The 144,179-nt window shown below is 47.3% G+C and overlaps 1 protein-coding gene and 1 pseudogene across 4 annotated transcripts; both read left to right on the top strand.

The window, feature by feature from the left end:
- Positions 1 to 28,449: 28,449 nt before the first annotated feature.
- Positions 28,450 to 28,567, top strand: LOC134896262 (5S ribosomal RNA; annotated as a pseudogene).
- Positions 28,568 to 64,157: 35,590 nt separating this feature from the next.
- On the top strand, positions 64,158 to 115,889 carry LOC135057016 (gastrula zinc finger protein XlCGF71.1-like). Of its 4 annotated transcripts, XM_063962878.1 has the most exons (4): positions 64,297 to 64,473; positions 87,404 to 87,480; positions 90,649 to 91,044; positions 114,695 to 115,889. In XM_063962878.1, the coding sequence occupies exon 4, from the start codon at positions 114,802 to 114,804 to the stop codon at positions 115,606 to 115,608; it is 807 nt and encodes a 268-aa protein (XP_063818948.1). In that variant the 5' UTR covers positions 64,297 to 64,473; positions 87,404 to 87,480; positions 90,649 to 91,044; positions 114,695 to 114,801; the 3' UTR covers positions 115,609 to 115,889. The 4 variants fall into 4 exon arrangements, with proteins under 4 accessions (XP_063818949.1, XP_063818948.1, XP_063818947.1 ...); XM_063962879.1 differs by lacking the exons at positions 64,297 to 64,473; positions 87,404 to 87,480 and adding an exon at positions 64,158 to 64,245; XM_063962877.1 differs by lacking the exon at positions 87,404 to 87,480.
- Positions 115,890 to 144,179: the final 28,290 nt, after the last annotated feature.

A 144,179-nucleotide genomic window follows, 5' to 3' on the forward strand; every position in this document is an offset into this window, starting at 1 on the left:
ATGGAACTGAAGCATGTATGAAAAAAACAGCGCTTCTCAAAGATGTCTTAATACCAGGTGTAGTTAAAAAACATATATCATTCATTTAATAAAACACATAATTTATTACAAATTCATAACAGCATCACAATACTGATACAATTAAAAAAGAGCCTAATAGCCAATCTCTCTACTCAAATTCCTCTCTTTTTGAGGGGGGGGGGGGGCAAGTCAATGTATGTAAATGCCGGCATAAACAATATGTGCTGGTCATCAAATAGTCCTCCTAGAAATAAGATGTTACTGTGACATCCAGTTTGGAGATCAGTAATTACCAGCTCCCTTGTGGTATTGGCTGGGTATTTCACCTAGCGAGGGTCCAGATTACTCTCTTTGTAATGCGCAAAAGGTAGCGGTGGTTCTCCCTAAATTAATGTCCACATCTGGCAGCTTTATTAAAGACCTTTGATAAAGCTGCCAGATGACAGCGAAACGCGTAAGAGGCCAATTCTCTGACCAGGTATTGTCTAGCCGTGCAGTGGGACCATCTAAAGTCACTTCAAGCCTAGGGAGATCCCAGCACCCGTCATTGTGGACATTAATTTAGGGAGAACCACCGCTACCTTTTGTGCAGGACAGGGTTGATGTCAGCAGTCTAACTCCCCACTGCTGATATCAACCCTAGGGATCGTGGCCTCATACTACCCCTGGAGCCTCTGATCTCTAAGGCCTAGCGCTGGTGCACCTGAGGTGGCAGCCGCGTCAGCAAATGTTTGGTAGTCTCCTCCCAAAACAGTGCGGCTGTGTCCGTGTTCCCCCTCTAAGCGGAACCGATGCCTTACCTTCTCCCCGTGCTCCGGCCACAGCCTGGTAACATCTGCTGGACCTGCTAGTATATCCGACACAGACGCCCGCTGAAACAGCTCTGTACTCGTGGGTAAGCATTGTCGCGACCCAGCGGAGAGTCGCTGGAGCGACTCTTTCTAAGGTGCTTATAAGACGCTTTTTAGAAAACTCACTCAGAAAAATAGTAAGACTATAAAAATAAAATAAGAAAGCTTATGGCTGCAAAAAACCAGCGGCCCTCTGACCATAGTCCGGCTCCAGCCGCACCAAACAAACAACTGATATGCCTGAGCTAGGAAGAGGGGATATATGGACGGGCCCGTTGCATGCTGGGAGGCCGAAAAGCTTTGACCGTTTGGTGCAAATCCGCTGTCGCGTCATCATATCCCAATGTTATCCTGTGGATAACCTGTGGACCCTGCAGCAGAAAACCCCCTTTGATCACATTACAAATGCACAATCAACAAATAAATACACTCATGGAACAGATACAACACTGGCTTATAATGCCACAACCACATTATCAGCACATGTCATAGCCCCGGCCACAGGGACATGCAGATAGCACATTACCAATGGATATCCCCCCATAATGCAGACTTTGCTGGGTAACATTCCCTAGCCAGCATCACAGAGCAGGAAGCCTCATCAGCCAGTGATGTTGCTGAACCACAATATCCATCCAGACCGCCTCACACATAACCACGGGACACTTGTGGCCAAATTACCAACAACTGCATCCACACTACACAAAGTGCTCTAAGTGGTCATATATACAGTATATGCGTGCAGGGCACAGAGCGGGGAGGCAGCAGGACAGGGTGGGGGAATGGTGCAGGGCACAGAGCGGGGGAGGCAGCAGGACAGGGTAGGGGAATGGTGCAGGGCACAGAGCGGGGGAGGCAGCAGGACAGGGTAGGGGAATGGTGCAGGGCACAGAGCGGGGAGGCAGCAGGACAGGGCAGGGGAGTGGTGCAGGGCACAGAGCGGGGGGACAGCAGGACAGGGTAGGGGAATGGTTCAGGGAGGCAGCAGGACAGGGTAGGGGAATGGTGCAGGGCACAGAGCGGGGGGACAGCAGGACAGGGTAGGGGAATGGTGCAGGGCATAGAGCGGGGGAGGAAGCAGGACATGGTAGGGGAATAGAGCAGGACACAGAGCGGGGAGGCAGCAGGACAGGGTAGGGGAATGGTGCAGGGAACAGAGCGGGGGCGGCAGCAGGACAGGGTAAGGGAATGGTGCAGGGCACAGAGCAGGGAGGCAGCAGGACAGGGTAGGTGAATAGTGCAGGGCACAGAGCGGGGAGGCAGCAGGACAGGGTAGGGGAATGGTGCAGGGCACAGAGCGGGGAGGCAGCAGGACAGGGTAGGGGAATGGTGCAGGGCACAGAGTAGGGAGGCAGCAGGACAGGGTAGGGGAATGGTGCAGGGAACAGAGCGGGGGAGGCAGCAGGACAGGGTAGGGGAATGGTGCAGGGCACAGAGCGGGGAGGCAGCAGGACAGGGTAGGGGAATGGTGCAGGGAACAGAGCGGGGGCGGCAGCAGAATAGGGTAGGGGAATGGTGCAGGGCACAGAGCGGGGAGGCAGCAGGACAGGGTAGGGGAATGGTGCAGGGCACAGAGCGGAGGAGGCAGCAGGACAGGGTAGGGGAGCAGGAGAATAATAGGGGCTGATGGCTTCTGATGTATAAGATACACCAGAGAGTGTGGGGAGGTGTTAAATATCTAAGTGCATAAGGAATACAATTTATTTTATTAATTCAATATACTCGCATATTTCATAGGTATACCAGTTATACCTATCATATTATAAACCCTAAACCCTCTATCCATTTTGTTACATAGGTGACCTTTATACAGACATTACTTAGATGCAACAGGGAAACAAATGGTTAAAATTAGGATTTAACAGAGGAGACTGGTCAGATCTCTGGGCTGGTAACACACAGTGACATGCTGTGAGTGGGAGAGCAGAAGTATAATAGGGGCTGATGGCTCCTGACTCCCCCACTGGGAAATATAGGATTTTAATACCTACCGGTAAATCCGTTTCTCCTAGTCCGTAGAGGATGCTGGGGTCCACTTCAGAACCATAGGGTATAGATGGATCCGCAGGAGACATGGGCACTTTAAGACTTTTCAAGGGTGTGAACTGGCTCCTCCCTCTATGCCCCTCCTCCAGACCTCAGTATAGGAACTGTGCCCAGGGAGACGGACATTTCGAGGAAAGGATTTACTGTTAAGGTGACGGTTAGATTCATACCAGCTCACACCTCAACCATGCCGCACAACATGGCATTCAACACAACACATGCCAACGGGCATGAACAATAGCAGCAACATGCTGACAATAACCATACACAACATCTGTGTAACTACAAACAAGCAACTGCAGGTAAAGTACGCACCGAGTCGGGCGCCCAGCATCCTCTACGGACTAGGAGAAAAGGATTTACCGGTAGGTATTAAAAGCCTATTTTCTCTTATGTCCTAAAGGATCTTGGGGTCCACTTCAGAACCATGGGGTTATACCAAAGCTCTATTTCGGGCTGGAGAGTGCGGATAACCCTGCAGCACCGATTGACCAAACTTGAGGTCCTCATCGGCCAAGATTTCAAACTTGTAAAACTTTGCAAACGTGTTTGCCCCTGACCAAGTAGCTGCTAGGCAAAGCTGTAACGCTGAGACCCTCCGGGCAGCCACCAAGGACGAGCCCACCTTTCTAGTAGAATGGGCATTTACCGACTTCGGTAACGGAAATCCAGCCATGGAATGAGCTTGCTGAATCGTACCTCTGATCCAACGCGCAATTGTCTGCTTGGAAGCAGGACACCCAATTTTATTGGGAGCATACAGGACAAACAGAGCTTATGTTTTCCGAATCCGAGCTGTTCTAGCGACATAGCTCTGACCACATGCAGAAACTTTGAATCAGTGAAGGTGTCAGAAGCCACTGGCACTACAATAGGTTGGTTTATATGGAAAGAGGAAACCACCTTAGGAAGAAATTGCTGCCGAGTTCTCAACTCCGCCCTATCTTCATGGAAGATCAAGTAAGGGCTCTTGTAAGACAAGTTCGCCAACTCAGACACCCGCCTTGCGGATGCCAAGGCCAACAGTATGACCACTTTCCAAGTGAGGAATTTCAACTCAACCTTCTGCAAAGGTTCAAACCAATGTGATTGAAGGAACTGCAACACCACGTTAAGATCCCATGGTGCCACTGGAGGCACAAATGGCGGATGGATGTGCAAAACGCCTTTCACGAAAGTCTGAACTTCTGGAAGGGAGGCCAATTGTTTCTGAAAGAAAACTGATAAGGCTGAAATCTGTACCTTAATCGAGCCCAATTTGAGGCTCGCATCCACACTTGCTTGTAGAAAATGGAGAAAACGCCCTAGCTGAAACTCTTCCGTTGGAGCCTTCTTGGATTCACACCAAGACACATATTTTCTCCAAATACGTTGGTAATGTTTAGACGTTACTCCTTTCCTGGCCTGAATAAGTGTGGGGATGACTTCTTCGGGAATACCCTTTTGGGCTAGGATCCGGCGCTCAACAGCCATGCCGTCAAACGTAGCTGCGGTAAGTCTTGATACACACACGGCCTCTGCTGAAGTAGGTCCCCGCGAAGAGGAAGAGGCCAAGGATCTTCTATCCGTAATTCTTGAAGATCTGGATACCAAGCCCTCCTTGGCCAGTCTGGGACAATGAGGATCGCTCAAACCTTTGTTCTTCTTATGATTTTGAGAACTTTTGGTATTTACACCGACTGAAACACCCACTGGGTCACCAGTGCATCCACTGCTATTGCTTGAGGGTCTCTTGACCTGGAACAATATCTCTGAAGCTTCTTGTTGAGACGAGATGCCATCATGTCTACATGAGGAACTCCCTAAAGACTTGTCACCTCTGCGAAGACTTCTTGGTGGAGGCCCCATTCTCCTGGATAAAGATCGTGTCTGCTGAGGAAGTCTGCTTCCCAGTTGTCCACTCCCGGAATGAAAATTGCAGACAGACTGCTTGCATGCCTTTCCGCCCAAAGGAGGATCTTTGTCGCCTCTGACATCGCCGCTCTGCTTTTTGTTCCGCCCTGACGGTTTATGTACGCCACTGCTGTTACATTGTCCGACTGGATCTGTACAGGTAGATCTTGCAGAAGATGCTCCGCTTGTAGAAGGCCATTGTAAATGGCTCTTAACCCCAGAACGTTTATGTGAAGACAAGCTTCCTGACTTGACCACCTTCCTTAGAAGCTGACACCCTGCGTGACTGCTCCCCAGCCTCGGAGACTTGCATCCGTGGTTACCAGGACCCAGTCCTGAATCCCGAACCTGCGACCCTCTAGTAGGTGAGAACTGTGCAGCCACCACAGGAGTGAAATTCTGGTTTTTAATGACAGGATTATCCTCTGGTGCATGTGGAGATGGGATCCGGACCACTTGTCCAACAGGTCCCATTGGAATACTCTGGCATGGAATCTGCAAAACAGTATGGCCTCGTAGGCCGCTACCATCTTTCCCAACAGCCGAATGCATTGATCGAAACTCTTGCTGGTTTCAGAAGTTGTTTGACCATCCTCTGGATCTCCAGAGCCTTTTCCACTGGAAGAAAAACTCTTTGTAGTTCTGTGTCCAGTATCATTCCCGGAAATGGCAATCTTGTCGCCGGTATCAACTGAGACTTTGGGAAGTTCATGATCCAACCGTGTTGTTGAAGTACAGTCAGGGAGAGTGCAAGGTTCTGCACCAACCTGTCCCTGGACCTTGCTTTTATGAGATCATCCAGGTAAGAAATTATACTGACTCCCTTCCGTCGAAGGAGGTCCATCATCTCCGCCATCACCTTGTTGAAAACCGTCGGAGCCGTGAAGAGACCAAACGTCTGAAATTGGTAATGACAATCCTGTACCGCGAATCTCAGATAAGCCTGATGCGGAGGATAAATGGGAACATGTAAGTAGGCATCCTTTATGTTTCAGGCAGAAATTGAGAGATTTTAGGTTTAGGATCGGTCTGACCGAGCCGTCCGGCTTTGGAACTACGAAGAGGCTTGAATAAAACCCCTCTCCCTGTTGTGACAGGGGAACCAGGACAATGACCTGATCCTGACACAATTTTTGTATAGCTGCCGCTACTACTTCCGTGTCTGGGAGAGAAACTGGTAAGGCCGATTTGAAAAATCGGGATGGGGGAAAGTCTCGAAACTCCAGTTTGTACCCGTGGGGCACTATTTGTAAGACCCATGGGTCCAGGCCAGAATGAACCCAAAACTGACTGAAAAGTTTCATACGCGCCCCCACCTGAACGGACTCCCGCAAGGGAGCCCCAGCGTCATGCAGTAGATTTGGCAGAAGCAGGGAATGATTTCTGCTCCTGTGATCCTTTAGAGGCTGCGGACCTCTTTCCTCTTCCCCTTCCTCTACTTGCAAAAAAAGGGGAACCTTTACCTCTTTAGTATCTATTGGGCCGAAAGGACTGCATCTGAGAGTGATGCGTCTTTTTTGACGGTGTAGGCACATAAGGTAAGAAAGTTGACTTACCTGCGGTAGCCACAGAAACCAAAGCATCAAGGCCGTCACCAAACAAGGCATCTCCAGTATAGGGGAGAGACTCCATATTCTTTTTTGAATCTGCATCAGCATTCCATTGGTGAATCCACAACGCCCTCCTAGCCGAGACCGCCATGGTAGCGGCCCTTGATCCCAAGATCCCAACATCTCCCATGGCCTTACGCATGTATGATGCAGCGTCTTTTATATGACCCAACGTGTGTTTTCCAATTTGCGATCCGCCGGCTCCTAAAGGGCCGCTGTCCCAGGTGCGGGGAGAGCCACCTTATTAGTTAATCGTGACAGTGCCCTGTCCAGAACGGGGGGCGACTCCCACCTTCTCCTGTCCTCTGCCGGGAAGGGATAAGCAACCTGAATTCTTTAAGGAATTTGAAATTTCTTATCAGGATTTCCCCAGACCCCCTCAAAGAGGGTGTTTAGTTCATGGGAAGAAGGAAAAGTTACCTCCACTTTCCTTCCTTTATAAAGGTACACCTTCTTGTCAGGCAAAGAAGGGGTCTCCTCAACGTTTAAGACGTCCTTTATAGCTACAATCGTGTACTGAATGCTCTTAGCTAACTTCGGATCTATTCTGGAACCACTAGGGTCGACACAGGAATTAGAGTCCGTGTCGGTATCAGTATGAATTAGTTGGGCAAATGATCTCTTATGTGACCCCGAGGGGTCTTCTGTGGGAGAAAAAGCAGAGCTTTGCAACATCACATCCTCCACAGACTTTCTCCAGGTCTGTGCCTCAGACTCAGATTTATCCAATCTTTTTCTGATATGATTCACACTATCACGCAAATCTTTCACCCAATCAGGTTCGGGTGGTGCCGACACGGTCACCACATTACAATTCTGTGTCCCTAAAATAGCTTCCTCCGGAGAAGAGCACTCTGTTACAGACATGTCACACACGTGTACCAAACACTCCACAGACACTCCGGGCTTATAGGAGACAAACCCACAGTAAAATCTGTCAGAGGGATACTGAGAGGATTTGCCAGCTCACACCCCAGCGCCAGTAACACAATGCCTGTAAAACAAAATTGCCTACAGACCTGCAGCACTTTTACAATTATAAATATATTACATACAAAGCACCAAATTGCACTGTGCCCCCCGTTTTGCACCCTGATACTTGTTCAGCAGTGAAGGACCAGCGATCTCCTCTGCAGCCTGGAAGGGGAGAAAATGGCGCTGAGTAGTGTGCTGGCTAACTGAGGAAGAAGCCCCGCCCCCGCAATGGCGCGCTTCTCTTCAGATTATTCCACTGTAATATTTATACTGATGGGGGTAGGACTGTGCCACCGCACCATATGTCCCCTCTATGCCAGTTTTTTATGAGGTATCATGCTGCCCAGGGCGCCCCCCGCGAACTGCACCCTATTGTGCATGTGTGATATGGGAGCATGGCGCGCAGCATTCCCGCCCGCTGCGCGGTACCTTTCAGCCGTCACTGCAACAAAGATCTTCTTTCTTCTTATACTCACCCGTCTTCTGACTTCTGGCTTTGTAAGGGGGGGGTGACGGCAGGCTGTGGGAGTGAGCATCTAGGCGCAGCTAGCGTTCAGGACTCTTCAGGAGCTAATGGTGTCCTGTCAGCCAGAAGCAGAGCCATGAAACTCTCAGGAAGTTGGTTCCTACTTCTGCCCCCTTGACCCACGAAGTCTTTTCAGGGAAACTCAGTAGAGCTCCTCAGAGTGCATCCAGTCTGCCTGAGCACAATTTCTAAACTGAGGTCTGGAGGAGCCAGTTCACACCCTTGAAAAGTCTTAAAGTGCCCATGTCTCCTGCGGATCCGTCTATACCAGAGGTTCTCAAACTTGGTCCTCGTGGGCCCACACAGTGCATGTTTTGCAGGTCTCCTCCTCACAGAATCACAAGTGAAATAATTAGCTCCACCTGTGGACCTTTTAAAATGTGTCAGTGAGTAATTAATATACCTGTGCACCTGCTGGGTTTCCTGCAAAACATGCACTGTGTGGGCCCACGAGGACCAAGTTTGAGAACCTCTGGTCTATACCCAATGGTTCTGAAGTGGACCCCAGGATCCTCTAGGACGCAAGAGAAAATAAGAATTTACTTACCGATAATTCTATTTCTCGTAGTCCGTAGTGGATGCTGGGGACTCCGTCAGGACCATGGGGAATAGCGGCTCCGCAGGAGACAGGGCACAAAAGCAAGCTTTTAGGATCACATGGTGTGTACTGGCTCCTCCCCCTATGACCCTCCTCCAAGCCTCAGTTAGGTACTGTGCCCGGACGAGCGTACACAATAAGGAAGGATCTTGAATCCCGGGTAAGACTCATACCAGCCACACCAATCACACCGTACAACTTGTGATCTGAACCCAGTTAACAGTATGATAACAAAGAAGTAGCCTCTTAACAAAGATGGCTCACAACAATAATAACCCGATTTTTGTAACAATAACTATGTACAAGTAATGCAGACAATCCGCACTTGGGATGGGCGCCCAGCATCCACTACGGACTACGAGAAATAGAATTATCGGTAAGTAAATTCTTATTTTCTCTAACGTCCTAGTGGATGCTGGGGACTCCGTCAGGACCATGGGGATTGTACCAAAGCTCCCAAACGGGCGGGAGAGTGCGGATGACTCTGCAGCACCGAATGAGAGAACTCCAAGTCCTCTTTAGCCAGAGTATCAAATTTGTAAAATTTTACAAACGTGTTCTCCCCTGACCACGTAGCTGCTCGGCAAAGTTGTAATGCCGAGACCCCTCGGGCAGCCGCCCAAGATGAGCCCACCTTCCTTGTGGAGTGGGCTTTTACAGTTTTAGGCTGTGGCAGGCCTGCCACAGAATGTGCAAGTTGAATTGTGCTACAGATCCAACGAACAATCGTCTGCTTAGACGCAGGAGCACCCATCTTGTTGGGTGCATACAAGATAAACAACGAGTCAGATTTTCTGACTCCAGCTGTCCTTGAAATATATATTTTCAATGCTCTGACAACGTCCAGTAACTTGGAGTCCTCCAAGTCGCTAGTAGCCGCAGGCACCACAATAGGCTGGTTCAAGTGAAAAGCCGAAACCACCTTAGGGAGAAAATGAGGACGTGTCCGCAGTTCTGCCCTGTCCGAATGGAAAATCAGATATGGGCTTTTGTACGATAAAGCCGCCAACTCTGAAACTCTCCTGGCTGAAGCCAGGGCCAATAGCATGGTTACTTTCCATGTAAGATACTTCAAATCTACCGATTTGAGAGGCTCAAACCAATGAGATTTGAGAAATTCCAAAACTACGTTTAGATCCCACGGTGCCACTGGAGGCACAATTGGGGGTTGTATATGTAGTACACCCTTGACAAAAGTTTGTACTTCAGGCACTGAAGCCAATTCTTTCTGGAAGAAGATTGATAAGGCCGAAATTTGAACTTTAATAGACCCCAATTTTAGGCCCATAGACAATCCTGCCTGCAGGAAATGTAGGAATCGACCCAATTGAAATTCTTCCGTTGGGGCCTTCTTGGCCTCACACCACGCAACATATTTTCTCCAAATGCGGTGATAATGTTGTGCGGTCACTTCCTTCCTAGCTTTAATCAAGGTAGGAATAACTTCCTCTGGAATGCCCTTTTCTTTTAGAATCCGGCGTTCAACCGCCATGCCGTCAAACGCAGTCGCGGTAAGTCTTGGAACATACAAGGTCCCTGCTGAAGCAGATCCCTTCTTAGAGGTAGAGGCCACGGATCTTCCGTGAGCATCTCTTGAAGTTCCGGATACCAAGTTCTTCTTGGCCAATCCGGAGCCACTAGTATTGTTCTTACTCCCCTTTTCCGTATAATTCTCAGTACCTTTGGTATGAGAGGCAGAGGAGGAAACACATACACTGACTGGTACACCCACGGTGTTACCAGAGCGTCCACAGCTATTGCCTGAGGGTCTCTTGACCTGGCGCAATATCTGTCCAGTTTTTTGTTGAGGCGAGACGCCATCATGTCCACCTTTGGTTTTTCCCAATGGTTCACAATCATGTGGAAAACTTCCGGATGAAGTCCCCACTCTCCCGGGTGAAGGTCGTGTCTGCTGAGGAAGTCTGCTTCCCAGTTGTCCACTCCCGGGATGAACACTGCTGACAGTGCTATGACATGATTTTCCGCCCAGCGAAGAATCCTTGCAGCTTCTGTCATTGCTCTTCTGCTTCTCGTGCCGCCTTGTCTGTTTACGTGGGCGACTGCCGTGATGTTGTCCGACTGGATCAACACCGGCTGACCCTGAAGCAGCGGTTTCGCCAAGCTTAGAGCATTGTAGATTGCTCTTAGCTCTAGTATATTTATGTGAAGAGACGTCTCCAGGTTTGACCATACACCCTGGAAGTTTCTTCCCTGTGTGACTGCTCCCCAGCCCCGTAGGCTGGCATCCGTAGTCACCAGGACCCAGTCCTGTATGCCAAACCTGCGGCCCTCTAACAGATGGGCACTCTGCAACCACCACAGGAGAGACAACCTTGTCCTTGGTGACAGTGTTATCCGCTGATGCATGTGCAGATGCGATCCGGACCATTTGTCCAGCAGATCCCACTGAAATATTCGTGCATGGAATCTGCCGAATGGAATTGCTTCGTAAGAAGCCACCATCTTTCCCAGGACTCTTGTGCATTGATGTACTGACACATTTCCTGGTTTTAGGAGGTTCCTGACAAGTTCGGATAACTCCCTTGCTTTCTCCTCCGGGAGAAACACCTTTTTCTGAACCGTGTCCAGAATCATTCCCAGGAACAGCAGACGTGTTGTCGGGGACAATTGAGATTTTGGAAGATTCAGAATCCACCCGTGTTGTTGAAGCACTACTTGGGTTAGTGCTACACCGACTTCCAGCTGTTCTCTGGACTTTGCCCTTATCAGGAGATCGTCCAAGTAAGGGATAATTAATACGCCTTTTCTTCGTAGAAGAACCATCATTTCGGTCATTACCTTGGTAAAGACCCGAGGTGCCGTGGACAACCCAAACGGCAGCGTTTGAAACTGATAATGACAGTCTTGTATCACGAACCTGAGATACCCTTGGTGTGAGGGGTAAATTGGGACATGCAGATAAGCATCTTTTATGTCCAGGGACACCATGAAGTCCCCTTCTTCCAGATTCGCTATCACTGCTCTTAGTGACTCCATCTTGAACTTGAATTTCTGTATGTACAGGTTCAAGGATTTCAGATTTAGAATAGGTCTTACCGAAACGTCCGGCTTCGGTACCACAAATAGTGTGGAATAATACCCCTTTCCCAGTTGTAGGAGGGGTACCTTGACTATCACCTGCTGAGAATACAGCTTGTGAATGGCTTCCAATACCGTCGCCCTTTCTGAGGGAGACGTTGGTAAAGCAGACTTTAGGAAACGGCGAGGGGGAGATCTTTCGAATTCCAACATGTAACCCTGAGATACTATCTGCAGGATCCACGGGTCCACCTGTGAGCGAGCCCACTGATTGCTGAAAATCTTTAGTCGACCCCCCACAGCTCCTGAGTCCGCTTGTAAAGCCCCAGCGTCATGCTGATGGCTTTGTAGAACCCGGGGCGGGCTTCTGGTCCTGGGGAGGGGCTGCTTGCTGCCCTCTCTTACCCTTTCCTCTGCCTCGTGGCAGATAAGACTGTCCTTTTGCCCGCTTGTTTTTATAGGAGCGAAAGGACTGCGGCTGAAAAGACGGTGTCTTTTTCTGTTGGGAGGGGGTCTGAGGTAAAAAAGTGGATTTGCCGGCAGTTGCCGTGGCCACCAGATCCGATAGACCAACCCCAAATAATTCCTCTCCTTTATATGGCAATACTTCCATATGCCTTTTGGAATCCGCATCACCTGACCACTGTCGCGTCCATAAACTTCTTCTGGCAGATATGGACATCGCACTTACTCTCGATGCCAGAGTGCAAACATCCCTCTGAGCATCTCGCATATAAAGAAACGCATCCTTTAATTGCTCTAGAGTCAATAAAATACTGTCCCTATCCAGGGTATCAATATTTTCAGTCAGGGAATCCAACCACACTACCCCAGCACTGCACATCCAGGCTGAGGCTATTGCTGGTCGGAGTATAACACCAGTATGCGTGTATATACTCTTCAGGGTAGTTTCCAGCCTCCTATCTGCTGGATCCTTGAGGGCGGCCGTATCTGGAGACGGCAACGCCACTTGTTTTGATAAACGTGTGAGCGCTTTATCCACCCTAGGGGGTGTTTCCCAGCGCGCCCTAACCTCTGGTGGGAAAGGGTATAATGCCAATAACTTCTTAGAAATTAGCAGTTTTCTATCTGGGTTAACCCACGCTTCATCACACACGTCATTCAATTCCTCTGATTCTGGAAAAGCTACAGGTAGTTTTTTCACCCCCCACATAATACCCCTTTTTGAGGTACCTGCAGTATCAGAGATCTGCAAAGCCTCCTTCATTGCCGTGATCATATAACGTGTGGCCCTACTGGAAAATACGTTTGTTTCTTCACCGTCGACACTAGATTCATCTGTGTCGGTACCTGTGTCGACTGACTGAGGTAAGGGACGTTTTACAGCCCCTGACGGTGTCCGAGACGCCTGAGCAGGTACTAACTGGTTTTCCGGCCGTCTCATTTCGTCAACTGACTTTTGTAATGTACTAACATTATCACGTAATTCCATAATTAAAGCCATCCATTCCGGTGTCGACTCCCTAGGGGGTGACATCACCATTACCGGCAATTGCTCCGCCTCCACACCAACATCGTCCTCATACATGTCGACACACACGTACCGACACACAGCAGACACACAGGGAATGCTCTTATCGAAGACAGGCCCCCACTAGCCCTTTGGGGAGACAGAGGGAGAGTTTGCCAGCACACACCAAAAAGCGCTATAAAATGTATATAAACAACCCTAAAAGGTGTTGTTTTTGTTATATGCGCTTTAAATATATAAATATCGCCAAAATATGCCCCCCTTCTCTTTGTTACCCTGTTTCTGTAGTGCAGTGCAGGGGAGAGTCCTGGGAGCCTTCCTCACAGCGGAGCTGAGCAGGAAAATGGCGCTGTGTGCTGAGGAGAATAAGCCCCGCCCCCTTTTCGGCGGGCTTTTCTCCCGGGTTTTGAGATATCTGGCCTGGGTTAAATACACACATATAGCCTCAATGGCTATATGTGATGTATTCTTTGCCATCAAAGGTATTAAATATTGCTGCCCAGGGCGCCCCCAGCAGCGCCCTGCACCCTCCGTGACCGTTCAGTGTGAAGTGTGTAGCAACAATGGCGCACAGCTGCAGTGCTGTGCGCTACCTTCATGAAGGCTGAAGAGCCTTCTGCCGCCTGTTTCCGGACCCTCGATCTTCAGCATCTGTAAGGGGGATCGGCGGCGCAGCTCCGGGACGAACCCCAGGGTGACCTGTGTTCCGACTCCCTCTGAAGCTATGTCCAGTAGCCTAAGACTCCAATCCATCCTGCACGCAGGTGAGTTGAAAATCTCTCCCCTAAGTCCCTCGATGCAGTGAGCCTGTTGCCAGCAGGACTCACTGAAAATAATAAACCTAAAAACTTTTTCTAAGCAGCTCTTTAGGAGAGCCACCTAGATTGCACCCTGCTCGGACGGGCACAAAAACCTAACAGAGGCTTGGAGGAGGGTCATAGGGGGAGGAGCCAGTACACACCATGTGATCCTAAAAGCTTGCTTTTGTGCCCTGTCTCCTGCGGAGCCGCTATTCCCCATGGTCCTGACGGAGTCCCCAGCATCCACTAGGACGTTAGAGAAATATATTTCCCTCAATAGTTTGTAGTGACAGAGGAGGGTGTAGGATAAGAGATTGCTGTAGTGACTGAGGAAGGAGAATATGTGACTCTTTTCTGTAATAAGTGATTATTACTCACCTGTGCTGATATCTGTAGGGATTTCCTCCTCCTTACACTGCTGATCACCCCTCACATACGTCTCTTCTTCTCCCTCTATAGCTTCTGCTTCCATATCAGTCACATACGTCTCTTCTTCTCCCTCTATAGCTTCTGCCTTCATATCAGTCACATACGTCTCTTCTTCTCTCTCTGTATCTTCTGCCTTCATATCAGTAACATACGTCTCTTCTTCTCCATCTATATCTTCTGCCTTCATATCAGTCACATACATCTCTTCTTCTCCCTCTATATCTCCTGCCTTCATATCAGTCACATACGTCTCTTCTTCTCCCTCTGTATCTTCTGCCTTCATATCAGTCACATACGTCTCTTCTTCTATATCTTCTGCCTTCATATCAGCCACATACGTCTCTTCTGCTCCCTCTATATCTTCTGTCGTTATATCTGTCACATACGTCTCTTGTTCTCCCTCTATATCTTCTGTTTTAATATCAGACAGACTTTCTTCCTAAAAAACAAACACACAAAAAAACACTGACATTTGCATAGTCAGATTAAAGTTTGGTGAAACAGTATAATATCAGTGTATAAGACACAGCAACTCTAATCATCATATATTGACAGTTCACAACACCCATAGAGGGAGAAAATAACTTGTGGCGAGCCCGAATGGGGCTTTCTAGCGCCCTCACCGCTGCTGGCATACTGGTGGCAAGGATGCAGCTGTCAGTATACTGACGACCAGCGTCCCGGCCGCATTTAAATCGTACGTATTCCACCCACCTACCTGATCCTTCTGTGGGATCCTGTGATTCTCCTCTGTACAATCCTGGGAATACAGAGGACGGAGACATCTCTCTGGGGTATCTCTGTTACTGGGCCCATCTGTAGGAGACACACAGTGACTGAGTACAGCGTATATATGTGATTATCAGATGATGTGTGTATATAGGGGCCCCCATACTTACTCTCCCCTGTACAATACATGACAGTCTCCTCTTACCCAGTGATGTGAGGGGCCGGTGATTCTCCATCATCACGTCCTTGTACAGACCCCTGTGTTCCTCTATATACTCCTCCTCCTGGATGGAGACATAGACAGTGACATCCTGACACCTTATAGGCACCTGACACACACAGTGATACATTCATCACCCAGACACATCCCCTGGTGTTACTGTATAATGTCCCATTCCCAGCAGTCACCTCTCCAATCATCACCCAGACATATCCCCGAGGTGTTATTGTATAATGCCCCATTCCCAGCAGTCACCTCTCCAGTCATCACCCAGACACATCCCCCGGTGTTACTGTATAATGTCCCATTCCCAGCAGTCACCTCTCCAGTCATTACCCAGACACATCTCCTGGTGTTACTGTATAATGCCCCATTCCCAGCAGTCACCTCTCCAGTCAGCAGCTGAATGATCTTGTTGGCGAGTTCCAGGATCTTCTGGTCATTGGGCCTCTCATGTATCAGTGAGTAAGGTTGAGGAACCGTGATGGGGCTCCGGTTCCTGTTCAGTCTTCCTGACACACGGGGACGGCTGCTGCATGTCTCAAAATCACTGGATGTCTTCTTCACTACTGTGTAATCCTGTGAATTGGGGAAGACACCAACTATGAATACATATACTCCAAGATCTCCTCACTTCCCCAGTCATGTGTCTGTATTATTACTATAGATATGTGATGTCCCTATGACACTCCCAGATCCCCTCACATCCCCAGTCATGTCCCTGTAATATTACTATAGATATAAGTGATGTCACTGTGACACTCCCAATCCCCTCAACTCCCCAGTCATGTCCTTGTATTATTACTAAAGATATGAGTGATGTCACTGTGACACTCCCAGATCCCCTCACCTTCCCAGTCATGTCCCTGTATTATTAGTATAGATATAACTGATGTCACTGTGACGCTCCCAGATCCCCTCACCTCCCCAGTCATGTCCCTGTATCATTACTACTATAGATATAAATGATGTGACAGTGACACTCCCAGATCCCTTTACCTCCCCTGTCATGTCCCTGTATCATTAGTATAGATATAAGTGATGTCACTGTGATGCTCCCAGAACCCCTCACCTCCCCAGTCATGTCCTTGTATTATTACTATAGGTATAAGTGATGTCACTGTGACACTCCCAGATCCCATCACCTCTCCAGTCAGCAGGTAGATGATCTCCATGGTGATATTTATTATCCTCTCAGTCCTGTGACTCCTGTCCGTGTCCATGCTTAGTGATGGATGAGAATACAGAACATGTGACGTGTAATAAAGACTCTGGTTCCTCACTGCTGGAATGTCTAGAAATAAATATAATACATATAACACACATCACAGAAAACACATCTAACACAGACACATGACACTCTGTGACCAGAAAGACCCCCCCCCCCCACAGCCACAGATTCCTGGTCAGCATCTGTCAGAGGTTCCTGTGCCCCATAAGGCTCCTCAGAGTCACACAGCGCTGTACTGTATAATGTTACCCCAATGCTCCTCCCATGGCCGGGGTCTTATTCCTCCCAGACACGTACTTGGTGCCAGTTGCTGCACAGGAATCAGTTACAGACACATGAATTAGGGATGTTGGGATTTTGTATTATATTTATTCTAGAACCTGAGAGGATCTGTGACTGTACCCAGGTCACATAGATAGGGGGCAGGTGAGGGGAGAGGGGATCCGGATGGTAGATCGACAGTTAATAAGTCCACCACGATTGGTCGACATGGGAAAAAAGATTGACACAGGAAAAGGTCGACTTGACATTTTGATCTTTTTTTAAAACTTTACGATCCACGTGGACTATGATTGGGAATAGTAACTTGGGAAGCGCAGCGAGCTATACAAGGGGACACGGTGCAATAATTGGGGTTCCTGGTGATGTTACAGAGAAAATGACACCAAGTTGTTTTTTTCAATGTTTCATGTGTTGACCTGTCCCGTGTTGGCCTTCTTCACTGTGTCAGCTTTGACCAATAGCTTTGACCAATAGCTGTCAACCTATTGACTGTCGACCTTAAACAGGTCGACCCTTTCATTCATAACCATGGGAGAGTACACAGGAGAGCAGAATGGGTGTAGATGTGGGGAGAGGGGAACTAAAGTAGGAAATCTGGGTGTACAGCGGAGGGTGACCACTCATTACTGTTATTATTACTCTGCTGCTATAGTAACAGGACACCACAGGCTGCTCCCCCTGTATAATAATACTAACAGGACACCACAGGCTGCTCCCCCTGTATAGTAATACTGACAGGACACCACATGCTGCTCCCCCTGTATAATAATAATAATAATAACAACAATAACAACAGGACACCAAAGGCCACTCCTCATGTATAATAGTAACAACAACAACAACAACACACCACAGGCTGCTCCCCCTGTATAACAACAACAACAACAACAACAACAACAACAACAACAACACACTACAGGCTACTCACCTTTTACCGTATCTGCTATGGGTGTTCCTCGGGTAACACCAAGAACCATGGAATAATATTTACTTACATTAAGACATCTCAAATATAGATTTACCAAATTATCAACACTTATTTATATGTACAACCATGAAGATCAGAAACTCCCGTGTGAAGAACGGGTAGAACAGCCAGTAACTTATAAATATCATCTTTGTGTTATTCTAATTACTTTTAAAGTCAGAACTCACCACTAAATCAAGTATGCAGTGCCCACAGTGTGGGAGGAGCTGTGAGGTCATGTGGGAGGAGCTACAGTGGAGGACCTTGGTAAGAATAGAGAATTTTCCTTTGTAATAATTAAGAATTTGCGCCCACCTACCCAAAAAGGGGGCGTGGTGAAGATGACCCCAGTTTTGCAACCTGCACGCCCAGACATTGGCCACCACAGGGGAAAAAAATCCTTATTCATTCCCCTTATATTATTTGTCATGTTTGCTCCTTACAGTAATACCCATTACACATTATGCCACACAACGTAATGCCTATCACACATAATGCCACACACCATAATGTCCCTTATACATTATGACCACATAAGTGCCAGTTATACATAATTCACCCAGTATAGTGCCAGATACACATAATGCACCCAGTATAGTGCCAGTTACACATAATTCACCCAGTATAGTGCCAGATACACATTATGCACCCAGTATAGTGCCAGTTACACATAATTCACCCAGTATAGTGCCAGATACACATAATGCACCCAGTATAATGCCAGACACACATAATGCACCCAGAATAATGCCAGACACACATAATGCACCCAGTATAATGCCAGACACACATAATGCACCCAGTATAATGCCAGATACACATAATGCACCCAGTATAACGCCAGATACACATAATGCACCCAGGATAACGCCAGATACACATAATGCACCCAGTATAGTGCCAGATACACATAATGCACCCAGTACAATGCCAGATACACATAATGCACCCAGTATAATGCCAGACACACATAATGCACCCAGTATAATGCCAGATACACATAATGCACCCAGTATAGTGCCAGATACACATAATGCACCCAGTATAACGCCAGATACACATAATGCACCCAGTATAGTGCCAGATACACATAATGCACCCAGTATAGTGCCAGATACACATAATGCACCCACTATAACGCCAGATACACATAATGCACCCTGTATAACGCCAGATACACATAATGCACCCAGTATAGTGCAAGTTACACATAATGCACATTAGTATAGTGAAAGTTATATATAATATTTCCAGTATAGTGCCAAATACACATAATGCATCTAGTATAATGCCAGATACACATAATGCACCCAGTGTAATGCCAGATACACATAATGCCCACAGTATAATGCCAGTTACACATAATGCACATAGTATAGTACCATTTTCATATATTCCCTGTATTGTGCCAGATACACATAATGCACCCAGTATAGTGCCAGTTACACATAATGCACCCAGTATAATGCCAGTTACACATAAAGCACCCAGTATAATGCCAGATACACATAATGCACCCAGTATAATGTCAGTTACACATAATGCACCCAGTATAGTGCGTTACACATAATGCACATTAGTATAGTGACAGTTATATATAATATTCCCAGTATAGTGCCAGATACACATAATGCACCCAGTATGCAAGATACACATAATGCACCCAGTATAATGCCAGATACACATAATATCCCCAGTATAGTGCCAGATTCACATAATCAGTGGTGCAAGTATAGCGGTAAGGGCAGGTACGGTGTATTGTTATAAGACTGGCAGCTGGTACACCATACAACCCAACCACTTTGCAGTTGCCCACTATTAGTACTGCTCCACCGAGTGCTGTACTCTGTGATGTGGAAGTTACAACAGAGCGAGGGCTGCTGGGAGCTGTGATGATTCTCCCTGTTCTGCGGCTGCCATCCCCGAAGAGGCGCATGCTATCGCTGTGCAGTATATACATATGTGGCACAGAGATGAGAGTGGCTGGCTGCTAGGGAGAAGGCTGACATGAGAGACACAGTGAAGGGGGGTGGGGGCTCTAAGCCTAGAGACACAGGGGGTAATTCTGCTGCGATAACGAGATTTATGGTAAGAACTTACCGCTGTTAAATCTCTTTCTGAGAGGTACACTGGGCTCCACAAGGAATGGACAATGGGGTGTAGAGTAGGATCTTGATCCGAGGCACCAACAGGCTCAAAAGCTTTGACTGTTCCCAAGAAGCACAGCGCTGCCTCCTCTATAACCCGCCCCTCCGCACAGGAGCTCAGTTTTCAGTTAACCAGCCCAATGCAGTAGCAGGATAAGAGACGACATCAGTTAGTAGCCACATAAACCACACTCTCACGACAGGAGAAGTGTCAGCGGCTAATGCCATACCAACCCAAAGAAGCTAAGTGCGTCAGGGTGGGCGCCTTGTGGAGCCCAGTGTACCTCGCAGAAAGAGATTTAACTAAGGTAAGTTCTTACCATAAATCTCATTTTCTGCTGCACGGTACACTGGGCTCCACAAGGAATGGACAATGGGGATGTCCTAAAGCAGTTCCTTATGGGAGGGGATGAACTGTAGCGGGCACAAGAACCCGGCGTCCAAAGGAAGCATCCTGGGAAGTGGCACTATCGAAGGCATAGAACCTTATGAACGTGTTCACTAAGGACCACGTAGCCGCCTTGCACAATTGTTCAAGGGTCGCACCACGGCGGGCTGCCCAAGAAGGTCCCACAGACCGAGTAGAATGGGCAGTAATGTGAGCAGGAGCTGACAGACCAGCCTTCACATAAGCATGTGCAATCACCATTCTAATCCAGCTGGCCAAAGTCTACTTGTGAGCAGACCAGCTACATTTGTGAAATCCAAACAAAACAAAGAGAGAATTAGATTTCCTAATATAAGCAGTTCTCTTCACATAGATACGGAGAGCCTGTACCACATCCAAAGACCGCTCTTTGGGAGACAAGTCAGGAGAGGCAAGGGCCAGAACCACAATCTCCTGATTAAGGTGGAATGAAGTAACCACCTTAAGTAAATATTCGGGCCAAGTCCTAAGGACTACCCGGTCACGGTGAAATATCAGATGAGGTGAGCTACAAGACAGAGCACCCAAATCCGACACTCTTCTAGCTGAGGCAATAGCCAGCAGAAACACCACCTTAAGGGAAAGCCACTTAAGGTCAGCTGAACCAAGAGGCTCAAATGGAGGTTCTTGCAACGCTTCCAAAACCACCGACAAGTCCCAAGGAGCCACAGGCGGGACATAGGGAGGTTGGATACGCAACACACCCTGAGTAAAGGTATGAACATCAGGTAAGGTTGCAATTTTTCTATGAAACTACACCGACAAGGCAGAAATATGAACCTTGAGGGAGGCCAGCCGCAAGCCTAAGTCTAGGCCCTGCTGAAAGAAAGCTAAAAGCTTTGCAGTACTAAATTTGGAAGCGTCATGATTGTTAGATGCGCACCAAACAAAGTAAGAATGCCAGACCCTATGGTAAATCCGAGCAGAAGCCGGTTTCCGGGCCCGCAACATAGTTTTAATGACCGCCTCAGAAAAACCTTTAGACCTCAAGATGGGAGCTTCAAGAGCCATGCCGTCAAAAACAGACGGGCCAGGTCCTGGTAGACACAAGGGCCCTGAACGAGAAGGTCTGGGCGTTGTGAAAGTAATATTGGATGCTCTGACGAAAGGCCCTGTAGGTCTGAGAACCAGTGCCGTCTGGGCCACGCTGAAGCTATAAGAAGCAGGATTTCTCCTTCCTGCTTGAACTTCCGAATCACCCTGGGCAGAAGTGAAACTGCATGGAACACGTACGGCAGCCGAAACTTCCATGGCACCGCCAGCGCATCCATGAATGCTGCTTGAGGATCTCTTGTCCTTGCTCCGAAGACCGGAACCTTGTGATTGTGTTTTGAGACGCCATCAGATCCACGTCTGGAAGGCCCCACCTCTCCATTAGGAGTTGAAACACTTCTGGATGAAGGCCCCACTCTCCGGCGTGTACGTCCTGACGACTGAGAAAGTCCGCTTCCCAATTCAGGATTCCCGGAATGAATATTGCCGATATCGCCAGTAGATGGCGTTCCGCCCATTGAAGAATCCGTGATACTTCCTTCATTGCCATGCGGTTTCGAGTGCCGCCTTGATGATTTATGTAAGCCACTGTGGTGGCGTTGTCCGACTGTATCTGAACAGGAAGGTTCTGTATTAAATGCTGGGCTAGGTTCAACGAGTTGAAGACCGCCCGCAATTCCAGAATGTTGATCGGGAGGAGAGACTCCTTTGTCCACCGTCCCTGAAGGGAGTGTTACTCCAACACCGCGCCCCAACCCCTCAGAACAGCATCTGTTGTCAACAGTACCTAGTTGGGTATCCAGAAGGGACGGCCCCTGCACAGTTGTTGGTCCTGGAGCCACCAGCATAGCGACAGACGGACCTCCGGAGTAAAGGAGATCATGTGAGATCTGATCCGGTGAGGCAGGCAGTCCCACTTGGCCAGAATCAGCCTCTGAAGGGGGCGCAAATGAAATTGAGCATACTCCACTATGTTGAATGCTGACACCATGAGGCCCAGCACCTGCATTGCTGAATGAATCGACACTTGCGGACGAGAGAGGAAGCAACGAATCCTGTCCTGAAGTTTCAGGACCTTCTCCTGAGACGAGAACAACCGCTGGTTGTGAGTGTCCAATAGCGCTCCCAGATGCACCATGCACTGAGCAGGGATCAGGGAGGATTTCTTCCAGTTGATTAGCCACCCGTGGGCTTGCATAAACTGGATCGTCAGATCTAGGTGACATAGGAGAATTTCTGGGGAATTTGCCAGGATCAACAAGTCGTCTAGATACGGAAGGATCCTGACCCCTTGATGACGGAGTACCGCCGTCATAACCGCTATAACCTTGGTGAAGACTCGCGGAGCCGTTGTTAAACCAAAGGGTAGTGCCCGAAACTGGTAGTGGAGGTTGCCAACCGCAAACCTCAGGTATTGCTGATGAGACACTGCTATAGGAACATGCAGGTAAGCATCCTGTATATCCAGGGAGACCATATAATCCCCAGGCTCCAAGGCCAGAACTATAGAGCGAAGGGTTTCCATACGGAACTTGGAGACTCTCACAAACTTGTTCAGGGCCTTGAGGTTGAGAATGGGTCGGGAGGACCCATTCAGTTTCAGGACTAGAAACAGCGGAGAATAGTACCCCTGGCCTCTCTGAACAAGAGGCACCTGTACTACGACTCCTGTGTCCAGGAGGGTCTGTACCACCGAATGTAGAGTCTTTGCCTTTATCTGGTCTGAAGGGACGTCTGTCAGGCAAAATAGATGAGGGGGACCGGTTTTTGAAGGCTATGGCGTAACCTTGAGTAACGACTTCCCGTACCCAGGCATCTGTAGTGGTCCTCAACCATTCCTGGGTATACCCTAGAAGCCGGCCCCCCACCCTGGGGTCCCCCCAGGGGGAGGCCCGCCCCATCATGTGGCAGGCTTATCGGTCTTGGAAGCTAGCTGACGGGCAGCCTAGGCTCTTTTGGGCTTTGGCTTACCAGGTTTGGAAGTGCGGGCCCGTTTGTGGTACGCCTGACCTTTTGCTTTACACGAAGGATGGAAGGGACGAAAGGAAGTACTTTTAGCCTTCGACACTGAAGGAGCAGTACTTGTTAGACACGCAGTTTTGGCAGTAGCCAAATCAGCCACTATCTTATTTAGGTCCTCTCCGAACAGGATATATCCCTTGAAAGGGAGCACCTCCAGGGTTTTTCTAGAATCCAGAGCCACAAAATCCGGCGAGCCAGGACTGATGTAGTAGAAGCCTTGGCCGCCAGAATACTGGCATCAGATGCCTCTTTGATATAGTGAGAAGCTGTGACAATATAGTACAAGCATTGTCTAGCATGGTCAGAGGAGACTTCAGCTTCTAACTCCTGGACCCACGCTACAATGACCTCTGCAGCCCATGTTGCTGCAATAGTGGGCCTGTGTGCAGCACCCGTGAGGGTGTAAATCGCTTTCAGACAACCCTCCACACATTTATCCGTAGGCTCCTTAAGAGAGGTGACGGTAGTGACAGGTAGAGCTGAGGAGACCACCATCCGCGCCACATGCGAGTCCACTGGAGGAGAGGTCTCCCAATTTTTAGTCAGCTCTGGCGCGAGGGGATAGCGAGCAAGCAGTTTCTTGTGAGGCACAAACTTCTTGCCTGGATTTTCCCAGGATTCCAGACGTATATCAACCAGGTGATCAGAGTGAGGTAAAACTTGTTTAACCACCTTCTGACGCTTAAACCTATCTGGTTTCTTAGGAGGGACAGATGGCTCGGGATCATCCGTAATCTGTAAAATTAGCTTAATGGCCTCCAAGAGATCAGGAACATCCACTTGTGAGCCACTATCCCCATCAGTATTGTCAGTATCAGAATCTGTGGGGTCAGTGTAAACGCCATCTTCATTAGACGAGGTGTCAGGGACAGCAGTGGATTGTGAGGAAGTAATGGTCCGCTTAGAGGAACCCTTTGGTCTTAGGCGAGAGAGGGATAGACTTAGTAGTCAGTGACTGGTTCAATTTCTGTAACTGCGTGGACAAGGTATCTGCCCACGGAGGGTTAGCTGCGGGGACCATGTACGGTTGGACCGGCATAGGAGGTCCCATAGGGGGCGTTAGTTTAGTAACTAGCATAGTCAGCAGTGGTTCCGGTATGAATGGTCAACCATGTGAACGGATACCGTCAGCAGTGTGGAGAAGGTAGCCCACGGCGGGTCATTCTGGACCCCCATTGCCACAGTTCCACTGGGGGGCAAGGAACCCCCAGAACCAGAGCCCTTGGCTGCTATATTTTCCTCAAAGGTATCTGTGGCTTCAGCACCACTGGCAGTGTGTTCCGCCACAGAACCGTTACCCTGATCAGCAGACATGTTATATAACGTGCAGTATAAGGTAACACAGTCCAATATTTCAGCAGCACAATACCTAACCCAAGCCCCTGCGCAGTGTAGTCAGCACCGACAGGGATTCAGGAGAGATATGGTGACTAGAATCACAGAGAAAAATACAACAAATGTATATATTGTGAATATCCTATATTACAATATAATAACCTGACGCAACTAGCCCCCACAGGTTACAGAATACAGAGATGGCAAGCTGAGTGAGAGACACAAAGTGGACGTCACCCAGCAGGACAATGCACACACATATAGTCAGAGTTTGTACAATGCAGAGGTTATTACAAACAATAATACTGCACTGGACTAGCTCATATATATATATCTATCTATCTATGTAATCAATAGATATAACACTGCACAGTAAAGACTGGATGTATATCACAGGGTCCTTGTACTAAATAACCCTGACCAAATGCACTTTTTCTTAATTATCACTGTCTAAACGACATGTAGAATACTTAAGTGTCATGTAAAGTCACAGCGTCGACTGTCAGCCGGCTTTACATAGGAGGATTTGCCCAAGCAGTCCCAGGAACAGTGTAGCTGAGAGAAATGGCGCCCGAACACTGACAGGGAGTGAGGGAGAGACAGATATGCAGCTCCAGGGCGGGAACATTTACTGCAAATGGCGCCCTGGGGCTGGGGGAGTGGCTCCAGGTCTAAGCCTTATCCCCCTGCTGGACTTAACCACCGGTACTGTGGGCCTAAAGAAAAAATAGGATTTTAATACCTACCGGTAAATCCTTTTCTCTGAGTCCGTAGAGGCTGCTGGGGTCATCAATAGAACCATGGGGTATAGACGGAATCCGCAGGAGACATGGGCACTTTAAGACTTTTAAGGGGCGTGACCTGGCTCCTCCCTCTATATCCCTCCTCTAGACTCAGTATAGGAACTGTGCCCAGGGAGACGTACATTACGAGGAAAGGAATTATGGATTTAATTTAAGGTGAGCAGAAAACCAGCTCACGCCACAGTGTGCATTGCATAGAACACGAGCTAACGGCACCAACAAAGTCAGCAAAGGCTGGACAAAAAAACGGAACACAACATGTGTTTGACCAAATTAACAATGTCAGCAATAGGCGGACAACATAAATAACCACACCACAAGTGTGCAACCAGAACGAGCAACTGCAGATACAGGACGCACTGGGACGGGCGCCCAGCATCCTCTACGGACTCATAGAAAGGATTTACCGGTAGGTATTAAAAATAAGAATTTACTTACCGATAATTCTATTTCTCGTAGTCCGTAGTGGATGCTGGGAACTCCGTAAGGACCATGGGGAATAGCGGCTCCGCAGGAGACTGGGCACAAAAGTAAAGCTTTAGGACTACCTGGTGTGCACTGGCTCCTCCCCCTATGACCCTCCTCCAAGCCTCAGTTCGGATACTGTGCCCGGACGAGCGTACACAATAAGGAAGGATTTTGAATCCCGGGTAAGACTCATACCAGCCACACCAATCACACCGTACAACCTGTGATCTGAACCCAGTTAACAGCATGATAACAGCGGAGCCTCTGAAAAGATGGCTCACAACAACAAAAACCCGATTTTTGTAACAGCAACTATGTACAAGTATTGCAGACAATCCGCACTTGGGATGGGCGCCCAGCATCCACTACGGACTACGAGAAATAGAATTATCGGTAAGTAAATTCTTATTTTCTCTGACGTCCTAGTGGATGCTGGGAACTCCGTAAGGACCATGGGGATTATACCAAAGCTCCCAAACGGGCGGGAGAGTGCGGATGACTCTGCAGCACCGAATGAGAGAACTCCAGGTCCTCCTCAGCCAGGGTATCAAATTTGTAGAATTTAGCAAACGTGTTTGCCCCTGACCAAGTAGCTGCTCGGCAAAGTTGTAAAGCCGAGACCCCTCGGGCAGCCGCCCAAGATGAGCCCACCTTCCTTGTGGAATGGGCTTTTACAGATTTAGGCTGTGGCAGGCCTGCCACAGAATGTGCAAGCTGAATTGTACTACAAATCCAACGAGCAATAGTCTGCTTAGAAGCAGGAGCACCCAGCTTGTTGGGTGCATACAGGATAAACAGCGAGTCAGATTTTCTGACTCCAGCCGTCCTGGAAACATATATTTTCAGGGCCCTGACTACATCCAGCAACTTGGAGTCCTCCAAGTCCCTAGTAGCCGCAGGTACCACAATAGGCTGGTTCAGGTGAAACGCTGAAACAACCTTAGGGAGAAATTGAGGACGAGTCCTCAATTCTGCCCTGTCCGTATGAAAAATTAGGTAAGGGCTTTTATAGGATAAAGCCGCCAATTCTGACACACGCCTGGCCGAAGCCAGGGCCAACAGCATTACCACTTTCCATGTGAGATATTTTAAGTCCACAGTGGTGAGTGGTTCAAACCAATGTGATTTTAGGAACCCCAAAACTACATTGAGATCCCAAGGTGCCACTGGAGGCACAAAAGGAGGCTGTATATGCAGTACCCCCTTGACAAACGTCTGAACTTCAGGAACTGAAGCCAGTTCTTTCTGGAAGAAAATCGACAGGGCCGAAATTTGAACCTTAATGGACCCTAATTTTAGGCCCATAGACAGTCCTGTTTGCAGGAAATGCAGGAAACGACCCAGTTGAAATTCCTCTGTAGGGGCCTTCCTGGCCTCGCACCACGCAACATATTTACGCCAAATACGGTGATAATGTTGTGCGGTTACATCCTTCCTGGCTTTGATCAGGGTAGCGATGACTTCATCCGGAATGCCTTTTTCCTTCAGGATCCGGCGTTCAACCGCCATGCCGTCAAACGCAGCCGCGGTAAGTCTTGGAACAGACAGGGTCCCTGCTGGAGCAGGTCCCTTCTTAGAGGTAGAGGCCACGGGTCCTCTGTGAGCATCTCTTGAAGTTCCGGGTACCAAGTCCTTCTTGGCCAATCCGGAGCCACGAGTATAGTTCTTACTCCTCTCCGTCTTATAATTCTCAGTACCTTGGGTATGAGAGGCAGAGGAGGGAACACATACACTGACTGGTGCACCCATGGTGTTAAAAAGAAATTGTATGGTTCCTGTATAGTGCAGGAGCCATCGACCGGAAGTTCGGAAACCGGAAACGGAAGTGACGCGTCACTTCCGTTTCCGGTTTCCGAACTTCCGGTCGACGGACCGCGGACACCGGCGCGTGTGTGTCTCTCTGCTGGACTCATCACTTACCCTGGATCTAGAGTGACTGTTCCCGCTTACAACTACAACAAGGGGGGTATCTTGACCCCTCCACCTAACAGTAGGAATACACTTCAATTTTGAAGCCTCAACTATATTATTTCACTAATCACAAATATCTTTTGCAAAAAAAAATTCTATTTTTTCAAAAGACAACTGCAATTCCATTCGCTGTATCACCTTTTCAGACTATACTGTGGATTCCTACGATTTCACAGTAACTATTACATATATTGTTTATCTGTGACTATTCATAAAAAAAACTTTTATACGGCGAAAAGGGGATACATTTCTCATTGTTGCACCTGGTTTTCCATATTTCTATGGGATTGCTGTATAAACACAAGTTTACATCAATTATCATCAATTTATGACTGATTAGGAAGGAAAACAATTTAGTGCAACAAGTAGCTTTTGGGACAGCATCATACCCAACAGCAAACTGAACTGTGGCCTAGGACTTAGTTCAAATAGTCCTCCCCCACACCATCTACTTACCTTATTGTACTCCCAAATTCTGGACATCCAAGAGTCCATGATATCCGGACAATAAGAGTTCCTGATAAATTGACTATACACCGTACCTAGTTCTGGGCATTATAAAGCAGGATAAATCACCTGCGGTCATACCACACTGAGTATGCCCAACCTCGTCTGATCTTGGAAGCCAAGCACTGTGGGCCAGGTCAGTACTTGGTTGGGAGACCACCAGAGAATACCTGGCACTGCAGGTATTTTTATCCTGCTATAAGCAAGTAGACCTGGAGCCTAAGCACCAGTCAATACCAATCATAACCCATCAAAACTGAATTTCACTCAAAGGAACATGGTGAGCCCAGCGGAACTATACTGAGAATTATCTCTCCTGTCTAGTACCCCAAGTAAGTGATCCCATACAACAACACTCTCAACTCCTTGAAATTAAACAAGATAATCATTTCACTTACATCAGGATCACAGCATCTTCAATACCAGAGAGACATATATGTGAATATATACTTTGCTTAAACGGAGCCGGTCATTCATTTTGTGTTGATTTGTATCACCTTATACAGTCAACTTTATTGAAATTGGATGGATTATCCTTTTTATCAATAGATAGCAACTCCATTTTTGTTCTACTTATATATTCTTTTGCCTCATAGCTCTATATTTTAAGAGGAATATTAATAAAAGTTATTATTTTTTAATACTATAATATCACATAAATTATTACAGAAGAGTGCCCCAGAAGAGACTTGTAGTCTTTCTTCTTCTCTTTGGCTCCTGCACTATACAGGAACCATACAATTTCTTTGTATCAGTTTACTGAACTACCTCTGGGAGCACCACCAACCTAGTGCCGGCTATGAATTACTCAAACATACGGCCATATGTTGGTTAACACGAAATTAATCATAGGGTTACCCTATGCCAAATTAACTAGTAAGTTTTCATATTGAGAGATCCTGTGCAGACTCCACCATTCCCCGTCCCTTTCACAGCACCCATGGTGTTACCAGAGCGTCCACAGCTATTGCCTGAGGGTCCCTTGACCTGGCGCAATACCTGTCTAGTTTTTTGTTGAGGCGGGACGCCATCATGTCCACCTTTGGTTTTCCCAACGGTTCACAATCATGTGGAAGACTTCTGGATGAAGTCCCCACTCTCCCTGGGTGGAGGTCGTGCCTGCTGAGGAAGTCTGCTTCCCAGTTGTCCACTCCCGGAATGAACACTGCTGACAGTGCTATCACATGATTTTCCGCCCAGCGAAGAATCCTTGCAGCTTCTGCCATTGCCCTCTTGCTTCTTGTGCCGCCCTGTCTGTTTACGTGGGCGACTGCCGTGATGTTGTCTGACTGGATCAGCACCGGCTGACCTTGAAGCAGAGGTCTTGCTAGGCTTAGAGCATTGTAGATGGCCCTTAGCTCCAGGATATTTATGTGAAGTGATGTCTCCAGGCTTGACCACAAGCCCTGGAAATTTCTTCCCTGTGTGACTGCTCCCCAGCCTCTCAGGCTGGCATCCGTGGTCACCAGGACCCAGTCCTGAATGCTGAATCTGCGGCCCTCTAGAAGATGAGCACTCTGCAACCACCACAGGAGAGACACCCTTGTCTTTGGTGACAAGATTATCCGCTGATGCATCTGAAGATGCGACCCGGACCATTTGTCTAGCAGATCCCACTGGAAGGTTCTTGCGTGGAATCTGCCGAATGGGATTGCTTCGTAGGAAGCCACCATTTTTCCCAGGACCCTTGTGCATTGATGCACTGAGACTTGGCCTGGCTTTAGGAGATTTCTGACTAGCTCGGATAACTCCCTGGCTTTCTCCTCCGGGAGAAAAACCTTTTTCTGGACTGTGTCCAGGATCATCCCTAGGAATAGAAGGCGTGTCGTCGGGATCAGCTGCGATTTTGGAATATTGAGAATCCAACCGTGCTGCCGCAACACTATCTGAGATAGTGCTACCCCGACTTCCAACTGTTCCCTGGATCTTGCCCTTATCAGGAGATCGTCCAAGTAAGGGATAACTAAAACTCCCTTCCTTCGAAGGAGTATCATCATTTCGGCCATTACCTTGGTAAAGACCCGGGGTGCCGTGGACAAGCCAAACGGCAGCGTCTGAAACTGATAGTGACAATTCTGTACCACAAACCTGAGGTACCCTTGGTGAGAAGGGTAAATTGGGACATAAGCATCTTTGATGTCCAGAGACACCATATAATCCCCTTCTTCCAGGTTTGCAATCACTGCTCTGAGTGACTCCATCTTGAATTTGAACCTCTGTATGTAAGTGTTCAAGGATTTTAGATTTAAAATTGGTCTCACCGAGCCGTCCGGCTTCGGTACCACAAACAGTGTGGAATAATACCCCTTTCCCTGTTGCAGGAGGGGTACCTTGATTATCACCTGCTGGGAATACAGCTTGTGAATGGCTTGCAATACTGCCTCCCTGTCTGAGGGAGACGTCGGTAAAGCAGACTTTAGGAAACGGCGAGGGGGAGACGTCTCGAATTCCAATTTGTACCCCTGAGATACCACCTGAAGGATCCAGGGGTCCACTTGCGAGTGGGCCCACTGCGCGCTGAACTTCTTGAGACGGGCACCCACCATGCCTGAGTCCGCTTGTAAAGCCCCAGCGTCATGCTGAGGACTTTGCGGAGGCGGGAGAGGGCTTCTGTTCCTGGGAACTGGCTGTGTGCTGCAGCCTTTTTCCTCTCCCTCTGCCACGGGGCAGAAATGAGGAGCCTTTTGCCCGCTTGCCCTTATGGGGCCGAAAGGACTGCGCCTGATAATACGGCGTCTTCTTATGTTGAGAGGCTACCTGGGGTAAAAATGTGGATTTCCCAGCAGTTGCCGTGGCTACCAGGTCTGATAGACCTACCCCAAATAACTCCTCTCCCTTATAAGGCAATACTTCCATGTGCCTTTTGGAATCCGCATCACCTGACCACTGCTGCGTCCATAACCCTCTTCTTGCAGAAATGGACAGCGCGCTAACTCTTGATGCCAGTCGGCAAATATCCCTCTGCGCATCACGCATATATAAAAATGCATCTTTTAAATGCTCTATAGTCAGTAATATACTGTCCCTATCTAGGGTATCAATATTTTCAGTCAGGGAATCCGACCACGCCACCCCAGCACTGCACATCCAGGCTGAGGCGATGGCCGGTCGCAGTATAACACCCGTGTGAGTGTATATACATTTTAGGATATTCTCCTGCTTTCTGTCGGCAGGTTCCTTTAGGGCGGCCGTATCAGGAGAGGGTAGTGCCACCTGTTTAGACAAGCGTGTGAGCGCTTTATCCACCCTAGGGGGTGTTTCCCAACGTGCCCTATCCTCTGGCGGGAAAGGGTATGATGCCAATAACCTTTTAGGAATTATCAGTTTTTTATCGGGGGAAACCCACGCCTCATCACACACTTCATTCAATTCCTCGGATACAGGAAAAACTACAGGCAGTTTTTTCTCACCAAACATAATACCCTTTTTAGTGGTACAGGTTGAGTATCCCATATCCAAATATTCCGAAATACGGAATATTCCGAAATACGGACTTTTTTGAGTGAGAGTGAGATAGTGAAACCTTTGTTTTTTGATGGCTCAATGTACACAAACTTTGTTTAATACACAAAGTTATTAAAAATATTGTATTAAATGTCCTTCAGGCTGTGTGTATAAGGTGTATATGAAACATGAATGAATTGTGTGAATGTACACACACTTTGTTTAATGCACAAAGTTATAAAAAATATTGGCTAAAATTACCTTCAGGCTGTGTGTATATGGTGTATATGAAACATAAATGCATTCTGTGCTTAGATTTAGGTCCTATCACCATGATATCTCATTATGGTAGGCAATTATTCCAAAATACGGAAAAATCCCATATCCAAAATACCTCTGGTCCCAAGCATTTTGGATAAGGGAGACTCAACCTGTACTTGTATTATCAGAAATATGCAAAACATTTTTCATTGCCTCAATCATGTAACGTGTGGCCCTACTGGAAGTCACATTTGTCTCATCATCGTCGACACTGGAGTCAGTATCCGTGTCTGTGTCCGCCCTCTGAGGTAACGGGCGTTTTAGAGCCCATGATGGCGTTTGAGACCCCTGGACAGGCACAAGCTGAGTAGCCGGCTGTCTCATATCGTCAACTGTCTTTCGTAAAGAGCTGACATTGTCACGCAATTCCTTCCATAAGCTCATCCACTCAGGTGTCGACTCCCTAGGGGGTGACAACTCTATTATAGGCAATTGCTCCGCCTCCATCTCATTTTCCTCCTCAAACATGTCGACACAATCGTACCGACACACCGCACACACACAGGGAATGCTCTGATAGAGGACAGGACCCCACTAGCCCTTTGGGGAGACAGAGGGAGAGTATGCCAGCACACATCAGAGCGCTATATATAGACAGGAATACCACTATATAACGTGCTTTTCCCTTTATAGCTGCTGTTATTATCAAAACTGCGCCAAATTAGTGCCCCCCCTCTCTTTTTTACCCTTTTCTGTAGTGCAGGACTGCAGGGGAGAGTCAGGGAGACGTCCTTCCAGCGGAGCTGTGATGGAAAATGGCGCCCGTGTGCTGAGGAGATAGGCTCCGCCCCCTTCTCGGCGGCCTTTTCTCCCGCTTTTTGGTGAATTCTGGCAGGGGTTAAAATACATCCATATAGCCCTGGGGGTTATATGTGGTGTATTTTCGCCAGTCAAGGTGTTTTATATTGCTGCTCAGGGCGCCCCCCCCTAGCGCCCTGCACCCTCAGTGACCGGAGTGTGAAGTGTGCCTGAGGAGCAATGGCGCACAGCTGCAGTGCTGTGCGCTACCTTGTTGAAGACTGATGTCTTCTGCCGCCGATTTTTCCGGACCTCTTCTTGCTTCTGGCTCTGTAAGGGGGCCGGCGGCGCGGCTCTGGGACCGGACTCCGAGGCTGGGCCTGTGTTCGGTCCCTCTGGAGCTAATGGTGTCCAGTAGCCTAAGAAGCCCAAGCTGGCTGCAAGCAGGCAGGTTCGCTTCTTCTCCCCTTAGTCCCTCGATGCAGTGAGCCTGTTGCCAGCAGGTCTCACTGAAAATAAAAAACCTAAAACTAAACTTTCACTAAGAAGCTCAGGAGAGCCCCTAGTGTGCACCCTTCTTGGCCGGGCACAAAAATCTAACTGAGGCTTGGAGGAGGGTCATAGGGGGATGAGCCAGTGCACACCAGGTAGTCCTAAAGCTTTACTTTTGTGCCCAGTCTCCTGCGGAGCCGCTATTCCCCATGGTCCTTACGGAGTTCCCAGCATCCACTAGGACGTCAGAGAAATTCTATTTTCTCTTTCGTCCTAGAGGATGCTGGGGTCATCAATAGAACCATGGGGTTATAACAAAGCTCTAGAATGGGCGGGAGAGTGCGGATGACTCTGCAGCACCGATTGACCAAATTGGAGGTCATCATCGGCCAAGGTATCAAACTTATAAAACTTAACAAAAGTGTTTGACCCCGACCAAGTAGCAGCTCGGCAAAGTTGCAATGCTGAGACACCCCGGGCAGCCGCCCAGGATGAGCCCACCTCCCTAGTGGAATGGGCCTTCACCGATTTCGGTAACGGCAATCTAGCCGTGGAATGAGCCTGCTAATCCATCTAACAGATCCAGCGGGCAATGGTCTGCTTGGAAGCAGGACACCCAATCTTATTGGGAGCATACAGGACAAACAGAGACTCTGTTTTCCTAATCTGAGCCGTTCTGGCGACATAAATTTTCAAAGCTCTGACCACATCCAGAGACTTGATTCAGCTAAAGCGCCAGTAGCCACTGGCACCACAATAGGTTGGTTAATATGAAAAGAGGAAACCACCTTCCGCAGAAACTGTTGCGGAGTTCTCAACTCAGCTCTATCTTCATGGAAGATCAAATAAGGGCTCGTGAGACAAGGCCGCCAATTCGGACAACCGCCTTGCGGATGCCAAGGCCACAAAATGACCACTTTCAAAGTAAGGAATTTCAATTCTACCTTACGTAAAGGTTCAAACCAATGGGATTGAAGGAACTGTAACACCACGTTATGGTCCCAAAGTGCCACAGGGGGCACAAAAGGAGGTTGGATGTGCAACACCCCTTTTACAAACGTCTGCACCTCAGGAAGTGAGGCCCATTGTTTCTGAAAGAAAACCGACAAAGCAGAAATCTGTACTTTAATGGAGCCCAATTTAAGGCCCGCATCCACTCCAGCTTGTAGAAAGTGGAGAAAGCGTCCAAGGTTAAACTTCTCCGCAGGAGCCTTCTTGGATTTGCACCAGGAAATATATTTCCTCCAAATACGGTGATAGTGCTTTGACGTCACTCCCTTTCTAGCCTGAATAAGAGTGGGGATGACTTCACTGGGAATACCCTTTCGGGCTAAGATTTGGCGTTCAACCGCCATGCCATCAAACATAGCCGCGGTAAATCCTGATACAGACACGGGCAGGGATTTTCCACTAGTAAATCCTGAAGATCCGGATACCAAGCCCTTCTTGGCCAGTCTGGAACAATGAGGATCGTCGGAACCTTTGTTCTTCTTATGATCTTTAACACCCTCAGAATGAGGGAAAGTGGAGGGAAAACATACACCGACTGAAACACCCAAGGTGTCACCAGAGCGTCCACCGCTATGGTTTGAGGGTCCCTTGACCTGGCACAATAGCTCTGGAGCTTCTTGTTGAGACGAGATGCCCTCATGTCCACTTGGGGAACTCCCCAATGATTTGTCACTTCTATGAAGACCTCTGGATGAAGCCCCCACTCTCCTGGGTGGAAATCGTGTCTGTTGAGGAAATCTGCTTCCCAGTTGTCTACTCCTGGAATGAAGATCGCTGACAGGGCGCTTACCCGTTTCTCCACCCAACGGAGAATCTTTGTGGCTTCTGCCATTGCTGCTCTGCTGCTTGTTCCGCCCTGGCGGTTTATGTAAGCTACTGCTGTGACATTGTCCGACTGGATGATGACGGGGAGACTTCGAAGGAGGTGCTCCGCCTGGAGGAGGCCGTTGTAAATGGCCCTCAACTCCAGCACATTTATGTGGAGACAGGATTCCTGACTCGACCACCTTCCCTGGAAGTTTTTCCCCCGTGTGACTGCACCCCAACCCCGAAGACTTGCGTCCGTGGTCACTAGAATCCAATCCTGGATCACGAACCTGCGTCCTTCGAGGAGGTGAGAACTGTGCAGCCACCACAAGAGTGATATCCTCGTCTGGGGAGGCAGGATTATTTTCTGTTGCATGTGTAGATGGGTACCGGACCATTTCCCACTGGAACACTCTGGCATGGAATCTGCCAAACTGAATGGCCTCGTAGGCCGCCACCATCTTTCCCAGCAATCGAGTGCATTGATGGATCGACACTCTGGTTGGTTTTAGAATTAACTTGACCACAGCCTGAATTTCCCAGGCCTTTTCCACCGGGAGAAAAACACTCTGTAGTTCTGTATCCAGAACCATTCCCAGAAACTACAGCCAGGTCGCCGGGACCAACTGAGATTTTGGCAGGTTTAGGAGCCAACCATGTTGCCGCAACACCGTCAGGGACAGTGCAATGTGTTGCATCAATCTGTCCCTGCATCTCGCTTTTATCAGGAGATCGTCCAAGTACGGGATAATCATGATACCTTGCTTCCGCAGAAGAAGCATCATCTCCACCATCACTTTGGTGAAAATCCTCGGAGCCATGGACAGACCAAACGGCAACGTCTGAAATTGGTAATGACAATCTTGAATTGCAAAGCGCAGGAAAGCCTGATGTGGAGGATAAATGGGAACATGCAGGTAAGCATCCTTTATGTCCAAAGAGACCATAAAGTCCCCTTTCTCCAGACTGGAGATCACTGCTCGGAGAGACTCCATCTTGAACTTGAATTTCTGTAGAAAGAAATTTAGGTCTTTTAGGTTTAGGATCGGTCTGACCGAGCCGTCCGGCTTCGGGACCACGAATAGGCTGGAATAAAAGCCTACTCCCTGCTGCGCAGGAGGAACCTTGATAATGTGTAGGAAAAAAAAAAATGTGTTCCCTAATGCACACCGAGTGAATAATATTACTATATAATAATAGTCAGATAATACGGAGATCTTAGTTGCGTATATCTGCAGATATAGGGTTAAGCCCCCAGGCCGATCGACAAGGCTTCTCCGTCACTGGGGGTCCCTAATACTAGGTATGGGCCTGGGGCGCAGGACCCCACAATGTCGGCACAGGTCGGCCACCCCAGGTCAGCACACAGGTGAAAATTAATAGGGGTTAATAAGAAGCACAGAAGTGCTATGTAAGTGGTGTGATTAAAATAATATATACAAAGTGATAGGAAAAATAATAAGTGTTAATAAAGTGTTAGGGTGTGCCGACCTGCAGCAGCCCACCCATACCGACACAGGGGCCACTGCACCCCACACCCACCCCATAAATAATTACATATATATATCTGGGTTAAATTCCCAGTGTAAGGCCACATGGTAATGGCACCTACAGCATCTGAGAGCCAGCTTACCTGGGGATACCCCTGACTTCCCCTATGGCACTACTAGAATCAGCAATCCCTCCTAATGCTGACCCATTTGTGCCTCTCTATATACAATACACAAGGTGGAAAGCTGCTCAATCAGATTGTAATGTCACTCAGGTGCTAAAAGGGGAGGGGTAATTCTGTGTAGGAAAAAAAAAACTGTGTTCCCTAATGCACACCGAGTGAATAATATTACTATATAATAATAGTCAGATAATACGGAGATCTTAGTTGCGTATATCTGCAGATATAGGGTTAAGCCCCCAGGCCGATCGACAAGGCTTCTCCGTCACTGGGAGTCCCTAATACTAGGTATGGGCCTGGGGCGCAGGACCCCACAATGTCGGCACAGGTCGGCCACCCCAGGTCAGCACACAGGTGAAAATTAATAGGGGTTAATAAGAAGCACAGAAGTGCTATGTAAGTGGTGTGATTAAAATAATATATACAAAGTGATAGGAAAAATAATAAGTGTTAATAAAGTGTTAGGGTGTGCCGACCTGCAGCAGCCCACCCATACCGACACAGGGGCCACTGCACCCCACACCCACCCCATAAATAATTACATATATATATCTGGGTTAAATTCCCAGTGTAAGGCCACATGGTAATGGCACCTACAGCATCTGAGAGCCAGCTTACCTGGGGATACCCCTGACTTCCCCTATGGCACTTCTGGAGTCAGCAATCCCTCCTAATGCTGACCCATTTATGCCTTGTTTTATTAACACTTATTATTTTTCCTAAGTGTTAATAAAACACTTTATTAACACTTATTATTTTTCCTATCACTTTGTATATATTATTTTAATCACACCACTTACATAGCACTTCTGTGCTTCTTATTAACCCCTATTAATTTTCACCTGTGTGCTGACCTGGGGTGGCCGACCTGTGCCGACATTGTGGGGTCCTGCGCCCCAGGCCCATACCTAGTATTAGGGACCCCCAGTGACGGAGAAGCCTTGTCGATCGGCCTGGGGGCTTAACCCTATATCTGCAGATATACGCAACTAAGATCTCCGTATTATCTGACTATTATTATATAGTAATATTATTCACTCGGTGTGCATTAGGGAACACAGTTTTTTTTTCCTACACAGAATTACCCCTCCCCTTTTAGCACCTGAGTGACATTACAATCTGATTGAGCAGCTTTCCACCTTGTGTATTGGAACCTTGATAATGACCTGGTTTTGAGACAACTTTTGTATTGGGTCGCACACTAGCTCCCTGCTGGGCAGAGAAGCTGGCAAGGCTGATTTGAAAAAACGGCGAGGGGGAACATCTTGAAACTCCGGCTTGTACCCTTGTGACACAATTTTTAAAATCCAAGGGTCCAGACCCGAGCGATCCCAGACCTGACTGAAGAGCTTTAGACGTGCATCATGCAGTGGACTTGGCAGAAGCCGGGGAGGACTTCTGCTCCTGGGAAGCAGGGGGGCCTGGGTTTCTTTTACCCCGCCCCCTGCCTCTAGTAGTAAGGAAGGCAGAGCCTCGACCCTTTCAGTATCTATTGGGCCGAAAGGACTGCATTTGATAATGATGCATTTTCTTATGTTTAGGGGGGACATAAGCCAAAAAGGACAATTTACCAGCGGTAGCTGTAGATAAGTCTGTAAGACCGTCCCCAAACTACGCACCTCCTTTATATGGCAGAGATTCCATGTTTCTTTTAGAATCAGAATCCGCATTTCACTGGTGAATCCATATTGCTCGCCTAGCAGCTACCGCCATAGCATTGGCTTTTGCTCCCAAAAGTCAAATATCCCTTTGCGATTCCTTAAGGTACACCGCAGCGTCCTTGATGTAACCCAGCGTTAGCATTATGCTGACTCTGTCCAGGGTATCTAAATCTGATAACAAAGAATCAGCCCATTTTTCAATAGCACTACTGACCCATGACGAAGCAATGACCGGACGGAGTTGTGTACCCGTGGTCGCATAAATGGATTTTAGAGTAGCTTCTTGCTTACGATCTGCAGGGTCTTTAAGGGCTGCCGTACCGGAGGATGGCAACGCCACCTGTTTTGACAAACATGACAGGGCCTTATCCACTACGGGGACTAACTCCCATTTTTCCCTATCAGCAGTGGGGAATGGATACGCCACCGGAATTCTCTTGGGAATTTGGAACTTCTTGTCAGGAATGTCCCACATCTTTTCAAACAGAGCATTCAGATCATGAGAAGGGGGAAACATTACCTCAGGTTTCTTCCACTTGTACATACAGACCCTAGTGTCAGGAACGGTAGGGTCATCCTAGACGTGCAAAATGTCCCTAACAGCAATAATCATGTACTGAATGCTCTTGGCTAATTTAGGATCTAATCTAGAACCAGCATAATCGACACTGGAATCCGTATCCGTGTCGGTATTAGTGTCAGCCAACTGGTCAAAAGTACGCTTTTGTGACCCCGCAGAGTCCTGGACCTGAGACAACACATCATCCACTGATTTCTTATACGCCTGGGTCTGAGCCTCAGCTCTCTCCAGCCTTTTATTAATACGAGCCATATTAATATTTAAAGCATTTAACACATTAGCCCAGTCAGGAGTCAGCGGTGCCGACGGGGCCACCCTAATGCATGCTGTGCTCCCATTACAGGCTCTTCCTGGGAAGAGCACTCCACCTCAGACATTGTCCACCACACGTGTACAAACACACCGGACTATAGGGGACAGACCTATAGAAGTCAGAGAGAGACACAGAAGGAGTATGCCAGCTCACAGCCCAACGCTGCTGTACAGGTCTGAGACAGCTAGAAACTGCCCCAGACTGCAGCGTTTGTACACAAGATATAAATGTATATACTATAAATCACAGTGCCCCCCCCCCCCCCGTTTTGCACCCTGATACTTGTATGCCACGGTGAGGAGGAGCAGCGTCCAGCAGCCAGAGGAGAGGAAATGGCGCGCTTCTTCCCGCACTTTAAGAAATTCTTTATACTGGCGGGGGTTAAGGGGACATAAATGTCTTATAATCACCAGTTTTTTAAGAGGTCAATGCTGCCCCGGGGTCAGTGCCACATACACATAATTCCCCTAGTAGTGCCAGGTACACATAATTCCCCCAGTAGTGCCAGGTACACATAAATCCCCTAGTAGTGCCAGGTACACATAAATCCCTTAGTAGTGCCAGGTACACATAATGCCCTTAGTAGTGCCATGTACACATACTACCCCTCATAGTGCCACATACACATAATGCCCCTAGTAGTGCCAGGTACACATAATTCCCCTAGTAGTGCCATGTACACATTACTTTAGTAGTGCCAGATACACATAATGCCCCTGTGTATACAAAAAAGAATAGAGTAGTCCACAAGCGCTACTATAGCTAAGGGGGTCTCTAGTTGGTTTCTGCCCAAATGTTTTCTCTATCTGGATGCAGAATTATTTTCCCTCAGTGTTGTAGAATTCTTTTCCTTCCACACTTAGGTTCGCACCTTTGGACTGACCTCCATTCGGTGCGGGATGTACATCAAAATGTTTCTTTAAACTTTTTCACAGCATCTCAAATTGCATCAATTGGACATCACCACGACCCTTGCAGGGGACACTCACCTCTACTAGGTTCCCTATGTTCCTTGAAAGGTGTCACGAACCGGTCTCTTACCTTTGCGGGTTCTGGGGTTCATCCGTTGCCAGTGCGGTTGCTCGCTGTGCTGTGCGCCCGTGTGGGGACGCGGCGTGATCGGTGGCACAGGTAATGCAGAATCTGGGAACTGTGAGTGCGGGGACCAAATGGCCTAAGGCACTGCGGTGTGTCTGCTGTATAGGAGGTGGCCATGTTGGAGACCAAATAGGTAATACAGAGCACTTGTGAAAACACCTGTGGGCAGGTGTAAGCCAATCCCGTGCTTGTGCTGCCTTTAAGTAGGCTGGGATTATGTTACTCTGGGCCAGTGCTTTGTTGTATCAACGCTGTGCTCTAGCTCTGAGCTCTCTCCGTGCATTCCTGTGTGATTCCCGTGGTCCAGATATCGCCTCCGTTCCCAGAGGTCCGTCTGCAGCCTTCACTGCTGAAAGATCCACCGGCTCTCCGCTGTGCTGTCAGTTAATTGCTCACCTACTGGAAACAGTTGAATTCCCAGAGTCTTGCATGAGGTTACCTTGTCGGCCTACCATTCAAAGTTTGGAGGATTCCATTTCCCTCAGCTGTTCGTTTGTTCAACTCTGCATTTAACCCATTCTTCACCTTGTCATCTACTACAGTTTCACAGTGATCTCCGGAACCCGCAAGTAACCCTGGCCCTCATTCCGAGTTGATCGGTCGCAAGGCGAATTTAGCAGAGTTACACACGCTAAGCCGCCGCCTACTGGGAGTGAATCTTAGCTTCTTAAAATTGCGACCGATGTATTCGCAATATTGCGATTACTAACTACTTAGCAGTTTCAGAGTAGCTCCAGACTTACTCTGCCTGTGCGATCATTTCAGTGCTTGTCGTTCCTGGTTGACGTCACAAACACACCCAGCGTTCGCCCAGGCACTCCCACCGTTTCTCCGGCCACTCCTGCGTTTTTTCCGGAAACGGTAGCGTTTTCAGCCACACGCCCCTGAAACGCCGTGTTTCCGCCCAGTAACACCCATTTCCTGTCAATCACATTACGTTCGCCGGAGCGAAGAAAAAGCCGTGAGTAAAAATACTTTCTTCATAGTAAAGTTACTTGGCGCAGTCGCAGTGCGAACTTTGCGCATGCGTACTAAGCGGATTTTCACTGCGATGCGATGAAAAAGAACGAGCGAACAACTCGGAATGAGGGCCCCTATTCAGTACTTTATATTTGCTATGTTGTCATAACAAGGATAATTTTTCAGTCTCTCAGTTAACTCTCAAAACTCCATTGCAAATCCTTACAGTTATTTCTTCATGTCTGCATTATCCAGTTAATCACATTCTGCAGTTCAGCATCAAAGCTTGTTTATATTTGGACAATTCAACATTTATTCATCAGCTTGTTTTATATACAGTACCATGAACATTTCTTTTATTTGTCTTTGAGATTTATCCTGCATATTATTTCTGCCATTCCTGCAATACTTCAGTATGATATGATGATTAACAACTTGTCATTTAACTCTTTACTGGAATTGTTAATTTCAATAAATATATGGAATGGAACTTTCTTCGTCCTCCCTGCTTTCTTCATACCCCAGCACCTACACCTGTGGTTGGTCCCGGGTTAACGGATTCACAAAAACACCCGGACCTAACAGTAAGCACTGGCCACATGGATCCGTCAAGTGACCAATTCGCAGGAGGCGGTGCTACGTCAGATATCCTTTCCCGTCTGGAAAACCAGGAGTCTATACAGACACAAATAGTGCAGTTTATGCAAACTATGGCAGACCGTTTAGAGACTCTTCATACGGCTATTAAAATGTCTCAAGTCCAGATTCCAACTCCGGTTGTCCCAGTTACCACTACAGTTTCTCCTGTGACGTTGCCTACGTCCCGCTTGCAGTTACCCTCTCCGAGTAAGTTTGACGGAACTCCAAAACTTTGCAGAGGATTCCTGAATCAATGCGAGATCCAGTTCGAACTGTTGTCCGCCAGTTTCCCATCAGCTCGTGCTAAGGTTGCATATATTATTGCCCTCCTCTCCGGTCAGGCTCTGGAGTGGGCATCACCATTATGGGAAAGAGGTGATCCTATCCTCTCTAATTACAAGGAGTTCGTATCATCCTTCCGGAGAATCTTTGACGAACCAGGCAGAACCACCTCAGCATCTTTGGAGATTCTCCGTCTACGTCAAGGTTTACGTCCTGTCAGTCAATATATTATTCAGTTTCGCACGTTGTCTTCAGAGTTAAATTGGAATGAGGAGGCCCTGATCGCCGCGTTTTGGAATGGACATTCAGAGAAAATCAAGGATGATTTAACCATCCGGGATGTGCCTACTAAACTGGATGAATTGATTTCTCTCTGTAACAAACTTGACCTACGCTACAGAGAGCGATGTTTAGAGAAATCCAGGGCAGAGCGATCCAGTCCACGTTATCATCCTAGGCCTCGACAAGATTCTTCATCACAGTCGCCGGTAACAACAGAAGAACCTATGCAGATTGGGCGCTCTCGCCTCACAGAGGAAGAACGACTTCGTCGTCGACAGGGTAACCTCTGCATGTACTGTGGGTCCTCCGAACATTTGGTCAAATCCTGCAAACTCCGGCCTGGAAAACTCTCGCTCCTAGCTTATTCAAGGGAGGTTAAGCTAGGAGTTACTTTAGAATCACGTTCTGGGAAAGAGCCGACCTTGTCTATTCAATTAGAAGTTCCAAGTTCTACAGTGAAAGTTTCAGCTCTCCTAGATTCCGGGGCAGCCGAGAACTTCATCTCCTCAGCCTTTGTCATACGGTCTAAAGTTCAAACCATGCCTCTGGAAGCAGCAGTTGCCGTTACAGCAGTGGATGGAAGTCGAATTCCAGATGGTATAATTACTCATCGAACCGTATGTCTCAAGATGAAAGTTGGTGTGCTCCATTCCGAATACCTCTCCTTCTACGTGATTCCCAAAGCCTCTCAAGATGTGATACTTGGTTTACCTTGGCTGCAGAAACATAATCCTCAACTTAATTGGCAAACCATGGAAGTCCTTTCATGGGGTAAATCTTGTACCAAGGACTGTTTAGCCTCAATTGTACCTCTCCGGTCAATTAGCCTTCCCGACCTACCTCCGGTGTATCAATCCTTTGCGGATGTTTTCAGTAAACAAGCAGCAGACTCTCTACCTCCTCATCGCGAATGGGACTGCCCAATTGTCCTGGTTCCGGGTAAAACACCTCCTAGGGGACGAATTTATCCGCTATCCATCCCAGAGACGCAAGCTATGTCTGATTATATACAGGAAAATCTAACCAAAGGATTTATCAGACCATCTTCTTCACCTGCAGGAGCCGGATTCTTTTTCGTTAAGAAGAAGGACGGTGGGTTACGACCATGCATAGATTACCGTGGACTCAATGAGATCACTGTGAAAAACAAGTATCCATTACCCTTAATTCCAGAATTATTTGACCGGGTAAAAGGAGCTACTGTGTTTACAAAACTGGATCTCCGAGGGGCCTACAATTTAATCCGCATCCAGGCAGGGGACGAGTGGAAGACTGCTTTTAATACCCGGGATGGGCATTACGAATACCTTGTAATGCCTTTTGGTCTTTGTAATGCACCTGCAGTTTTTCAAAGCTATGTGAATGAACTTTTTCGTGATCTTCTCTACAAGTGTCTAGTAGTGTACCTGGATGATATCCTAATATTCTCTAGGGATATAAAGTCTCACCGTCACCAAGTTAAAGAGGTACTGACACGTCTGAGGAAAAATCAACTTTATTGTAAGTTAGAGAAGTGCACTTTTGAAGTATCTTCCATACCGTTCCTTGGTTACATCATTTCTGGATCAGAGCTATGTATGGATCCCGGTAAGGTACAAGCTATCCGAGATTGGTCCACTCCTACAACTCTCAAGGGGATTCAGCGATTTCTCGGCTTTGCTAATTTCTATAGGAGATTCATTAAGAATTATTCTACGTTAGCTGCTCCCATCACAGCCCTAACTCGCAAGGGAGCAAATCCTACGAACTGGTCTTCAGAAGCAATCAAAGCCTTCTCTGATTTAAAGCAAGCCTTTGTGTCAGCCCCCATTCTTCGACAGCCTGATTTGAATCGTCCCTTTCTACTAGAGGTGGATGCATCTACAGAAGCAGTAGGATCTGTGTTATCACAAGTCTTTGAAGATAAAAAGGTCCATCCCTGCGGATATTTCTCCCGTAAGTTCCTCCCGGCCGAACGTAATTATGCAATTGGTGAGCGAGAATTACTTGCCATCAAGTTGGCATTTGAGGAGTGGAGATACCTTCTAGAAGGAGCACAACATCGCATTACAGTTTATACTGATCATAAGAATCTTCTGTATCTGCAGTCAGCTCAGTGTTTGAATCCACGACAAGCTCGATGGGCGCTTTTCTTCACACGATTTGATTTCAAGCTCACCTATCGTCCAGGGTCTCAGAACAAAAAGGCAGATGCCCTTTCCCGGTCCTTTGCTTCTTCTGAATTAAATGATGCTACCACGAATCAAGCCATTGTGAATCCTACGTCCTTTTTAATGACTCGAACCTCTCCAGTTCCTCCGCCTGGCAAGACCTTTGTCGCCACAAGTCTTCGAAAACGGCTGCTTACCTGGGCTCACTCCTCTGCCTTCATGGGTCATCCTGGGGTTCTAAAGACTCTCAAGTTTATTCAACAGTCTTATTGGTGGCCACGTCTCAAAGCCGATGTCCAAGAGTTTATTGCAGCATGTCCTAAATGTGCCCAACATAAGAGTCCAAGAAGTTCTCCACCAGGTTTATTACATCCATTATCCATACCCAAACAACCATGGACTCATATCTCAATGGATTTCGTGACCGATCTACCTCCATCAAAAGGGCGAAATACCATTTGGGTGATAGTGGATCGATTTTCGAAAATGGCACATTTCATTCCATTAACTGGGTTACCATCAGCCCCTTTATTAGCCAGATTGTTCATCTCTGAAATCTTCAAGTTACATGGCCTTCCTCGAGAGATCATCTCTGATCGGGGAACACAGTTTGTGGCCAAGTTTTGGAGGTCGCTTTGTTCATCTTTAAATGTCAAGTTGAACTTTTCTTCTGCATATCATCCTCAGACAGATGGACAAACTGAGAGAGTAAACCAAGACCTTGAAACATTTCTCCGGCTATATATATCGTCCTCACAGGATGACTGGGTTGACTACCTTCCATTGGCAGAATTTGCTCATAATAATCTCTTCCATTCGTCTTCAGAATCTACGCCCTTTTATATTAACTTCGGCTTTCATCCTCGTGTGCCAGAGTTCCATCCATTGCCAGCCCTAGAGGTTCCAGCAGCAGATCAAGAGCTTCAACGTCTATCCAGAATCTGGAGTTGTGTGCGTAAGTCGTTGGTCAAAACTTCCGCTCGTTATAAATCTTTTGCAGATAGAAAACGTAAAACTGTACCGAATTACAAGGTGGGAGACCAAGTTTGGATTTCTACGCGCAATCTCAGGTTCAAAGTTCCTTCTAAGAAATTTGCTCCCAAGTTTATTGGTCCATTTCCCATTGTAAAAGTACTCAACCCTGTGTAATACAAAGTCAAGTTGCCACCGTCTTTGAGAATTCCTAACGCCTTTCATACATCTTTACTGAAGCCTTTGATTCTCAATAAGTTCCGTACTACCCAGTCCAAATCTCCTAAAGTTCACTCTTTGCAGAATGAGGAATTTGAAGTTAAAGAGATTGTGGACTCACGTTCCCGATATGGACGTTTACAGTTTCTGGTCGACTGGAAGGGTTACGGTCCGGAGGAGAGATCCTGGGTTTTCTCTGAAGATGTTCATGCTCCAAGACTGGTACAGAAATACTTCTCCAAAAATCCTGATAAGGTTCAAAGGTGTTCGGAGACCACCCGTAGAAGAGGGGGTACTGTCACGAACCGGTCTCTTACCTTTGCGGGTTCTGGGGTTCATCCGTTGCCAGTGCGGTTGCTCGCAGTGCTGTGCGCCCGTGTGGGGACGTGGCGTGATCGGTGGCACAGGTAATGCAGAATCTGGGAACTGTGAGTGCGGGGACCAAATGGCCTAAGGCACTGCGGTGTGTCTGCTGTATAGGAGGTGGCCATGTTGGAGACCAAATAGGTAATACAGAGCACTTGTGAAAACACCTGTGGGCAGGTGTAAGCCAATCCCGTGCTTGTGCTGCCTTTAAGTAGGCTGGGATTATGTTACTCTGGGCCAGTGCTTTGTTGTATCAACGCTGTGCTCTAGCTCTGAGCTCTCTCCGTGCATTCCTGTGTGATTCCCGTGGTCCAGATATCGCCTCCGTTCCCAGAGGTCCGTCTGCAGCCTTCACTGCTGAAAGATCCACCGGCTCTCCGCTGTGCTGTCAGTTAATTGCTCACCTACTGGAAACAGTTGAATTCCCAGAGTCTTGCATGAGGTTACCTTGTCGGCCTACCATTCAAAGTTCGGAGGATTCCATTTCCCTCAGCTGTTCGTTTGTTCAACTCTGCATTTAACCCATTCTTCACCTTGTCATCTACTACAGTTTCACAGTGATCTCCGGAACCCGCAAGTAACCCTATTCAGTACTTTATATTTGCTATGTTGTCATAACAAGGATAATTCTTCACAGTCTCTCAGTTAACTCTCAAAACTCCATTGCAAATCCTTACAGTTATTTCTTCATGTCTGCATTATCCAGTTAATCACATTCTGCAGTTCAGCATCAAAGCTTGTTTATATTTGGACAATTCAACATTTATTCAACAGCTTGTTTTATATACAGTACCATGAACATTAATTTTATTTGTCTTTGAGATTTATCCTGCATATTATTTCTGCCATTCCTGCAATACTTCAGTATGATATGATGATTAACAACTTGTCATTTAACTCTTTACTGGAATTGTTAATTTCAATAAATATATGGAATGGAACTTTCTTCGTCCTCCCTGCTTTCTTCATACCCCAGCACCTACACCTGTGGTTGGTCCCGGGTTAACGGATTCACAAAAACACCCGGACCTGACAAAAGGTTTCTTTAACCGTGCCACCGTCCCGATTTCCTCAAAGTTCCAAATGTCATTCACCACATCAATTGGTTGAACAAGAGGCCAAAAATCAGGTAGTAACAAAATTCTTTCCAAGTGTTAGTCAAAAGAGGAATGTTTTTATTCCAACGTATAAAAAAGTAACAATAGATAAAAACAATTAAAACATAAAAAACAATGAAGATCCCACTGATCCTGTGTTTGTTCTGCTCTATACCCTCAGGAACCAATTGTATAAAAAAATGATGTCTTAAAATAATGGACCTTAATAACGGGTAAGGGCTATAATGAACACTTACAGGCAGGGGTCAGCACAGGTACCAACGCGTTTCGGATAAGCTATCCTTCCTCAGGGCATGTTGCAGAACAAGCACAGTCGGCTATTAATACCAACTGGTCCCTTCCCATGTGTCCAAGAACCAATCACGGTTCGGGACATCAGACCTATACATTACACATCTATATTTTATTAGCTCCGCTTTACCTATATAGTGCATTAAAATATCAACATTCTGGCATTTCCAATATCAAGAACAACTTTAAAACACTGAAGAAATTTGAGTATATTGTATAATTGGTCTTTAGGATATCCAGTCATGGATTATCCGGATTCTAAAAACTACATACAGTCACTTTTTTAACATGTACTCAATCCGGAGTTTCAAGCCATTTTTCTTCTTTTGCTTGCATATAGTTAAAGTTCATTCCTCTCATTTCCCCCAGAAGTGATGTATGCCAGTGCAGCTCGTTCTCTTGTTCCCACACACTGGGTGTACGCTTTTGACAGTTCCTATGTGTGAATTTGTTATGCACACCAGTGCCTGCAGGAATGTACTGGTGTCTTAACGAATAGGGATGCAAAACAAATGAACTCACAGACAGACTGGGGAATATGACATTACGTACACAGAAGGTGATAGGGTAACAAAATAAACACAAAGTGAACAGAGAAGCCCAGAGGCTAAGAAACTGGGTGTCTCCCTAATATTAGGAATGCTCAGATGGAAAAAGCAAGATGTTGTGTTTTAATACGTAGAGAACCCGAAATGCTGTTGCTAAGGGCAACAGCAAAACCCTAAAGGGTTACCGACGGGTGTGGCAGTAAACTCCTTGGTCAGAGATGGAATGATAGACACAAGGAGAGTCTCCACAATCCTAATCCTCACTTGCAGTGTACAGGTTCAGCTAACTGCCACTAAACTGACACCTGAACACCTTGCAGTGAGAAAGGATTTAGGCAGGCAAGTCTGAGAATACAGCCGCAAACTTGCTAAGTTCACAGAGTAGCAAAAGAACCCCAGCAAGTTAAACGACTGACTTCAGTCTTACTGCTAGGTCTGGATTGGCAGAGTGTAGTACCAAACCCCAAGGCCTATTTGCAGTAAGCAACAACAAATACAAAGCTACACAGTACTGGCTAACTTTCAGGAACTGACTAACCAACAAAGATTCAGCAGCATCTGCTTAACCTGAGAAGAGGGTTTTTAAAGCAGGTGCTGTCCACGCCCCACTCAGACCTCACAGACTGTGAGCACAAAAACCAGCACCGAATCCCCTGCCGTGCACAGAGCCTGTAACCACTGCACAGCAAAAGACCCGAACCGGAGTATCAGCTGCGCTCAGGTTACTCCGCTAGCACTTGTCTCCCGGTTGCCATGACGTCGTGGCAGCACAGGGCAGGAGACCCTAACAGTACCCCCCCTCTGACGAGGGGTCAAAGAACCCCTACCACCTGGTTTATCGGGGAACTGCGAGAAGAAAGAGCGTATCAGTCTGGGGGCATGAAGATCACAACTGTGCACCCACGACCGCTCCTCCTGGCCATACCCCTTCCAGTGCACCAAAAATGACAGCCGACCCCGAACCATCTTGGAGTCAAGAATCCTTTCAACAACAAACTCCCTCTGGCCACGTATCAGAAGAGGGGAAGGTCTTCCACTGGAAGAAGGATTACTAATCGCCCGTTTTAAAAGGGAACAATGAAATGTTTTATTGATACCCAAAGAACGGGGCAGATCTAACTGAAATGCCACCGGATTGATAACCCTGGTGATCTTATAAGGGCCGATGAACCGGGGGCCTAACTTATGAGATGGCTGTCTCAACTTCAAATTCTTGGTAGACAACCAGACGAAGTCTCCTAATTTGAAGCTGCAGGGTCTTTTCCGCTTATCAAAAACCCTTTTGGTCACTAATGACACAGACACAAGGGCTTTCTTCACTTTCCTCCAAATACCTCTAAGGACCGAAACCACAGAGGAACCACCAGGCGTGGAGTCCAGGGGGTCAAAAGAATTGGCCTTAGGATGATGCCCATACACACAAAGGAAGGGAGAGATCCCTGTAGCAGAGTGAGCCGCGTTGTTATAGGCAAACTCCGCCATGGACAGATGAGCAACCCAGTCAGTCTGACACTTGGAGACATAACACCTGAGGAACTGCTCCAAGGACTGGTTCACCCTTTCAGTCTGCCCATTAGACTGCGGATGGTAGCCTGACGACAAGCTGACAGAAATCTGGAGATCGGAACAAAATGCCCTCCAGAATTTGGCCACAAACTGGGATCCGCGGTCAGAGACCACATCAAGTGGCAACCCGTGGAGACGCACAACATGCAGCATAAATAATTCAGACAGGCGTCTGGCCGATGGCAGCCCAACCAGTGGAACGAAGTGCGCCATCTTCGAAAACCTGTCAACGACAACCCAGATGGCTGTCATCCCCGAGGATTTGGGCAAGTCCACCACAAAATCCATTGAAATGTGGGTCCATGGCTTAGATGGAATAGAGAGTGGATGTAATGGGCCAACAGGAACCCCTCTAGGAGTCTTATTTCGGGCACAGATGTCACATGCCCGAACCCACTGATCCACATCCTTAGCCACCGAGGGCCACCACACCGCCCTAGATAGCAACTCCCGAGTTCTGGCAATACCCGGGTGACCTGCCGACTTCTTGGCATGGAATTCCAGGAACACTCGCTGTCTTAACCTAGGAGGCACAAACAAAAGACCTACCGGAAGGTCTGGAGGAGCCTGCTCCTGTGCTCTAAGGACTAATGACAAGAGGTCCTGGGTAATGCCCAATTTAATACATGATGGGGACACAATGGGCAACGGCTCCTCTGTGGTCTCCTGGATTGGAGCAAAACTCCGCGAGAGCGCATCAGCCTTGATGTTTTTTGACCCAGGTCGATATGTTATCAAAAAATTAAAGCGAGCAAAAAACAAAGCCCATCGTGTCTGCCTGGCATTGAGACGCTTCGCTGACTCTAAATATGCCAAATTCTTATGGTCAGTGAGAATTGAGACCACAAACTTAGCCCCCTCAAGCCAGTGTCTCCACTCCTCGAGTGCATCCTTAATAGCCAACAATTCCCGGTTACCCACGTCATAATTCATCTCGGCAGGCGAAAATTTACGGTAAAAGTAAGCACAGGGATGAAGGCGATTATCTGACACTCCCATCTGAGAGAGCACTGCCCCAATACCCATCTCAGAGGCATCCACCTCCACCACAAAAGGACGCTCTGGATCTGGGTGTCGCAGCACCTTGGCCGAGACAAATGCCCTTTTGAGACGGGCAAAAGCCGCTTTGGCCTCACAAGACCAGTGAGCAACATCCGCCCCTTTCTTAGTGAGTGCCACCAAGGGCGCCACTATAGATGAAAATCCAGCGATAAATCGTCTATAAAAATTCGCAAAGCCCAGGAAACGCTGAAGCGCCTTCAAACTAGTGGGCTGCACCCAATCCAGGACTGCCTGTACCTTGGAGCCCTCCATTTGGAAACCTTCTGGGGAGATAATATATCCTAGAAATGCAATTTGCTGAACTTCAAATTCGCACTTCTCCAGCTTCGCCCCAAGCCGGTGGTCTCTGAGTTTCTGGAGGACTAAGCGTACATGCTTCCGATGTTCCTCCAGGGAATGGGAGAAGATTAGGATGTCATCTAAGTATACAACTAAGAATCTATCCAAATATTCCCTGAGTACATCGTTCATGAAATCCTGGAAGACTGCCGGGGCATTACAGAGCCCAAAAGGCATCACCAAATATTCATAATGCCCTGAGTGGGTATTAAAGGCAGTCTTCCATTCATCCACCTCTCTTATTCGGATTAGATTGTACGCCCCGCGTAGGTCAATCTTAGAAAAAATGGTGGCAGTACGAAGCTGGTCAAACAAGACCGAAATGAGAGGCAGTGGGTATGAGTTTTTAATCGTGATACGGTTCAATTCCCTGAAGTCGATGCAGGGTCGCAACGAACCGTCCTTTTTACCCACGAAGAAGAACCCCGACCCAACTGGAGACTGTGAAGGTCTGATAAATCCCTTAGCCAAGTTCTCCTGAATGTACTCTGCCATAGCCTGAGTCTCAGGACGTGACAGGGAGTACAACCTGCTCTTGGGAAGCTTAGCATTCGGCAACAAATCAATGGCACAGTCATAGGGGCGATGGGGAGGTAGTACCTATGCAACTTTTTTGGAGAACACGTCCGCAAAATCTGCATAACACCCTGGCAATCCTGGCAAACTTAGCTGCGAGAGCCTGACTGGAAGGCTCAAGCAACTCCTGAAACAATCAGTACCCCAACTAAGAATCTCCCCAGAGACCCAGTCAAATTGAGGATTGTGGGCCCTTAACCAGGGTAAAGCCCAACACCAATGGGGCAAAAGTACAGACAGTCACATAAAAGGACAATTTTTGAGAGTGTGTGGCTCCAATAAACAAAGAAATCTGGCTAGTGCAAGAGGTAATTTTACCTTGGGATAATGGTTCCCCGTTTAACCCACAAATCTCAATTCCCAATGCCAAGGGTACTAAGGGAACAGAGTGTTTCAGGGCGAATTGGCGGTCCATAAAAACCCTGTCGGCCCCAATGTCCACAAAGGCCTCAGTCTTGACAGTTTGACCGAGGATCTTCAAGGTCACCGGAATGATAAAAGTCTTCTTGGGAAATTCTGACTTCTGGCCTGACAGGATATTTCCCATCACCCTCAGGCCCTGAAGTTTTCCGGCTTTTCTGGGCATGATACTACCACATGACCTTTATTCCCACAGTACAAACATAACCCCTGCTGTCTCCTCCGCGTCTTCTCACGCGAGGAGAGGCGGGTAGCCCCAATCTGCATTGGCTCCTCGGAAAATTCCTCAGAGTCTGAGGTTCCCTTGGGAAAGAAGGAAACCTCGGTCTCCCTTTCAAGCCTACGCTCTCTCAGCCGTCTATCCACCCGGATGGATAACTGCATGAGCTGATCCAAGCTATCAGGCAAGGGATATTGTACCAGTTGGTCTTTTATCTGGTTAGAAAGACCTCTTCGGTACTGGTGTCTCAGGGCTGGGTCATTCCACTGGGTATCATGGGCCAACCTCCGAAACTCCGTACAGTAAACCTCAACTGGCCTTCGCCCTTGCTTAAGGATCGAAATCTGAGCCTCGGCTGAGGCCGTCTTGTCAGGGTCATCATACAACATGCCCAGTGCCGTAAAAAAAGCATCAACACTTTTAAGCGATGGACAGTCAGGCTGCAACCCATATGCCCAGACCTGTGGGTCTCCTTGTAGCAAGGAAATCACTATGCCCACCCGCTGAATCTCCGACCCAATAGACTGAGGCCTAAGCCGGAAGTATAGCTTGCAGCTCTCCTTGAAACAAAAGAACTGCGAGCGATCTCCAGAAAAACGATCCGGGAGATTTACTTTCGGCTCCTTAACCCCTGAAGGTGCTGCTGCTGCGGGAACTCCGCCAGCGGCCTGGGAGGTGTGCATTTTAATGGATAAATCATTAAATTGTCGAGTCAGGACCTGCACCTGATCGACCACCTGTTGCAACGTATTTTGAGGGGTATGCTCCATATTCCCACAAAATTTCAACAGGAGTATTAGGCTGCTGAATATGTTATGCACACCAGTGCCTGCAGGAATGTACTGGTGTCTGAACTGTTATGCACACCAGTGCCTGCAGGAATGTACTGGTGTCTGAACTGTTATGCACACCAGTGCCTGCAGGAATGTACTGGTGTCTGAACGGATAGGGATGCAAAACAAATGAACTCACAGACAGACTGGGGAATATGACATTACGTACACAGAAGGTGATAGGGTAACAAAATAAACACAAAGTGAACAGAGAAGCCCAGAGGCAAAGAAACTGGGTGTCTCCCTAATATTAGGAATGCTCAGATGGAAAAAGCAAGATGTTGTGTTTTAATACGTAGAGAACCCGAAATGCTGTTGCTAAGGGCAACAGCAAAACCCTAAAGGGTTACTAACGGGTGTGGCAGTAAACTCCTTGGTCAGAGATGGAATGATAGACACAAGGAGAGTCTCCACAATCCTAATCCTCACTTGCAGTGTACAGGTTCAGCTTACTGCCACTAAACTGACACCTGAACACCTTGCAGTGAGAAAGGATTTAGGCAGGCAAGTCTGAGAATACAGCCGCAAACTTGCTAAGTTCACAGAGTAGCAAAAGAACCCCAGCAAGTTAAACGACTGACTGCAGTCTTACTGCTAGGTCTGGATTGGCAGAGTGTAGTACCAAACCCCAAGGCCTATTTGCAGTAAGCAACAACAAATACAAAGCTACACAGTACTGGCTAACTTTCAGGAACTGACTAACCAACAAAGATTCAGCAGCATCTGCTTAACCTGAGAAGAGGGTTTTTAAAGCAGGTGCTGTCCACGCCCCACTCAGACCTCACAGACTGTGAGCACAAAAGCCAGCACCGAATCCCCTGGTGCACAGAGCCTGTAACCACTGCACAGCAAAAGACCCGAACCGGAGTATCAGCTGCGCTCAGGTTACTCCGCTAGTACTTGTCTCCCGGTTGCCATGACGGCGTGGCAGCACAGGGCAGGAGACCCTAACAGAATTCATTTCTTTCCAATCTGTCCGCTCGCGCCTGGAAGCGACGTCTGTCCACATCCGGTAGATGGAACGCACGTTCCGGGTGTTGGTGGAACGCACAGACATCTTCCCCATACGGAATTTTTGGTTCATAGCAAGCTCATATACCATAGGAAAAAGTAATAGAGAATAGATTACTATATACGAATGGAATCCTTTTCCAAAGTCATATCTCCATAAATTATATACAAAAATGAATAAAAAAATCTTTATATGTTTTCCGTTATCCTATATTCTTTTTCAATTTATCAGTGTAAATGGCACATAGACGCATCTATTTATATGGAGGTTGGAATTGCATTTTCTGGGGACTCGTTACAACCGTAGGGTAATAATTTGCTGTTGTGTTATAAGAACCACTTCATTTCAAATTCAATATTGAGCCCCTTTGGGTCTACGGTCCTCAATTCATATATTGGAGGTCATTCCGAGTTGGTCGCTCGCAAGGCGATTTTAGCAGAGTTGCTCACGCTAAGCCGCCGCCTACTGGGAGTGAATCTTAGCATCTTAAAATTGCGAACGATATATTCGCAATTTTGCGATTACAAACTTCTTAGCAGTTTCAGAGTAGCTTCAGACTTACTCGGCATCTGCGATCAGTTCAGTGCTTGTCGTTCCTGGTTTGACGTCACAAACACACCCAGCGTTCACCCAGACACTCCCCCGTTTCTCCAACCACTCCTGCGTTTTTTCCGGAAACGGTAGCTTTTTTTCCCACACGCCCATAAAATGGCCTGTTTCCGCCCAGAAACACCCATTTCCTGTCAATCACACTACGATCGCCTGAGCGAAGAAAAAGCCGTGAGTAAAAATCCTAACTTCATAGCAAATTTACTTGGCGCAGTCGCAGTGCGGACATTGCGCATGCGCACTAAGCGGAAAATTGCTGCGATGCGATGAAATTTACAGAGCGAACAACTTATTGTTCGCATTTCTGCCTTTGCCAGCTGTATCTCACCATCATTTGTTCTCCAATTAGGGATAACAGCTTTTATTCGTTGGCTGGTATTCTACTGAATGCCACGTGCTACAGTGTGTTTGAGGTGTGAGCTGGTATGACACTCACCGTGGTTATAACATTAAATTCTTTCCTCAAAATTGTCCATCTCTCCTGGGCACAGTTTTCTAACTGAGGTCTGGAGGAGGGGCATAGAGGGAGGAGCCCGTTCACACCCAGTTTAAGTCTTTATAGTGTGCCCAAGCTCCTGCGGATCCGTCTATACCCCATGGTCCTTTTGGAGTCCCCAGCATCCTCTAGGACGTATGAGAAATATATATAGTCCTTGAGGTCCGGCACCCCTAAACAATAGTAGCAATGGCCCAGGTGCCCTCTGTACTAAATAGTATATTGTCAGGTGTCACATCATATAAGCCAATGTTACGAGGCCCGTAGCCCAAAGGGGCAAAGGAGAGGCTACGGGCCCCGGAACATTGCTTGTTTGATGTGACACCTGACAATACACTTGTAACACTTCAAAAGACCTGCTTGAGTGGCGAAATATTTATATATCTATATTTCTACATGTGTATAATATATATTTATATAAATAATATATACATTTATATATATATATATATATATATATATATATATATATATATATATATATATATATACACATATATATACACACACACAAATAGACATATATATATATTAGTAAGGAGCCATTATCATGTGACTCCTTGCTGGTTAATATTAGACCCAGATTGGGGTAATGGAGGTGTGAGGTGTGGTGCCTCTGGACTGGCTGAGCTGGATGGCTTTAGTGTGGCATACCTTTACATTCTATTAACACTTTTCACTTATTAATTTTCTAACACTATTTCTCTATTTTAATTACATTTCATGTTTGTATCACCCCCTCTATAGCTTCGGCTTCCTAAATACTAATTTATTAACACTATAGTTTTTTACACTGGTGTGTCACGCTGTGCTTTCTGGCTCATTCTGGTGTTTTGGGGTGCCACACCCTGCACCTAGATATAGCGCTAGGGACCCCAAATATACAGAGAGGCCTTGATGCGGCTTTGGGGCTTAACCACACATTTGCGCAAATGTGTAACGAAGATCTCTGAATTCTATTATCATGTGGGATTTATATCTGGTTACTGTTATCCATTCAGTGTGCTGGGGAAACAATTGCTTTTTTTCTTGCTCAGAAATACCCCTTCCTTTCGAGCACCTGAATGATATCACTAAGCTAATTGAGCTTTTACCAATATATATATATATATATATATATATATATATATACACACACACACACACACATAAATAGACATACATACATATATATATATATATATATATATATATATACACACACACACACATACAGTATATATACATAATAAATATATATATATATATATATATATATATATATATATATGTGTGTGATACTGGTTGCAAATACTTTTACATTTCTTGACAGAGCAATCACAGTGTATATTTATTAAGCTCCCCCCTCCTCCTACATCAGGGCTGTGTACTACTGCAGCCAGCCAGCCAGGCTTTTAGCCTATTAGCCCCGGCCCCCAGTGCTGATACTGTGCCAGGCAGCCGCAGCACGAACCTACTTTTTTGGTGCGCATGCAGGGTTTTCTACTGAAGACGGGGCCGCCAGAGACTCGAGACTCCCGCCTCTGGCTCCGTCCTCTCTGTTGCCGGGTGCGCGCGTGTGACGTCACATGCGCGCGCAACGTCATGATGTCACACACGCGATGTGCCGGCGTCCGCATCCCGGAAGCACAGTGAGCCTCGTCTAGTGCTGCTGGCACCCTACAGCAGGTCACTTGCTGTCGGGGAGCCAGCAGAAGCGATCGCTGCAGAAGAACTGGGCTCATTAGCGCCCCCTAGAGCACAGCACCCGGGGCACGTGACCCCCTAGCCCCCCCCCCCCCCCCCCCTAGTTTCGGCCCTGGACGGGCTTCCGCAGGAGATAGGGCACTCTAAGAAAGCTTTGGACTATGGGTGTGCACTGGCTCCTCCCTCTATGCCCCTCCTCCAGACCTCAGTTAGGGAAACTGTGCCCAGAGGAGATGGACAGTACGAGGAAGGATTTTTGTAAATCTAAGGGCGAGATCCATACCAGCCACACCAATCACACCATATCACTTGTGATAAACTTACCCAGTTAACAGTATGAACAACAACATAGCCACGGGTCAACCGAAAAACTGTAACATAACCCTTATGAAAGCAATAACTATATACAAGTCTTGCAGAAGTCCGCACTTGGGACGGGCACCTAGCATCCTCTACGGACTACGAGAAATAGATTTACCGGTAAGTAAAATCTTATTTTCTCTAACGTCCTTGAGGATGCTGGGACTCCGTAAGGAGCATGGGGATTATACCAAAGCTCCCAAACGGGCGAGAGAGTGCGGATGACTCTGCAGCACCGATTGAGAAAACAGGAGGTCCTTCTCAGCCAGGGTATCAAACTTATAGAACTTTGCAAAGGTGTTTGTCCCCGACCAAGTAGCTGCTCGGTACAACTGTAATGCCGAGACCCCTCGGGCAGCCGCCCAAGAAGAGCCCACTTTCCTAGTGGAGTGGGCCTTAACTGATTTTGGTAACGGCAATCCTGCCGGAGAATGCGCCTGCTGAATCGTGTTACAGATTCAGCGAGCAATAGTCTGCTTTGAAGCAGGAGCGCCAACCTTGTTGGCCGCATACAGAACGAACAAAGCTTCAGTCTCCCTGATTCTAGCCGTTCTGGTCACATAAATCTTCAAAGCCCTGTCTACATCCAGGGACTCGGAATCCTCCAAGTCCCGTGTAGCCACAGGCACTACAATAGGTTGGTTCACATGAAAAGATGAGACCACTTTTGGCAGAAAGTGAGGGCGAGTCCTCAACTCTGCCTTATCCACGTGAAAAACCAAGTATGGGCTTTTATGTGATAAAGCCGCTAATTCGGAAACACGTCTTGCCGAAGCTGACGCCAACAACATGACCACCTTCCACGTGAGGTATTTCAACTCCACAGTTTTGAGTGGTTCAAACCAAGGTGACTTGAGGAAACGTAACACCACGTTAAGATCCCAAGGCGCCACCGGAGGCACAAAGGGAGGCTGAATATGCAGCACCCCCTTCACAAAGGTCTGTACTTCAGGAATAGAGGCCAATTCTCTTTGAAAGAAAATGGATAAGGCCGAAATCTGGACCTTTATGGACCCTAATTTTAGGCCCAAAGTCACTCCTGTTTGAAGGAAGTGAAGTAGACGGACCAAATGGAACTCCTCCGTAGGAGCAGCTCTGGCCTCACACCAAGAAACATATTTCCGCCATATACGGTGATAATGTTTTAACGTCATGTCTTTCCTAGCCTTGATCAGGGTAGGAATGACCTCCTCCGGAATCCCTTTTTCCGCTAGGATCCGGCGTTCAACCGCCATGCCATCAAACGCAGCCGCAGTAAGTCTTGGAACAGACAGGGCCCCTGCCGCAGCAGGTCCTGCCTTAGAGGAAGAGGCCATGGATCCCCTGCGAGCAACTCTTGCAGCTCCGGATACCAAGTCCTCCGTGGCCAATCCGGAACAATGAGTATTGTTCTAACCCTGCTTCTTCTTATTATCCTCAACACCTTGGGTATGAGAGGAAGAGGAGGAAACGCATAGACCGATCTGAACACCCAAGGTGTCACCAGAGCGTCTACCTCTACCCCCTGAGGGTCCCTTGACATGGCGCAATACCGCTTTAGCTTCTTGTTGAGACAGGATGCCATCCTGTCGATTTGAGGCAGTCCCCAACGATCCGTGATCTGTGCGAAGACTTCTTGATAAAGTCCCCACTCTCCCGGATGCAGGTCGTGCCTGCTGAGGAAGTCCGCCTCCCAGTTGTCCACCCCCCGGGATGAACACCGCTGATAGCGCGCTTACATGGCCTTCCGCCCAGAGTAGAATCCTGGTCGCTTCTGCCATGGCCATTCTGCTCCTTGTTCCGCCTTGGCGGTTTATATGAGCCACTGCCGTGACATTGTCTGACTGAATCAGAACCAGTTTTCTCCGAAGTAATTCCTCCGCTTGACGCAGGGCGTTGTATATGGCCCTCAACTCCAGGACGTTGATGTGGAGACAAGACTCTAGGCTTGACCAGAGACCTTGGAAATTTCTTCCCAGTGTCACTGCTCCCCAGCCTCGGAGGCTTGCATCCGTGGTCACCAGGACCCAGTCCTGAATGCCGAACCTGCGACCTTCTAGTAGGTGAGCACTGTTCAGCCACCACAGGAGAGATACCTTGGTCCTGGGAGATAGGGTGATCCTTTGATGTATTTGTAAATGGGACCCGGACCACTTGTCCAAGAGGTCCCATTGAAAAGTCCTCGCATGGAACCTGCCGAAAGGGATGGCCTCGTAGGAAGCCACCATCTTCCCCAGGACCCGCGTGCACTGATGCATTGAAACCTTTTTTGGTTTTAATAGGTTCCTGACCATGGCTATGAGTTCCTGAACCTTTTCGATCGGAAGAAAATCCTTTATCTGGTCTGTGTCTAGAATCAGCCCCAAAAAGGTCAGACGCGTTGTAGGGACTAGCTGGGACTTTGGTATATTGAGAATCCAGCCGTGTATCTGCAACGTCTTCATGGACAGAGACACGCTGTCCAGCAACCTCTCCCGAGATCTCTCCTTTATGAGGAGATCGTCCAAGTATGGGATAATTGTGACCCCCTGCCTGCACAGGAGCACTATTATTTCCGCCATTACCTTGGTGAAAATTCTCGGGGCCGTGGAAAGCTCAAACGGCAACGTCTGAAATTGGTAGTGACAGTCCTGCACTGCAAATCTCAGGAACGCCTGATGCGGGGGGAATATCGGAACATGAAGGTAAGCATCCTTTATGTCCAGGGACACCATCCAATCGTCCCCCCTCCAGGCTGGCGATGACCGCCCTGAGTGATTCCATGTAGAACTTGAACCTCTTCAAGTACAGGTTCAGAGATTTCAGGTTTAAAATGGGTCCGACCGAACCTTCCGGTTTCGGGACCACATACAGGGTTGAGTAATATCCCTCTCCTTGCTGGAGATGAGGAACTGTGACAATCACCTGTTGAATATACAATTTTTGGATTGCTGCCAACACTAGCTCCCTCTCTGACGGGGAAGGCGGCAGATCCGATTTGAAAAATCGGTGAGGAGGCAAGTCTTCGAATTTCAGCCTGTATACCTGAGAAACAATCTCTAATGCCCAGGGATCCACCTGCGAGCGAACCCAGACGTGGCTGAAAAACCGAAGACGAGCCCCCACAAGATCTGCCTCCCCTCGGGAAGCCCCAGCGTCATGCGGTGGACTTTGCAGACGCAGGGGAGGACTTCTGCTCTTGGGAACTAGCTCTGTGCAGCTTTTTTCCCCTGCCTTTCCCTCTGGCAACAAAGGATGATCCACGTACCTTCTTGTTTTATTGGAACGAAAGGACTGCATTTGATAATGAGGTGCCCTTTTTGTATGCTGCGGGGGGACATAAGGTAAGAAATTTGACTTACCAGCCGTAGCCATAGAGACCAGATCCGAGAGGCCGTCTTCAAACAACTCCACCCCTTTGTAAGGCAAGGACTCCATATGCCGCTTTGAATCGGCATCTCCCGTCCACTGTCGGGTCCACAAGAGCCGCCTAGCAGAAATAGACATAGCATTTATTCTGGAGCTTAATAAACAAATGTCTCTCTGAGCATCCCTCATATACAATGCAGCATCTCTGATATGCTCTATGGTCATATGAATGGCATCCTTATCTAAGGTGTCAATTTCCGTAGATAAGGAATCTGCCCATGCCACAACCGCACTACAAACCCAGGCCGACGCCATAGCCAGTCGAGCAATAGTACCGGAATGATTGTAAATGTGCTTTAAGGTAATTTCCTGCCTGCGATCAGCAGGTTCCTTCAGGGAAGCCGTATCCTGAGAAGGCAGTGCCACCTTTTTGGACAAACGTGTCAGCGCCTTGTCAACTTTTGGCGAAGATTCCCAGCGTATCATATCAGTTTGAGGAAAAGGATACGCCATGAGAATCCTTTTGGGAACTTGTGGTCTCCTATCCGGAGATTCCCAAGCCTTTTCGCACAACTCACTTAATTCAAATGAGGATGGAAAAGTGACTTCAGGCTTTTTCCCTTTATACATGTGTACCTTCGTGTCAGGGACAGGGGGTTCTTCAGTAATATGCAAAACCTCTTTAATGGCAATAATCATGTACCGTATACCCTTTGCCACCTTCGGCTGTAATTTTGCATCTTCATAGTCGACACTAGAGTCAGTATCTGTGTTGGTATCTGTGTCATCGATCTGGGATATGGTGCGCTTCTGAGCCCCCGAAGGACCTGGTGCCCCAGGGACAGGCATGGACTGGCTCCCTGACTGATCCCTAGCTTCTGCCTTGTCTAACCTTTTATGCAATAGATTGACATTTGCATTCAAGACATTCAGCATATACACCCATTCCGGTGTCGGCGTTGCCGACGGCGAGCTGAAATTCAAGCACTCCCCCTCCACATTAAGCGAGCCTTCCTAGTCAAACATGTCGACACACGCATACCGACACACTTCACACACACACACACACACACACAGGGAACCCCTTTCCTGAAGACAGTATCCCTGTCAAGGCCCTTTGGAGAGACAGAGAGAGAGAGTATGCCAGCACACACCCCAGCGCAATGACCCTGGAGACCAACAAACTCATACACCTTACATACTCCAGTCACTGTAAGGGGGGGGGTGCAGGGCGCGCCCCCCCCCCCCCCACCCTCTGCGCCCTGCACCCTTACAGTGACCGGAGTATGTAAGGTGTATGGGATCAATGACGCACAGCTGCAGTGCCGTGCGTTACCTCAGTGAAGCTCTGAAGGCTTCTGCCGCCTGACTTCTGTCTTCTGTACTTCTAGCTCTGTGAGGAGAACGGCGGCGCGGCTCCGGGGGTGGACGCCCAGTAAGAACCTGTGTTCACCCCCTATGGAGCTAATGGTGTCCAGTAGCCGAGGAAGCAGAGCCTATCTTTGACAAGAAGGTCTGCTCCTCTCTCCTCAGTCCCTCGATGCAGGGAGCCTGTTGCCAGCAGTGCTCCCTGTGAAAAAGTAGTAAAAGGTAGAAAAAAAAAGCCAAACAAAAATGCTTCTAGGCAGAGAACTCTGGAGAGCTCTCTGCAGTGCACCCATCTTGCTCTGGGCACAGTGTAAAACTGAGGTCTGGAGGAGGGGCATAGAGGGAGGAGCCAGTGCACACCCAGAGTCCAAAGCTTTCTTAGAGTGCCCTATCTCCTGCGGAGCCCGTCTATTCCCCATGGTCCTTACGGAGTCCCAGCATCCTCAAGGACGTTAGAGAAAAGTGTAATAAGCGTCAGAGAGCGCTGTTTCCGGATAAGTGACTTTCTGTGTATCATACACACTAGATACTGAGACTTTCATTCCCCATTATAAGGGTGAGAGGCCGACTATCCGGTGACCCCTGGTCCCCGGCGAGATTCCCCAATAACTTGAAACCACAACGATCTTGGGCAAACTTGGTCACATCTTTATTGAAAACACACCAATACAGAATAAAATCGCAGGGCAAGGAAAGAATGAGTGAGCAAGGCTCCTATAACCATGTTCGTAAAAATGGGTAGAGGCCACATCCCGCCCCCCCCCGGATACCTATGCGTGGAGGCGTGCTCAGCTCAACCTCGTGGGCACGCCGCATCCCGCCCCCCCGCCTACCAGTGTATGTGGGTGCGTTCGGACCAACCTAGTAGGCACGCAACATCTGCCACACCTGGGGACCCCGATACCATGTGCATACCACCTTGAACTGACGCGCAGCCCGTGCGACCCAACCGTCCCAAGTCGGAGCCAGGCGTGCGGCCTGGTGAATATGACTGGCCGTCTGCCATCCCCTTACGTAACATTCCATACCATGCCTTGCTCACCACTTTCCCCATGCCGCTCACAAAGACTGTGACAATTTTTCGATCACCGCACTGATCGTACCCACATAACATTCCAGTAGTAACGCGTTACCCAATAACAGCTCTTGCATATACCTCTTATTTAATGTTTTTGTTTTGTTTTTAAACGTGACCTCAACCACAACATTTTAAACACACATCACAATAAATTACCCCTCACCTGCTTACACCGCAATATGGCTCTACGCACAAAAAAGACTTGGTATAGCCTCCGGCTGGGTAGGTGGGCAACCTTACCGGTAAGAAGTGCCTCCTCTCCCGCCTGCTGCTCCTTAAGAACGCTGCACCAGTATTGCCCCCTGCCCGCAAACGCGCTGCCCCACTGGCCCGCTGGCTACCCCAGGTGCCAAAACGGGGATGAGCTCACTTGCCCGGCCCCCTGCCCTTCCCACCACCAGCCACGCACCCCCTCGCGACCCTCCCGGTTAACCGGCTTCGGTCGCCATTTTGGCGTCCTTTGCCCCTATTACACAGAGTATAAATGTCACCATCACTCTCCTCCCTATACACATACATATTACACACATAGCACCCATTCATACATACATATATATATATATACTCACAGAGGGGTGTGCTGCCCTATATCCTCACCCCTGCTACACAGCCCATGCTGCACCACAGGCTGCTCCAGCTGCACTATAACAAGGCAACAGATGCTGCTCCCCCTTTAGTACAGCAACCTGACACCAGAGCTGCTCAGCCTATAAAATAATAATAATAATATCATTACCTGCTGCCAGACACAGCAATGGCTGCTCTCTGCTCCTGCTGCCTTGTGGGAAAGATAGAAGGAAGGCGGAGCTCAGACCAGGGGAAAATGGCCGCCGCTCTCGACGTCACTACACGGCCCGTGAACCTATTGCTGCTGTCGGATTGATGTACAAGAAAATGACCGCCGCGCTCCTCCACTGAGGACATCTATGAGTATACTAATAACAGAGGTTGGTGTGGCGGGGTGTTGGACGGGAGGGGCCAGTCACCAGGAAGCAGCCTGTGCCAATCACGCCCTATTTCCGGACAGTGCGTTCCACCTTACTTCCGGCCTGTGCGGTCCAACTGTCGGCCCATGCGTTCCACACACAGGAAGTGAGTTTTTTCAGATCCCTTAGGGTCGGTCCCTTAGGCCACTTGGTTCTTGCATCTACCCGGCCACTCTCCGTCAACATCAGGTAATGGCGTCTTACTATACAGGGTGGTGTCTGTGGTGTCCTGTTGTTTTTATTGTTATACAGGAGGAGCAGCCTCTGGTGTCCTGTTGTTATTATTATTATACAGGAGGAGCGGCCTGTGGTGTCCTGCTAATATTATTATTATTATTAAACAGGAGGAGCAGCCTGTGGTGTCCTATTGTTATTATTATACTGGGGCAGTGGCCTGTGGTGCCCTTTTATTATTGTTATTATTATTATACAGAGGGAGCGTCCTGTAGTGTCCTGTTGTTATTATTCTTATGCAGGTGGAGCGTCCTATGTTTCTTCTTCTCCTTCTCCCTCCTCCCCCCTCCCCCCTGTTATTATTATTACACAGGGGGAGCAGCCAGTGGTGTCCTGTTGTTATTAGTATTATTATACAGGGGGAGAAGCCTGTGGTGTCCTGTTGTTATTAATACAGGGGGAGCAGCCTGTGGTGTCCTGTTGTTGTTGTTATTATTATTATTATACAGGGGGAGCAGCCTGTGGTGTCCTGTTGTTGTTGTTGTTGTTGTTATTATACAGGGGGAGCATCCAGTGGTGTCCTGTTGTTGTTGTTATTATTATTACTATTATATAGGGGCAGCGGCCTGTGGTGTCCTGTTATTATATAGGAGGAGCAGCCTGTGGTGTCCTGTTATTATATAGGAAGAGCAGCCTGTGGTGTCCTGTTATTATTAATATTATTTTCTGCAGCGGGGTACACTGGTATTCCACAAGGAATAACATCGGGGTGTAGAGTTGGATCTTGAGTCGAGGCACCAACAGGCTAAAAGCTTTGACTGTTCCCAAGATGCACAGCGCCGCCTCCTATACAACCCCGCCTCCATGCACAGGAGCTCAGTTTGTAAGTGGGTGCCCTGCAGCTAGCAGGACACTAACAGGTAGGGGCTGCTCCTGCAGCCCTCAGAAGAGCTTTTTAAGAAGTAATTGAAGACTTCGAAGGCCGCATCAGAGGCACTCTGAGTGCTAGATGTCAGTCAGACATCTCCTGCTGCAGCTCCATCACCTCCCCCAGCAGCGCTGTATACTCCCGCGTTCCCTGGTTGTCGGGTACTTACAGCGGAAACTCCGGTGCTTCACCCAGGGCGCACACACACTGGCCGAAGCTCTCCAGGATTGCATGGACGCACCTACTAGGGAGGAGGTAAGAGGGTCCCCCAGACGGGACCCGCCAAAATCGCGATCCGCAGCGGCTATTAGGAGGCCGGCCGTTCGCGCTGGCATTGATATTGTGTTGGTACAGGGACCCCACTAGACCACCAGGGCAAGGGCACAGGTTGTGTTACCTCAGGTACCCGTTTATTAAGGCCCACAGTACCTGGTGAGGAAGTCCAGCAAGGGGAGAAGGCTCTGACCTGTAGCCCCTCCCCCAGCACCTGGGCGCCATTTAGAGTAAATGTTCCCGCCCTGGAGCTGCATCTTTCTGTCTCCCTCACTCTCTGTCAGCGTTTGGGTGCCATTACACACAGCTGCGCTGTTCTTGGGACTGCTGGGCGATGCCTCCTCTGTAATGCCGCCTGCATCATCAGCGCTGTGCTTCTACAGGACACTTAAGTATTCTACATGTCGTTGAGACAGTGTTAGTTAAGAACAAGGGCTTACTTCAGGGTTATTTAGTACATGTACCCTGTGATATACATCCAGTTTTTACTGTGCATTGTTATATCTACTTTTATACATAGCTGTTCTCTGTATTTACTTAGTATTGCTAGTCCAGTGCAGGTTTACGGTTTGTCATAGTTACTGCATTGTATATGTGACTATATTACTCTTTCGTCCTAGAGGATGCTGGGGTCATCAATAGAACCATGGGGCACTTTAAGCCTTTCAAAGGGCGTGACCTGGCTCCTCCCTCTATGCCCCGCCTCCAGTCCTCAGTTTAGAAATGTGCCCAGGGAGACTGGTCACGTATCTGGGGAGCTCTACTGAGCTCTCTGGAAAAAGACTTATGTTAGGTTTTTTATTTTCAGGGAGGCTGCTGGCAACAGCCTCCCTGCTTCGTGGGACTTAGGGGAGAGAAGCGTGACCCACTTCTGTGAGTTCCAGGGCTCTGCTTCTGCTGACAGGACGCTCCGCACCTGAGGGGAGATGAACGCCGGGTACGCTCGGATGCTCGCTCCCACAGCCTGCCGTCACCCCCTTTCAGAGCCAGAAGTCAGAAGACAGATGAGTAGAAGAAGAAAAGAAGACGTCACTTCGGCTGACGGCATTGCAGAGGTACCGCACGGCTCAGCGCAGCGGCACTGCAGGTGCAGGCGGCACTACGGGTGCAGGGCGCTGGGGGAGGAGCACCCTGGGCAGCATTAACCTCTCGTAGACTGGCTATTTAGGACATTTATGTCCAAAACTACCCCGCCAGTATAAATACATTTGAAATAAATGCAGGAAGAATCGCGCCATTGAAGGGACGGGGCTTCTTCCCCTCAGCTCACTCTCTGCCCGGCGCCATTTCCTCTCCTCTGGCTGCAGAGACGCTGGTCCTCCACACCGCTGCATACAAGTATCAGGGTGCTAAATCAGGGGGGGCCTCAGTGAATTTGTGATTATATACATTTATTGTTATAGCGCTGCAGTCTGAGACAGTTTTTCTGCGGTCTCAGACCAGTTCAGTAGCGCTGGGCTGTGAGCTGGCATACTCCCTCTGTGTCTCTCTGACTGACTTTCCATAGGTCTGTCCCCTATAGGCCCAGTGTGTCTGTGGGTGATGGTATACGTGTGTCAACATGTCTGAGGCTGAATGCTCTTCCCAGGAAGAGCCTGCAATGGGAGCACAAAAAACATTGGGGGTGGCCCCGTCGGCGCAGCCGACTCCTGACTGGGCTAATGTGTTGAATGCTTTAAATGTCAATATGGCTCTTATTAATAGGAGGTTGGATAGGGCTGAGGCTCAGACCCAAGCGTATAAGAAATCGGTGGATGATGTATTGTCTCAGGTCCAGGACTCTTCGGGGTCACATAAGCGTACATTTGACCAGTTAGCAGACACCAATACCAACACGGATACTGATTCCAGTGTCGATTATGCTGATTCTAGATTGGATCCAAAATTAGCTAAGAGCATTCAGTACATGATTTTTGCTGTTAGAGACATTTTACACGTAAAAGACGACCCTGCTGTTCCTGATACTAGGGTCTGTATGTAAAAAGGGGAAGAAACCTGAGGTAACGTTTCCCCCCTTCTTATGAACTGAACGCTCTGTTTGAAAAGATGTGGGACACTCCTGACAAGAAGTTCCAAATTCCCAAAATAATTCCGGTGGCGTATCCATTCCCCACTGCTGATAGGGAAAAATGGGAGTTAGTCCCCGTAGTGGATAAGGCCCTGTCACGTTTGTCAAAACAGGTGGCTTTACCGTCCTCCGGTACGGCAGCCCTTAAAGACCCTGCGGATTGTAAGCAAGAAGCTACTCTGAAATCCATTTATGCGACCATGGGTACTCCACTCAGACCGGTCATTGCTTCTGCGTGGGTCAGTAGTGCTGCTGAGAAATGGGCAGATTCCTTGTTATCTGATATAGATACCCTAGACAGAGACAGCGTAATGCTAACGCTGGGTTACATCAAGGACGCTGCGGCGTACCTTAAAGAATCTGCCAGGGTTATTGGTCTTTTGGGAGCAAAAGCCAATGCTATGGCGGTAGCTGCTAGGCGAGCATTGTGGATTCACCAGTGGAATGCGGATTCTGATTCTAAAAGAAATATGGAATCTCTGCCATATAAAGGAGGTGCATTGTTTGGGGACGGTCTTACAGACCTAGTATCAACGGCTACCGCTGGCAAATCGTAATTTTTGCTTTATATTCCCCCTAAACATAAGAAAACGCATCATTATCAAATGCATTCCTTTCACCCAATAGATACCGAAAGGGTCGGGGCTCTGCCTTCCTTACTACTAGGGGCAGGGTAAAAGTAACCCAGGCCCCTCTGACTCCCAAGAGCAGAAGTCCTCCCCGGCTTCTGCCAAGTCCAGCGCATAACGCTGGGGCTCGCCTTTGGGGGCACGTCTAAAGCTCTTCAGTCAGGTCTGGGTTCGCTCGGGCCTGGACCCTTAGATTTTAAAAATTGTGTCACAAGGGTACAAGCTAGAGTTTCAAGACGTTCCCCTCGCCGTTTTTTCAAATCAGCCTTACCAGCTTCTCTGTCCAACAGAGAGCTAGTGTGCGACGCAATACAAAAATTGTGCCAAAACCAGGTCATTATCATGGTTCCCCCTGTGCAACAGGGACAAGGCTTTTATTCCAGCCTATTCGTGGTCCCGAAGCCGGACGGCTCGGTCAGACCGATCCTAAACCTAAAAGACCTAACTTTCTTTCTGCAGAAATTCAAATTCAAGATGGAGTCACTCCGAGCAGTGATCTCCAGTATGGAAAAAGGGGACTTTATGATCTCCTTGGACATAAAGGATGCCTACCTACATTTATCCTCCACATCAGGCTTTCCTGCGGTTTTCAGTTCAGGATTGTCATTACCATTTTCAGACGTTACCTTTTGGTCTGTCCATGGCTCAGAGGATTTTTACCAAAGTGATGGCGGAGATGATGCTCCTTCTACGGAAGCAAGGAGTCATGATTATCCCGTACTTGGACGATCTCCTGATAAAAGCGAGATGCAGGGACAACTTGGTGCGACATATTGCACTGTTCCTGACAGTTCTACACCAACATAGTTGGCTTATCAACTTGCCAAAATCTCAGCTGATCCCAACGACCCAGCTGTCGTTTTTGGGAATGATTCTGGACACAGAACTACAGAGAGTTTTTCTCCCGGAGGAAAAGGCTCGGGAACTTCAGACTCTGGTAAAACAAATCCTGAAACCAACCAGAGTGTCGATCCATCAATGCACTCGATTGCTGGGAAAGATGGAGGCGGCCTACGAGGCCATTCAGTTTGGCAGATTCCATGCCAGAGTGTTCCAGTGGGACCTGTTGGACAAATGGTCCGGTTTCCACCTACACATGCAACGGAATATAATCCTGTCTCCCATGACAAGGATATCACTCCTGTGGTGGCGGCACGGTTCTCACCTCCGCGAGGGACGCAGGTTCGGGATCCAGGATTGGATTCTAGTAACCACGGACGCAAGTCTCCGGAGTTGGGGTGCAGTCACATGGGGGGAAAACTTCCAGAGAAGGTGGTCGAGTCAAGAATCCTGTCTCCACATAAATGTGCTGGAGTTAAGGCCCATTTACAACGGCCTCCTCCAAGTGGATCACCTTATTCTAAGTCTACCCGTCCTCATCCAGTCGGACAATGTCACAGCAGTAGCTTTACATAAACCGCCAGGGCGGAACAAAAAGCAGAGCAGCAATGGCAGAAGCCACAAAGATTCTCCATTGGGCGGAGAAACATGTCAGCGGTCTTCATTCCAGGAGTAGACAACTGGGAAGCGGACTTCCTCAGCAGACACGATCTCCATCCAGGAGAGTGGGGCCTTCATCCAGAGGTCTGCACAGAAGTGACAAGTCATTGGGGAGTTCTTCAAGTGGACGTGTTGGCGTCTCGTCTCAACAAGAAGCTCCAGAGCTATTGTGCCAGGTCAAGGGACCCTCAAGCCATAGCGGTGGACGCTCTGGTGACACCGTGGGTGTTTCAGTCGGTGTATGTTTTCCCTCCACTTCCTTTCATTCCGAGGGTGTTAAAGATCATAAGAAGAACAAAGGTTCCGACGATCCTGATTGTTCCGGACTGGCCAAGGAGGGCTTGGTATCCAGATCTTCAGGATTTACTCGTGGAAAATCCCTGGCCGCTTCCTCTACGGGAGGACCTGTTACAACAGTGGCCGTGTCTGTATCAAGATTTACAGCGGCTACGTTTGATGGCATGGCGGTTGAATGCCAGATTTTAGCCCAAAAGGGTATTCCCAGTGAAGTAATTCCCACTCTTATTCAGGCTAGAAAGGGTGCGACGTCGAAGCACTATCACCGTATTTGGAGGAAATCTATTTCCTGGGGTGAGTCCAAGAAGACTCCTGCGGAGAAATTTCACCTTGGACGTTTTCTCCAAGCTGGAGTGGATGCGGGCCTAAAATTAGGCTCCATTAAAGTACAGATTTCTGCTTTGTCTGTTTTCTTTCAGAAACAATTGGCCTCTCTTCCTGAGGTGCAGACGTTTGTAAAAGGGGTGTTGCACATCCAACCTCCTTTTGTGCCTCCTGTGGCACCATGGGACCTTAACGTTGTGTTACAGTTCCTTCAATCCCATTGGTTTGAACCTTTACGAAAGGTGCAATTGAAATTCCTCACTTGGAAAGTGGTCATTTTGTTGGCCTTGGCATCCGCAAGGCGGGTGTCCGAATTGGCGGCCTTGTCTCACAAGAGCCCTTATTTGATCTTCCATGAAGATAGAGCAGAGTTGAGAACTCGTCAACAGTTTCTGCCAAAGGTGGTTTCATCTTTTCACATTAACCAACCTATTGTAGTGCCAGTGGCTACTGACGCTTTGGCTGAGTCAAAGTCTCTGGATGTGGTCAGAGCTTTGAAGATTTATATCGCCAGAACGGCTCAGATTAGGAAAACAGAAGCTCTGTTTGTCCTGTATGCTCCCAACAAGATTGGGTGTCCTGCTTCCAAGCAGACCATTGCCCGCTGGATCTGTCAGACGATTCAGGAGGCTCATTCCACGGCTGGATTGCCGTTACCGAAATCGGTGAAGGCCCATTCCACTAGGAAAGTGGGCTCGTCCTGGGAGGCTGCCCGGGGTGTCTCGGCATTGCAACTTTGCCGAGCTGCTACGTGGTCGTGGTCAAACACTTTTGATAAGTTTTATAAGTTTGATGCCTTGGCCGATGATGACCTCAAGTTTGGTCAATCGGTGCTGCAGAGTCATCCGCACTCTCCCGCCCGTTCTAGAGCTTTGGTATAACCCCATGGTTCTATTGATGACCCCAGCATCCTCTAGGACGAAAGAGAAAATAGGATTTTACCTACCGGTAAATCCTTTTCTCTGAGTCCATAGAGGATGCTGGGCGCCCGTCCCAGTGAGTACTGTATCTGCAGTTGTTCGTTCAGGTTACACACTTGTTGTTGTTGTTGTTGTCAGCCTGTTGCTGATGTTAATTTGGTTACACACATGTTGTGTTCCGGTTTTGTTCAGCCTATTGCTGACATAGTTGGTGCCGTTAGCTTGTGTTCTATGGAATTCCATGTTGTACGGCACGTTTGTGGTGTGAGCTGGTATATATCTCACCTTAAATTAAAATCTTAATTCCTTTCCTCGAAATGTCCGTCTCCCTGGGCACAGTTCCTATAACTGAGGTCTGGAGGAGGGGCATAGAGGGAGGAGCCAGTTCACGCCCTTTGAAAGTCTTAAAGTGCTCATGTCTCCTGCGGATCCCGTCTATACCCCATGGTTCTATTGATGACCCCAGCATCCTCTACGGACTCAGAGAAAAGGATTTACCGGTAGGTATTAAAATCCTATTTTCTGTATCTGTGTGTGCATATAGCTGCTGGGTGATTTCTACTTCGTGTACCTCACTCCTACTGCTATCCCAATATTCTGTAACCTGCTGGAGCTCAGTGCGTCAGGATTATTAGATATATAGGTGTTTTCACAGGATATATAAGTATTTTGTATTTTTTCTGTTTTTCAGTCACATTTTACCTCAGAAATCCTCCGTTTGTGCTGTCACTCTACACGGGGGGTTTGTGCTGGTATTTATCTCCTATTATTGTACTGTGTCGCCTGTAGTTTAAGCTTTCATACTATGTCGGCTACACAGGGCGATGGGTCTGGGTCTGATTCCGCGGCACGCGGTTATGGCGTACCAGATGCGTTTGAGGATAACATGGCTGCTGAGGGTTCAGGTTTTGGGGGATCTGTACCCCCCAGTCAGTTTGTAGCACCGGGGGCACATCAGGGTCCGTCCTGGTCAGCCTTTTCCGATATACTGACTACGCTGGTAACTAAACTTACGCCCCCTGTGGGACCTCCTGTGCCTTATCAGCCTTATATGGTCCCTGCGGTTCATCCGCCATGGACAGATGTCCTGTCCACTCAGTTACAGCACTTGAATAAATCTTTGGTTATACAAAGTCCTGTCCCTCGCCTGCCTAAGACTAAGCCTAAGAAGTCCTCTAAGCGGGCTGTTACTTCCTCTCAGTCCACGCCAGCTTCAGATACCTCTTCTGAGGAGGATGGCGTGTATACGGACTCCTCAGATTCTCATCGTGATGTTTCTGATGGGGAGTCTGTTTCACAGGTGGATGTTCCTGATCTCATTGAGGCTATCAAGCTCATTCTTCAAATTGATGATGAACCAGAGCCCACTACTGCCTGTCACCATCCGGGTAATTTCTCATCAGTGTTTACCTTCCAAATGCCTCCTGAGACTGGCCCAGCGTTCCAAGCCTGGATTCTATCTGCGCTGTCTGCGTGCGGCACTCTGCATTCCATTGCCTCAAGTCTCTTCACTGTGATTCAGGCAGCATCACTGTTAAAACCACATGCAAGTTACAAACAGTCTTTCCCTCCAAATTCAAACATGGGCGCAGCAATGTTTGTTTACATCACATGTTTCTTTTCAGCCTATCAGCTGCACTCTGGTCTCTGCCTAATTACCCAGCCAATACCTGCTTCCCAGCTGGTATAAATATCCTGCATTAAAGCTGCCTAATTATCAGCGCTTTGGTTGTCTAACCCAGTGATACATGTCTCTCTTGTCTGTGGTTTTTCCAGCTTGTTCTTCAAGGTATTCCAGCTCCTGTGATCCAGCTCGACTAAGAGACCCGCACCAGTTACCATCCTGCGGTGCAGCCTGACTCCGCAGTGTTCTAGCATTGCATCCTGCGATCTGCAGTGATCCGTCACTGGCTTCCAGCTTTGCTTCCAGCGGTGCTCCGATATAGCTATCAGCTGCTTCCAGGTTACCTTGCTCCAGGAGATTCCATTCTGCCCTGAGACCTGAGTTCCATCTTGCTTGCAGCCCTGCCTGGCACCATCGGTGTTCTGCCATCGATCTCCAGCTACATCGGTGTTCTGCCATCGATCTCCAGCTACATCGGTGTTCCGCCATCGATCCCCTGCTTCATCTGTGTTCCGCAATCGATACTCATCTCTATCGGTGTTCCGTCATCGATCTCTAGCTCCATCGGTGTTCCGCCATCGATCTCCAGCTCCATCGATCTCTAGCTCCATCGGTGTTCCGCCATTGATCTCTAGTTCACCATCGATACCAGCAGACTCTATCTACAGCGGTGAGTTCAATACACCTGTTGTCTGCACCGGTTCCACCCGGCATCTCTGGCAATTCTTCCAAGTACCCTCCAACCTTTGTGCACTTGTTCCAACCCCAGCTTCCAAGTGTCATCTGCTGGGCAGTACCGGCTTGTTTCTTTATACAGTGGTTAATTGTGTCCCACGGACTTTCCAACTCCGGGTATTGCAAGGACTTTGTACATCTCATCCTGCACTCACAGCATTCATTACCACTGCGCTTCCACGAACTGTACTGCTTTATTATTTGAAGTTACTTGAATTGCCAAGGTGTTAAACTGTGTATTTAATAAACTGACTTTGTTTTATTCCGTTGTTGTGGTCACGTCTTCGGGCAAACGGTGCTTAGACCTCCAGTATTTGGCCTCCACGCTTCACATACACGCCAGCCCCTATGTCTGAGGCTTCCCTAGTTCAGCCTCAGCCCTCAGTTGTGACACTGCCTCAAAGAAACCAGATAGGTTTAAACGTTGGAAGGTTACTAAATTGGTTTTACCTCATTCTGACCATTTAGTTGACATACGTCAGGAATCCTGGGAGAACCCTGGGAAGAAATTCACCCCACACAAGAAGATGCTAGCTCGCTATCGCCTTGCAGCTGAGTTGAGCAAGAATTGGGAAACGCCACCGCCGGTGGACTCGCAAATCGCTAGACTGGTGGTATCTTCTGCCCTGTCTGTCACTACCGTTACTTCTCTTAAGGAGCCGACGGATAAACGTGTGGAGGGTTGCTTGAAGGCTTTCTATACCCTTGCAGGGGCTGTACCTAGGCCCACCATTGCGGCTCTGGGCTCAGGAAATAGAGGATGTGTTTCCCTCTCATTTTCCTGAACATGCCAGACAATGCCTCTCATATATTGTCACGGCATCTTATTACATTAAAGAAGCAGCTTCAGATACTGGCATTCTGGCGGCCAAGGCTGCTACGACATCCATTTTGACTCGCCGTATTCTTTGGTTAGGGTCCTGGTCAGTGGACCTGTACTCTTAAGAAAACCCTGGAGGTGCTCCCGTTCAAAGGTGACATCCTCTTTGGTGAGGATCTCAATAAGATTGTTGCTGACTTAGTGTCTGTTAAAACTGCATGTCTTCCAAGTACTACTCCTTCTGCACCGAAGGCTAAGAGTACTTCCTTTCATTCCTTTCAACCTCCAGGTAAAGCAAAAGGTCAGGCGTACCCGAAACAGTCTCTCACTTCCAAGCGCAAGCCTAAATGTGCCTGGGCGGCCCCTCAGCCCGCTTCCAAATATGATAAGCCTGCGGCATGACGGGGCGGGCCTCCTCCTGGGGAATCCTAGGGTGGGAGGCCGACTTCTACAGTTTACCCAAGTGTGGTTGGAAACCACTTCAGACGCTTGGGTGCGGGAAGTCGTCTCTCGCGGATACGCTATTTCCTTCAAGAATCGCCCCCCTCCTCGCTGTTGCCTGACAGACATCCCCTCGGTTCAGAAGAAGGCAACTAATCTATGCTCGGTGGTACAATCCCTCCTGGACACCGGAGTGGTGGTATCGGTGCCTCTGGCTCAGAGGGGCAGGGGGTACTATTCAACGCTGTTCTAGTCCCCAAACCGAATGGTTCCTCTCTGCCCATTCTCAACCTCAAATCATTGAACAAATTTGTGAAGGTGTCCAAGTTTCATATGGAAACCCTTCGCTCTATTGTCCTGGCTCTGGAACCAGGGGAATATATGGTATCCCTGGATATTCAGGATGCTTACCTGCATATCCCTATTGCCATGTCACATCAGCAATACCTGCGGTTTGCTATTGGCAATCTCCATTACCAATTCTGGGCCTTACCGTTTGGTCTGACTACGGCCTCTCGAATTTTCACCAAAGTCATGGCGGTTATGATAGCTTCGCTCCGCCGTCGGGGCATCAGGATTCTACCGTATCTGGACAAGTTGCTGATCCTGGCTCATTAACTGTAAGAAATACTCCCTGGTCCCTGCCCAGGGCAGGGTACACCTGGGAGCGTTGTTGGACACATAAATCCAGAGGTTGTTTTTGTCACAGGAAAAAGTCCTGAAACTTCAAGACAAGATACGTTACTTTCTCTCTCGCCCGCGTATGTCGATAAACTTGGCGATGCAAGTTCTAGGCCTCATGGTGTCGGCTTTCGACATGGTGGAGTACGCTCAATTTCTTTCCCGCCCTCTAAAGAAACTGGTTCTTGCCAAATGGGACGGCCTGCCTCACCGAATCAGGTCTCAAATGATATCCTTGTCTCCGGAGGTCCGTCTGTCCCTGACCTGGTGGCTACAGGACCAACGGTTGAGCAGTGATTGTCCCTTCTGGATCTCCAACCGGGTCCTTCTGACGACTGATGCCAGTCTGAGGGGTTGGGGCGCGGTGTTGGAGCAACACTCTCTTCAGGGTTGTTGGACCAGGGAGGAGTCTCTCCTCCCGATAAACATTCTGGAGTTGCGGGCAGTGTTCAATGCTCTGAAACTGGCCCAGCATCTGGTACAGAACAGGCCTGTTCAAATACATAATTCATCAAGGCAGCACTCGATGCCACATGGCAATGATGGAAGTGTCAAAGATTCTTCAATGGGCGGAACGCCATCTGCCAGCCATATCGGCAATATTCATTCCGGGGGTCCTCAACTGGGAAGCGGACTTCCTCAGTCGTCAGGACGTTCACACCGGAGAGAGGAGCCTCCATCCAGAAGTATTTCAACTCCTAGTGGATAAGTGGGGCCTACCAGACGTAAACCTGATGGCGCCTCGATACAATAACAAGGTTCCGGTCTTCGGAGCAAGAACAAGGGGTCCTCAAGCAGCATTCGTGGATGCACTGGCGATTCCATGGAACTTTCGGCTGCCATATGTGTTCCCTCCGGTGTCACTCCTGCCAACAGTAATACGGAAGTTCAAGCAGGAAGGAGGAATCCTGCTTCTCATAGCTCCAGGTTGGCCCAGAGGGCACTGGTTCTCAGACCTACAGTGTCTCTCGCTAGAGCGTCCCCTTCTACTTCCACAACGACCAGACCTCCTCGTTCAGGGCCCTTGTGTTTACCAGGATTTGGCCCGACTGGCTTTGACGGCGTGGCTCTTAAAGCTTCCGTACTGAGGGCCAAGGGATTCTCTGAGGTGGTCGTTCAAACTATGTTGAAGGCCCGTAAGCCGGCTTCTGCTTGGATTTATCATAGGGTCTGGAATTCTTACTTTGCTTGGTGCGCGTCTAATAACCACAACATTTACAAGTTTAGTACGGCCAAACTTTTGGCCTTCCTGCAACAGAGCCTGGACTTGGGCCTTCGTCTGGCCTCCCTCAAGGTTCACATTACTGCCTTGTCGGTATGGTTTCAGAGAAAGATTGCTACCCTGCCTGATCATACTTTCACTCAGGGTGTTTTACGGATTCAACCTCCTTATGTACCACCTGTGCCGCCCTTGAGATTTGTCGGTGGTTCTAGAGGCCTTATAAGAGTCTCCGTTTGAACCTCTTGCATCTGCGGACCTTAAGTGGCTTTCCCTTAAGGTCTTGTCTTTGCTGGCTATTGCCTCTGCTAGAAGAGTCTCGGACTTGGGTGCCTTATCCTGTAAGTCCCGCTATCTGATTTTTCATCGTGACCGGGCAGTTCTTAGAGCGCGCCCTGGTTATTTACCTAAGGTGATGTCTTCCTTCCACCTTAACCAGGAGATTGTGGTTCCGGCCTTTAGTTCTCCTGAGATGTCCTCCAAAGAACGGTCATTGGATGTTGTACGGACTCTCTGTATCTATGTGATATGGACAGCCTCCGTTAGGAAGTCTGATTCTCTCTTTGTACTGTTTGGTTTTCACAAACGTGGCTGGCCTGCTAGCAAGCAGACCTTGGTCAGATGGATTAGAATGGTGATTGCACATGCTTATGTATAGGCTGGCCTTCCAGCACCTGCTACCATCAAAGCCCATTCTACTCGGTCTGTAGGACCTTCTTGGGCAGCCCGCTGTGGTGCGACCCTTGAACAATTGTGCAAGGGGGCTTCGTGGTCCTCAGTGAACACGTTCATAAGGTTCTATGCCTTCGATACTTCAGCCTCCTAGGATGCTTCCTTTGGACGCCGATTTCTTGTGCCCGCTACAGTGCATCCCCTCCCATAAGGAACTGCTTTAGAACATCCCCGATGTTATTCCCTGTGGAATACCGGTGTACCCCTACTGCAGGAAAGGAGATTTATGGTAAGAACTTACCTTTGTTAAATCTCTTTCTGCGAGGTACACTGGATTCCACAGGGCGCCCACCCTGACGCACTTAGCTTCTTTAGGTTGGTATGGCATTAGCCGCTGATACCTTCTCATGTCGTGAGAATGTGGTGTTTGTGTCTACTAACTGTTGTCTCTTTTACCTGCTACTGCATTAGACTGGTTAACAAAACTGAGCTCCTGTGCACGGAGGTGGGGTTATATAGGAGGCGGCTCTATGCATCTTGGAAACAGTCAAAGCTTTTAGCCTGTTGGTGCCTTGGATCAAGATCCAACTCTACACCACAATGTTATTCCCTGTGGAATCCAGTGTACCTCGCAGAAAGAAATTTAACAAAGGTAAGTTCTTACCATAAATCTCCTTATTATACAGGGGGAGCGGCCTGCGGTGTCCTGATATTATTATACAGGGGGAACGTAGTGTCCTGTTATTATTATTATTATACAGGGGGAGCGTCCTGTGGTGTTCGGTTGTTAGTATTATTATACAGGGGGAGCAGCTTGTGGTGTCCTGTTAATATTATTATACAGGGGGAGCAGCCTATGGTGTCCTGTTAGTATTATTATACAAGGGGAGCAGCCTATGGTGTCCTGTTAGTATTATTATACAGGGGGAGGATCCTGTGGTGTCCTGTTAGTAGTATTATACGGGGGGAGCAGCATGTGGTGTCCTGTTCATAGTATTATACAGGGGGAGCAGACTGTGGTGTCATGTTGTTATTATTATTATGCATGGGAAACACCCTGTGGTGTCCTGTTATTATTATTATTATATAGGTGGATCGGCCTGTGGAGTCCGGTTGTTATTATTATTATACAGGGAGAGCAGCCTGTGGTGTCCTGTTAATATTATTATACAGGGTGAGCAGCCTGTGGTGTCCTGCTGTTGTTGTTGCTGTTGTTTTCTCATACATCCTAGAGGATGCTGGGGTCCACTTCAGTCCCATGGGGTATAGACTGTTCCGCTGGAGCCATGGGCACTTTAAGACTTTTCAAGGGTGTGAACTTGCTCCTCCCTCTATGCCCCTCCTACAGACCTCAGTTTAGAAAATGTGCCCAGGCAGACTGAATGCACTGCTAGAGTTTCTCTGAAAGACTTTATTAGGTTTTTTATTTTCAGGGAGACCTGCTGGCAACAGTCTCCCTGTTTCGTGGGACTTAGGGGGGAGAAGTAGGAACCAACTTCTTGAGAGTTTAATGGCTTTGCTTCTGGCTGGCAGGACACCATTAGCTCCTGAAGGGTACTGAACGCTGGGTGCGCCTAAATGCTCACTCCCACAGCCTGCCATCACCCCCCTTACAGAGCCAGAAGTCAGAAGACAAATGAGTGTTAGAAGAAAAGAAGACTTCTTTTCCAGTGTGACGGCTGATAGAGGTACCGCGCAGCGAACGGGAATGCTGACGCCATGCTCCCACTACACACAGGCTGTGCAGGGTGTGGGGGGCACCCTGGGCAGCATGAAATCCTCTTTATTAACTGGCAGCTAGGGGACATATAGTGCGCTTGCACAGTCCTACCCCCACCAGTATAAATTTTCTGTAAAACGGACTGGAAAGAAGAGCGCCATTATGGGGGCGGGGCTTCTTCCTCAGTCAGCTAGCACATTACTCAGCGCCATTTTTCTCTCAGAGAACGCTGGTCCTTCCTTCACTACTGAAAGTATCAGGGTGCAAAACAGGAGGAGGGGCACAGTGCAAATTGGTGCTTTGTATTTTTTATTATTATTATTATTATTATTATATGGTAAAAGTGCTGCAGGTCTGTGGGCACTATTGTTTTCACAGGCTCTGTGTTACTGGCGCTGGGTTGTGAGCTGGCAAATCCTCTCTGTGTCCCTCTGACAGATTTTACTGTGGGTCTGTCCCCTATAAGCCTGGGTGTCTGTGGTGTGTTTGGTACACGTGTGTGACATGTCTGAGGCAGAGTGCTCTTCCCTGGAGGAAGCTATACTAGGGACACAGTATTGTAATGTGGTGGCCCTGTCGGCACCACCTGAACCTGAATGGGTGAAAGATTTGCGTGATAGTGTGAATCATATCGGGAAACAGACCTGGAGTAAATCTGTGGAGGATGAGATGTTACAAAGCTCTGCTTTTTGTTCCACAGGAGACCCCTCGGGGTCGCATAAAAGGTCATTTGCCCAGATAATTCACACTGATACCGACACGGACTCTGATTCCTGTGTCGACCCTAGTGTTTCCAGAATAAATCCAAAATTAGCTAAGAGCATTCAATACATGATTGTAGCTATAAAGGACGTCTTAAACATTGAGGAGACCCCTTCTTTACCTGAAAAGAATGTGTACCTTTATAAAGAAAGGAAGGTTGAGGTAGTTTTTCCTCCTTCTCATGAACTAAACACCCTCTTTGAGAGGGTCTGGAAAAACCCTGAAAAGAAATTTCAAATTCCCAAAAGAATTCAGGTTGCTTATCCCTTCCCGGCAGAGGACAGGAGAAGGTGGGAGTCGCCCCCCGTTCTGGACAGAGCCCTGTCACGATTAACTAAAAAGGTGGCTCTCCCCGCACCTGGGACAGCGGCCCTTAAGGAGCAGGCGGATCACAAAATGGAAAACACATTGAAAATCTATTTATGTGACCAATGGTACACTGCTCAGACCTACCATTGCCTGTGCATGGGTAAGTAGTGCTATTGAAAAGTGGTCGGATAACTTGTCATCCGATAGACACCCTAGATAAGGATGAGATTCTCCTAACGTTGGGCCATATAAAAGAAGCTGCAGCATACATGCGTGACGCCACGAGAGATATTGGGCTCTTGGGATCAAGGGCCGCTACCATGGCGGTCTCGGCTAGAAGGTCACTGTGGATTCACCAATGGAATGCTGATGCAGATTCAAAAAAGAATATGGAGTCTCTCCCCTATAAAAGAGAGCCTTATTTGGTGACGGCCTAGATGCTTTGGTTTCTGCGGCTACTGCAGGTAAGTCGACTTTCTTGCCCTATGCTCCTGCACAGTCCAAAAAGACGCATCACTCTCAGATGCACTCCTTTCGGCCCAATAGGTACAAAAGAGGAAAAGGTTCCCCTTTCTTGGCGAGTAGAGGAAGGGGAAGAGGAAACGGATCCGCAGCCTCTTCAGGATCACAGGAGCAGAAATCATCACCTGCTTCTGCCAAATCTACTGCATGATGCTGGAGCTCCCTTATGGGAGTCCGCCCCGGTGGGGGCACGTCTGAAACTTTTCAGTCAGTACTGGGTTCATTCTGCCCTGGACCCGTGGTTTTTACAAATCGTGTCCCACGGGTACAAACTGGAGTTTCTAGACATTCCCCCATGCCGATTTTTCAAATTGGCCTTACCAGTTTCTCTCCCAGACAGGGATGTAGTCAGCACAGCAATTCAAAAATTGTGTCAGGATCAGGTCATTATCCTAGTTCCTCTGTCACAACAGGGAGAGAGGTCTTATTCAAGCCTCTTCGTTGTTCCAAAGCCGGTCGGCTCAGTTAGGCCGATCCTAAACCTGAAATCCCTAAATTTCTACCTGAAGGGATTCAAATTCAAGTTGGAATCTCTCAGGGCAGTGATCTCCAGCCTGGAGAAAGGAGATTTCATGGTGTCAGTGGACATAATAGATGCCTACTTACATGTTCCCATTTATCCTGCGCATCAGGCTTATCTGAGATTCGCGATACAGGATTGTCATTACCAATTTCAGACGTTGCCGTTTGGTCTCTCCACGGCACCAAGAGTTTTTCACCAAGGTGATGGCGGAGATGATGGTCCTCCTTCGACAGAAGGGAGTCAATATAATTCCTTACCTGGACGATCTCCTAATATAGTCAAGATCCAAGGACAGATTGGTGCAGAACATTGCACTCTACCTGACAGTACTTCAACAACACGGTTGGATCATAAACTTTCCAAAGTCACAGTTGATACCGACAGCAAGATTGTCATTTCTGGGAATGATACTGGACACAGAACTACAGAGATGTATTTTGTTAGAAACGTTTTCAAACCAGCGCTCCAACACAGCAGTGCTGCAATCTCCGCTGAAGTGGTCACCCCCACTTCCAAAGGAACTTTTAGACAATGTGCAAAATGCAGATATGCGCACCCTGGGGTATTGTGGGATAAGTATATATTTTGTGGAGAACGTTCGATGTTGAGATGTTCAAATCCTTCCCTTTTAGAGTAAGAACAGAATTCCTCCTTTTTCCCTCAAAAAAGCAGAATTAAGGGAATATATAGTGAAGTACAGTTTTATTTATAGTGTAAATAACATGAACAAAAACAAAAGTAATAATTCCACCAACTTATAGTGGGGCAAATGTGCGTACCAGAATATGTGGGGTTCCCACCAAAGGTTACCCTATAACGCTTGTGAGGTGTTAAACAGATACCTCCCGGGATCTCAGTACTGTTCCTCCTCTAGCCGTGGTATTCCTTGGTATTCCCCCTCTTACTGGATCAATCGCAGTCTGTCCCACAGCACCAACGCGTTTCTGCTCTCTGGGAGCCTTTCTCAAGGTCCTTGAGAAAGGCTCCCAGAGAGCAGAAACGCGTTGGTGCTGTGGGACAGACTGCGATTGATCCAGTAAGAGGGGGAATACCCAGGAATACCACGGCTAGAGGAGGAACAGTACTGAGATCCCGGGAGGTATCTGTTTAACACCTCACAAGCGTTATAGGGTAACCTTTGGTGGGAACCCCACATATTCTGGTACGCACATTTGCCCCACTATAAGTTGGTGGAATTATTACTTTTGTTTTTGTTCATGTTATTTACACTATAAATAAAACTGTACTTCACTATATATTCCCTTAATTCTGCTTTTTTGAGGGGAAAAAGGAGGAATTCTGTTCTTACTCTAAAAGGGAAGGATTTGAACATCTCAACATCGAACGTTCTCCACAAAATATATACTTATCCCACAATACCCCAGGGTGCGCATATCTGCATTTTGCACATTGTCTAACAGAACTACAGAGAGTTTTTCTTCCAGTGGAAAAAGCTCTGGAGATCCAGAGGCTGGTCAAACAAATTTTGAAACCAGCAAGAGTGTCGATTCATCAATGCATTCGGTTGTTGGGAAAGATGGTAGCGGCCTACGAGGCCATATAGTTTGGCAGATTCGATGCCAGAGTATTCCAGTGGGACCTGTTGGACAAATGGTTCGGATCCCACTTACACATGCACCAGAGGATAATCCTGTCATCCAAACCCAGAATTTCACTTCTGTGGTGGCTGCACAGCTCTCACCTACTAGAGGGACGCAGGTTCGGGATTCAGGACTGGGTCCTAGTGACCACGGATGCAAGACTCCGAGGCTGGGGAGCAATCACACAGGGAGTAAGCTTCCAAGGAAGGTGGTCAAGTCAGGAGTCTTGTCTTCATATAAACGTTCTGGAGTTAAGAGCCATTTACAACGGCCTTCTACAAGCGGAACATCTTCTTCAAGATCTACCCATACAGATCCAGTTGGACAATGTAACAGCAGTAGCGTACGTAAACCGTCAGGCAACTGGGAAGCAGACTTCCTCAGCAAACAAGATCTCCATCCAGGAGAGTGGGGCCTCCACCAAGAAGTCTTCGCAGAGGTGACAAGTCGTTGGGGAGTTTCTTCAATTAGACGTGATGGCATCTCGTCTCAACAAGAAGCTTCAGAGATATTGTTCCAGGTCGAGGGACCCTCAAGCAATAGCAGTGGATGCACTGGTGACACCGTGGGTGTTTCAGTCGGTGTATGTATTCCCTCCACTTTCTCTCATTCCAAAAGTTCTAAAGATCATAAGAAGAACAAAGATTCGAGCAATCCTCATTATCCCAGACTGGCCAAGGAGGGCTTGGTATCCAGATCTTCAGGAATTACTCATAGGAGATCCCTGGCCTCTTCCTTTGCGCAGGGACCGTGCGTGTATGAAGCCTTACCGCTGCTACGTTTGATGGCATGGCTGTTGAACGCCGGAACCTAGCCCGAAAGGGTATTCCCAGAGAAGTCCTTCCCACACTTATTCAGGCCAGGAAAGGAGTAACGTCAAAACATTACCACCGTATTTGGAGAAAATATGTTTTTTGGTGTGAATCCAAGACTGCTCCAACGGAAGAGTTTCAGCTAGGACATTTTCTACAGGCAGGTGTGGATGCGGGCCTAAAATTGGGCTCAATTAAGGTACAGATTTCAGCCTTATCAGTTTTCTTTCAGAAACAATTGGCTTCCTTTCCAGAAGTTCAGACCTTTGTGAAAGGAGTTTTGCACATCCAACCTCCATTTGTGCCTCCAGTGGCACCAAGGGACCTTAACGTGGTGTTGTGGTTCCTTCAATCACATTGGTTTGAACCTTCACAGAAGGTGGAGTTGAAATTCCTCACTTGTAAAGTGGCCATTCTGTTGGCCTTGGCATCCGCAGGGCGAGTGTCTGAGTTAGCGGCCTGGTCTCACAAGAGATTTTATTTGATCTTCCATGAAGATCGAGCAGAGTTGAGGACTCGTCGGCAATTTCTGCCGAAGGTGGTTTCCTCCTTCCACATGAACCAATCTATTGTGGTGCCAGTGGCTACTGACACCTTAGCTGAGTCAATGTCTCTGGATGTGGTCAGAGCTTTGAAGGTTTATGTCACCAGATCGGCTCGGATTAGGAAAACAGAGGCTCTGTTTGTCCTATATGCGCCCAATAAGTTTGGGTGTCCTGCTTCTAAGCAGACCATTGCACTCTGGATCTGTGGTACGATTCAGCATGCTCATTCCACGGCTGGACTACCGATAGCCGAATCGGTGAATGCCCATTCTACTAGAAAGGTGGGCTCGTTCTGGGCGGCTGCCAGGGGGTTCTCGGCGTTACAACTTTGCCTAGCAGCTACTTGGTCAGGGTCAAACACTTTTGCTAAGTTTACAAGTTTGATACCTTGGCCGATAAAGACCTCAAGTTTGGTCAATCGGTGCTGCAGAGTCATCCGCACTCTCCTGCCCGTACTGGAGCTTTGGTATAACCCCATGGTACAGAAGTGGACCCCAGCATACTCTAGGACGTATGAGAAAATATGATTTTAATACCTACCGGTAAATCCTTTTCTCTTAGTCTGTAGAGGATGCTGGGCGCCCGACCCAGTGCGTACTGTATCTGCAGTTATTAGTTTGTGGTTACACACATGTTGTGTTACGTTTCTTTTCAGCTTGTTGCTGCAATTGTTCATGCCTGTTGGCATGTGTTATGTTGAATGCCATGTTGTGCGGCATGGTTGAGGTGTGAGCTGGTATGTCTCTCACCTTAAATTAAATGTAAATCCTTTCCTCGAAATGTCCGTCTCCCTGGGCACAGTTCCTATACTGAGGTCTGGAGGAGGGGCATAGAGGAAGGAGCCAGTTCACACCCTTGAAAAGCCTTAAAGTGCCCATGGCTCCTACGGCACCGTCTATACCCCATGGTACTAAAGTGAACCCCAGCATCCTCTACTTACTAAGAGAAAAGGATTTACCGGTAGGTATTAAAATCCTATTATTATTATTATTATACAGGGTGAGCAGCCTGTGGTGTCCTGTTAGTAGTATTATTCAAGGGGAGCGGCCTGTGGTGTCTGGTTACTATAGCAGCAGAGTAATAATAACAGTAATGAGTGGTCACCCTCCGCTGTACACCCAGATTTCCTACTTTAGTTCCTCTCTCCCCACATCTACACCCCTTCTGTTCTCCTGTGTACTCTCCCCTGGTTATCCTGGTCGCCCTGGATAAGGTCACCAGCCAATAGGTTGATGATTATTGGTTGTTGTGGACGTGGTCAACATGGTAAGAAAGTAGACAGTGAAAAGTCCAACGCATGACAGGTCGACAGATGAATAAGTTGACATTACATTTTTTTATGTTTTTGGTGACGTTTTTGCCGTAACATGACCAGGAACCCCAATTAGTGGATTGCGTCCCATTGCGTGGCTCGCTTTGCTTGCCAGGTAACTATTGCCAATCATGTCTCGACATGTCCAGTGTCAACCTTTTTTTTTTTACTGTATTACTTGTGGGAATAGTTCCTTTTTAGTCGGCATGCCGACTGTTGGGATTTTCAGGATGCAGGAGGAGGTATTGTGACCGGCGGTCACATGACTACATCCCATAATCACAAGTCTACTATGATTTTCTGGAATAAATTTAATAGAATAGTCCAACATCCCTAATTCTCGTGTTTTGTAAATGATTCATGTGGAGCAACTTGCACGAGAAGTGTATCTGGGAGGAATAAGACCCCGGCAAGGAGAGTAGCATTGGTGTAACATTATACAGTACAGCCATATGGAGTTGGGTCACAGGAACCTCTGAGAGATGCCGGCCAGGGCTCTGAGATTCACTCAGGATGGACACGAGTCACAGGACTGAGAAGATAATTAATATCACCCTGGAGATCATCTACCTACTGACTGGGGAGGTGAGGGGATCTGGGAGTGTCACAGTGACGTCACTTATATCTATAGTAATAATACAGTGACATCACTGGGGGAGGAGAGGGGATATGGTTGCATCACAGTGACATCATATATCTATAGTAATAATACAGGGACATGACTGGGGAGGTGTGGGGATCTGGGAGCGTTACAGTGACATCACATATCTATAAGAATACAGGGACATGGGTGAGGGGGTCTGGGTGCGTCACAGTGACATCACTTATATCTATAGTAATAATACAGGGAAATGACTGGGGAGGTGAGGGGATCTGGGAGTATCACAGTGACAGCTCTTATATCTATAGTAATAATACAGGAACATGACTGGGGAGGTGAGGGGATCTGGGAGTGTTACTGTGACTTCACTTATCTACAGTAATAATACAGGAACATGACTGGGGAGGTGAAGATTTCTGGGAGTATCACAGTGACATCACATATCTATAGTAAGAATACAGGGACATGGGTGAGGGGGTCTGGGTGCGTCACAGTGACATCACTTATATCTATAGTAATAATACAGGGAAATGACTGGGGAGGTGAGGGGATCTGGGAGTATCACAGTGACAGCTCTTATATCTATAGTAATAATACAGGGACATGACTGGGGGAGGTGAGGGGATCTGGGAGTGTCACAGTGATGTCGCTTATAGCTATAGTAATAATACAGGGACATAACTGGGTAGGTGAGGGTATCTGGGAGTGTCATATCAATTGTAATAATAGAGGGACATGACATATCTGTAGTTACAGCTGTAACCAGGGAGCCGATAGCCTCTGTGACTGGATGCTTCCGACGCCCTCACCGACTCGCTTCCGCAGTCACAGAACAGGTATGGGTCACACGGGACCTGGCCAATAGGGGATTCCAGCTTACTGTCAGTAACCATCTTTTACTGACTCCACCAACTGTGCAGTGGGCAGGTTCTACAGTACCAGTCAAAAGTTTGGACACACATTCTCATTCAATGGCTTTTGTGTATTTAAATTATTTTCTACATTGTAGAATAATTCTGAAGACATCAAAACTATGAGAGAACACATATGAAATTATGTTGTAAACAAAAAAGTGTTAAACAAATCCAATTATGTTTTATATTTTAGATTCCTCAAAGAAGCCCCCTTTTTGCTTTGATGACAGCTTTGCACACTCTTGGCATTCTCTCAATCAGCTTCATGAGGTAGTCTCCTGGAATGGTCCATTGATTTACTACTGCTGAAAAATGTACTGATGAAACAAAGCAAAGTATTTTGGAATAGAACCATGTTTGATAGCTATCAGAGTAATAAACTGACTCCTAGAGGGCTAAGACCTAATGTTTTTCCAACCTTTGACCGTGAAGAAAGGATGGGAAACTGTTTTACTGGAATGTTCTGAGATCCTTATTAAGATACTGATTAAACATGATGATAGTAAAATAAAACGGTATACGGAGGAAATCTCCACTAATGGAGAGAAATTGAAACAACATGATGGTTTGGAGCAATTCCAAAATACATATCTGAAATATAAACATGAGGTTGAGATAGCAGAGAAAAATATAATTGAACGAAAACAACAGAAATTCTTAAGAGACAAGAATGACTATCTCAACGGTACCATCTTCAGATGGAACATAAATAAGACATACAGGAATACAATGAGGGAAAAGGTTTCTCTACATCAGAGGTAGAGACATCTGAAAGTGAAATGTCAGATCAGTCAACAGTAAGTAATCAGAGATGTTCACAACATTTTTTAGGGGCAGGTCCGAGTGGATAACCAGATACAGGACCCCAAAGAGAACAAGAAGGGGACTCAATAATAAAAAATCAAAGAGAGAGAGAGAGGAGACTGGGGAAGAAACCCACAGCGGAAGTACAACGCCTTCAGGAGATAACTCCAGAGGACACTATGAAAATCATCAATATCAGTGACAGAATTTTAAATGAGCATCATAAAAGTGTGCTTTCCAAAGGACTGTCATTTCCCCCCACTAAAAATATGGATAGATTTATAGTGGAAAAGGACCTGAACCTCTTTGCAAGGAAGATTATGTTGAGGAAATTTTACCACAATAGGGAAAATGATGCCACAACTACTGATATAGGAGAGATGGAAGTAGATGCCATTAGAGCATTGGGAGATCTGCTACAGAAAAATGATGAATCTCAAGGAACATGTTCCAGGAACTATCGTGATATGAGTCTAAGAAAGAAATCAACTTTCTACCTGAACACTAATATTTGTCCACAAGTTAAAATTTACATGGACTTAGTATCCAAGGATTTGGACAAACTTTATAGTGAAGGGAAGAAAATACTGTATCCCAACCTAACGAAATATGAACGGAAAGCTCTGCAGGATATTGAAAAATGGGACGATGTAGAAATCAAATCATCTGATAAGGGTGGTGATGTTGTAATTTGGAGGAAAGATTACTACCTTGAGGAAATAATGAGGCAATTGAATGGTACATCATGCTATCGAAAATTAATTTTCAGTCCCACAGCAAACTTCTTGAAGTGTTATTTACAACTGATCGAAAAGAGTTATACCGAAGGAATTATTACAAAGAGGGAAAAATAATTTTTATGGGTGGAGAACCCCAAGGTACCAACCTTCTATGTCCTGCTCAAAATACATAAAAATCCTGACAAACAACCAGGAAGACCTATAGTGTCGGGTATGGGAGTCCTTGCTGAAAAGGTAAGTGTGTTTGTGGCTAAACAAGTCAGAAAGTTTGTTACTGAATTACCATCTTATACAAGGGACACCTTGGACATATTGGGCAAAATAGAAAATCTGACAGTAACATCAGACACATGGCTCTGTACATGCGACGTTGAGTCGCTATATACAAGTATTAATCATGAGAGAGGACTTTGAGCTGTTGAACATTTTCTCAGTATGAGGAATATAAGCAAATTTGACAAATTTACAATTAAACTTTTGGAATTCATTCTAACAAAAAATTATTTTGTTTTCAATGAGAGATTTTATCTCCAGACCCAGGGTACAGCGATGGGCAGTACATGTGCGCCTACGTATGCCAATCTGTACCTCGGGTGGTGGGAGCGTGAATCCGTCATTTTGGATAATAATGACATCTATACGAACCACATAACGGGGTGGTTTTGATATATAGATGACATCCTGATACTGTGGGAAGGAGAGAAGGAGCTCCTAATAGAATTCATCAACATCTTGAATCAAAATGAGTTAAATTTAAAGTTAACTTCAGAAATGAGTCAAACATCTATTATTTTCTTTTCTTGGATTTAGCTATTAAATTGAAGAAGATGGTGCAATTACTACTGATTTGTACAGAAAAGCAACTGCCACAAACAGTTCCCATCTTCCAGCAACAATACGAGGAAGTCCCTAAGGGAGAATTTATAAGGATACGTCGTAACTGCTCAAGTAAAGAAAAACGTGAAAAGAGGGCAAAAGAACTGAAAGAAAGGCTTAAACTGAGAGGGATACAGTAATAAAAGCATCAAAACCAGCTCCAAAATAGCTGCAAATACAGATAGAAAATCTCTCATTCTCCCCAAAAAAGCAAGAGCTACAGGAGAACAACAACCGGAAATTAGATTCATGGGAACATTCTGTAATGAACACAGAGATACGAGACATCTTACAGAAACATTGCCATGTGGTAATCATGGATGCAGATATAAAAGTAACCTTGGGAGAAAAGGTGCACACAAGTTGGAGAAAGTCACCAAACATAAAAGATACTTTAGTAGCCGGCCATTTCCTGCGAGATGGAAAACATCATAAAGACAAAAACATCACGAGGTGCTTTCCTTGTGGAGTATACAACACCTGCCAGTATATTCAACGGACAAAGAAGATTAAAGGCCACTATGGAAAACAAAGAAAGATACATGCCTATATCAACTGTAAATCAGTTGGAGTAGTGTATTGTGGGAAAAAATACATAGGAATGACAAGCAGGCAATTAAGGATACGCATCATGGAGCATATTAGAAACATCAGGAATGTATCCATAGATCTCTGAGGAGAATCACAGGACCCCACAGTAGGATCAGGTAGGTGGGATTTAGGGTCTCGCCAATATACCAAGTAGGTGACACCGTGCTGCAGTGCAGGGGGGCAGATCTGGGAGGAGCGTGTCCAATGTCAACTCTCAATTACTTTGTAAGAATTAAACTACCCAGTTCTTGTTGGGCTTCATGTAAAAGCAGCCTGTATTTACCCTGCATGCAATCACAAGTTTTGTCCAGATGCAAAGTTATATAATGTGCAGAGCAGCTGTGTGTGTCTCATACACTGATATTATACTGTTTCCTCTCAAGTAATTACATCATGCATTACACTTCATATTCTCTGATCTATTTAGGGGGAACAGCTGACTGATATGAAAATAAATTATATAGACAGAGAAGAAGAAATGTATGTGACTGATAAGAAGCCAGAAGATATAGAGGGAGAAGAAGAGACGCATGTGACTGATATGAAGGCAGAAGATATAGAGGAAGAAGAGACGTATGTGACTGATATGAAGGCAGAAGATACAGAGGGAGAAGAAGAGACGTATGTGACTGATATGAAGGCAGAAGATACAGAGGGAGATGAAGAGACGTATGTGACTGATATGAAGGCAGAAGATACAGAGGGAGAAGAGACGTATGTGACTGATATATTAAGGCAGAAGATACAGAGGGAGAAGAAGAGACGTATGTGAGGGGTGATCAGCAGTGTAAGGAGGAGGAAATCCCTACAGATATCAGCACAGGTGAGTAATAAACACTAATTACAGAAGTCACATATTATCCTTACTCAGTCACTACAGCAATCTCTTATCCTACACCGTCCTCTATCAGTACAGACTAATGAGGGAAATGTATCTGCCCAGTGAGGTAGCCAGGAGTCATCAGCCCCTATTATACTCCTGCTCACCCCCTCACATCATGTCACTGTGTGTTACCAGCCCAGAGATCTGACCAGTCTCTCCACACTCTCTGGTGTATCTCATACATCAGGAGTCATCAGCCCCTATTATACTCCTGCTCTCCCCCTCACATCATGTCACTGTGTGTTACCAGCCCAGAGATCTGACCAGTATCCTCCCCACACTCTCTGGTGTATCTCATACATCAGGAGCCATCAGCCCCTATTATGCTCCTGCTCTCCCCCTCACATCATGTCACTGTGTGTTACCAGCCTAGAGATCTGACCAGTCTCCTCCCAACACTCTCTGGTGTATCTCATACATCAGGAGCCATCAGCCCCTATTATACTCCTGCTCTTCCCCTCACATCATGTCACTGTGTGTTACCAGCCCAGAGATCTGACCAGTCTCTCCACACTCTCTGGTGTATCTCATACATCAGGAACCATCAGCCCCTATTATACTCCTGCTCTCCCCCTCACATCATATCACTGTGTGTTACCAGCCCAGAGATCTGACCAGTCTCCTCCCCACACTCCCTGGTGTATCTCATACATCAGGAGCCATCAGCCCCTATTATACTCCTGCTCCCTCCTCACATCATGTCACTGTGTGTTACCAGCCCAGAGATCTGACCAGTCTCCTCCCCACACTCTCTGGTGTATCTCATACATCAGTACTGGATGCGTCACTATAATGATCAAATAACTGGTCAGTGTGATGAGACCCCATGTGACATGGGGGTTCATTCCGAGTTGTTCGCTCTGTATTTTTCTTCGCATCGCAGCGATTTTCCGCTAACTGCGCATGTGCAATGTCCGCACTGCGACTGCGCCAAGTAAATTTGCTCTGCAGTTAGGTATTTTACTCACGGTTTTTTCTTCGTTCTGGTGATCGTAATGTGATAGACAGGAAGTGGGTGTTTCTGGGCGGAAACTGTCCGTTTTATGGGAGTGTGCGAAAAACCGCTACCGTTTCTGGGAAAAACGCGGGAGTGGCTGGAGAAATGGGGGAGTGTCTGGGCGAACGCTGGGTGTGTTTGTGATGTCAAACCAGGAACGACAAGTAACTGATCGCAGATGCCGAGTAAGTCTGGAGCTACTCAGAAACTGCTAAGAGAGGTCTAATCGCAATATTGCGAATCCGTCGGTCACAATTTTGATAAGCTAAGATTCACTCCCAGTAGGCGGCGGCTTAGCGTGTGCAAAGCTGCTAAAAACAGCTTGCGAGCGAACAACTCGGAATGAGGGCCATTACCCATTATCTTCCTCGAGTAGTGTTAGTGGAGTGACTGATTTTCAGCATGATGTATCCTACACATCACAATACACACTTCACACAAACTGTATTTGTCTTATGTCCTAGAGGATACTGGGAACCATTTAGTACCGTGGGGTATAGACTGGTCCACTTGGAGCCATGGGCACTTTATTTGATAGTGTGCGCTGGCTCCTCCCTCTATGCCCCGCCTAACGGACTCTGTTTAGAAAATGTGCACGGAGGAGCCGGTCACGCTTATGGAAGCTCCTGAAGAGTTTTCTGCGTTTATTTTATCTGTTATTTTCAGGCAGGACTAGGTGGCACCAGGCTGCCTGCTTCATGGGACTTAGGGGGGATACTGGCCCAACCTCTTGAAGGATTAATGGTCCCGTTCCCCGCTGATAGGACACTGGCTTCTGAGGGAAATATTTGCAAGTCCCACCACAGCGAGTGTACATTCCCGCAGCACGCCGCCACCCCTAACAGAGCCAGAAGAGTGAACAGTGGGGAGTACTAATCCAGCGTCCTGGTTAGCGAGTCGCCGGCCATTATGGCGGCATGAGGGTATGAAAACGCATGGTTTCTAACCGGGGCAGACTGTGTCTCCAAACTCAGTACACAGTGCAGATGCACAGCTAATGAGGGAGCGAACTGAGTCTCAGTAAACTGTACACAGTACCTACTCTGGCAAACACGGACTTAAAACGGCTCTGACTCCATTTTAAGCACTAAATTACCTCAGCCAGTATATAAAAAAAGCGGGAAGACAGCTCGCCATTGCGGGGGCGGGGCTTCACTATGAGTGGATCCAGCAGCTCACCAGCGCCATTTTCCCTCTGCATTGGACACAGACGCTGACTAGACAGGGACACGCAGCTACTCCGGAGAGACTCCAGATTACCTCAGCGATACCAGGGGGTCATAACAGGGGGGAGCGATTTATTAGTGTACTAACGACCCGCACGACAGTGAAAATCTGCTAGCGAGTGACCAACTCGGAATGACCCCCTCAGTCCCCAAACCAGCATCTCAGACCACTACCATTTGTCTGCAAAAACGTACACTGGCCCATAACTTGCAGTCTGACTCTGATGATGATGGGTCAGACATGGAGGAGGGTGAGGCGGACTCAGAGGCGGGGATGCTGCTCTGTCACAGGGAATAGAGGCTCTTATAGAAGCTATCAGAGACGTTCTGCAAATTCCTGATAATGTGACAGAGGAGTGTGAGGAATCTTATTTTAATGTTAAAAAGAAATCCTCAGTCACTTTTCCTGCGCCAATGGAGCTGAATACCCTATTTGAAGAAACGTGGGTTAACCATGATAGTAAATTTCTAATCCCTAAGAGGTTACTCTCATCCTTTGCTTTTCCTCCTGAGGATAGGAAAAAATGGGAAAATCCACCGATAGTGGATGCATCAGTATCTAGGCTGTTACGTAAAATAATTTTTCCTGTTCCTGGTGCAGCCTCCCTAAAAGACACGGCTGATCATAGAATTGAGACCACACTCAAATCCTTGTACACAGCTGCTTGGGTGGCCCAGAGACCCACTATAGCAGCGGTGGCCAACCAGTGGCTCTTCAGCCACATGCGGCTCTTTCTTTATTCAGATGTGGCTCCCAACACTCAAAATCACATGATCACAACGGATCCGGAAACTGCTGCACTCCAGCCAGACACGCAGCAGCACTACGGGCACTGAGAACTGAGGGAGCCAGATACATGAGGTAAGACACCCACCGGCAAACAGAGGACACATTTGGGGCTGCAGCAATGGCATGAGTTGTGGGAGCTGTAGTGACACATGAGGGTGGCCTGGAGTGACCCATGGGAGAGCTGGCTGGCGTAACACAGGAGGGTGCTTGTAGGAGTGACTCATGGGGAGCTGGTTGGAGTGACATAGGAGGATGGTAGCAGGAGTAACATGGGGGAGCTGGCTGGAGTGATACATGGGGAGCTGAAGTGTATTTTGTGAATCTGACCTTTTCAATTATTTTATGTGGAAGTGGTTTTTTTAATGTATTTTATATTGGATCTGGCCTTTTCATTGTGTATTATACCAGGGGCGTGGTCTAGCAGGCACAAGGCCACACCCCATTTTTGCACGTGCGCCTTCGGCGTACCTTTGATGTACCTAACTAGATTTTTGGGCTTTTTGTCTCTTACTGGTTGGCCACCCCTGCACTATAGCATGTGCTTGGATCACAAAAGCCATTTCTAAATGGTCAGGTAACCTAATTGAGGGGTTAGATTCCTTATCTAGGGGGGAGGTTGTTTTACTCTTGCAACATATACAGGACTCTGCGAACTTTATGGTGGAAGCCATAAAAGAAATAGGTTTGCTTAATGCATGCACCACTGCTTTGGCAGTGTCAGCTACGCCAGTGGACTGCTGATGCGGATTCCAGGAAAGGCGTGGTAGGCCTACCATTTACAGGTGAGGCCTTATTTGGAGATGAACTGGATAAATGGGTCTCCAAAGCTGCTGTGGGTAAGCCCACATATCTTCCTTCCACAGCTCCCCAGTCAGGAAGGCCTACTCAGCTTCCAATTTGCAGTCCTTTCGAACAGCCAAGTTTAAGGGAAAACCAGAGGTTCTTCTATAGCCACCAGAGGCGCTAGAGGTAAACCACGAAAACCAGCAACTGCAGGTTCACAGGAACAGAACTCAAGTTCTGCTTCCTCAAAGCCGTCAGCATGACGGTGGACCGCGATGCCTGGAAGACCAGCAGGTGGGAGCCAGACATAAATTTTTCAGTCACATCTGGACGACATCATGCCAGGATCCCTGGGTCATAGGATTTATCTCCCAGGGCTACAGACTGGAGTTTCAGGAGCTCCCACCTTACAGATTCTTCAAATCAAGCTTACCAGTTTCTCAGGAAGCAAGTATAACCTTACAGGACGCCATTCAAAAATTGGTACAGACTCAGGTCATTGTTCCAGTTCCACCTCATCTGCAAAACAAGGGATATTATTCCAACCTGTCTGTAGTACAGAAACCGGACGGTTCAGTAAGGCCATTTTTGAACCTCAAGTCATTGAACCAGTACTTACGGGTGATCAATTCAAGATGGAGTCTCTGAGAGCGGTGATCTCAGGTCTGGAGGAGGGGGAATTCCTAGTGTCTCTGGATATCAAGGATACGTACCTTCATATTCCAATCTGTCCGCCTCATCAGGCTTATCTATGGTTTGCACTGCAGGACTGTCACTTCCAGTTCCAGGCCCTGCCATTTGGTCTCTCCACGGCACCGAGGGTGTTCACCAAGGTGATGGCAGAGATGTTTCTATTACGTCCTTGAGGATGTTGGGGACACCAAAAGAACCAAGGGATATAGACGGATCCGTAGGAAAAATGGGCACTTTAAGACTTAAGACAAAGGGGCGTGGCCTGGCTCCTCCCTCTATATCCCTCCCCAGACTCAGTTTTAGAAATGTGCCCGGAGAGTACACAGGCACACGGGGGAGCTCTAAGAGTTTCTCTGAAAAGACTTAATGTTAGGTTTTTTATTTTGGGGAGATCTGCTGGCTACAGACTCCCTGCTTCGTGGGCAAGAGGGGAGAGCAGTCTAGACCCACTTCTAATGAGTTTCAGGGCTCTGCTGCTGCTGACAGGATGCCTTCAGCTCCTGAGGGGAGAAGAACGCCGGGCGCTCCTGGATGCTCCCTCCCACAGCCTGCCGTCCCCCCTCTTCTAGCCAGAAGTCAGAAGACAGGTGAGTATGTGAGGAAAAGACATCTTCTCTTCAACAAAGACAGCATAGAGGTACCGTGCAGCGTGATTTGCTCAGTGCACACCAGGCTCCCGGACAGTACACACCACTGGGTGCAGGGCGCTGGGTGGGGGGCGCCCTGGGGAGCAATTTGGACCTCAAATAAGGCTGGCATGTATAGATATACTGTATATAACCCCCACCAGGATAAATAATTAATGAAATAGCGGGACCGAAGCTCGCCATTACAGGGGGCGGAGCTTCGTCCCCACAGCTCACTTGGCGCCATTTCCTCCTCCAAGCAGCACCGCTGGTCCTTCCTCAAAGCAGCAAGTACCAGGGGATTTAATGCAAAACGGGGGGGGGGCACAGTTATTATTATTATAATATAATATAGCGCTGCAGCTCTGTGACACTTCAGGGTGTTGTCAGACCTGCACAATTTGGCGCTGGGGTGTGAGCTGGCTATCTCCCTTTGTGTTCCTGACAGGCTTTGTGTTTGTGGGCTGTCTTTCTAGAGGACGACATGTCTGATGCAGAGTTCTCCTCACCAGGGGATAACTTATTGGGGACACCTCCCGTGTTGGGGGTCCCTTTGTCGGCACAGCCGACTGCTGACTGGATTTCTACGTTGAATGCTTTGAAGGCAAATGTCACACTTTTAAGTCAACAATTTTCTCAGTCTGAATCCAAGATCCAGGTATGGCAGAGATCTATGGAGGATGCCATATTGCACCAGGACCCTATGGGTTCTCTCAAATGTAATATTGACCAGTTAGCTGACACCGACACGGACTCTGAAACCGATGTCGACTATGCAGATTCTAGGTTAGATCCTAAATTGGCAAAGAGTGTTCAGTATATGATTGTGGCAGTTAAAGAAGTTTTGCACATTAATGAGGACCCTTTTACACCTGAAACCAGGGTCCTCATTTATGGGGAGAAGAAACGCTCGGTAACGTTTCCCCTCTGTTTTGAACTGAATTCTCTATGTGAGGGCATATGGAAAACCCCTGATAAGAAATTCTTGATCCCTAAAAGAATTCCTGTGGCGTACCCTTTTCCCGCTGCTGATAGGGAAAAATGGGCGACACCCCCCACGGTTGACAAAGCCCTGGCGCGCTTGTCTAAACAGGTGGCCCTCCCTGCGGCTCAGTCAACGACCCTTAAGGAGCCGCTGACCGTAAGCAGGAGGCTACTTTGAAAGCTATTTTTGCTATCACGGGGACGCAACTCAGACCTCTGCGTCTGCGTGGGTGAGTAGCGCTATTGAAAAGTGGGCAGACGGGTTGTCTTCGGGTTTGGATACTCTTGATAAGGATACTATCCATATGACGCTGGGTTATATCGGAGATGCAGCTGCGTACTTGAAAGAGGCTGCTAGAGACGCTACCCTGCTGGGTGCTAAGGCAAATGCTATGTCAATTGCTGCTAGACGAGCCCTCTGGACTCTTAGAAATCTGCCAGTCCTGATCCAATCAGACAATGTCACAGCAGTAGCGTACATAAACCGCCAAGGCGGCACAAAAAGCAGAGCAGCAATGGCGGAATCCATAAAGATTCTTCGCTGGGCGGAGAAGCATGTAAGCGCTCTGTCAGCAATGTTCATTCCAGGAGTGGACAACTGGGAAGCAGACTTCATCAGCAGACACGACCTACATCCAGGAGAGTGGAGTCTCCACCAGGATGTCTTCACACTGGTGACAAGTCTCTGGGGGGTTCCCCATATAGACCTGATGGCTTCTCACATCAACAAGAAAATTATGAAGTATTGTTCCAGGTCCAGGGTCCCTCAGGTGGCGGCAGTGGACGCACTGACGACACATTGGGTGTTTCAGTCGGTATACATATGTCACAACTGAGGGTTTAGGCTGACGGGAGGAAGCCTCAGTTGTAGGGGGTGAAATGAAATTAAACTTAGATGGTTTAATCAGACCCCTGGACATGTAAGTGTGGAAGGAAACCCGAAGGTGTGACCATGACAACCAGGTTAAAAGTCAAATGAAAGTTTATTAAACAGACTCCGTATAATCACAACAGCGTTCACAGTCAGTATTAGCAGTGGCAGATAATACAGTCCCTGGATCACTAAATCATAAAAGGTATAACAGGGCACTGGTAGGTTGCAGAACGGATGGTATAGTCCTTTGGTAGAATAACCTTACCAGGCCAGGCTGTAGTAGTGGAGACAACCGAGGAACATGCCAGTAGGTGTATGAGATGATGCTGGTAACTGGAATGCACTGTAGGAGTCACTGGACGGAACCAGCCAGATGGTGGAAACACAGAGTTAAAACTAAAAGATGCTAGGGAGCGTGGAAACAGATGAAATGAAGAGTGGTTACCGGTGGTAGTGGATACTGCTGGTAAGTAGAAATCCGCTGGGAGAACACCGGCACTTTAAGGAAGCTGAATTCTGTTGGAAGCAGGTTGCTGGAAACAGATGGGTTAATAGCTAAAAGCTTGGAAGCTGGAAGCAAATGGAGTAATAGCTGGAAGCTTGGAAGCTGGATCAATCGCAGAGGATTGCAGAGTCAGGCTGCACCGCAGGATGGAAAGCAGGTGCGGGTCTCTTTGTGGATGCTGGAGACAGGAACTGGAACCTGGAGAAACAAGCCACAGGAGAGAGAGACTGGAACAAGGTATGACATTCAAAGCACTGACGTCTATCTGGCCCAGACACAGGATACTTATACCTGCTGCTATGCAGGCATTGGCTGGGCAATTATGCAGATTCCAGAGATGGTGGATTGGAGGAATTGGAGCATGTGATCAAATCCAACATGGCTGCGCCCATGCTGGAACCTGGAGGGAAAACCTGGTTTGGAATGACATGTGCAAACATAGTGATAATGGCGGCGCCGGCCACGGAGGGCAGGAGACGCCATATGACAATTACATGCTGAGACACATGGAGGACAGCGGAGACTGCGAGAGGCATGATAAATCACTCTGAGAACCCGCAGCAATAATACAGGAATGGCGGCGGAGGCCGCCGAGGACGGGAGCCGCCATGTTGGATTCAAACATGGCGCCGCTGTGGTAGTGTCTCAGAATGACAGGAGGGATGTGCAGAGTGTTGACACAGATGAGATCCGGACTTGGAACGCTGGGCCAGTCTCAGAAGACACCTAAACGGCAGGTAATGGCGTCCAGATACCCAGATCGTGACAACATATTCCCTCCGCTTCCTCTCATTCCAAGGGTTCTGAGAATTTTGAGAAGAACAAAGGTTCCAGCGCTCCTTGTAGTTCCAGACTGGCCAGGGAGAATTTGGTACCCAGATCTTCAGACATTACTGATAGAAGATCCCTGGCCTCTTCCTCTTCGCGAGGACCTGCTATGACAGGGGCCGTTCGTCTATCAAGACTTACAGCGGCTACGTTTGATGGCATGGCGGGTGAACGCCAGATTTTACCCCGAAAGGGTATTCCCTATGAAGTCATCCCTACCCTTATCCTTGCTAGGAAGGGTGTGACGTCGAAACACTATCACCGTATCTGGAGGAAATATATTTCCTGGTGCGAGTCCAAGAAAGCTCCAGTGGAGAAATTTGACCTTGGACGTTTTCTTCATTTTCTACAGAATGGAGTGGATGTGGGCCTTAAATTAGGCTCCATAAAGGTGCAGATTTCTGCGTTGTCAATTTTCTTTCAGGAACAATTGGCCTCACTTCCTGAGGTGCACATCCAACCTCCCTTTGTGCCCCCTGTGGCACCTTGGGACCTTAATGTGGTTTTAGCATTCCTTAAATCACATTGGTTTGAACCTTTACGTAAAGTTGAGTTGAAATTCCTCACGTGGAAGGTTGCCATATTGTTAGCTTTAGCTGGTGGTGGCCTTGTCTCACAAGAGCCCTTATTTGATTTTTCATGAAGATAGAGCAGAATTGAGGACTAGACAACAATTTCTGCCAAAGGTGGTTTCTTCCTTTCATAGAAATCAGCCTATTGTGGTACCAGTGGCTACTGGTGCTTTGGCTGAGGAAAAGGCTCTGGATGTGGTCAGAGCTTTGAAAATGTATGTCGCCAGAACGGCTCCACTTAGGAAAACAGAGTCTCTGTTTGTCCTCTATGCTCCCACTAAGATTGGGTGTCCTGCTTCCAAGCAGACCATCGCCCGCTGGATATGTCAAACGATTCAGCAGGCTCATTCCATGGCAGGCCTGCCGTTACCGAAATTGGTTAAGGCCCATTCCACTAGGAAGGTGGGCTCGTCCTGGGTGGCTGCCCGGGGTGTCTCGGCATTGCAACTTTGCCGAACTGCTACTTGGTCGGGGTCAAACACGTTTGCTAAGTTTTACAAGTTTGATACCTTGGCCGATGAAGACCTGAAATTTGGTCAATCGGTGCTGCAGAGTCATCCGCACTCTCCCGCCCGTTATAGAGCTTTGGTATGATCCCTTGGTTCTTTTGGTGTCCCCAACATTCTCGGACGTAATAGAAAACAGGATTTTAATACCTATCGGTAAATAATTTTCTGTAAGTCCGTAGAGGATGTTGGGCTCCCGTCCCAGTGTGTACTGTATCTGCAGTTTAGTTCTGGTTACACACAGGTTGTGTTATGGTTTCTTCAGCTTGTTGCTGAATTTTGTTCATGTCCGTTGACGTGTTCAGTTGAATACCATGTTATTCGGCATGTTTATGGCGTGAGCTGGTAATAGGCTCACCTTGTTATTAATTCCTTTCCTCGAAATGTCCGTCTCTCCGGGCACAGTTCCAAACTGTGTCTGGGGAGGGATATAGAGGGAGGAGCCAGGTCACGCCCCTTTGAAAGTCTAAAAGTGCCCATGTCTCCTGCGGCTCCGTCTGTTAGGGTCTCCTGCCCTGTGCTGCCACGTCGTCATGGCAACCGGGAGACAAGTGCTAGCGGAGTAACCTGAGCGCAGCTGATACTCCGGTTCGGGTCTTTTGCTGTGCAGTGGTTACAGGCTCTGTGCACGGCAGGGGATCCGGTGCTGGTTTTTGTGCTCACAGTCTGTGAGGTCTGAGTGGGGCGTGGACAGCACCTGCTTTATAAGGCCTCTTCTCAGGTTAAGCAGATGCTGCTGAATCTTTGTTGGTTAGTCAGTTCCTGAAAGTTAGCCAGTACTGTGTAGCTTTGTATTTGTTGTTGCTTACTGCAAATAGGCCTGGGGATTTGGTACTACACTCTGCCAATCCAGACCTAGCAGTAAGACTGGAGTCAGTCGTTTAGCTTGCTGGGGTTCTTTTGCTACTCTGTGAACTTAGCAAGTTTGCGGCTGTATTCTAAGACTTGCCTGCCTAAATCCTGTCTCACTGTGCAAGGTGTCAGGTGTCAGTTTAGTGGCAGTAAGCTGAACCTGTGCACTGCAAGTGAGAATTAGGATTGTGGAGACTCTCCTTGTGTCTATCATTCCATCTCTGACCAAGGAGTTTACTGCCACACCCGTTGGTAACCCTTTAGGGTTTTGCTGTTGCCCTTAGCAACAGCATTTCGGGTTCTCTACGTATTAAAACACAACATCTTGCTTTTCCCATCTGAGCATTACTAATACTAGGGAGACACCCAGTTCCTTAGCCTCTGGGCTTCTCTGTTCACTTTGTGTGTATTTTGTTACCCTATCACCTTCTGTGTACGTAATGTCATATTCCCCAGTCTGTCTGTGAGTTCATTTGTTTTGCATACCTATCCGTTCAGACACCAGTACATTCCTGCAGGCACTGGTGTGCATAACAGTTCAAACACCAGTACATTCCTGCAGGCACTGGAGTGCATAACAGTTCTGACACCAGTACATTCCTGCAGGCACTGGTGTGCATAACATATTCAGCAGCCTAATACTCCTGTTGAAATTTTGTGGGAATATGGAGCATACCCCTCAAAATAAGTTGCAACAGGTGGTCGATCAGGTGCAGGTCCTGACTCGACAATTTAATGATTTGTCCATTAAAATGCACACCTCCCAGGCCGCTGGCGGAGCTCCCGCAGCAGCAGCACCTTCAGGGGTTAAGGAGCCGAAAGTAAATCTCCCGGATCGTTTTTCTGGAGATCGCTCGCAGTTCTTTTGTTTCAAGGAGAGCTGCAAGCTATACTTCCGGCTTAGGCCTCAGTCTTCTGAGTCGGAGATTCAGCGGGTGGGCATAGTGATTTCCTTGCTACAAGGAGACCCACAGGTCTGGGCATATGGGTTGCAGCCTGACTGTCCGTCGCTTAAAAGTGTTGATGCTTTTTTTACGGCACTGGGCATGTTGTATGATGACCCTGACAAGACGGCCTCAGCCGAGGCTCAGATTTCGATCCTTAAGCAAGGGGCGAAGGCCAGTTGAGGTTTACTGTACGGAGTTTCGGAGGTTGGCCCATGATACCCAGTGGAATGACCCAGCCCTGAGACACCAGTACCGAAGAGGTCTTTCTAACCAGATAAAGGACCAACTGGTACAATATCCCTTGCCTGATAGCTTGGATCAGCTCATGCAGTTATCCATCCGGGTGGATAGACGGCTGAGAGAGCGTAGGCTTGAAAGGGAGACTGAGGTTTCCTTCTTTCCCAAGGGAACCTCAGACTCTGAGGAATTTTCTGAGGAGCCTATGCAGATTGGGGCTACCCGCCTCTCCTCGCGTGAGAAGACGCGGAGGAGACAGCAGGGGTTGTGTTTGTACTGTGGGAATAAAGGTCATGTGGTAGTATCATGCCCAGAAAAGCTGGAAAACTTCAGGGCCTGAGGGTGATGGGAAATATCCTGTCAGGCCAGAAGTCAGAATTTCCCAAGAAGACTTTTATCATTCCGGTGACCTTGAAGATCCTCGGTCAAACTGTCAAGACTGAGGCCTTTGTGGACAGTGGGGCCGACGGGGTTTTTATGGACCGCCAATTCGCCCTGAAACACTTTGTTCCCTTAGTACCCTTGGCATCGGAAATTGAGATTTGTGGGTTAAACGGGGAACCATTATCCCAAGGTAAAATTACCTCTCGCACTAGCCAGATTTCTTTGTTTATTGGAGCCACACACTCTGAAAAATTGTCCTTTTATGTGACTGTCTGTACTTTTGCCCCATTGGTGTTGGGGTTACCCTGGTTAAGGACCCACAATCCTCAATTTGACTGGGTCTCTGGGGAGATTCTTAGTTGGGGTACTGATTGTTTCAGGAGTTGCTTGAGCCTTCCAGTCAGGCTCTCGCAGCTAAGTTTGCCAGGATTGCCAGGGTGTTATGCAGATTTTGCGGACGTGTTCTCCAAAAAAGTTGCAGAGGTACTACCTCCCCATCGCCTCTATGACTGTGCCATTGATTTGTTGCCAAATGCTAAGCTTCCCAAGAGCAGGTTGTACTCCCTGTCACTTCCTGAGACTCAGGCTATGGCAGAGTACATTCAGGAGAACTTGGCTAAGGGATTTATCAGACCTTCACAGTCTCCAGTTGGGTCGGGGTTCTTCTTCATGGGTAAAAAGGACGGTTCGTTGCGACCCTGCATCGACTTCAGGGAATTGAACCATATCACGATTAAAAACTCATACCCACTGCCTCTCATTTCGGTCTTGTTTGACCAGCTTCGTACTGCCACCATTTTTTCTAAGATTGACCTACGCGGTGCGTACAATCTAATCCGAATAAGAGAGGGGGATGAATGGAAGACTGCCTTTAATACCCACTCAGGGCATTATGAATATTTGGTGATGCCTTTTGGGCTCTGTAATGCCCCGGCAGTCTTCCAGGATTTCATGAATGATGTGCTCAGGGAATATTTGGATAGATTCTTAGTTGTATACTTAGATGACATCCTAATCTTCTCCCATTCCCTGGAGGAACATCGGAAGCATGTACGCTTAGTCCTCCAGAAACTCAGAGACCACCGGCTTGGGGCGAAGCTGGAGAAGTGCGAATTTGAAGTTCAGCAAATCGCATTTCTAGGATATATTATCTCCCCAGAAGGTTTCCAAATGGAGGGTTCCAAGGTACAGGCAGTCCTGGATTGGGTGCAGCCCACTAGTTTGAAGGCGCTTCAGCGTTTCCTGGGCTTTGCGAATTTTTATAGACGATTTATCGCTGGATTTTCGTCTATAGTGGCGCCCTTGGTGGCACTCACTAAGAAAGGGGCGGATGTTGCTCACTGGTCTTGTGAGGCTAAAGCGGCTTTTGCCCGTCTCAAAAGGGCATTTGTATCGGCCAAGGTGCTGCGACACCCAGATCCAGAGCGTCCTTTTGTGGTGGAGGTGGATGCCTCTGAGATGGGTATTGGGGCAGTGCTTTCTCAGATGGGAGTGTCTGATAATCGCCTTCATCCCTGTGCTTACTTTTCCCGTAAATTTTCGCCTGCCGAGATGAATTATGACGTGGGTAACCGGGAATTGTTGGCTATTAAGGATGCACTCGAGGAGTGGAGACACTGGCTTGAGGGGGCTAAGTTTGTGGTCTCAATTCTCACCGACCATAAGAATCTGGCATATTTAGAGTCAGCGAAGCGTCTCAATGCCAGGCAGGCACGATGGGCTTTGTTTTTTGCTCGCTTTAATTTTTTGATAACATATCGCCCTGGGTCAAAAAACATCAAGGCTGATGCGCTCTCGCTGAGTTTTGCTCCAATCCAGGAGACCACCGAAGAGCCGTTGCCCATTGTGTCCCCATCATGTATTAAAGTGGGCATTACCCAGGACCTCTTATCATTAGTCCTTAGAGCACAGGAGCAGGCTCCTCCAGACCTTCCGGTAGGTCTTTTGTTTGTGCCTCCTAGGTTAAGACAGCGAGTGTTCCTGGAATTCCATGCCAAGAAGTCGGCAGGTCACCCGGGTATTGCCAGAACTCGGGAGTTGCTATCTAGGGCGGTGTGGTGGCCCTCGGTGGCTAAGGATGTGGATCAGTGGGTTCGGGCATGTGACATCTGTGCCCGAAATAAGACTCCTAGAGGGGTTCCTGTTGGCCCATTACATCCACTCTCTATCCCATCTAAGCCATGGACCCACATTTCAATGGATTTTGTGGTGGACTTGCCCAAATCCTCGGGGATGACAGCCATCTGGGTTGTCCTTGACAGGTTTTCGAAGATGGCGCACTTCGTTCCACTGGTTGGGCTGCCATCGGCCAGACGCCTGTCTGAATTATTTATGCTGCATGTTGTGCGTCTCCACGGGTTGCCACTTGATGTGGTCTCTGACCGCGGATCCCAGTTTGTGGCCAAATTCTGAAGGGCATTTTGTTCCGATCTCCAGATTTCTGTCAGCTTGTCGTCAGGCTACCATCCGCAGTCTAATGGGCAGACTGAAAGGGTGAACCAGTCCTTGGAGCAGTTCCTCAGGTGTTATGTCTCCAAGTGTCAGACTGACTGGGTTGCTCATCTGTCCATGGCGGAGTTTGCCTATAACAACGCGGCTCACTCTGCTACAGGGATCTCTCCCTTCCTTTGTGTGTATGGGCATCATCCTAAGGCCAATTCTTTTGACCCCCTGGACTCCACGCCTGGTGGTTCCTCTGTGGTTTCGGTCCTTAGATGTATTTGGCGGAAAGTAAAGAAAGCCCTTGTGTCTGTGTCATTAGTGACCAAAAGGGTTTTTGATAAGCGGAAAAGACCCTGCAGCTTCAAATTAGGAGACTTCGTCTGGTTGTCTACCAAGAATTTGAAGTTGAGACAGCCATCTCATAAGTTAGGCCCCCGGTTCATCGGCCCTTATAAGATCACCAGGGTTATCAATCCGGTGGCATTTCAGTTAGATCTGCCCCGTTCTTTGGGTATCAATAAAACATTTCATTGTTCCCTTTTAAAACGGACGATTAGTAATCCTTCTTCCAGTGGAAGACCTTCCCCTCTTCTGATACGTGGCCAGAGGGAGTTTGTTGTTGAAAGGATTCTTGACTCCAAGATGGTTCGGGGTCGGCTGTCATTTTTGGTGCACTGGAAGGGGTATGGCCCGGAGGAGCGGTCGTGGGTGCGCAGTTGTGATCTTCATGCCCCCAGACTGATACGCTTTTTCTTCTCGCAGTTCCCCGATAAACCCGGTGGTAGGGGTTCTTTGACCCCTCGTCAGAGGGGGGGTACTGTTAGGGTCTCCTGCCCTGTGCTGCCACGTCGTCATGGCAACCGGGAGACAAGTGCTAGCGGAGTAACCTGAGCGCAGCTGATACTCCGGTTCGGGTCTTTTGCTGTGCAGTGGTTACAGGCTCTGTGCACGGCAGGGGATCCGGTGCTGGTTTTTGTGCTCACAGTCTGTGAGGTCTGAGTGGGGCGTGGACAGCACCTGCTTTATAAGGCCTCTTCTCAGGTTAAGCAGATGCTGCTGAATCTTTGTTGGTTAGTCAGTTCCTGAAAGTTAGCCAGTACTGTGTAGCTTTGTATTTGTTGTTGCTTACTGCAAATAGGCCTGGGGATTTGGTACTACACTCTGCCAATCCAGACCTAGCAGTAAGACTGGAGTCAGTTGTTTAGCTTGCTGGGGTTCTTTTGCTACTCTGTGAACTTAGCAAGTTTGCAGCTGTATTCTAAGACTTGCCTGCCTAAATCCTGTCTCACTGTGCAAGGTGTCAGGTGTCAGTTTAGTGGCAGTAAGCTGAACCTGTGCACTGCAAGTGAGAATTAGGATTGTGGAGACTCTCCTTGTGTCTATCATTCCATCTCTGACCAAGGAGTTTACTGCCACACCCGTTGGTAACCCTTTAGGGTTTTGCTGTTGCCCTTAGCAACAGCATTTCGGGTTCTCTACGTATTAAAACACAACATCTTGCTTTTCCCATCTGAGCATTACTAATACTAGGGAGACACCCAGTTCCTTAGCCTCTGGGCTTCTCTGTTCACTTTGTGTGTATTTTGTTACCCTATCACCTTCTGTGTACGTAATGTCATATTCCCCAGTCTGTCTGTGAGTTCATTTGTTTTGCATACCTATCCGTTCAGACACCAGTACATTCCTGCAGGCACTGGTGTGCATAACAGTTCAAACACCAGTACATTCCTGCAGGCACTGGAGTGCATAACAGTTCTGACACCAGTACATTCCTGCAGGCACTGGTGTGCATAACACCGTCTATATCCCTTTGTTCTTTTGGTGTCCCCAACATCCTCTACGGACTTATAGAAAAGGATTTACCGGTAGGTATTAAAATCCTGTTTTCTCCTCCGCAAACAGGGAGTGAGCATTATTCCGTACCTGGATGATCTTCTGATAAAGGTGTCGTCCAGAGAGAGGTTGTTGGACAGCATTGCCCTCTCAACCAGATTACTCCGGGATCATGGGTGGATTCTGAACCTTTTGAAATCTAACCTAGAGCCAACACGGAGGCTTCCAATCCTGGGGATGATACTGGACACAGTCGCAGAAGGTGTTCCTTCTGTTGGAAAAGGCATTGGTAATCCAGTCGATGGTTGGGGATGTCCTGAAGCCAACCTGGATATCGGTGCATCTATGCATTCATCTTCTGGGAAAACTGGGAAAAATACTTCAGTACAGAAGATTTCACGCAAGTCCTTTCCAGCTTGATCTGTTGGACAAGTGGTCTGGATCGCATCTTCACATGCACCAGAGGATTAGTCTGTCGCAAAGAGCCAGGATTTCTCTTCTACTGTATAGTGGCTTCAGACTTCTCACCTAATCGAGGGTCGTCGGTTCGGGATTCAGAATTTGATTCTGCTAGTCACAGACGCAAGCCTCAGAGGTTGAGGAGCAGTCACCTAGGGGGTGCAATTTCAGCGAAGATGGTCAAGTCAGAAAGTTGTCCTTCCAATCAACATTCTGTAACTCAGGGCTATATACAACGCTTTTCTGCAAGGCTCATATCTTTTTCAAGATCAGGCCATTCGCGTCAGGTCAGACAATGTGACGGTGGTAACGTACATATACCGACAAGGCGGAAGAAAAAGCAGAGCAGCAATGTCAGAGGTGACCAGCATTCTCCTCTGGGCAGAAAAACACGCTGTGGCGTTGTCAGTGGTCTTCATTCCGGGAGTAGACAACTGGGAAGCAGACTTCCTCAGCAGACACAACCTGCACCCGGGGGAGTGGGGCCCACACCCGGAGGTGTTCACGTACTTCATACGTCGGTGGGAATATCCACAGATCGACATGATGGCCTCTCGTCTCAAGAAGCACAAGCAGTGTTGTTCCAGGTCGAGAGACCCACAGGCAGTGGTGGTGGATGCTCTGGTGACTCCATGGATCTATCAGATGGTGTATGTGTTTCCTCCACTTCCTCTGATCCCAAGAATTCTCAAAATAATAAAAAGGGAAAAGGTTCAGACAATCCTCATTGCTCTGGACTGGCCAAGAAGGGCCTGGTACGCGGACCTTCTGGAGATGCTATTAAAAGGTCCGTGGCCTCTACCGCTTTGCGAGGATCCCCTGCAACAGGGCCCGTTTGTCTTTCAAGACTTACCGCAGCTACGTTTGACGTTGGAAGTTGAATGGCTAATTCTAGCCCGGAAGGGGATGCCGTACAAGGTCATCCCGACTATGATCCAAGTTAGAAAGGGGGTAACGTCTAAACATTACCACCATATTTGGAAGAAATACATCTCTTGGTGTGAGAACAGGAAATTTTCTGCGGTGGAATTTCATCTGGGACATTTACTGCTTTTTCTACAGTCAGGTGTGGATGTGGGCCTATGTCTAGGCTCCATAAAAGTCCAGATTTCAGCCGTATCCATTTTCTTTTAGAAACAATTGGCTTCTCTCCCTGAGGTCTAGACATTCTTGAAAGGTGTTCTGCACATCCAACGTCCCTTTGTGCCTCCCACGGCACCTTGGAATCTCAATTTAGTGCTGTAGTTCCTCCATTCGGACTGGTTTGAACCGTTACTGAAGGTTGACGTAAAATATCTTACGTGGAAGACCGTCACACTGTTGGCCTTGGCTTCAGCAAGACGTGTGTCAGAGCTGGGGGCGTTGTCTCACAAGAGCCCCTATTTAATTTTCCAAGAAGACAGAGCTGAAATCAAAACTCACCAGCAATTTCTTCCAAAAGTGGTGTCTCCTTTTCACATCAACCAACCTATTGTGGTTGCGGTTGTTACCGAAACCTCTGCTACTTCAAAGTCTTTGGATGTTGTGAGGGCTTTGAAGGTGTATGTAATGCGAACGGCTCATCACAGAATTTTGGACTTGCTGTTTGTTCTTTATGATCCCATTAAAATTGGGTGTCCTGCTTCAAAGCAGTCCATTGCATGCTGGATCAGGTTCACTATCTAGCATGCTTATTCCACGGCAGGATTACCGGTTCCAAGATCTGTACAGGCCCACTCTACTAGGTCAGTGGGTTCTTCTTGGGCAGCTGCCTGGGGTGTCTCGGCTTTACAGCTCTGCCAAGCAGCTACTTGGTGAGGTTCGAACACGTTTGCTAAGTTCTACAAGTTCGATACTTTGGACTCTAAGGACCTTAAGTTTGGTCATTCAGTTCTGCAGGAACCTCAGCACTCTCCCACCCGATTTGGGAGCTTTGGTCCTTCCCCATGGTAAAATGGTTCCCAGTATCCTTTAGGACGTAAGAGAAAATAGGATTTTAATTACCTACCGGTAAATCCTTTTCTCGTGGTCCGTAGAGGTTGCTGGGCACCCGCCCAGTGCTTCGTACTTCCTGCACTGTTATTTCGTTAAGTATTGTTGATTTATTCAGCCATTGCTGTTCCTCTTGTACAGTTTGGTTAGCATGGCTTTCCTCTTGTTCGTGTGTGCTGGTTCGGAATCTCACCACTGTCCTTTTGTATCCTTCTCTCAAAGTATGTCTCTCCTCGGGCACAGTTTCCTAGACTGAGTCTGGTAGGAGGGGCATAGAGTGAGGAGCCAGCCCATACTATCAAATTCTTAAAGTGCCCATGGCTCCTAGTGGACCCATCTATACTCATGGTACTAAATGGTTCCCAGTATCCTCTACAGATTACGAGAAAAGGATTTACCAGTAGGTAATTAAAATCCTATTTTTCTCACTCACACAGAGCTATAACCACATTCCCGTCATTATACAATGGCTGCCTCCAGGCTCTGTTCTTGGAGGCTCCGTACTAATGCTCTTTATCTGCTGATCTGTCTCTGTATCCTGCTCTAACCTTCTGATGTCTTCCTATTTCTGATGTTGCCTGTCTGTGTCCTGCACTATTCCTCTACCCTGTCCTGCTGCCTCCCCGCTCTGTGCCCTGCACCATTCCCCTACCCTGTCCTGCTGCCTCACCGCTCTGTGCCCTGCACCATTCCCCTACCGTGTCCTGCTGCCTCCCCCGCTCTGTGCCCTGCACCATTCCCCTACCCAGTCCTGCTGCCTCCCCCGCTCTGTGCCCTGCACTATTTCCCTACACTGTCCTGCTGCCTCCCCTGCTCTGTGCCCTGCACCATTCCCCTACCCAGTCCTGCTGCCTCCCCCGCTCTGTGCCCTGCACTATTTCCCTACACTGTCCTGCTGCCTCCCCCACTCTGTGCCCTGCACTATTTCCCTACTCTGTCCTGCTGTCTCCCCTGCTCTCTGCCCTGCACCATTCCCCTATCCTGTACTGCTGCCTTCCCCGCTCTGTGCCCAGCACACATATACTGTATTTCTACAGCATGGTACACTGGGATTCCACAGGGAATAGATTGGGGTGTAGAGTTTGATCTTGATCCGAGGCACCACAGCCTAAAGCTTTGACTGTTCCCAGGATGCACTGCACCATCTCCTCTATAACCCCGCCTCCAGGCACTGGAGCTGTTTTTAAGTTGGTGCCTGCAGTGCATCCCAGCTACTACACATCCCAGCAGGCCCTGACAAAGTTTTAGCTTTCCCAAATAGAAAAGCAGTAGCAGAGCATCATGAGACTTGAAGTTTCACAACAGCTGGAGAGCCGCAGGTTGGCCAGGCCTGCTATATGGTATCCCAGGACATACAGAATGCTTATCTCCACATACCTATTGCCATTTCGCATCTGCAATATCTGCGGTTTGCTATTGGCAACTTACATTACCAATTCCAGGCTCTGCCATTTGGACTGACCACGGCTCCTCGGATCTTCACCAAGGTAATGGCCGTGATGACGGGCCATGTCCGTCGTCAGGGAATCAGAATCCTGTTGTATCTGGACGAATTGCTGATCTGGGCAAACCCCCAAGATGTTCTCCTCAGTCATCTGGAACTGATGGTACAATTCCTACAAGCCCACGGGTGGCTCATCAACTGGAAAAAGTTCTCACTGGTCCCTGCTCGGAGCATGGTGCACCTGGGGTCACTGCTGGACACACACAGTCAAAGATTGTTTCTGTCTCCAGAGAAAGTCCTGAAACTTAAGGACAGGATCAGATACTTCCTCTCTCGCCCAGGAGTGTCGATACACTCGGCGATGCAAGTACTAGGCCTCATGGTGTTAGCTTTCTACATGGTGGAATACACTCAATTTCATTCCCGCCCTCTGCAAACGTTAATCCTCTCCAAGTGGGTTGGCCGGCCTCAGTAGATCAGGTCTCAAATGATTTCCTTGACTCCGGATGTCTGTCTGTCACTGAACTGGTGGCTACCGGACCAACAGTTGATCATGGGTCATCCCTTCTGGATCTCCAACTGAGTCCTTCTGACAAAGGATGCCAGTCTGAGAGGTTGGGGCGCAGTGTTGGAGCAACACTCTCTCCAGGGTCGATGGACCAGGGAGGAATCTCTCCTCCCAATAAACACTCTGGAATTGCAGGCAGTGCTCAATGCTTTGACACTTACCCTGCCTCTAGTACGGAACAGGCCTGTTCAAGTACAATCAGACAACGGCACCACGGTGGCGTATATAAATCATCAAGGCGGCACTCGAAGCCGCATGGCAATGCTGGAAGTATCAAAAATTCTCAATTCGGCGGAACGCCATCTGCCAGCAATGTCGGCAGTGTTCATTCCCGGAGTCCTCAACTGGGAAGAGTATTTCCTCAGTGGTCAAGACGTTCACTCTGTAGAGTGGAGTCTTCATGCGGAAGCCTTTCAACTCCTAGTGGACAAGTGGGCCTTACCAGATGTAGACCTGATGGCGTCTCGACACAATCATAAAGTTCCGGTCTTCAGATCAAGTACAAGGGATCCTCAAGCAAAGTTCATGGACGTACTGGCAATTCCATGGAACTTTTGGCTGCCCTATGTGTACCCTTCGGTGTCACTCCTGCCCAGGGTACTACGGAAGTTCAAGCAAGAAAGTGGAATACTACCTCTAGTTGCTCCGGCGTGGCCGAGTCGGCATTGGTTCTCAGACCTGCAGGGCCCTCTTCTACTTCCTCAATTCCCAGACCTACTCGTTCAGGGCCCTTGTGTCTACCCAGACCTGGCCAGACTGGCTTTGACAGCGTTTTGCAACAAGGCCTGGATTTAGGACTTCGTCTGGCGTCCCTTAAGGTTCACATATCTGCCTTGTCAGTGTGGTATCAGAGAAAAATTGTGTCTATACCTGATGTTCATACATTCACTCAGAGTGTATTACAGATTCAGCCTCCCTATGTCCCTCCTGTGGCTCCATAGGATCTGTCTGTTGTCCTGAATGCCCTTCAAGAGTCTCCATTTGAACCTCTTAAGACAGTGACCTTAAATGGCTCACCGCCAAGGTCCTGTTTTTACTGGCTATTGCCTCTGCTAGAAGGGTATTGGACTTAGGAGCGTTGTCATGTCGTCCACCCTTTCTGATATTTAATCGTGACCAGGCAGTTTTTAGAACTCGCCCAGGTTATTTGCCTAAGGTGGTGTCTTCTTTTCACCTTAACCAAGAGATTGTGGTTCTGGCTTCAACTCTTCTGGATTGTCCTCCAAAGAAAGGTCTTTGGATGTGGTACGGGCTCTCCGTATCTACATGGATAGGACTACCTCTATCAGGAGGTCAGATACCTTGTTTGTACTTTTTGGTTTTCACAAACGTGGCTGGCCTGCAAATAAGCAAACCTTGGCCAGATGGATTAGAATGGTGATTGCACAAGCCTATGCACAGACTGGACTCCCAGCTCCTGCTGCTATCAAAGCCCTTTCTACTCGGCGTTGGACCTTCTTGGGCGGCCCACCCTGGTGCGTCCGCTGAACAATTGTGCAAGGTGGCTCCGTGATCCTCAGTGAACACGTTCATTCGGTTTTATGCCTTTGATACTTCCGCCTCCCAGGATGCTTCCTTTGGACGCCGGGTTCTTGTGCCTGCTACAGTGCGTCCACTCCCATGAGGAACTGCTTTGACATACCCAATGCATTCCCTGTGGAATCCCAGTGTACCCTGCTGCAGAAAAGGAGATTTATGGTAGACTTACCATGGTTAAATCTCTTTCTGCGATGTACACTGGATTCCACAGGGTGCCCACCCTGACGCACTTAGCTTCTTTGGGTTTGTAGGGCATTAACCGTTAGTCCCTTCTCCTGTCGTGAGAATGTGGTTCTATGTGAATAACATCTACCGTCTCTTTTACCTGCTACTGCATTGGACTGGTTAACGAAACTGAGCTCCAGGGCTTGGAGGCGGGATTATGGAGAAGGTGGGGCAGTGCATCCTGGGAATAGTCAAAGCTTTAGCCTGTTGGTGCCTCGGATCAAGATCCAACTCTACAGCCCAATGTATTCCCTGTGGAACCCAGTGTACCTCGCAGAAAGAGATTTAACCATGGTAAGTCTACCATAAATCTCCTTATATAACCACTTGGAGCACTTTGTGTAGTGTGGATGCAGTTGTTGGTAATTAGCACACAAGTGTCCCGTGTTTATGAGTGAGGCGGTCTGGATGGATATTGTGGTTCAGCAACGTCACTGGCTGATGAGGCTTCCTGCTCTGTGATGCTGGCTAGGGAATGTTACCCAGCAAAGTCTGCATTATGGGGGATATCCATTGGTGATGTGCTATCTGCATGTCCCTGTGGCCGGGGCTATGACGTGCTGATAATGAGGTTGTGATATTATAAGCCAGTGTTGTATCTGATCCGTGAGTGTATTTATTTGTTGTTTGTGCATTTGTAATGTGGTCAAAGGTTTTTTTTTTAATGGATGCGCTACTTTTGTATAAAAAAAAAAACCCGGGATGATAGCGCGAATAATAACTAATTAATAACTGATGGTCTTCAATTAGAGCCCTTTTTTTTCCAGGAGAAAATGTTGCGTTATCGGGCGATCACCCATGGGTTCAGGGTTAAGTCCCCGATCCTATGTGTTGTCGCGGCTCTGTGGGCTATATCTTTGATTATGTGTAGCATAATCCCCGATAAGCGCTGTGTATTTGACTACGCGATTCCCCCTGGGGATTATTTAAGCGGTAAAGTACCACGGGTAATTGAATAGCCCCTAAAGTTTGCAGGTTTAAATGAATCCGCTAAACCTCTTTGTTAGTAATAGTAAGATAGCGGCGTAGTGGTTAGCATTGCTGTCTCACAGCACTGAAGTCATGAGTTCAATTCCTGAACTGTGTGGAGTTTGTTTGTGTTTGCACAATTACTCCAAAAATCATACTGGTAGGTTAATTGGCTTCTGATAACAAATTGACCCTAGTGTGTGCGTGTGGTAGGGAATATAGAGTGTAAGCTCCCCTGGTGGGCCTGATGTGAATGTCTAAATATTCTCTGTACAGTGTAATATGTAGGCGCTATATAAAGATCTGTGAATAATAATACAGCTATTTTATCTCCAGTAGATGGAGGCACAAGCCGGAATGCCTTGGAGGGAGATCTCATCTTGTCTGCAGATACTAAAATAGAAGATAACATCACACCAGATTCTCCAGGAGACAGCGCTGTTATGCTAAATATACATCCAGTACCTCACAGCGCAGATATATCATCCAATCCCTCTAATCACGAGGACTATTCTCCTGATACCTCAGCTTTTGTAACACATAGTGCAGCTCATACACCTGATAATATATTCCCCTGTTCCGAGTGTGGGAAATGTTTTACACTTAAATCACATCTTGTTACACATCAGAGAAGTCACACAGGTGAGAAGCCATTTCCATGCTCTGAGTGTGGGAAATGTTTTACACTTAAATCATATCTTGTTACACATCAGAGAAGTCACACAGGTGAGAAGCCATTTCCATGCTCGGAGTGTGGGAAATGTTTTACACTTAAATCATATCTTGTTACACATCAGAGAAGTCACACAGGTGAGAAGCCATTTCCATGCTCTGAGTGTGGGAAATGTTTTACACAGAAATCACATCTTGTTACACATCAGAGCAGTCACACAGGTGAAAAGCCATTTACATGCTCTGAGTGTGGGAAATGTTTTACACAGAAATTAATCCTGGTTAGCCATCAGAGCAGTCACACAGGTGAGAAGCCATTTCCATGCTCTGAGTGTGGGAAATGTTTTACACTTAAATCAAATCTTGTTAGCCATCAGAGAAGTCACACAGGTGAGAAGCCATTTCCATGCTCTGACTGTGGGAAATGTTTTACACAGAAATCACATCTTGTTACACATCAGAGAAGTCACACAGGTGAAAAGCCATTTCCATGCTCTGAGTGTGGGAAATGTTTTACACGTAAATCACATCTTGTTACGCATCAGATTTCACACAGGAGAAGCATTACTATGAGTTGATACAAAACAGGGTTGAAGCAACACTCCTGTCACACACTATTTTAACACGTTATGTTATCCTTCCACAGATAATTGGAATGTGTGTCATTAATATAAGATGACTAGATCACTCCAGCAAAACTTTTAGTAATTTCTCCTATATATTTTTCTGTATAATATTTCCTATATATGTAATTTAGTCTAGATGTTGCCAGCACTCTCCACAGTAATACCAGACCACATAGCTGTTATGTATGGGTTACATTGTATGGATTTCAGTCACAGATAAACGATAAAACACATCATCTTGTAAAAACATTTTATTCTGGAAATGTATGGGTAGAATCCAGCAATTGCTGTTCTGAAATGGTGGAGAAATGGTGAAGCACGAACCACAAAGTATTTCCTGGAGGTTAGAAAAAAAACCTATTTACTTTCTTTTCACTTTGCAATTTATTGAAACCTAATTATTTTGTCAAAAAGCTAGCTAATTATATTTTCTGGGGGTAAAAATATTGTGTGGGTCTCTACATCAGCACCTAATGAGCTGGCTAATTAGCTTCTATAAAACTATTCCCCTCTGATCCCTCCTAACTCAGTGCTGAAGGGGCAGGTATCTCCCCTGTTCTCCATAGATGTCCAGGTTGGGTATGTGTGTCAGTGCTGAAGGAGCAGGTATCTCCCCTCCATAGATGCCCAGGTTGGGTATGTGTGTCAGTGCGGTGTCTCTCCTTACTGGTTATAGGCTCTCTAAAGAGCAGATACTGGTGGCTGAGAAGACGCTGTTTTCACACAGTTCTGGACAGATTCAGGGGTTTCAGAAGCAGGGGGAAGGCGGGAGGCACTGCGGTAACATCCCCAGGAGTGAGGGACAAGCCAGGTGCCTGCACTCTGCCAGCAGCACATGAAGATGTTAGCAGGAAGTGCATCTTAGTCCTCTTTATCACCCTAACAAAAGCGTAATTGGTACGGGCAGACATGGTCAATGTCTACCCTAGTAGAGAGGGTAACACACTAAGATAGGTCATCTGACCAGCTGGAACAACACTGCCAAAACCGCATTAACCTACAGCCAACCACACTGGATATGCCCAATCTCATCTGATCTTGGAAACTATGCAGTGTTGGGCCTGGTTAGTATTTGGATGGGAGAACACCTGGGAAAACCATGTGCAAATACTTTTGACAAATGGGATCATTGTAGGCTGCTTGATCAGAGGTATGTGCGAGAAGCATTGTGGATGTTAGGAAGGTTCCTAAATCCACTCTGTCATTAATGCATGAAAGAAGAACGTTCACTGCAGGAATGCACCCCCCCCCCCTGGAACCCCCCCCAGCCCCCCAAACCACCCCAGGGACCGGAGAGTGGTAACCAGGGAGCTGCAAACAGGGGTCTTCCCATGCATACCATTGCACATGAGTTCCACATGGCCACTAATGTGCCGGTTTCCACAAGAACACTTCGTAGGGAGGCCCATGCAACTCTAATCACAAAGAAGAATGCAGCCCAGCGCTTATGATGGTGGTAAGACTGAAAAACGACAATGGAACAATGGCGGCGAGTGTTATGGGGCGATGATCACAGTTTCCACTTTTCAGATCAGATGGACGTGTTTGAGTTTGGTGACTGCCAGGAGAAGGTCTGATACCAGAGTGTACAGTACCTACAGTAAAGCATGGAGGTGGTGGTGTTACGCTGTGGGGCTGTGTCAGCTGGTTTGGCATGGGTCCACTAGTTTCCAAGAAGTAAAGAAAGAGATACGCCCGGGCGCTATTATTTTCACTAATTAGCTAATAATATAATGATAAATCAAGCAGCAAATTATTACCCTCCTATATGCTTGTGAATATATACTCTATATACTGGCTACATGACCTGTATATAACAAACTGGAAAAAAAAAATTTTTTGAGAGTTTTGCGCTAGTTGTAAAAACACTCTGGGGTCTGATATGTGAATAAACCATCCACACTAGATGTTATACCTCATACTGTATCTTCTTTTATTTATCAATGGCATGAATATTCATTATAAAAATATCACATGAACAACCGCTTATTCACAATACCAATAAAAGCAGACCTATAAGAAACATCACACATATATAACATACTGACCCTTGGTCCTAAATTAACTTTCCTACTAAAGGTGGATTTTGTATATTGGCTCTTATAAGTCACTTCCACGGGATTACGCACAGTCCTTGTGTTGATAAACTTCCAGAAAATAACTGGTTAAATCATGATAATGTCAATTATTATCTTTAAACATAAAGCTATACCTTCTAATACACTTCTACTATGGAGCCGCTGCGGCCGCTAGCTCACGCTATGTACTTCGTACGCTATTTGCGCACAGAGTCCCGTACCATGTACGCACTCAGCGTACTAACGCCGCACTGTGGGTACAAAGCACACACAGCGTGCGCATACACAATTGATAACCTTTAAACCTTGTTAATGATATAATGCAATGATATGATTACACTTTAAACCCTTAGCAGCAAAGTACTGCAACGATGTTATACCTTAAACCTTAAGTAGCACTGACGGTATAAAGTATTCACAGTGCGTACACTTTACCAAACACACGTTAAACCCTTAAGCAGTTTGTGAATATAATAACCTTTTAACACCTAGCAGAGAAATGAGGACACAACAGCGATATGGGGTAAAACCACAGGGTTCTAAGGCCACTGCCGATTGATTAGAAAAGGTAAAACAGTACAGATTATACACTACAGACTAACAAGATATCTAAACAGAATAATGGCTACAGAGAATGTACATACGTGAGAATTGTTCGCAAGCGCAACCCGGATCCGGTCCTCCGCTGGTCATACAGATAGCGTTCAGAGTCTTTGATAGTGACCTGACCTGCAACACGCTCTTTATTCAGTAGATCAAGGCATAATACAATAGACACTGTGTGCTCTTCTTCCATTGGTTAGGGGGTGGGACATGTCCTGCACCGGGGACCATTGGTTAGTTCAAAAAGTGGCTGATGGCTAGGACTTGGGAGTTCCCGCCCCATGATCAGTTAAACCCATCACATTAAACATAAATCTGGTATTATTAATATCTTAATGAGGTAAATTTTAACAATGTTCTTATTTCCCCAAGATTAATGTTCACGTGACTCTGAACAATATGATCCCATACATGATATTACTATCTATTTCAATCTTCAAGATATTCATATAGCCACATATTCATATATATATATATATATATATATACACACACATACATATACATTTATATATATACATACACACATACTCCTGCTATTACAATTTGTTAGGAATTATATATTTATACATATATATATATATATATATATAAATGAATACCTCTATCTCCATGGATTTTGGACTAGGAATGTTTTTATCCTAAATTCCTATCTGTCTGGTTTTGTTGTGGTTAGCTATTGTTTCTGATCTTCCTAACATTCTCGGCTCCTGGGCATTGTTCACCCTTGTTTGTCCCTTTCAGGTGAGACAATGACAACTCAGCACTCATTATTCTGAAGAGAAACCTGGCCATCTTAGTAAACAAAGGTGTAGGCCCTCTTTATAGAATCTCAAAGCTTAGTGTAAAGAAGGCCATTGTATCTCAGTCTGTGGGAGATTTAATTTATGTGTGACAGGGTTCCATTCTCGTTCCCTCCACATTCATAATATATTTTAAATACAATTTATATCTATATTCTACTTCTGCACATAACTATATGCAGGAACATGCGATTTTTCTCTAACCAACACCGGAATATTACTATTGAAATACCCTACAGCTGGATACTAGACATCACCTTCTAACCTTAGTTTGTCCCTTCCTATCATGTAAAGATGAATACCCTCGCCATGGAATCATTTAAACTGTTCTAACTTGCTGATGTAATGCAAGAGAGCTATATCTATAAAGTACAGTATTTGGGTTAGATATGCAATGTTCTAATAACCCTCTATTCGCTCACAAACCCCGCCGTAAATACGCACACCACGCGCAGGAACGCAGGAGCGATCATACCCAAATTGCGAGTATGTGCACGCACAGCAGAATGGGCGCTCGCACAGTGGGCATGCGCCTGGTGTTAGTACATAGTATATGCATTACGATATTTTTCGACTTTGACAATCACAATGTCCTGATGCATTTGCTTTCTTTCCTTTGTATATTAAATGGAGTTATCAAGGCATGGCGCACCTGGGGGCTGTATTGGATTCCAGGCTTCAGAGAGTTTTTCTACCTCTGAACAAAATATCCACAATACAGACAAGGATTCAGGAGCTACTGCAGAATTGAAGGGTATCCATTCACACAGAAATGTGAGTGATAGGATCAATGGTGTCGACATTCAATATGGTGGAGTATGCTCCATTTCACTCCAGGCCTCTACAACATCTGATCCTTTCCAAATGGAATGGTTTTCTTCAGACAATAAAAACAGAACTATGGTCCTTCCTCTGGAAGTAAGGAGGTCATTATCCTGGTGGCTACAAACATCCCATCTGGACAAAGGGAGACCCTTTTGTATATAATGAACAACAATTTCACCAATCTGTTGAGCAAGAATTCTTGTCCCATGAAAGTGTTCCCTTTATCCTGTGCGTTTCCTTAGAGGAAGAAAAAACACTTCATAGGGCAGAACCGTTTATTCTCAAAAGACCAGAATATCAATAGTAAGATGGACTCCTACCATATGTACTAGTCTACAATAAAAGTAGACAGATAAGCAGATATATTGAGAGGGTATCCCCACCATGGATTGGTAGCCGCGGATCCTCAAAAACAATAGAAACACATCATAGGGCAAACAAACATCTTCCAATGTATGGGCATCAACACTGTTAAAATGGACTCCTACCCTGTATATTGGTCTACCATACAAGTAGACAATAGCGCAGATGTATTTAGATGGTTTTCCCCACCATAGGTGCTCGGCTGGATTTCCTCAAAAATAATAGAAAAAGGCCGCCATAGCATAATAAAATGTTATCACAATAAAACATACAAAATGTGCAGAAAAGGCAGTCGTACTAGACTCTCACCCTGTGGATTGGTCCACTCCGAAAAGTAGACAAACAGATATAAGATGATACAAAACAGGCGTCCCTGCAAGCTCTTATCCAACCTGGTGATAGTCCAGACTCCTGCTTTCAACCTCAGTGCCTTTTGTATATATTGGGAAGTTCTGACAATGGATGCCAGTCTTCAGGGTGGGGGAGCAGTGTCAGGAAGAAGTTGTTTCCAGGGGCAGTGGACCAAGGAAGAAAGTGGCCCGCCGTACACAGTAACATAAGGGGTAATTTAGAGTTGATCGCAGCAGGTAATTTGTCAGCAGTTAGGCAAAACCATGGGGGTCATTCCGAGTTGTCAGCTCGTTGCAGATTTTCGCAACGGAGCGATTAGGTGGAAAATGCGCATGGTACACAGCGCGCCTGCGCCAAGTTATTTAACACAAAACTTTGCTATTTTACTCACGGCATAACAAAGTTTTTCCATCGCTCTGCTGATCGTAGTGTGATTGACAGGAAGTGGGTGTTTCTGGCCGGGAGCTGACCCTTTTATGGGAGTGTGCGGAAAAACGCAGGTGTGCCAGCAGAAAACGCAGGAGTGTCTGGAGAAACGGGGGAGTGGTTGGACGAACGCTGGGCGTGTTTGTGACGTCAAACCAGGAACGAAAAGGACTGAGCTTATCGCAATGGAGGAGTAAGTCTGGAGCTACTCAGAAACTGCGGAGAAATCGGTATGAGAAAATTTGCTAAGGTTTCGTTAGCAAATCTGCTAAGATAAGATACACTCCCAGTAGGCGGCGGCTTAGTGTGTGCAATGCTGCTAAAAACGTCAGCTAGCGAAAATCTCGGAATGAGGGCCCATATGCACTGCGGGGTGGGGGGGGGGGGGGCAGATATAACATGTGCAGAGACAGTTAGATTTGGGTGGGGTGAGTTCAAACTGAAATCCAAATTGCAGTGTGAAAAAATAAAGCAGCCAATATTTACCCTGCACAGAAACAATATAACCCACCCAAATCTAACTCTCTCTGCAAATGTTATATCTGCCACACGTGCAGTGCACATGGGGGGTAATTCCAAGTTGATCACAGCAGGAAATTTTTTAGCAGTTGGGCAAAACCATGTGCACTGCAGGGGAGGCAGATATGTGCAGAGGGAGTTAGATTTGGGTGGGGTGTGTTCAATCTGCAATCTAAATTGCAGTGTAAAAATAAAGCAGCCAGTATTTATCCTGCACAGAAACAAAATAACCCATCCAAATCTATCTCTCTCTGCACATGTTATATCTGCCTCCCCTGCACTGCACATGGTTTTGCCCAACTGCTAAAAAATTTCCTGCTGCGATCAACTTGGAATTACCCCCATAGTACACCGTAATATAGTGCACTGTAACATAGGCCCTCATTCCGAGTTGATCGCTCGCTAGCTGCTTTTAGCAGCAATGCAAACGCTAAACCGCCGCCCTCTGGGAGTGTATCTTAGCTTAGCAAAAGCACGACTGAAAACATCGCAGTGCGGCGTCAAATGAAGACTGTGCAGTTTCTGAGTACCTGCAGACATACTCCTTCCTTGCAATCACCTCAGACCATTCAGTTCCTGATTTGACGTCACAAACACGCCCAGCGTTCTCCCAGCCACGCCTGCGTTTCTACAGGCACACCTGCGTTTACATCTGTGACGCCTGCGTTTTTCCCAACACTCCCCGAAAACGGACAGTTTCCACCCAGAAACACCCACTTCCTGTCAATCACTCTGCGGCGTTTACAGAGACTGAAAAGCTTAGTTCGGATGTGAGTAAAAGTACTAAGAATGTAGTAAAAGTTCACTGCGCGTGCGCATTGCGTACCATACACATGCGCAGAAATTACGAATTTTGCATTAGTAGAAGAAAGGCGAAAATTGGCAGCTAGCGATAAACTCGGCATGACCCCCTTAGTACACAGTAACATAGTACATAGTAACATAGTACATAGTAACATAGTACACAGTAACATAGTAACATAGTACACAGTAACATAGTACATAGTAACATAGTACAGAGTAACATAGTACATAGTACACAGTAACATAGTACACAGTAACATAGTACAGAGTAACAGTACATAGTAACATAGTAACATAGTACACAGTAACATAGTACACAGTAACATAGTACAGAGTAACAGTACATAGTAACATAGTACACAGTAACATAGTAACATAGTACACAGTAACATAGTACAGAGTAACAGTACATAGTAACATAGTAACATAGTACACAGTAACATAGTACACAGTAACATAGTACAGAGTAACAGTACATAGTAACATAGTACACAGTAACATAGTACATAGTAACATAGTACAGAGTTATAGTACAGAGTAACATAGTAACACACTGTAGCACACAGTAATACCCCTTTCACATAGCACAAATAACCCGGTATCGACACGGCATATTGCCGTGTCGACACGGGTCAGTGTGCGATGTGAAAGCACTTTCTGAGAATTAGCGGGTCACCTGACCCGGTAATTCAACCCGGTATAAAAGAACGATTATACCCGGGTTGATTACCGGGTCAGGTGCGGTGTGAATGGGAACCGTGTCGATGCGACACGGTTCCCATTCACAGCATAGGGAGAGGCGGCGCAGGAGATGAGCTCATCTCCCAGCGCCGCCTCCACCCCCACCCTTGCTGCGCCCCCCCCCGCTGCTATGGTAACCGACCCGGTATATTGCCGGGTCGGAAAGCCTGCAGACGGGAGCAAATGCCGGATCCCACCCGGTAAGGACACATTTCTTTTACCGGGTGGGATCCGGCATTAGTGATGTGAAAGCGGTATAACATAGGGGTACATTTACTAAGCAGTGATAAGAGTGGAGAAGTGAGCCAGTGGAGATATTTCCTCATCAACCAGCAGCTCTGTATTATTTTATAGTATGCAAATTATAGATGTTACTTCAGTGCTAATTGGTTGCTATGGGCAACTACTCCACTGGCTCACTTCTCTGCTCTTATCACTGCTTAGTAAATGTATCCCATAGTACACAGTAACATAGTACACAGTAACATAGTACACAGTAACATAGTACACAGTAATATGGTAACATACTGTAGCACACAGTAACATAGCACACAGTAACATAGTACACATTAACATAGTAATATAGGAAACATTAACATAGTACACAGTAACATAGTACACAGTAACATAGTAAACATTAACATAGTACATAGTAACATAGTACATAGTAACATAGTACACAGTAACATAGTACACAGTAACAGTACACAGTAACATAGTACATAGTAACATAGTACATAGTAACATAGTACATAGTAACATAGTACATAGTAACATAGTACATAGTAACATAGTAACATAGTACATAGTGACATAGGGGGTCATTCTGAGTTGATTGCTAGCTGCATTTGTTCACTGCGCAGCGATGAGGCTAAAAAATGGCACTTCTGCGCATGCGGCGCAATGCGCACACGTGACGTACTATTACAACGACCAATGTAGTGTCACACAGGGTCTAGTGATGCTTTTCAGTCGCACTGGCTGCCGCATATTGATTGACATGAAGTGGGCGTTTCTGGGTGGCAACTGACCGTTTACAGGGAGTGTTCAGAAAAATGCAGGCGTGCCAGGAAAAATGCAGGCGTGGCTGGACGTCAAATCAGGAACTGAATGGTCTGAAGTGATCGCAAGCTCTGAGTAGGTTTTGAGCTGCATCGGTCGTTGTAATAGTACATTGTGCGTGCGCATTGCACCGCATACACATGTGCAGAAGTGCCTTTTTTAGCCTCATCGCTGCGCAGCGAACAAATGCTGCTAGTGATCAACTCGGAATGACCCCCATAGTGACATAGTACATAGTAACATAGTAACATAGTAAACATTAACATAGTACACAGTAACATAATAACATAGTCCACAGTAACACAGTAACATAGTACACAGTAATATAGTAACATAATGCACAGTAACATAGTACACAGTGACATAGTACATAGTAACATAGTACAGAGTAACATAGCACACATTAATATAGTACACAGTAACATAGTATACAGTGAAATAGTACAGAGTAACATAGCACACAGTAACATAGTACCATAGTACACAGTAACATAGTACACAGTGACATAGTACATAGTAATATGGGGGGTCATTCCGAGTTGTTCGCTCATTGATTTTTTTCGCAACGGAGCGATCAATCGCTCCCGCGCATGCGCAATGTCCGCAGTGCGACTGCGCCAAGTAATTTTGCTATAAAGTTAGGTATTTTACTCACAGCATTACGAGGTTTTTTCTTCGTTCTGGTGATCGTAATGTGATTGACAGGAAGTGGGTGTTTCTGGGCGGAAACTGAGCGTTTTATGGGTGTGTGTGAAAAAACGCTGACGTATTTAGGAAAAACGCGGGAGTGGCTGGAGAAACGGGGGAGTGCCTGGGCGAACGCTGGGCGTATTTGTGACGTCAAACAGGAACGATACTGACTGAACTGATCGCAATGGCAGAGTAAGTCTCGAGCTACTTGGAAACTGCTAAGAAGTGTGCTAATCGCAATATTGCGAATCCTTCGTTCGTAATTCTAAAGCTAAGATTCACTCCCAGTAGGCGGCGGCTTAGCGTGTGCAAAGCTGCTAAAAGCAGCTTGCGAGCGATCAACTCGGAATGACCCCCATAGTACATAGTAACATGGGCCCTCATTCCGAGTTGTTCGCTCGCAAGCTGCTTTTAGCAGCATTGCACACGATAAGCCGCCGCCTACTGGGAGTGTATCGCGGCATCTTAAAATTGCTAACGAAAGATTCGCAATATTGCGAAAAGACATCTCTGTGCAGTTTCTGAGTAGCTCGAGACTTACTCTGCCAGTGTGATCAGTTCAGTCAGTTTCGTTCCTGGTTTAACGTCACAAACACACCCAGCGTTCGCCCAGTCACTCCCCCGTTTCTCCAGCCACTCACGCGTTTTTCCCAGAAACGGTATCGTTTTTTCACACACCCCCATAAAACGGCCAGTTTCCGCCCAGAAACACCCACTTCCTGTCAATCACATTACGATCACCAGAACGAAGAAAAAACCTCGTAATGCCATGAGTAAAATTCCTAACTGCATAGCAAATTTACTTGGCGCAGTCGCAGTGCGAACATTGCGCATGCGCATTAAGCGGAAAATCGCTGCAATTCGAAGAAAATTACCAAGCGAACAACTCGGAATGACCATCATAGTACACAGTAACATAGTACAGAGTAACATAGTACACAGTAACATAGTACACAGTGACATAGTACATAGTGACATAGTACATAGTAACATAGGCCCTCATTCCGAGTTGTTCGCTCGGTATTTTTCATCGCATCGCAGTGAAATTCCGCTTAGTGCGCATGCGCAATATTCGCACTGCGACTGCGCCAAGTATCTTTGCTATGAAGATAGTATTTTTACTCACGGCTTTTTCATCGCTCCGGCGATCGTAATGTGATTGACAGGAAATGGGTGTTACTGGGCGGAAACACAGCGTTTTATGGGCGTGTGGCTGAAAACGCTACCGTTTCCGGAAAAAACGCAGGAGTGGCCGGAGAAACGGTGGGAGTGTCTGGGCGAACGCTGGGTGTGTTTGTGACGTCAACCAGGAACGACAAGCACTGAACTGATCGCACAGGCAGAGTAAGTCTGAAGCTACTCTAAAACTGCTAAGTAGTTTGTGATCGCAATATTGCGATTACTTCGGTCGCAATTTTAAGATGCTAAGATACACTCCCAGTAGGCGGCGGCTTAGCGTGTGTAACTCTGCTACATTCGCATTGCGACCGATCAACTCGGAATGAGGGCCATAGTACATAGTGACATAGTACATAGTAACATAGAGACATAGTACAGAGTAACATAGTACACAGTGACATAGTACATAGTAACATAGTACACAGTGACATAGTACACAGTAACATAGTCCACAGTAACATAGTACAGAGTGACATAGTACACAGTAACATAGCACACAGTGACATAGTACATAGTAACATAGTACACAGTAACATAGTACACAGTAACATAGTATACAGTGACATAGTACATAGTAACATAGTACACAGTGACATAGTACATAGTAACATAGTAACATAGTACATAGTAACATAGTACAGAGTGACATACCACACAGTAACATAGTACACAGTGACATAGCACACAGTAACATAGTACACAGTAACATAGTACATAGTAACATAGTACACAGTAACATAGTACACAGTGACATAGTACATAGTAACATAGTACAGAGTAACATAGTACACAGTGACATAGTACATAGTAACATAGTACAGAGTAACATAGTACATAGTACATAGTAACATAGTAAACAGTAACATAGCACACAGTAACATAGCACACAGTAACATAGTACACAGTGACATAGTACACAGTAACATAGTACATAGTAACATAGTACACAGTGACATAGTACACAGTAACATAGTACATAGTAACATAGTACAGAGTAACATAGTACACAGTAACTTAGCACACAGTAACTTAGTACACAGTAACATAGTACACAGTGACATAGTACACAGTGACATAGTACATAGTAACATAGTACACAGTAACATAGTACACAGTAACATAGTATACAGTGACATAGTACATAGTAACATAGTACACAGTGACATAGTACATAGTAACATAGTAACATAGTACATAGTAACATAGTACAGAGTGACATACCACACAGTAACATAGTACACAGTGACATAGTACACAGTAACATAGTCCACAGTAACATAGTACAGAGTGACATAGTACACAGTAACATAGCACACAGTGACATAGTACATAGTAACATAGTACACAGTAACATAGTACACAGTAACATAGTATACAGTGACATAGTACATAGTAACATAGTACACAGTGACATAGTACATAGTAACATAGTAACATAGTACATAGTAACATAGTACAGAGTGACATACCACACAGTAACATAGTACACAGTGACATAGCACACAGTAACATAGTACACAGTAACATAGTACACAGTAACATAGTACACAGTAACATAGTATACAGTGACATAGTACATAGTAACATAGTACACAGTGACATAGTACATAGTAACATAGTAACATAGTACATAGTAACATAGTACAGAGTGACATACCACACAGTAACATAGTACACAGTGACATAGTACACAGTAACATAGTACACAGTAACATAGTATACAGTGACATAGTACATAGTAACATAGTACACAGTGACATAGTACACAGTAACATAGTATACAGTGACATAGTACATAGTAACATAGTACACAGTGACATAGTACATAGTAACATAGTACATAGTAACATAGTACAGAGTGACATACCACACAGTAACATAGTACACAGTGACATAGCACACAGTAACATAGTACACAGTAACATAGTATACAGTGTCATAGTACATAGTAACATAGTACATAGTAACATAGTACACAGTGACATAGTACATAGTAACATAGTACATAGTAACATAGTACAGAGTGACATACCACACAGTAACAGGGGGTGATTCCGAGTTGTTCGCTCGCTAGCTGCTTTTATCAGCATTGCACACGCTAAGCCGCTGCCCTCTGGGAGTGTATCTTAGCATAGCAGAATTGCGAATTAAAGATTTACCCCGCAGTTTCTGCATAGCTCCAGGCTTACTCTGCCATTGCGACCAGCTCAGTCCTTTTCGTTCCTGGTTTGACATCACAAACAGCATTCGCCCAGCCACTCCCCCGTTTTTCCCTGAAACACCTGCGTTTTTCCGCAGACTCCCAGAAACACCCACTTCCTGTTAATCACACTCCGATCAGCAGAACAATGAAAAAACTTAGTTACGCCGTGAGTAAAATACCAAACTTTTGTGCTTATTTACTAGGCGCAGGCGCACTGCGTACATTTCACATGCGCAATTTGTGACTAATCTCTCCGTAGCGAGAAAAAAAATAATGAACGAACAACTCCGAATGACCCTCATAGTACACAGTAACATAGTAACATAGTACACATTAACATAGGCCCTCATTCCGAGTTGTTCGCTCTGTATTTTTCATCGCATCGCAATGAAAATCCGCTTAGTACGCATGCGCAATAATCGCACTGCGACTGCGCCAAGTTATTTTGCAAAGAAGATAGTATTTTTACTCACGGCTTTTTCTTCGCTCCGGCGAACGTAGTGTGATTGACAGGAAATGGGTGTTACTGGGCGGAAACACGGCGTTTTATGGGCGTGTGGTTGAAAACGCAACCGTTTCCGGAAAAAACACCGGAGTGGCCGGAGAAACGGGGGAGTGTCTGAGCGAACGCTGGGTGTGTTTATGACGTCAAACCAGGAACGACAAGCACTGAACTGATCGCAGATGCAGAGTAAGTCTGAAGCTACTCAGAAACTGCTAAGAAGTTTGAATTCGCAATATTGCGAATACATCGTTCGCAATTTTAAGATGCTAAGATACACTCCCAGTAGGCGGCGGCTTAGCGTGTGCAACTCTGCTAAAATCGCCTTGCGACCGATCAACTCGGAATGAGGGCCATAGTAACATAGTACACATTAACATAGTACACAGTAACATAGTACACGTTAACATATTACATAGTAACATAGTAAACATTAAGATAGTACACAGTAACATAGGGGGTCATTCAGAGTTGTTCGCTAGGTAAATTTCTTCGCATCGCAGCGATTTTCCGCTTAGTGCGCATGCGCAACGTCCGCAGTGCGACTGCGCCAAGTAAATTTGCTATGCAGTTAGGTATTTTACTCACGGCATTATGAGGTTTTTTCTTCATTCTGGCTTTCGTAAGGTGAATCTGAAACTGCTAAGAAGTGTGCTAATCTCGAATACGTCGTTCGCAATTTTAAGAAGCTAAGATTCACTCCCAGTAGGCGGCGACTTAGCATGAGTAAATCTGCTAAAATCAGCTTGCGAGCGAACAACTCGGAATGACCCCCATAATAGTACAGAGTAACATAGCACACAGTAACATAGTACACAGTAACATAGGTGGTCATTCCGAGTTGTTCGCTCGCAAGCTGATTTCAGCAGATTTACTCATGCTAAGCCGCTGCCTACTGGGAGTGAATCTTAAAATTGCAAACGACGGATTCGCAATATTGCGATTAGCACACTTCTTAGCAGTTTCAGAGTAGCTTCAGACTTACTCGGCATCTGCGATCAGTTCAGTGCTTGTCGTTCCTGGTTTGACGTCACAAACACACCCAGCGTTCGCCCAGACACTCCCCCGTTTCTCCGGCCACTCCTGCGTTTTCCCCAGAAACGGTAGCGTTTTTTCCCACACGCCAATAAAACGGCCTGTTTCCGCCCAGTAACACCCATTTCCTGTCAATCACACTACGATCGCCTGAGCGAAGGAAAAGCCGTGAGTAAAAATCCTAACTTCATAGCAAATTTACTTGGCGCAGTCACAGTGCGGACATTGCGCATGCGCACTAAGCGGAAAATCGCTGCGATGCGAAGAAATTTACAGAGCGAACAACTCGGAATGACCCCCATAGTACAGAGTAACAGAGCACACAGTAACATAGTACAGAGTAACATAGTACACAGTAACATAGTAACATAGTACACATTAAGATAGTACACAGTGACATAGTACATAGTAACATAGGCCCTCATTCCGAGTTGTTCGCTCGCAAGCTGCTTTTAGCAGCTTTGCACACGCTAAGCCGCCGCCTATTGGGAGGGAATATTAGCATAGTAAAATTGCGAACGAAAGATTCGCAATATTGCGAAAAGACCTCTCTGTGTAGTTTCTGAGTAGCTTCAGACTTACTCTGCCAGTGCGATCAGTTCAGTGCTTGTCGTTCCTGGTTTGACGTCACAAACACACCCAGCGTTCGCCCAGACACTCCCCCGTTTCTCCAGCCACTCCTGCGTTTTTTCCGGAAACGGTAGCGTTTTTTCCCACACGCCCATAAAACGGCCTGTTTCCGCCCAGAAACACCCATTTCCTGTCAATCACACTACGATCGCCTGAGCGTTGAAAAAGCCGTGAGTAAAAATACTAACTTCATACAAAATTACTTGGCGCAGTCACAGTGCGGACATTGCGCATGCGCACTAAGCGGAAAATCGCTGCGATGCGATGAAATATACCGAGCGAACGACTCGGAATGACCACCATAGTACATAGTAATATAGTACACAGTAACATAATACATAGTATCATAGTACACAGTAACATAGGTGGTCATTCCGAGTTGTTCGCTCTGTATTTTTTTATGCATCGCAGCGATTTTCCGCTTATTGCGCATGCGCAATGTCCGCAGTGCGACTGCGCCAAGTAAATTTGCTATGCAGTTAGGTATTTTACTCACGGCATTACAAGGTTTTTTCTTTGTTCTGGTGATCGTAATGTGATTGACAGGAAGTGGGTGTTTCTGGGCGGAAACTGGTCGTTTTATGGGCATGTGTGAAAAAACGCTACCGTTTCTGGGAAAAATGCGGGAGTGGCTGGAGAAACGGAGGAGTGTCTGGGCGAACGCTGGGTGTGTTTGTGACGTCAAACCAGGAACGACAAGCACTGAACTGATCGCACTGGCAGAGTAAGTCTCGAGCTACTCAGAAACTACACAGAGAGGTCTTTTCGCAATATTGCGAATCTTTCGTTCGCAATTTTACTATGCTAAGATTCACTCCCAATAGGCGGTGGCTTAGCGTGTGCAAAGCTGCTAAAAGCAGCTTGCGAGCGATCAACTCGGAATGAGGGCCATAGTACATACAGTGGCGGTTCTTGCCAGGGGCAAGCAGTACTTTTGCCCGGGGTGCCGCCTTCCGGAGGGCGCCGCACCAGGGCAAGATCCGCCACTGTGCCCCCCGCTTTGAAGGGAACCAGACGCATAGCGTCTAGTTTCCCTTCATTGAGAGGACCTTAGTTGTGCGGTGCGCGATGACGTCATCGCGCACTGCACAGCAAAGGTCCTCTCCATGAAGGGAAACTAGACGCTACGGTCTAGTTTCCTTTCATGTAGAGGACCTTTGCTGTGCGGTGCGCGATGACGTCATCGCGCACCGCACAGCATAGTGGCACAGACACTAGGGGTCATAATTGACCTCTAGTGTCTATGCTGTTCTATGGGAGAGACGTAATAACGTCTCTCCCATAGATCGAGGAAAGGAGAGAAGAAGAGCGGCGCCGGTGGAGGAGGTCTGCAGCAGTCTGGATCAGGAACGGGGATGGTAAGTATACTTTTTTTAATTTTATTTTATCTTTCAGAGTCGCTACAGGGGCATAAATGGGGCGTAACTGACCACACCCATTTGAAGCCACGCCCCTATACTTTGCCCGGGGCGCCACAATCCCAAGAACCGGCCCTGAGTACAAATTAACATAATACATAGTATCACAGTACACAGTAACATAGTACACAGTAACATAGTACATAGATAGTACACAGTAACATAGTAACAGTTTTTGAGGTTGAAAAAAGACAATTTGTCAATCGAGTTCAACCTACCTGTATTTGTGGTCTCCTACACTGCATGGTTTTTACGACTAATTTTATCTGGCAGATGGAACAGAGAAAGAGGTTTCCATGGCAAGAGTCTACCTGGACTGGGGAGCTGGACCAGAGTTGCGAGAAGTTGCCGTCACTGATGGTCTCCCATCTGATGTGGTCCTAGGAAATTATCTGGGTGGTGGGATCGTCACCTCATGTGCTGGCGCCATTCCCCGGAGTCAAGTTCCACAATCATCGTTGACATCAGCTACTCCAGCACAGCCCAGCCCTGAGGAAAAGACTACAGCTGCTAGACAACTGCCAGCACAGACAACCACAGCCCCAACCAGCCCAGAGGGAAAGATTACAACGGCTAGATCGGCACATCGACCCCGCATGCCTTTTGCCTCTGGTATGCCTACATCACCTAGCAATGCAGAGGATGTTGGTTCCAGCTAGTTTGATCCTGTGGGGGTGCCCAATGATGCTCCTGACCCAAGTGGATTGCCAACTCCGGCGGTGAGTATGAGAAACCACACTGACTTTTCCGTGACTGACCACTACCAGACTGACCCTAGTAGTCCCCACCTAGATCCCCCTGTAGAGTGTCCCAATTTAGGAAAGATTGAGGGCCTCAGGCAGGAGTTTAGGGAGGCTCAACTCTCTGCCCCATCCCTGAAAGGCATGAGGCACCACTCTGGCAGTGGCCTGCCTTGACAGGGTTGGGGCAGGAAAGTTTTACCTGGCGGGAAGGGTTAAGGTACAGGGTAGCCAGGAAAGTGGGAGGGGATGGACCAGATAGGAAACATGTCCAGCTGGTCCCCACAGGGAACTTTCCTGCACAACCTGTGTCGGTTGCCAGCAAAACCCCTTTGGACAGCCACTCAGAGATAGACCATACCCTGAAGTGCTTGACACAGAGCTTACCCTGGTCTGGAATGTCAGATTACGCCTAGACCAACTGTAAGGCTGGTGCCATGCGTTGGCAGATGGGGCACTCCAGCGGTTGTGTTGTCTCTGGGCCTCTGGCCATAGGAGAACCGTTGCAACAAGTTGCTGTGGACATAGCAGGTCCCCTGCCTGTGCACAGTAGATCGGGGAAGAAATGCAGCATCCCTGTAGTGATTGCCACACATGATCCAGAGGCTGGTGGTCTGGCCGCCATCACTGTGGCACAGGTAGTGGACGAGGAGGAAAGAGCAGACCTAGGTAACAGGGTAGGTTTCCCAAGTCATAGGTCGACAGAGGAGGATTGGAGTGCAGGTCTGACAGTTAGGGCAGACCGTTGCCAGATAGGGATGACGGAGATGCAGTGCCTGGGGCACCATGTGGGAGGAGATAGGGGTAGGCCCAAGGCAGAGGCTACCAAAGGATGTCCCCAGCCCACATCACCCAGACTGGTACTGACCTTAGAACCTGTAAGGTCCTATGGACATGTTGTCACCGACTTTAGTTCTGTAGTGAACCACCTTACAGAGATGACTAGGAAGGGCATCCCCAAGTCAGTGGACATTGCACCTGCTTGTGAGTTGGCATTCCAGTCATTGGAGGAGGCTCTGGTACCCGCTCCAGTGCTGAGGGTGCACATTCTTGACCAGGATGTTGTGGTACAAACTACTGTGCCACTGCATGGACTGGGAGCAGTACTGAGCCAGAAAGAGCCATATGGGCAGGAGCACCCTGTGGCCTGTTTGAGCAGAATACTGCTATGGTGGGAGGTGGGGCATGCCACAATTGGGACACCTTGGGTGGCACTTATGTGTACACTGGACCAGTTTTTTCTCTGCTTGTGTAACTGGCCCCCTACAGTGGTGACTTTCCAGCCATCTGTTAGGTGGCTGCAACCTACCTTGGGGAAATCGGACAGACTTTTGTGGTGGAGCCTTGAACTTGGACTTCAGGTGGACTACTTGAACATTGTGCACCCACGAAGAGAGACCCACTGCACTATGGATAAACTGTCTAGGCCGGAGCCTACACCCCCCAGGTAGCGTCCTTTTCAACCCAAGAGACTGCGGGACCAGGAGTCAAATCGTTGGGACATGGCTCCCTGGTTTCCCGCTTGAATTGGGTTGGAGGAGTGTGGCCGGACATCCCTGGTGGCCACATGGACAATGGCGGCTGTGTCACTGAAGGGGTTAACCCCTAGTGCCCGGCGCCATCAGGAGGACAGTGGGCGCTTGGCGCCACTTTTAAACTGTGCACTGGCGATAGGCGCCATCTTTAAATGTATTGTAGATGTTAGGCTCCGGGTATTTAAAAATATGTTTAATACTGTGTTTTCACCATGGTATATTTTATGCTCTAGGCACAGTTGTAGGATTGCACATTTACAATGCAGCAAATGCCAGCACTTAGAAGGAATGTGTAAGCTGTGTTGATTTTAAAATGCATTTACGTTTGAGGACAAATGGCCTTGGAAGCTTCTCACCTAGGAATTGAGATGATGATGTCCCTGGCACCTGGAAATGGGTCTGTGGAGAAGCCATTTCTGTGAGATTGAGATGTGTCGGCACATACAGAGCAGAACTGTGGTTCCAAACGCCACGGCAGGTTAGGAGTTTGGTAGTGACAGCATAAACCCGCCCACGGCGCAGTGGGTGGAGTCAGTAACAGGCAGCTACCGACGTTAAGCGGGAATCCCCTATGTGGTCAAGTCCTGAATGACCTAAACATCCATTATGTGTACTGGGGACGAGACGCGAAAGCGGTGAGGGTTTTCGTACTGGACCGTCCGGTCACAATTACAGATTGACAAAGGCAACACATGGCTTGGCACCTGTTGTCCCGATTTGTGGAGAAATAATTCCACACCAAAGAGGTGGTTTTTGGTATTTTGCCCAGGCATGACAATGGCGTTTCTCATCCCCTGGACAACAATTGTCTCCACTGGTGCCTTATTCAAACCAACCACATCACCATCAGAATCCTTATCGTCAACTTCCTCCTCAGAGCTACACCAATATCCTGCTCATTCCGGTGTAAGTCTACAGTGACATCCTCAATCTCAATATCAGCAATTGGACTGGCGGTGCTCCTCCCTGCACTTGCAGGGGGCGTGCAAATGGCGGTAGGAGCCTTCTTTTTCCATACAGTCTTGGAAAGGTCAGGCCTAGACATCACAAACACGGACACACTTGGACTCTCCTTGGGGATTTGTGATATCTCTGAATGCATAGTTGTTTTTTTTCTTCTTGTACTTTAACAAGCTTCATTTTTTTTATATTTTTCGAGAGGGAGGAGGGCTTCCATCCTCATGAGAAGCTGAGCCACCAGTCATGAACATAGGCTAAGGCCTTAGCCTTTCCTTGCCACTTCGTGTTGTGAGTGGCATATTGCCAATTTTATGTTTCTCATCAGATAATTTCTTTTTTTTCTGATTATTTATTTTTGCTTCTTGGATTTTACATGCCCTCTATGACATTGGGCATTGGATTTAGCAGACGACATTGATGGAATTGCATCGTCAATGTCAGCTTCAGCACTAGCCCTGGGAGCTGGAAGTGGTACCTGATCGTCCACTATTTTTTCTCCAAATTGTTGTTCTCCATTTTACAGGACAGAACCACTTTATTATTACAACACACAGGACAGCACCCCTTAACTTTCACAGGGCCCCTGTATTCTTACAGCACACAGAACAGTGCCCCTTTATTTTCACAGCACCCCTGTATTCTTACAGCATACAGGGCCAGTGTAATGTTATTTGAACAGCAACACCCCTATATTTTACAGCATACAGGATTAGTGTGCTTTAATTTTAGCAACTACACCACATAATTTATATAGCATGCAGTGCCAGTGTACTTTTATTTTCTTTTACGTCCTATGGGATACTGGGAATCCATTCAGTACCATGGGGTATAGATGGGTTCACTTGGAGCCATGGGCACTATAGAAATTTGATAATGTGTGCTGGCTCCTCCCTCTATGCCGCTCCTACCAGACTCAGTTTAGAAAATGTGCCCGACGAAGCCAGTCACATCTCTGGACGCTCCTGAAGAGATTTCTGTTTTTATCTTAAAAGTTTGCTATTTTCAGGCAGGATTGGTTGGCACCAGCCTGCATGCTTCATGGGACTTAGGGGGGAGGGGACGGCCCAACCCCACTAAGCAGTGGCGGAACTACCATCAGTGCAAGCAGTGCCTTGTACTGGGGCCCACCACTGTCCAGGGGCCCAAAGCCAGCGCGGCATGTAATGAGTCAAACTGACTCATTACATGCTGCTGTCCACCGCCCACTGAGGAGCAGAGCGCTGCACCACAGGGGGGGGTGGGAGGAGGAGGAGGGAGGTGGAGGAGGGAGCTGCAGCAGCGCAGTGTAATTAGTGCACATCCCAGCATTCACAGCAGCAGAGGACAGCCTATGGTGAAGGAGAAGGACAGCAGCAGCGCCTCCACCAATTATACTGCGCTGCTGCGGCTCCCTCCTCCACCTCCCTCCTCCTCCTTTTCCCCTGCCCGGGATCATCATCCGCCATCAAGCTGCACCGAGGAGCCTGACTGCCAGACAGTAAGTATAATCTTTTCTTTTCTTTTCTTTTCTTTCTTTCTTTCTTTCTTTCTTTCTTTCTTTCTTTCTTTCTTTCTTTCTTTCTTTCTTTCTTTCTTTCTTTCTTTCTTTCTTTCTTTCTTTCTTTCTTCCACAATGTGTAAAAAGGGGGACTGGCTGCCTAAATGTGTAAAAAGTGGAACGCTGTCTGCTGTAATGTGTAAAAAGGGGACGCTGTCTGCTGTAATGTGTAAAAAGGGGAATCTGTCCACTGTAATGTGTAAAAGGGGCTCTACCTGGTGTAGTGGTGCTACCGTGCGTCGTAATTTGAATAATGGAGACTACTGTGCACCATTATATGAATTGATATTTTGTGGCCACGCCCCTATATTTTGTGCGTGCGCCTACGGCATGCACTGCCCCTGTTTACTATAGAGGGGGTGGCTCCGATGCCGTTTCTTGCACACAGCGCTAAAATGTCTAGTTACGGCACTGTTGCTAGGTATCCATTTCCCTGGCCCTGAGCAGCTCCCCCTCACCAGTTCCTCTCCAGGGGTGAGGGGGTGGACTTGGATGGGATGGTGGGGCCAAAGCATTTTGTCGCACCTGGGCCCACCGCTCGCTAGTTACGCCACTGCCACTAAGGTTTAATGGTCCCATTCCCCGCTGGCAGGACACTAGCTCCTGAGGAAACTATTCGCAAACCCCACCACGGTGAGCGTACATTCCCGCAGCACACCGCCATCTCTAACAGAGACAGAAGAGTGGTGAGTACTAAGCCGGCGTCCTGGTTAGCAGGTCACCGTCCATTATGGCAGAATTAGGGTACGGAGACGCACAGCTTCTCACGGGGTGGACTTAGTCTCCAGACTTAGTACACAGTAAGTGTTCACAGTACCCAGACTGGCATTGCAGCTTAAAAGACACATAATGGCAGTATAAAGAAGAGCGGGAAGACTGCGCGCTATTGCAGGGGCAGGGCTTCACTATGGGGGTCATTCAGACCCGATCACATGCTAGATTTTTGCAGCAGTGCGATCGGGTCTGAACTGCGCATGCATATGCTCCGCAATGCGCAGGCGTGTCAGCCACCAGCGGTAGAGATCGCCGGACAGCGATAGATTTAACGAAGTAAGTGATCGCACCGGCGGTTGCAAGAAGATTGACAGGAAGAGGCCATTTGTGGGTGTCAACTGACCATTTCTGGGGAGTGTCTGGTAAAACGCAGGCGTGCCCAGCCATTTGGAGGGAGGATTCCTGATATCATTTCCTGGCCGGATCATCGCAGCGGCTGAGTAAGTTCTGAGCTGTGCAGAGACACTTTTGTTTGTGCAGCTCTCTGCATAAGCGTTCACACCCCTGCACATCAACTACCCCCTCCCCCTAGGAGGCAACTACCTGATTGCAGCACTGCAAAAAACGCTTGTGTGTGATCAGGTCTGAATTAGCCCTATGAGCGGAGCCAGCAGCTCACAGACGCCATTTTACCCTACTGCAGCTAACACAGATGCTGACTGCAGGGACGCGTAGCTCCTCCGGAGAGCCTCCAGATAACCTCAGTGGTACCAGGGGGTCATAGCAGGGAGGAGCTTTATACTTGTCTACTAAGTCCCTAATCTAGGTACTAAGACTGTGACCTGGCTAAGCATGGCTTTAGCGATAAGTGTGTCATGTGCTGGTTCTCTCATCTCTCTGTATCTCTCAGGAAGGGCTCTTTGTGGGTTCATTGTGCTTTTAACCTTTTCCTGTATATGTTTCCTGTTACAACTGCAGTGTGTCAGGCAAAGAGTTTGTATCATGCAAGACACAGTGTTTCTCTTCTCCAGGGGGTTCACTAGTGTGTACTCAGTGTAGTGTCCCTTCTCAGGCTAGGGGGATGGAGCCAGCATGGCTGGAGTCCATTCAGGGGATGATTTCCACCATCTCCACTAAATTATCTCATAATGAGAAGAAGACACAATACTTAAGACAGTCTATGCCTGAGTTTATACAAAAGGAATCAGTACCCAGACCAGCGTCTCAGTCCTCTGCTATTTGTCTGTAAAAACATTCTTTGGCCCATATCCTGCATTCTGACTCTGATAATGAAGGGTCAGAAATGGAGGAAGGTGAGGTGGACATAGAGGTAGGGGAAGGTACTCTGTTGCAAGGTGTTGAGGCTCTCATAGACTCTATAAGGGAAGTCCTAAATATCCCTGATGGTGACAGCGTTGCGTGAGGAATCTTTCTTTAATGTGAAGAAAAAATCCTCAGCCACTTTTCCTGTGTCAAAGGAACTAAATACCCTGTTTGAAGAACCGTGGGTTAATCCAGATAAGAAATTTCAAATTTCTAGGTGGTTATTGTCATCTTTTCCTCCTGAGGATAGGAAAAATGGGAAAATCCACTGATAGTGGATGCGTCAGTCTCCAGGCTCTCACATAAAATAGTATTACCTGTTCCTGGTGCAGCCTCCCTAAAGAATGCAACTGATCGTAAGATTGAGACAACACTCAAATCTTTCTATACAGCTGCTGGGGTGGCCCAGAGACCCAATGTAGCATGTGGGTGGATTACGCGCGCCATTGCTAAATGGTTTAATTGAGGGGTTAGACACCTTACCTCAAGAGGAAATAGTTTTACTCCTGCAACACATACAAGGCTCTGTGAACTTTATGTCGGAAGCCATTAAGGAGATATGTTTGCTTAATGCATACAACACAGCTATGGCAGTGTCGGCACGTAGGGGATTATAGCTGTGTCAGTGGACTGCTGACGTGGACTCCAAAAAAGGTGTGGAAGGTCTACCTTTCACAGGTGAGCCCTTATTTGGTCATGAACTCGACAAGTGAATTTCACAAGCTACTGCGGGTAAATCCACCTATCTGTCTTCTGCAGCTCCCCCATCTAGGAAGGCCTGCTCAGTGTTGGCATTTGATTGCTTTACCCATGCAGTCAGGATCACCTCATGAGCTAAGTTTCTATCAGTAGGCACACACCGGAAAGCTCTTTGTGGTATAACTTGTTTATACACTGCTCAAAAAAATAAAGGGAACACTAAAATAACACATCCTAGATCTGAATGAATGAAATATTCTTATTAAAAACTTTGTTCTTTACATAGGAGGTCATTCCGAGTCGTTCGCTCGGAAAATTTCTTCGCATCGCAGCGTTTTTCCGCTTAGTGCACATGCGCAATGTCCGCACTGCGACTGCGCCAAGTAAATTTGCTAAGAAGTTAGGATTTTTACTCACGGCTTTTTCTTCGCTCAGGCGATCGTAGTGTGATTGACAGGAAATGGGTGTTACTGGGCGGAAACAGGCCGTTTTATGGGTGTGTGGGAAAAAACGCTACCGTTTCCGGAAAAAACGCAGGAGTGGCTGGAGAAACGGGGGAGTGTCTGGGCGAACGCTGGGTGTGTTTGTGACGTCAAACCAGGAACGACAAGCACTGAACTGATCGCAGATGCCGAGTAAGTCTGAAGCTACTCAGAAACTGCTACGAGATGTGTAATCGCAATATTGCGAATACGTCGTTCGCAATTTTAAGAAGCTAAGATTCACTCCCAGTAGGCGGCGGCTTAGCGTGTGCAATACTGCTAAAATCGCCTTGCGAGCGAACAACTCGGAATGAGGGCCATAGTTGAATGTGCAGACAACAAAATCACACAAAAATTATCAATGGAAATCAAATTTATTAACCCATGGAGGTCTGGATTTGGAGTCACACTCAAAATTAAAGTGGAAAAATACACTACAGGCTGATCCAACTTTGATGTAATGTCCTTAAAACAAGTCAAAATGAGGCTCAGTAGTGTGTGTGGCCTCCACGTGCCTGTATGACTTCCCTACAATGCCTGGCATGCTCCTGATGAGGTGGCGGATGGTCTCCTGAGGTTTCTCCTCCCAGACCTGGACTAAAGCATCCGCAAACTCCTGGACAGTCTGTGGTGCAACGTGGCGTTGGTGGATGGAGCGAGACATGATGTCCCAGATATGCTCAATTGGATTTAGGTCTGGGGAACGGGCGGGCCAGTCCATAGCATCAATGCTTTCGTCTTGCAGGAACTGCTGACACACTCCAGCCACATGAGGTCTAGCATTGTCTTGCATTAGGAGGAACCCAGGGCCAACCGCACCAGCATATGGTCTCACAAGGTGTCTGAGGATCTTATCTCGGTACGTAATGGCAGTCAGGCTACCTCTGGCGAGCACATGGAGGGCTACGCGGCCCCCCAAAGAAATGCCACCCCTCACCATTACTGACCCACTGCCAAACCGGTCATGCTGGAGGATGTTGCAGGCAGCAGAATGTTCTCCTTGGTGTCTCTAGACTCTGTCACGTCTGTCACATGTGCTCAGTGAGAACCTGCTTTAATCTGTGAAGAGCACAGGGCGCCAGTGGCGAATTTGCCAATCTTGGTGTTCTCTGGCAAATGCCAAACGTCCTGCACGGTGTTGGGCTGTTACCACAACCCCCACCTGTGGATGTCGGGCCCTCATACCACCCTCAAGGAATCTGTTTCTGATCGTTTGAGTAGACACATGCACATTTGTGGCTAGCTGGAGTTCATTTTGCAGGGCTCTGGCAGTGCTCCTCCTGTTCCTCCTTGCACAAAAGCGGAGGTAGCGGTCCTGCTGCTGGGTTGTTGCTCTCCTACGGCCTCCTCCACATCTCCTGATGTACTGGCCTGTCTCCTGGTAGCGCCTCCATGCTCTGTACACTACGCTGACAGACACAGCAAACCTTCTTGCCACAGCTCGCATTGATGTGCCATCCTGGATGTGCTGCACTACCTGAGCCACTTGTGTGGGTTGTAGACTCCATCTCATGTTACCACTAGAGTGAAAGCACCGCCAGCTTTCAAAAGTGACTAAAACATCAGCCAGAAAACATAGGCGCTGAGAAGTGGTCTGTGGTCACCACCTGCAGAACAACTCCTTTATTGGGGGTGTCTTGCTAATTGCCTATAATTTCCACCTGTTGTCTATTCCATTTGCACAACAGCATGTGAAATTGATTGTCGATCAGTGTTGCTTCCTAAGTGGACAGTTTGATTTCACAGAAGTGTGATTGACTTGGAGTTACATTATGTTGTTTAAGTGTTTCCTTTAATTTTTTGAGCAGTGTATAATGAAGCTGGAACCAATCATAATACAAACTGATAATCAGAACAGGATAACTGTGTATGAGCAGCAATCACTGCATGCTCCATCTCTCTCCTTCATGTCACCTTCAGAACACAGGAACAAACAAGTGTAAGACATACATCACAGACTGTAAAACACATAACACATATACGACATCTCCACCTGCTGTCCCTCCTGTGCAATTACACATCAAAGTTTCACTCTATTGCAGTTTAACACCCCTTCTCAATAGGTGAGGTTTGATCCATGAGACCCATCTTTCTAGATAGTCTGTGATGTCTTTCTCCAGCCAATGGCTTGGTGAGAATGTCCACAGTCATTTCTTCTGTTGGGCAATATTCCAAGTTGAGAAGATCTTGTTCCTGTAGATCCTTCAAGAAGTGGTACTTCACATCAATGTGCTTGGTCCTTGGATTTACACGTTCTATTAGTGCTAATGCGAGACATCCTTGATTATCTTCAAAGATTTCTGTAGGGTCTACATTTTCTGTCCCAAATCAGATAACAATTGTCTCAGCCATATTAGCTCTTGACTTGCTTGAGTTGCCGCAATATACTCTGCTTCTGTGGAAGAAAGTGTTACGCATGATTGCTTCCTACTTGTCCAACTGATTAGTCCTTCACCAAGTGGAAATAGGTAACCACTTGTGGACTTTCTATCGGTAGAGTGTCCATCCCAATCTGCATCCACATATCTGATCAGATTACACTTTCCGCTTGCTGGAAGTCTAAGTCCTAAACCGATGGTTCCCTTTAAGTAATGTATTACCCTTTTCACAGCATTCCAGTCCATCTGACTTGGCTTGGAGACCTTTCTGCTTAGAATTGCTACTGCTGTAGTGATGTCAGGTCTGGTAATAGTGGTAACATACAGCAATTTTCCTATTGCCTTTCTGTACCGGTGATTGTCTGTCTCTTCCTATTTGAATACCTAAATAGTGGGGTATATTTCATAGGTCTTTTGTTTCGAATTCCTTGTTCAGAATCCGCAGTAATTCCTCTTTATCCCCTTCTTGCTGGAAACATACTACAAGATCGTCCACATAGATTAACAGGTAGATCCACCTGTCAGCTATTTCCTTGACATATAAGCAGGGATCTGCTTTGCTTCTCACAAAGGCTTCCTGTACGAGTACTTCATTTAATTTTGTGTTCCAGGCTCTTGCTGCCTGCTTCAGACCATATATGCTCTTCTGGAGCCTGCACACTAGATCTGGTCTTTCAGGGTCTTGTTCCAGGCTATTGCTGCCTGCTTCAGACCATATATGCTCTTCTGGAGCTTGCACACTAGATCTGGTCTTTCATGGTCTTGTTCCAGGCTATTGCTGTCTGCTTCAGACCATATATGCTCTTCTGGAGCTTGCACACTAGATCTGGTCTTTCAGGGTCTTGTTCCAGGCTCTTGCTGTCTGCTTCAGACCATATATGCTCTTCTGGAGCCTGCACACTAGATCTGGTCTTTCAGGGTCTTGTTCCAGGCTATTGCTGCCTGCTTCAGACCATATATGCTCTTCTGGAGCTTGCACACTAGATCTGGTCTTTCAGGGTCTTGTTCCAGGCTCTTGCTGCCTGCTTCAGACCATATATGCTCTTCTGGAGCCTGCACACTAGATCTGGTCTTTCAGGGTCTTGATCCAGGCTCTTGCTGCCTGCTTCAGACCATATATGCTCTTCTGGAGCTTGCACACTAGATCTGGTATTTCAGGGTCTTGTTCCAGGCTATTTCTGCCTGCTTCAGACCATATATGCTCTTCTGGAGCCTGCACACTAGATCTGGTCTTTCAGGGTCTTGTTCCAGGCTCTTGCTGCCTGCTTCAGACCATATATGCTCTTCTGGAGCTTGCACACTAGATCTGGTCTTTCAGGGTCTTGTTCCAGGCTCTTGCTGCCTGCTTCAGACCATATATGCTCTTCTGGAGCTTGCACACTAGATCTGGTCTTTCAGGGTCTTGTTCCAGGCTCTTGCTGTCTGCTTCAGACCATATATGCTCTTCTGGAGCTTGCACACTAGATCTGGTCTTTCAGTGTCTTGTTCCAGGCTCTTGCTGCCTGCTTCAGACCATATATGCTCTTCTGGAGCTTGCACACTAGATCTGGTATTTCAGGGTCTTGTTTCAGGCTATTGCTGCCTGCTTCAGACCACATATGCTCTTCTGGAGCTTGCACACTAGATCTGGTCTTTCAGGGTCTTGTTCCAGGCTCTTGCTGCCTGCTTCAGACCATATATGCTCTTCTGGAGCTTGCACACTAGATCTGGTCTTTCAGGGTCTTGTTCCAGGCTCTTGCTGCCTGCTTCAGACCATATATGCTCTTCTGGAGCTTGCACACTAGATCTGGTCTTTCAGGGTCTTGTTCCAGGCTCTTGCTGCCTGCTTCAGACCATATATGCTCTTCTGGAGCCTGCACACTAGATCTGGTATTTCAGGGTCTTTGAAACCTGGTGGCTGTTCCATGTAAATATCCTCCTTTA

This window comes from Pseudophryne corroboree, chromosome 3 (genome assembly GCF_028390025.1).
Source record: "Pseudophryne corroboree isolate aPseCor3 chromosome 3, aPseCor3.hap2, whole genome shotgun sequence".
Taxonomy (NCBI): domain Eukaryota; kingdom Metazoa; phylum Chordata; class Amphibia; order Anura; family Myobatrachidae; genus Pseudophryne; species Pseudophryne corroboree.

What these genes read in the sequence shown, in the direction of transcription:
- LOC135057016 (XM_063962879.1), top strand. Translation starts at nt 114,802, where the DNA reads ATGCTAAATATACATCCAGTACCTCACAGCGCAGATATATCATCCAAT.